We start from the raw sequence: 141,902 nt of genomic DNA on the forward strand, positions 1-141,902 counted from the left end.
GGTGATCACACGTTTCTTCAGTGGTCCCCAAGTTACCAAGCCCACTTAGAGCACGAGCCATAGGAACCAGGGGTTAAGGGTCCCATGTGGGGCGAACTGAGGTTCTCAAACATACCCCCACTTTGGGCTACCACACTAATCCCACATCCCTGCCGTTAGCCACCCTCAATGGACTTCAGAAAACATACATGTTCAAGTTGAGCAAATCATCGAGTTCCTTAGCCTGGCCTTCAAGTCCTTTTTACAGCTGTGTCCAGCCTTCCTGGCCTCACCACTTCTCCAGCCTGCGGTCCAGCCCCTGGGACCACACGCCCTTCCTGAAGCTGCCGCATGTTTCTTGCCTCTCCCCGCAGCCCCCAGCCTTTGCATTCCCACCTGCTCAGAATGCTCTTGCTTGGCCATCTCACATCTCGTACTCATTCTTCGAGACTCAGCTGAGGTCTCTTCCTCTGGGAAGCCCTCCAGGAATTATTCAATCTTTCCTCAGTGTTGCCAGGAACTTGTTCTGTTCATTCTGCTACGACTCTTACCAAACGCGTTATTATTGGCTGTTTCTGTTCCCCAACCCTCCTCCTTCCCCCTCATTAGGTCTTGAGCTCTACTGGAAGGCAGGAACTACTCATCATCTGTGTAAACTTGGGCAGATGACTGCTCTCTGAGCCTCAGTTTTCTCACCTGTGAACTGGGGCCAGCAGCTCCTAACTTAGATGAAATAATGCAGGTAAGGCATTCAGCACATACTGGCCGTCTCTCGATCTATCACAGTGCACCTTGGCAAATGTGAAGGGAATGAATGAGAACTCCCTGGGAGGGTAAAAAAATAAAGCTAATGAGCATCTATTGAGCACTTTCCACGTGTCAGGAAGGCACTGAGAGCAGAAGTTAACATTCATTACCTCCTTTAAGCCTTTTAAGGGAAAGACTATTATCATCCCCGTTTTACAGATAAGGAAACTGAGGCTTCAGCCGTTGAGGACCTTGATGAAGGATGCCTAGCTAGGAGGAGCCGGAATTTCATATCAGATCAACGTGGAATGAATGAATCCCTTGGGGATGAGGGTGAGATTGGAGGACAAATAACCTCTACCTCATAATCACGTGGTTTTAGAGCTGGAAGCTCTTAGAGATGACTTAATCGAGGGGTCCTTAATTTGGGGTTCATGGATGGGGAGACTGATGGGTTCCCAGACAAGACAGATAAGGTCCCCACCATGACCAGTGGCCCTCCATCTCCCATCAACTCTTTCCCCCCGCCCAGTCCTGGAGCCACCCAGCTTGTCTTCTCTTGGCACTGCTGCTATTTTGGTGTGGCCTGGGACTCTGGTAGGCTGTACAGTCGCTGGGGACATCCCTAATCCCTGTCCCCCACTCAGGGAAGGACCAGGAGCTGACAGTTGCGACCACTGCCCCCTCCCTTGGAGATGCTGGGAGAAGGGGAGGACGGCTGGGGCAAGGGAGAGAGCTCCGGCCTGAGAGGCAGACACACTGGGCTTCTAAGGGCAGCAAAGATAAGAACAGTAACAAAGGCTAACATTTATTGAACACCTACTATGTGCCAGGCACTGTCCTAACCACTTGACACATATGAACCCTTTTTATCCTCACAACTCTTTGAGGTAGGTTCTGTTATTAACCGCATTTGACAGATGTGGAAACTGAGGCCCAGAGAAGTGAGGCGACTTGCCCAAGGCCACCCAGCTGGTCCGTGCCTGAGGCTTCACCATTCACTGGCGAGGTGTCCTTGGCCAGGTCACAGCCACGTCTGCGCAGGCGGCTTTCCCCATCTGTTCCGTGCAGGACCCCACCTTCTGGTTTCTATGACGACTAAGATGATGATTTCCGTATAGCATCCCAGCACACAGTAGGCGCTCAGTAAATGAACTGCCCTTCCTTCCACTTAACTCTGATGGGGGAAGCCTGGGGTGGGGGCAGCCCGGGTTGAGTAACCTGCCCCTTCGACGCAGCCACGCCACCCCCATCTCCCCTCCAACCCCACAGCCACGCAGTGCCCGGTCTGGCCTCAGTTTTAATGACGTTGGTCGTAATTCTGCACCTCTGGGCCTGGAGGCTGCGCCCCCAGAGGAGGGGTCGAAGAGTCCGCCCTTAACAAGGCCCCCCTCCCGTCCGGCCGCCAGGGGAGGGAGACAGGGCTGGGGAAGGGGGCGAGCGGGGGAAATGCCTTGTCCTTGGTGGGTCCTGGGTGGGTGACCCCCGACGGCAGGGGTGGGGCTAGGAGGCCTGGGCCTCGTCGTCCCCGCGGTGGCCGGCGTAGAGCGCGGCCAGGGGCCGGAAGCGCGGGCCCCAGCTGCTGAGATAGGCGAAGTCCTGCTCGGAGCCCGACGAGCCGCTGTGCAGCGAGCTGAGCGAGGCGGCCGGCGAGTCCGCGCCCTCGAAGGCGTAGGTCTGGAAGGCGTCGTAGGGCGGCACCGACAGGTCCCCGTCCGCCAGCGCCACCTTGCGGCTGATGAAGTCCCTGAACACCGAGAAGTCCGGCTCCGGGCTCGGTGGCCCTTGAGGGAGCGAGTGGCGCTCCGAGGGCAGGTGGGCCTGCGGGGGGCTCCCCGCGCCCCCGCCCCCGCCCGCGCCCGCACCCGCGCCCGCGCCCCCGCCGCCCCCTCTTCCCCCGCCGCCGCCTGTGTCGCCGCCCTTGAGCTCGCCGAAGTCGTAGAGGCTCCGCAGCGCCGACATGTCGTAGGCTTCGGTGTCCTGCTCGCCGCCGCCCTCGTCGTTGTACTTGATGACGTTGTCCCGCATGTCCTCGTCCTCGTCCGAGCTCAGGTGGCTCTTGTGGTGGCGCCTGAGGGTGAGGATCAGCAGCACCAGCACTGCGCGAGAGACAGAGGGGGCGACTGCAGGCCGAGCCCCGCCCAGGGCAGTACCAGGAACACCGCCCCCCCCAACAACCCCCGCCCACCCTAGCGGAGTGGGCCCGGCCTTCACAGTCCTGCAAATTTCCTAAATTTCTGCTCAGAAACGCCTTTCTCATAGTCAGAACTGAGTTATCTGGAGAGGTAGCGAGCTACTCATCTTGGGAGGTGTGCAAATCGAGGCCAGATCACCACTGGGGGTGGAGGTGGTGGAAAGCAGTGTTAAGGGTTTTCATGGGTATTAAGGGCTGGATCCAGCCTCTGAGGGTCTCCATTCTCAACTCTACGAAAAGATACACTCCCTGAGGACTCTAGGGGCCAGGGGTGTGAAGGGGGCAGCTGAGAGACAAATGGAGTTGGGGGAGTGAAAGATGTCCTGGACGCTGACCTCTGTTTCACTTGGTCCTCCTCTGTCCACCCCAGAAATCCTGAGCTTCTGCCTAAGTCCTTCGGTTCTCAGGTCAAGACCTGCAAGAACACTTCCGTGAGAGCTCCAGGCCAGATTCAGTGCCTTCAGCTCCAAGATCCCCTGGGAAGGGGTTCCTCTATCACACTGGTTCTCCAAGTGTGGTCCCTGGGCCAGCAGCAGCAGCATCCCCTGGGAACTTGTCAGAAATGCAAAGCCTCAGGTTTTGCTGCAGACCCACTGGGTGGTCCCCAGCAGTCTGTGTTTTAACAAAGCCTCCAGGTGATGAAGAAGCAGCTCAAGTTTGACAGCCACAGCTGTATCATAGACCGGACCCTGCTGTGTTGTCATGTCTGTCTCTGCCATCCCAAAATACACACCCTAAACTACCCTGAGGACCTGGGACCTGGGACCAAGTTCCCCTAGCTTGGTGCCTGGCATGCGACCAGCACTTGAAGCACACTTGTTGAATGAATGAATTAATGGATGAAGAGTTGGATGGAGACCTGGGTGAGTGAATGAATGAATTGTCCCCTCTAGGCTTTCTTCACTTGACTTCCAGGACTCTACATTCTCTTCCTCCTCGTCCCACCTCACTGATCACTCATTCTCAATCTTCTAGGCAGACTTCTCCTCACCTGACTTCTTAGCTCAGATGTCCCAGGACTCACAGATGCCCCAGGACTCAGACCTTGATCCTTTAGCCACACTTTTGGAGCTCTGCTTCAGTCTCATGGTCTTAAGTTCCACTTAGAGGCTGAGAGGCTGACAATTCCCATATCTCAGCCTCCAGCCTGGAACTCTCCCCTGAAATCTAGATTGTACGTCCAATTCCCTACTCAACATGTCCTCTCAGTTGACCCAGAGAATCTCAAACTTAACGTCCAAAGCTGAAATAATAATCTTTCCTCCTTCCCCACCCTTGGTCTCCCCCATCTCAGCAATGGCAACCCCAACTTTTCAGTTACTCAGGGCTTTCAAAATCCCTTTTGTTCACTGATGAATCCCAGTGCCTAGAACTGTCTAGTGCATAGGAGGGACTCACCAGATGGATATTTAAGTAAACGGTGATGGATGTGTGGACAGATGGATGGATAGACAGACATGTGCTGGGTACACCGCCGGGCACTGGACTCTTCTTGCTGCTCCAAACAGCTCCAGCCAGGCCAGTGGCTAGAGCCAGCTGCTAAGCCACGAGGCAGGGTACTAGCTCACCATCTGATGAGGTGGCTTATGAAAGGGAAGGGGGTAAGGGCTGGGAACAGGTTTGGTTTGGACAGGGAAGGAAGGTGTCAGGAGAGAAGTGGGAAAGATGGATGGATGGTTTTTGGAGCTGAGGCCAGGAGCTGCGGAGGGGGATGCCCGTGGGAGCAGATGCTGGGGATCACGAGCGGCGGGCGACAGATGTGCCAGGCCTGATCAGCAATTCCGCCCGTCACCTTTAGAGCACTGATGTGCACTTTCTTCGTTTGTGGGCAATTAGGCAGAAATTTGTTTGCACTGCCTCGGAAAATGAAACCGCTGTAAAGTGCACCCTCTGGAAAAAGGGCTTCTGAGCCACGGGCTGGGGCGGGGAGGGAAGGGGGGCCTGGGCCTCCCAGCTAGGAGCAGCCTGCCCAGGGCCTCTGCCGGGTTCTGAGAAGGACAGCTGCCACAGGCGGGTCCTCAGAGGGCAGGCAACGGCCACGCCTGTAGTAGGCAGCAGAGCGAGGGTCGGGAGGAGCTGACATCTCTCAGGGAATGGAGCAAAGCTGGTGTCTGCAATCTGGACCTCCTTGGATTCCTCTAGCTCTGGCTGCACCCTGAAGCCCAGTAGCAGAACTGAGTCATCAGCGCCTTGCATGGCTGCAGTTCTGATAGTGGCATTTGGCCACTTGAATCCAGTTAGTTCCTGAAACTTGACCCCTTCACTGGAGACACTGGGGTTCAGATGGCTGCTAGTGGGACTGGTACCAGTGTAGATTGTCCCTCACCCCCAAGTCTTAAGACTTTGCCCTTGGTGGCCCCAAGGTTTTTCCCCTAGTTAGAGTCATAGCAAGTGGTTGAGTTAGAGGAGCAAGGGACACAGGGTGAGAAGACCTCATTTCAAGCCAGAAGACTAGCTGTGTACCCTTACACCAGCCACTTAACCTCTCTGAACCTCAGTTTCCTCAGCTGAAAAATGGGATGATATACCTGGCCATGTGGTTGTGAGGTTCACAAGAGAAAAGTCTTACATGGAGAATAAGAAAGGACAATAGACATGAGAGAATTTTAAAAAATATGCTTGATGTCTAAGAATTAGGGGGAGCTTTGGGCTGTAGAGGGTGGGCCGGTGTGAACGCTGTCTGTCTGCAGTGGGTGGTCGGGCTGCTCTGTACTGAGAAGACTTTTCACAGGAGGTGCGGGTTAGAGCTTGGGGACTGTTCAAAATGGCTCGTCCTTGTGTGGAGAGGGAAACTGAGGCCCTGTGGGGGCTAGTTGGGAAAGAAACCCAGGGCCCCAAGCTAGGGGCCAATCGGGCGGGGGTGGGTGGTTCCCGGTGGACTCACCGACCAGGATGAGGACGCAGACCAAGAGGGCGATGAGGGCGCCGGGGCTGAGGGAGGTGGCCATGACAAAGGCCGTGGTGTTGCAGGACTGGATGGTGCCGGAGCTGTCGCAGCCGCAGATGCGGATGGTGAGCGTGCCCGTGCTGCTCAGCGTGGGTGGCCCGCTGTCCACCACCAGGATGGGCAGGAAGAACACGTCCTGCTCCTGCCGGTTGAAGCCCACGTGCTGCGTGTGCACTGCGGCTGTGTTGTCTGCTCCAGAAGAAGGGGGTGGCATGTGACTCGGGGCCCAGGGTCAGCCCCCCATCCCAGCCACCTCCTGATTCTACCTTGAGATCTGCCTCCTTATGCCCCAAACTACTGCCTCCCAGCTGGCTCATCTCCCGAAAGTCCGTTAGTAGCTGTCCCCAAGATCCTGCCCTTAGCTGCCCAAAGATCCTGTCCCCAGCCATATAGCCCACAATTCTGTCCTCAGCTGTGCCAAGGTCCTGTCCCCAGCTATTCCAAGATTCTGTCCCCAGCTAGGCCAGGGCCCTGTCCTTGGCTATGTCAATTTTTTTTGGCCCGCTTTTGTTTTAGATTCCACCCCAGCTGCCCAGTGTATTCTGACCCTGGGAGTCCCGTGGTCCTTGGATTGCAGTCTGCTGGGTCCTGACAAGTCCTGCGTCATCAGAGGGGACTGGACATCTGCCTTGGCTGAGGGATCTTTCTGTCCTTCATACCCCAAGGCCAGTCAAGAGTCCTGGACCCAGCTCAGGACTCTCTCGATGAGAGGCTGAGGCTAGAGGGCCAGGGACATGGCCTCTGGGGCCCGAGAGTGGCAGGGTGTCCCACCCACATTTTTCCTTTTCATGCAGGCAGTCAGAGAGGACAGTGAATTAACACAAATGGAACTCGTTGCACTATTCAGCCTGTCGCTAGGAAAGCTAGACAGGATGCAGGGCAATGGTGGCTGGCCTTGAAGCACAGGCTTAGGTGACAGGTGGCACCCACTTCGTCCACATCTGCCCCCTTTGAGTCAGGCCTCCCCAACCCCCCATCGTTTTGACGGCTCCTCTCGGTTCTGTACAGCATGTTGGTAGAAAGTGCTCAGAGCCCCACCCTTGACGGCCAGCTCTGCAAAAGGTGGCCCTGCCTTCCTGCCCTTCAGTCCTTCTCCCTGCCATCGAAGTCTTCAGGCTGGTCTCTCCGATCTGAGACTTCAGCAGCCTGGGTCCCTTCCCCAGCAGGCTCCAATTCAGTGCCTCAGATCTGGCCTCTGTCGTCATGGACACATGCAGGAAAAGGAACCCTTGGGAGGACTGACTTGTGACCTTGGGCGCATCTAGGGAGTGGACATGAAACAGGATTGGTCATGAGCTGAAGACAGCCCACGAGGGGATGGGCACGGGAGGGTTCATTATATTAGCCTATCTACTTTCATACACATTTGAAAATTTCCATTAAAAATGTTAAAAAATAATGCTGAGTGTAAAAATAGTGCTTGGGAATCCCGCTGAGCTTCTCTGGACCTCAGTTTCCTTGACTGAGAAAAAGAGTATCACACAGGCATGAGAGTTAAATGGTGTAATTCATGCATAACCCTTAGAATAGTGCTCCGCACATGGAAATTCTCAATAAATGCTAGTTAATGTTTTTTTCAGACTCTGCCCCCATTTTCCCTCTGCTGCACCATCTACCGGCTTCCTGCCTAGGTTGCCCTGCCTTTGCTCATAAAGTTCCCGTTATCTGGAACACCTTCTTCACCTTCTTTCCTGGGCAAATTCCTCATCCGTCATGCTCCAGCTAAATGTCACCTCCTTTCTGCGGCCTCCTTTCTCTGCTTCTCCGGGAAGGAAGGATTTATGGCTCCCCCCTCCCTGCTCTGACGACGCAGGTGCCATGCACAGTTCTGTTACAGGACTTGTCACGTTGTGTTAAGTTTGCGTGTGCCTGTCTCTCCACCACACGGCCAGCCGGGGCCTGGCGCTGAGCCAGTCCCGAAGAACGAAGCTTGAATGAACCACAACTTTCGGACTAACTGGGGCTTCTGGGTCAGCTCCTCAGGCTCTGGCTGGGCCTCAGGCCCTCCGGTCGCAGTGGGGGTCAACCCCAGCTGTGAACGCATCTGCCTTCCGCTGGGGGAGGAAGGCGGCTCAGGACAGGTTGGGGAAAAGAGGGGACGGTGTGGGACTCATGTGCACAGACCGGATGCTTTTTATGCATCGAGGACTTTGTGGGCACTTTACGTACACTGTAATGTTTAGTCTTCACAACCACCGAGAGTTGTGGCATCGTCCCTATCTTATGTATGTGGAAACTGTGGCTCACAGAGAAGTGACTTGTCTGAAATTGTTCAGTAAAATCATCCATCTATCCTTCCCTCGTTTTTGTCCATCCAAAAAGTCTTCATTAACTCCTATGTGCTGGGGACCATGCTAGTTACTGGGGGAAGCGAGAGCTAAATCGAACACAGTTCTGGATTGGAGCTCATATTCCAGTGTGAAAGACAAATGTTAATCAAGTAAACCCGCAATTGAGTGCACAACTGCAAACCCCGGTGAAGGAGAAGCATGGGAGGGGCACAGCAGAGGGCCTGACCCAGCCTGGGAGGGCAGGGGAAGCTACTCGGAAAAAGCGATATCATCTGAGCCCTGAACGGCTCATGCAAAGGCCTTGAGGTTGGATGGAGCATGATAGGCTTGAGGAACGAAAAGCAGTCCTCTGTGGCTGGAGGGATGAGGGTGACAGCTAGAATGAGGTAGATGGGGAGGCAGGGGCTTGGAGCCCCCCGTGGAAGCCTTGGAGGCCAAGGTAAGGAATTTGGGTCATTTTCTTAAAAGCAATGGGAGGCAATTATTAATGGGTGGGTTTAAAGCAAAGAGGTGACCTAGTGACATATCATCTGTTCATTCAACAGCAAATGTGAGTTGAGCCACTTCTGTATGTCAGGGCTATTCTAGCCCCTGGGGAGAGAGCAATGAACAAGGCAGACACAGTCCCTGTCCTTGTTGAGCCCACATTCTGGCTAAGGGGACTTACAATCTAAAATGCAAGAGCGATGTGGAAGCACATTTAGGAAGCTGTTGTGTGTTTGAAGTGTGAGATGACGGTAGCAACGGAGGCACAGAGAAGCAGACACATTTGAGGCACGAGTGGCTAGCCTGGCTCAGCCTCAAATTGCCAAGTGAGAACAGAGATGTTTGTCTCTCAGGGTTGCTGTCTTCAGCCGTGGAACCATATGTTCTGAGAGCGCCGGGCCCCGCCACTCCTCCACCCCATGGAAGGGAATCCCTGGGCATCATCCCTGAACCCATCAAGCTGCCTTCCTGGGCAGCAGCTGGCTCCATCTGGGGAAGCTTGTGGCCACCCCAGCCCCCTACCCCACCCTTCTAGGTGGACCTGTGCCCAGCACCGCATCCATCCATCTGGCCTGACATACATCAGTGTCAATCCCTGGCTGCAAAAGCAATATTTATAAATCACGTTTCCAAACTGGCTACACATTTATACAAAGAAACAGATGGGTTGGGGTAGCCGTTTGTCACCTAGGATATTTATACAGTGAGGAGGAGGGGGCTTGGCACGTTGTGAGCAGGGGCTGAGGGACTGGAGGAGGAGGAGGACTTCCACGGCTACTCTGACCTCAGCGTGCTGCTGCCGCCCTGTCCCTGGAGCTTGTAGCAGGGGCCACGCCGGATGGGAGCTCTGGTGGCTGCCAGCCCAACAGAAGCAGCTGGGGCAGAACCTCAGGCCCCGGGGGTTGGAAAGATTCCTGAGCTCGGTGGGGTTGAGCCAAGGCTATCTGTGTTTCCTGCGGCCAGCTCAGGATACCGTTAGAATAATGAGTAGGCAGCATTGTACTGGTTGTTAAAATATTGAAATACTTCCCAAAAGGTTTAAATAGCTGTGACTCTAAACCCTCCCCCCACCACCCCTGGCTGCCTCAGCCTTTCCCCCGGGCATCGTTCCAACTTTGACACAATCAAGCCACTAAGGGGTTAATGCCTGGCACTCAGGGGCTCTGGGGTCCTGCTCCAGGTTATGGCCAGCATCCCTTCTGATTGGACATCTAAGTTGCACTGGATGCTAAATATTTTTGATGCCCAGGAATACGGATGGGTCTGGCTTCAGAGGTCACTAAAGCCTCTCCCATTGGGGTGTGTAAAGTCCTGGGGTGATTCCAGACTTGTTCCAGAGCCAGAAGGAGCCAGCACAATCTGGTCCCTCATGCCTGACTATGTCTCTTCCTAGCCCTGTCTCTCACTTGCTCCAACCACATAGGTCTCCTGTTCCTCGAACATCTCACCGCAGGGCCTTTGCACTTGCACTTTCCACCTGCCTGTTTCTTTGTTCAGTTACCATGTGGCTCACTCCGTTTCCTTTAGATCTCTTCTCACTATGGGTGCCCTCAGACAACCCTGTTTCAAACAGCTTCTGCTCTTACCCTGCTTTATATTTCATTGTTACATCGAACACATTTTATCAAACATCTACTGTGTGCCAGGCACTGCTCTAGGCACCCAGGGTTAAACAAAATCAAGTCCAGACTCTTGTTCAGACTGCCTTATTCCCCCACCCCAGCCACTTACCATCCCTAATGTATTTTTTGTTTGTTTAATTTCTGCCTCCCCTTACTAGAGTATAAATTCCGCGAGGGTGGGGTTTGCCTTGTTTGCTGTTGCATTTCCAGGGCCTGTGGCAGAGCCTGACACGTAGGCATTGCACCTCCAGAAATGCTCAATAATGTGCCCAATAAAAAATTGCCAAATGTAGGGATTGACACATGCTAGGTACTAACAGTGTAACTCGGTAGCCCTCATCTCCTAGGGCCACCCAGCCACCCAAGGTGGTAGCCCTTATCAACTCCATTTTACAGATGATGAAACTGAGGCTTAGAGAGGGGCAGACACTTGCCAGGGTTGCACAGAGAACCATTGTCTGAGCCTGGGGCCCTGCTCCCAGTCCTCACCGCCCCTCCCTGTCAGTCATTCCTTAAAGCTTCAAACTTCAACTTCATGGGGAACTTGTGGGCGTGGGGTGGGGGGACTCTCACTACAGACTCAGCTCAGGCTGGGAGGGGAGGTTTGCTTTCCAGGCAGGGGGCTAAGGCAGGAGGTGCACTGGGTCCGAGACAGGTGTGGGTTTGAATCCCGGCCCCACCACTGACTCCCTGTGTGACCCCAGGCAGATCCCTTGGCTCTTAGAGTCTCAATTTCATCACCTGTGAAATGGAAAGAAGGGTCAAAAAACCACCTCCCAGGGTGGCAAAGAGAAATAAAGCACTGTCTAAATGGCAGGGTGTGGAGTGTGTGCGCGCGGCTCACTGCAGTCTTCACTCAGAGCAGGGGCTCTTTCCGCCCTGGACTCTGGCCCAGCCACGTCTCATCTATTCCCTTTCTGCATCTTTCCATCCACCATTCCCTGCCCTGGGGGCGCCCCTCCACCCCCCAGCCCCCACCCTGCTTGTTCTTCACGGTGTGGCCGAGGGCTGGGCCAGCTCCAGCTTGGCCCAGACTTCCTGTGAGATCTTGGTGACACCTGCCCTCTGGCTGCCTCCATCCCTCTGTCTAATGTGGAGAGGGCAGGGAGGGGAGCCCTGCCCCCCAACTCCACGCATCCTAGGGTTCAGTGGCTCACCTTGGATGTCGAGCAGAGAGAAGTGAGGGTTGCTGGGAGCCTCGGGCACCAGGCGGAAGTAGAAGCGGTGCCCGCCCTGGGGCTCGTCCCGGTCCACCACGCTGATGGTCTGGATGAGCTGAGGGGTGGGAGGGGCAGGGAGCTGGCGGTGAGGCTGCGACCACTCTGGGCCTGGACAGGGTGGCCCCTGGCCAGTCCTGGAAGCACCCCCCATGTCCAGCCCCGCAGTGGTACCTGGCCTGGCTTGGCATCCTCACACACAGCTGCCTCGTAGGGTGTGGCCAGTTCTGGGGGATTGTCGTTCACATCCAGGATTCGGATCCTGAGGGACGCCCGGGATAGCTGGGCATGATTGTCTGTAACAAGAGCACAGGAGCAGGGGGAGACGCACCACGTGTGAGGTCTAGACACCCCATCTGTTGCCAGGACAAGGTTAGGCAGTGGGGTCACACTAAGATTTGTAGGGGGACCAAGCCGGCACAGGGCCCAGGACTGGGGACATCTGGACATATGTGGGTAATCATCATTGTAACCATCACCACCATCATCCCTATCACCATCACCATCATGACCATTAGTACTGGCACCACTGGCCTCACCACCATAACCCCCACCTTCATCACCCCCCCACCATCCCCACCATCAGCCCCACCACCAGCCCAACACCAGCCCCACCATTAGCGTCACCACCACCCCACCACCATCACTATTACCATCACCACCATTAAGCCATAACCACTACCATTGGCATGATCATCACTGCCTCGGGTTACCAACATAACTACCAGTATCACCATCATCATCCTCACCACTATCGCCATCCCCACACTGTTACCATCACCACTGCTACCACCATCACCACCGTTATACCATCACCACCGTTACACCATCACCACCGTTATACAATCACCACCGTTACACCATCACCATCAGAATTAGCACCAGCACCACCATCCTATCCACTAGCACTACCCTCACCACCTCTACCACCATCACGAATACTGAGACCATCACTATCACCACCTTCACCACCACCACCAACCCCACCACCACCACCAACCCCACCACCACCACCAATATCACCACCACCACCATCACCAACCCCACCACCATCACCAACCCCACCACCACCACCAACCCCACCACCATCACCAATATCACCACCACCACCATCACCAACCCCACCACCATCACCAATATCACCACCACCACCATCACCATACCAACACCACCTACACCATAATCACCACCACCACCACCATCACCAGTCCCGCTATTACTACCATTCGCCCCCCCCCCCGTAATCACCAATATCACCATCACATCCCTGCCCTCCCCTCAACAAACAACACCATCATCACCATTGCCATCCTCACGCCCTTGCCGGAGAATACAGAGATCGCACCTGGAGCACCCAAATCCATTATTTCAGGTATCCTTGCAGAAATCCTGTGGTTTGGTAGAATTTACATCCCCTTATTGCAAGGGAGAAACTAAAACATGAGAAAGTTTAAAGAATTGGTCAGCTGGCAACTGAACTCCAAAACCTCTGCTCTCTCAAGACTTGATTCTGAAAGGGCCAGACAAGTCCAAGGAGGTGGCTCTTGGCCGGAAAAACCATGATGTTCCCATCCCTCCAACTGGGATGCCTTTGAGGTCAAGGTCCCTGTCTTACTTATCTCTGGGTCCCCAGCGTAGGTTCTAATTATTTGTTGAACAAATGAATGGAGCCCAGAAGGATCATCTGCAGGAGGCTTGAATTCCAGGTATGGCTGTGTCCTTGACCCAGTGTTTGATCTTGGCTAAGACCCTGACCTCTTTGGTATCAGTTTCCACATGCAGAAAATGAGCAGAGCATTTTCCGGGATCAGAGTTCTGATGCCCACTCTGCCAGTTTATATGTGTGCGATCTAAGCTGTATGACTTGACCTCTCTGGGCCTCAGTTTCTCACCTGCAAAATGGGCCTAATTGTAATAGGTTGGTTAAGAGATGGATTGAGTTAATATCTGTTAAGCACTTAAAACTGTGTATACTATGCATAGCAAATGCTATATAAGTACCTGTAAATAAACAGACATTCTCAAAGGGTCCTTTCGGCAATGACATTAAATGACTTCTTAGGATGTGGAACAGCTCATCCCAGCCTGTCCTCTCTGAGCAGCACCCTGAACATTGGCTCTCTCTAGCCTCACCCCTGCCCCGGACCTCTGGGTGCTCTTTGGTACCCCAGCCCCTGCTGTCTCAGCCATGTGTTCATTACCGGCAGGTTCCAGGACCTGCCTGCGACCTCAGGAACATCCCCTGGGAGAGGAAATCACACCCTGCTTCCAAGCAGTGACTTGGATGAACAAAGCTCTCTGGCTGGGCTGGCAGAGAGCTATTTTGGGGGCAGCCTGGAAGCTTCCAGACAGCCAGGCACCCCGTGAGTTCTGGGGGGAGCGAGACTGGTCAGCTGCCTCTCTCCCTGACCTGGATGCCGACTGCGGCTGCCTGAGTGTTGATAAAGAGAGAAATGGAGCTAGGAAGGCAGGTGAGGGCGATAGGAGACCCACCTCTAAGGGGGTCAGGGAAACAAGAGCAACGAGTCCTTAATTAACTCAGACCCTAGCCCCTCTCTGCAGTTCCCCTCAGCTGGGGGCACGTTATCTTCTCAGCTCATCCAGATCTGCCACGCCAGCGAGTAGGGGGGCTTTTCTGGGGGCGAGAGATGGGAGTCGTGACTGGGGATGCCGGGTGAACCGTTATTTTTAAGAGTGCGTTGCCGAAAACCTTCAACAGACAGATGGTGGGTGCTTTCAGGCGGAGGGGAGGGCGAGGCCCACCGCCAGGAACAGGCGCCTCTCCCAGCAGAGGCAGCGGGAAGTTGGGGGTGAGGGCAGGGCCCGAGGGCCCTTGCTGGGCACCCTCTCCTGCAGCAGGGGGCGGGGTGGTGGGTGCAGGGGCTGGAGGGAGAGATGGGATCCTGCAGGCCACATAGAAGGGAGACCTCCCAGCAGGCCGGACAGCTGAGTGGGCAGTCACCCTCCTGGAGTGCTGGTCTTACTGCTGATGAGACACCCCCCACCCCCAGTATTGCATTTTTGCTTTGCGTTAGGCTGGGCCTCTCCTACCTCCTCTTTTAAAATATCACAGATCATCTATTGGGAAAGCCCTGACCCTTTTGGCACGAGTGAGAGTCCCAGATCTAGGAGGTGGGGCAGCTGAGTGAGCACTGAAGAGGTGGGCCTTTAAATTGCCAATGGTGCCACCTACAGAGCTTATCCTAGGAACCCCTGAATTTGGGGCTGGCCTGGAATCCCGGAGCTTATGGGCCGGCCCCAGGTCAGCATCCAGTGCCATTGCCATTGACTTGGGGCAGTGGTTCTCCAGCCTGGCTGTACATTAGAATCACCTGGGAAGCCTTTAAAACGCACCAATGCCCAGGTGTTGATCACTGATATTTTCTTTTAACAGCTCCTCAGGGGAATTGAACCTGTAGCAAGGTTTGCAAACCACCACTCTCAGGTGGGGGATCCAGCCTGATGTCTCACCTCTGATCGGCTTTCTCCAAACCCCTCCTGATCACAATTAGTATCATTTATAACAACTGATCATCATCCTATTTTGACCACCTTAAATATTTCTGGTATCAAACAAGGAATCCGTCAGCTGATTAATCTTGACCTCTGCACAGGGCTTTCCAATTCATAACACCCTTTCTTATCTATGACCTCATTTATTTCTCAAAACAGCCTGTGAAGGAGGTATTGTTAGACCCATCTTGTAGATGAGGAAACTGAGGCCCAGAGAGGGGCAGGACTCTTCCCAAAGCCACAGTGAGTCAGTGGCAGGGCTGGGGTTGAGGCCTTAGTCTCCTGACTCTGAGTCTAACACTCGGTCCGGATCCACCGTCAGTGGGCACCCCTGCCGCCTGGGTATTTGCCCACCCGCTGGCAGCTGCTGCCTGGACCCAGGCCCAAGCCACCCGCACCCCATGGCCGGAGGCAGGTGCCCCTCCAGGGTCTGGGTCCCCCACGGCCCTCCCCTCTCAGCATCTCAGTTCAGCTGACTGACATGCAAATTAGTTTAATTATTTCTTCTTCTAAAATAAATTATATTTTGCAGTAGCTGCAATATGTTGTGTCAGGCAAAATTACATTCAATATTTTTAAACTAATTGATGCAGCCTTGAGGAAGGCTGATTGACAGCCCGGAGCTGAGCAGGCCTGTGGCCTTAACCGATTCCTAAATTAAAATTAAACGTGCTTTGGCCGGGTGCTTCCTCCGTGAGCTGGCTCACCATTAATCCGGGGGGGTGGCAGGTGAAGCCCTGGGGGCCCGAGGAGGAGGCCAGGCAGCTCCGTGGGGCCTCTGGAAGCAGGAGAACCGTTGTGCGGCGTGGCAGGTCTCTTACCTGCGCTGGGCCTCCGAGTTCCTTATGTGTAAAGGACGGGGGCTTGAACTGGGTGATTTGGAACCGAGACTTGTGGATTTTGCTGACAATTATGGATTGAGCACCTCCTTTGTACCAAGGACATAGCAGTGAACAAGACCAACACGGTTTCTCAGTCTAGCGCCAGGGACAGACATTACTCCCGACTGATGAGAGCTGAGAGAAAACAGCTCAGGAGCTGTGTGAGCGCGGAGCAGGGCGTCCTGCCTGGTGGGGTGCAGGGATGTTGTTCCTGGAGTAAGTGACATTTCAGCTGAGACACGACTAGGTAGTAATCGGGTGAAGGGGATGGAGAGGGAAAGACTGTCCCAGGGAGTGGGGTCAGCATGTGCAAATGCCCTGGGGTCGCAGAGTCGGCTGTGGTAAATGAGACTCTAGATCTCTTCCAAGGAGGAATCCAGCCCCTAGCAGAGTTGCCAGCCTGGCATCTGGACCAAACTGAGAGGGAGTGGGGGTGGGGCTGGGGGCCAGTGGGAAGGGAAGAGGTGATGGGGCCTGGCCTTGCCAGAAGGATGGCAATGAGCACATATCGAGCACCTGCCATGGACCAGGCTCTGGGCTGTCTCATTTCATCCTGTCAACCCCTGTGGGAGGCAGGTTCTAGTACTGCTGCTATTTTACAGATGAGAGAATGGGCTCAGAGAGGTGAAGCAACTTGCCTAAGGTCTCACCGGGAACAATGGATGGATCTGGGACTCGAACCTGGGTCTGGTTCCAAAGCGGGTGGTGTTTTTAACCACCAGCTGGTACTGCCTTGCTTAACTTCTTTTGCTATCAGAACTCTGCTTGTCTTCAAGGCCCCACATAAATGTCCCTGCCTCCTCCAGGAAGCTTTCCCTGACTGCCCTCAGTCCTGGGCATGGAGGATGAAGTCCTCCATGCCCACGAGGCCCCACGTGATGGTCTTGCATCACGGCCCGCCTTGTCCCTCGCCCAGCCTCTTTCACTCTGCTCCATTTGCTCCTTCAGGTTCTTGTCTGGAAGGCTTCTTCTCAGACACCTGCCCTAATGTCCTGATTTAAATTTGCCCTTTGCCACTAGACTCCACTTCCCTGCCCTGTTTCTCTTCACAGCATTTGTCCAACACCCTCAGTGTTTTCACATACGTGCTCATCCTCTACCTCCTCCCCTAGGACGTACGCAGAATTTTCGTCTGTTTTCTATGCTGCCGTATCCCCAGCATCTATGTGCATGGCCATATAGCAGGTGCATAATAAAGATTTGTCAAACGGTGGATGTCACTGTCCATGGCATCCCTGAACATGCCTCTCACTCGAGAGGAACGCTGGGGCGGTGACAGGGAGAGACTCAGACCTTCTTGAATGGACTGATTCTGCGGGGGCTGCGTCCCCTCCAGGATCTGTCCATCTAAGAAGCAGTCTAGTGCTGCGACCCTCTTCCTGCCTCTCTCTGGACCAACTTCTTTCTTTTTCTTAAGAGTCGGAGTTGCTCTCTGTCGCCCAGGCTGGAGTGCAGTGGCGCCATCATAGTTCACTGCAGCCTCAAACTCCTGGGCTCGAGCGAGCCTCCTGCCTCAGCCTCCTGAGTAGCTGAGACTACAGGAACACACCACTATGCCAGGCTAATTTTTTATTTTTTAGAGACTGGGTCTCGCCATGGACTCAGGTTTTCTCATCAGTAAAACAAATGGAGTTGGATTCTGTGGTTCTCCTTGGCTGTCACAGAGAAAGACTGAAGCCCAGAGAGAAAGAGAGCAGTGAGGTTGCCAGAGAGGGAGTGGGAAGGTGGGGAGGGAGAGGCCTGCTTGAAGGAACCTCCTCCCACTGGCCTGCACGGACGGGGAGGAAGCAGAGCTCGGACCCTCTTCTCCACCGTCCCCCGGGCCCCTCCCTCCTCCCCAAGGGAATTAAATTGCATCCCAACACCAGGCTCTGATTAGAGCTGGCCAGCTGGGCAGGAAGATTTATCATCCCAATTACAAGCCCGCCAGGACCAGCAGGCAGGACGGCGAGGAGTGCTGGGTGAGCAGGTGGGGGTGCTCCCGGGAAGGGGGTGTCAGGGCAGCCAGGTGTGGACTCCTTGTACTCCCTGCCCTGTCCCCATGTCCCTCCAGTGGGAGCAGGAGGCTCGGGCACCCTTCTCTGTCTCTCTCGGGGACTTTGATTGTGCTTGGCTTCCACACGGAGATTGGAAGCTTTGACATTGTTGGGGGGAAGTTTATTGCTCCAAGGAGCAGTGGAGGACTTCCGGGTGAAGTAGGGACCCCGAAATCGTAAAATTCTCGTAATTCAAGGAGCAGAGTGGAGATGGGAGAACATTTCCTTCCCTTGGGGCTGAGCTGGTTCCTAACGTTCTGGGCGGTCCTGCTGAGACTCCGTGGATGTCAAAAAATCTTTATTCCTGTGGGCATCTGTTAGGTACTTAAGGTGGCTGGGAAGGATCTCAGGATCCTGTTCAAGAAGAGCCCAGGCCTGATTTACACACCTCTGGTGACAGGGAGTTCACTGCCTCTCGAAGCAGCCCTTCCACGCAGAGCTGTGACATGCTTCTTCCCCAGACGCTCGGCCTCCCTGGTGCGCGCTGCCACCTGTCCTGGCCCTGCCCATCTGTTCCCCCACTTCAGGTTCACTCCTTCCAGCCCACCTTCCCTGGAACCCGAGGGAACGACAGAGACCACACAACTGATCATGCCGCTCTTCTGCTCACAGACCTGTGCTGGCTCCCTGTCGCCTCCGGACACGTCTGGCTCCTCACAGGACAGCTACGGCCCTTTTGCACAGGCCCACGGAGGGTCTTCGCCCTCATCTCTCCTCACCCAGCCTCACCTGCTCCCGCCATCCTCCAGCCCCAGCCTCCGGCCACATCCCGTCTCTCTGTCCTCAGAATGGGCAGTGGACGCCCAGCCTCCAGGCCTTTGCACGCAGCGGGCACCTGAATCCCCTTTCTGCCTGGAAGGCTTCCTCGGCCTTTGAGACCCAGCCAGGTGTCCCCTCCTCTGGAAAGGGTTTTCTGCCCCTCACCGTGTGAGCAAGTCTCTCCCTGCTCCTCGGCACTCCCCACCGTCCCCTTACTCTGTGTTGTCACTGACTGTTGTTGACATGTCTCTCCCCTGCCCACCCGTGAGCCCCCAGGTCAGCAGCCAGACCTTGTTTACCAGCAAATCCCAGCACCCAGGCCAGCCTGGGGTGGGTGACAAGAGGCCCCCAGAAAACACTGGAGCTCTGCTTCTCAAAGCCCGTGGCGACCCCTCACCCCCCATCCCCACTCCTTCCCCCAGCGTCCTTCTGAGGTCAGAAAGCCACATGGGGACGCTGGGGCAAGTTGTTCCCTTCCTTGGCCTCAGTATCCCCAGCTATGAAACAGGGTCCATCGTCTCTGACAGTCCCTGTCCTCTCCGCTTCTTCCTCTAGCTATTAATAGGACCTAATGTGTGTCAGCACCGTGCTAGGCCCTTGCTGTATGTTATTTCTAATCCCCAGGGGGCTTATGTTTTACATAAGGCATTCAGCATGATGTCTGGCCTATGGTAAGCTTTTTTTTTTTTTTTTTTTGAGACAGAGTCTCACCCTGTTGCCCAGACTAGAGTGCTGTGGCGTCAGCCTAGCTCACAGCAACCTCAAACTCCTGGGCTCAAGCGATCCTCCTGCCTCAGCCTCCCGAGTAGCTGGGACTACAGGCATGTGCCACCATGCCCGGCTAATTTTTTCTATATATTTTTAGTTGGGCTGCTAATTTCTTTCTATTTTTAGTAGAGACGGGGGTCTCACTCTTGCTCAGGTTGGTCTCGAACTCCTGACCTCGAGTGATCCACCCGCCTCGGCCTCCCAGAGTGCTAGGATTACAGGCGTTAGCCACCACGCCCAGCTGAGCTTTAAATAAATAGAAGCTGCTATAGTTAATAGCTATTAACCTTACACCGCCCAATAAGGTAGGCATGGTTGTCACCATTTTACAGATGAGAAAACCAAGGCAACAAGAGGGGCAGTGACCCATCGAAGCCCACACAACTGGGAGCCGCGCAACTAGGAGCAGTTCTTCGCCATCACACAACCCCGCGTTCCTAACTGCAAGCCCCTTGGCCCGTCCATTCAGTAAAGATTGCCCCACGCCGCTCACTGAACATTCACACAGATGCACATATAAATCATAGCACGTGCTCTGTCGTATGAAGGGAAATGCAGGGTGCTGTGAGACGTGACTTGGCCTGGGGTGACCCAGATGGGAAAGCTTCTGGCAGATCTGGTTAACCCTCTGTTGTCCGGGACAGCTAGATAGTACCCCTCCAGATCAGCTTAGGGCTTGATGACCTTGGAGGAGGTGGCTGGATGGACCCCCTCTGGGGTCCCCCCACCCCCAGCACTGGCTTTCCAAGTCCCCCCGATCCCAACTCTTTGAAGACTGTCCCTTTACAACTGCCCTTTCCACCAAAGTATCCAGACACAAATTGTATTTTAAATTCAATATCGGTCATTAATATTTCATGATTACAAAACGTTAAAGATAATGTCAGTGGAAGGAGCGTCTGCCTGGGCAGAATGGATGACTCAGAAGTTCGGGGAGAGGGGAGCCGGCATACTAAGTGGCTTGGGAGTCTTTGAGGTAATCCAGGATGACAGGCGGCGGCTCCCGGCTGAGCGCAACACTCTCCGAGGCGCTCACAAAGCTGCGCCACTGTGTATAAATATTTCCCCTCTGATTCTTGTCACCTCATGTTTCTTACGCCTGGGAGCAGGCAGGGCCACCGTGACCCCCTAGGCATCCCCTCTGTTTCTGAGGAAGCCAAACATATGCTTCCGCGGGAGGGCACAGTGCCAGGCGGGCAGACCTGTTGGCATTGCACTTGGGAGACGCGCTGGCTCCCGGGGGGCCTGGGGTCAAGCCTGGCCCTGCGTGGACTTACTCTGTGATCTTGGGGCTATCGCTGTGCCTCCCTGAGCCTCTGTTTTCTCATCTGTAAAATGGCGACAATAATTTTGTCCTCGTCTCATGGAGACGGTGAGAAGGTAGGGTGGGTGGGTTATTTGTGACAGCTCCTGGTTTTGTGCCAACACCAAGGAACTATGACTGGAGGGGCAGCGGGGAGGGCTCTGGAGTCAGGCAGGCTGGGGTTGGGAATTTGCACAAATGACTTCACCTGCCTGACTTTCAGTTTCCTCAGCCACCCATTGAAGATAATAGTAGAATCGACACCACTGAGGGGTGAAGATTCCATGAGCTCACCACTGCAAAGGGCCTGGCACAGGGTCAAGACCAACAGATAGCATTAATTGGGCACTTATTAAGTACCACCCACCAGGCTAAGTGCTTCCCGTGCGTTATCCTGTTTAATCCTCCCACGAGCACTGTGAAGTGGAACCATTCCTTTTCCCATTGATGACTATCCCGGGTGAAGAGTAGGCAGGGATTGGGGGTTGCAGCTCAGAGATGGGGTCTCCAGCCCAGTGGCCAGTCTGCTCCTTGCAGAGATTCGTCTCCTTCCCCACGTCGGCTGGTGGGGTTGGTGGGTGGGATCAGAGTAGAGCTCAGAGAGCAGAGTGTCAGGAGAAGGGAGGCCACACAGCAATGCCATGGTGGGGACTGAGCAGACCTGGCACAAATCCCAGCTCCGTCACTGCACATCCTTGGGAAAATGTCCTAACTCTCTGAGCCTCCCTTTTTCTATCAGTAAAATGGGTGCTGATCATGCTATTGGTCAGGATTCAATAAAGTATGTTCTAGAAAGCATCCAGCTCAGAATATGTATTAGGTCAAAATTGTAAAACATTTGGGGAGAGGTGTCTACCTCCTATTCTTTCTCCTGTGAAATGGCAGCATTAGACTTCGTGTGCTGTTCTAGCTGCTTTCTGAAAGAGACCCACTGGGTAGCAGCACAATGCTTAACCCGAGAGGGGACTTGCTAGTGGCGGACGTCAGGCAGGGTGACTGGCTGGTGGGGAGGGGATGCATCTGTGGCTAGGGAGAGGCGACATCTCTGCCCGCAGCCAGGCCAGTCATCTCTGGCTTCATCTGCAGCCAGGAGCCTCAGGTGCTACCCAGGGAGCAGGTCTGAGGAGGCAGGAGGGGGAGCTCTCTTCCCCCCCAGTCCAGCCACCACTTCCTCTCCAGCCACCTTTGTTATCTCCCTTTCATGCGGTGGAGGAGTGGATTCAAAGGCTGGGGAACAGCAGGCACTGAGGTTTGAGCCAGCTTTGTATTTTCTTTTAAACTGTAGTTGAAAGAGACTAAGGGAACTTCAGCCTAGGGACTTCCTCAGCCTGGAACGGGCGGTGGGGCCTGGGAAGTGGGGGTAGCCAGCGGGGTTGGGGGGAGGAGGAGGGCTGGCTCGAGGGGCCTGGGGCTACAGTGGGGCAGAGGCGAGTTTAAATGTTGCCTGTCCTCCCCAGCTCAGAGACTCAGCCGTCATCCTGTTGTCATGATTGCTTACTGGCGGCTCCGTTGACTCCCCAGACCTTGAGAGCTGACAGGTGGGGGAGCTGGGAGAGCTGGTGGTGGCAGTGGCAGTGGTGCTCCGGGGTGTGGAGGAGGACTGGAGGGCACTCCCTCCCCCCCTCCCTGTGCTCCCTGAGTCTCAGCTCCTCACCTCCATCCCAGCTACACCAAACTGCCTATCACACACACACACACACACACACACACACACGGATTATTCCAGCAACTCAGGCAAGCTCCTTGGAGTCGCCCTTGACCCCTCTCCATCTCTCATCGGCACGTCAGCCCACCAGCAGGTGGCTACTGGCTATTAACGCTATCTTTAGCCTATATCCCAAAGCCACCACATCTCACCTCTGTTGCGACTGCCCTGGGCCAGGCCACTGTCCTATCTCTCTGGCACTATTGCCTTTAGCTTCTGGCTAAGCCCTGCTTCCCCCCAGCCCCCAGTCTATTCTCAATGCAGCAGCCAGAGGCACCCCGTCAGGCTCAACCCCCTCCTCCACTCAAATTCCTCCAGTGACCCTGGTTTCATCTGGAGTCAAGTTCAAAGACCCTACCACGGTTGACCACTCTGCGTGTCACCAACCACACTGGCCTCCATGCTCACAAACTACCACCTCAGGGCCTTTGCAGTGGCTGTTCCCTCTGTCTGGAATGCTCTTCCCCCGGATGTCGGCGTGATTCCCTCACGTTACTGAGGTCTTTGTTGGAATGTCCTCTTCCCAGAGCAGCCTTTCCCTAAGAGAAACAATGTCCCCTCCCTTCCAATCCCGCTTCCCTGCTTACTTCTCTCCCTGCTGCTTTTTAGCTCTGACATATCATGTACGGCCCTGTCTCTCAGCTTGTTGATACTCTAGTTCTCCCCTAGAACAGGGCTTGGCATACAGTAGGTGCTCAATAAATGATGAAAGAAGAAAGCCGGCCTGAAGACCAGCCCTATGCCCTTGACCCAGGATCCCTCCTGGACCTTTGTTCTTGGCCATCAGCTTTTGCCCCAACCTTCACCCCTGCGGGATCTTCCTCCCTTTTCTTACTCTTTGCCCCACCCCCACCTTTGGCCCCTCCCCCATGGGCTTTGACCGACAGCGCAGCCTTTGCTTCTCTCCCGCTTATTTCCCAGAGCGGGCAGGGATTGGGGGCGCCCAGCTCACCCGCCTCCATGGCCAGCACTGTGATGTTGTGCCAGCCGGCCGTCTCGCGGTCCAGCCCCTTGCCAGTCACGATGGCGCCCGTGTCCGCATCGATATCGAAGACCTGGTCCAAATCCGATTCGCGGTCAATGGCGTACCTGCGGGAGGCAGGGTGGGGCTGATTGAAGGTGCCCCGGGGCCAGGTGGAGCCCGTGCCCATGTTCCCCACCCCACCCAGGAGAGGGACTGCCTGCCTGGGACACACAGGACGGAGGAACCCTTTCCCACGGAGGAGGAGCGGGAGGCATCTGAGTTTGCATGTCAGTTGCACGGGTGACTGCTGTGTGCCCACGGGCAGCCCTCACCCTTTCTGGGCCTTCTTCCCTCAGCTGGGCAACGGACCTAACCCTTTGCTCCCCGTGGTTGCCGTGAGGGCTGGAAGGGGGCAAAGTGCCTGGCACAGAGCTAGCACCACTAATGTAGATTCTTGTCTTTCCATAAAACGTGACTCTGGAGTTGAACTTGAGAAGAGGACTGGAACGGCATTCTGGGCAGGGGAACGGAAGGTGCAAAGGCAGGCAGCTGGGACTTAGCCAGGGCGCGGCTGGTGGTGCGGCACAGCTGACCGCGCAGGTGGAGAGCCAGGCACCGAACGCGGGGCGCAGAATTCAGCAGTCGGACGCGTGCTGGGAGCCGACGGGGCATTCTGAGCAGCAGAGAGGGGGTCACCTGTGGCCTTAGGAGGCTTCTCCGGAGGCCACGGCGAGGAGGCCCAGACCAGGGCGAGGGCTGAGCGAGCGCCCCGGGAGGAGGGGTCTGGGGACAGGGCCGCGGGCTCCGCCCAGCCTGCGCAGCGCCACAGAGCTAATCTGCAGCTTTTCAGTTGCTGCGTGAAAAAGCCCTTTGTTCCGCCTTCTTCCCGGCCTTTGTGTGGCGGCTCCAGGCCTTAAAGGCCCGTGTCCAACACATGTCTCGGTGGCGGCGGCCCGGAGAGGCCCCGCCAGCTCGACTGCCGCTTCCCAGAGCTGATAACGCGGGTGGGGGCGGGTGAGGCTGCGCGGCCGACAAAGGCCTCGAATGCCAAGCAAGGGCTCATTGTGCAGCCAGGACAAAGCAGCCCGGTAGGGAGGGGCCCTGCCCGAGCCCCCTGGTCCCTCCTACAGGCAGGGGGAAAGGGGCCCTTCACCTGTCTCCCAGAGTAGTAAACTGAGACCCGGGGAGGTGCGGACACCAGAAACATCACCTGTTGGGGCCCAAAGCCCTGAGATACCCTTCAGTGGGGCCTTGGCTGCACCGCCAAACCTCTCTGGGGCCTCAGCTTCCCCATCTATGAAATGGGGATAATGACACCCAGTGGGACTGCAAGTCTGAGAGCAGTCAGAGGAGCTTTGACTCTTCTGCCACTTATTCTACCTGTGTGACCTGGGACAAGTCACTTGAGCTCCTTGGCCTCTGCTCGTCTGGAAAAGGGGGTGATTCACACTCACCTCACACCGTGGGGGAGAGGAGTTAGAGGAGGGGCTGGGCCTATGTGACAGCCCTTATCCTTTTCATATTTACTGCTGTTGTGGAGGTGAAGGCATATGTCACACTGCAAAGTGCTGTGCATGTGGGTGTCGCGGGCATTAAGCCAACCTCCTGAGTCCCCAGTTTAATGCTCCGTCCTGTCCCTAGGCTGCTAAGCCCACATCCTTCTTGCCCCTGACCAGCTTGGGTCCCACTGACCTGGGTGAAAGTGTGTGGGGAGGTTCAGACCCAAGATGACAATTCCTCCTCCTATTAATAGTGTGCACTTAACAGTGTGTTGATTGCTTTCCCCCAGCTACCCCTCCATTCATTCCTTTATGCCTTAAACACTGAGAGCCTTCTCTGTGCTAGGCCCTGGGGATAATGTGGCAAGTGATACAAATGAGATCCCTGCCAGGCATCCCGTGAGGCTGATGTCATCCCCCTATTTTGCAGATGAAGACACCGAGGCTCACAGAGGAAGCTTGCCAAGCATAGGGCTGCCAAGTATGGTTGTGCAGGTTGTGCGGTGCTCAAAGTTACCAAGCTGAAGAGGGAAGCAGGGGCGAATTCCCTTGAGTGGTCTGCTTGGCAAACTGTGTGTCCTCGCCCACATGCACCTTCTCAGAGGGGGGCCTTTTTCTTATTCACACAAAGATGCTGTCTGGCCTAGCGATGACCCTGCCGAAGGTTGTAGAGCAACTCTGTCGCAGAATTGGAATTGGTACCCAAATTTGGGATTCTGTACCAGACTTCTTCCTAGCTTGCTGAACCATCCAAAGCCTCAGTGCATGGGGCCTCAGGTCCCCTTTCCCCCAGCCTGGCCCTGTCAGACGCCTGGGTCCAAAGGAGGTAGAAAAAGACTCTGAGTGTTGGCTGGGCTGGAAGGAACCTTGGAGACCTCCTCGCATTCTACAGGTGAGGGAGGACAGAGTCCAGGAGAGAAACACAGACGTGACACAGCCTGGGCTTCTGAGCCCCGTCAGGCTGGGCGTGGGGCAGGGCTTGTGGGAGGGCGCCAACTGCCTTCTTGTTGCTTCTCCCCCACTCTATGCTCTCGAATCTCTCTCCTCTCTCCTTCCTCCGCCTCCTCTTCTCTGTTTTTGTCCTTTGTTCCCTCCTAGAGGGGAAGGGAGGGGCCGGAATCTAAGTGGAGGCAGCTGTTCCCAAGGCCGTGGGGCGGGGGCAGTGGGGACCCACCATTAACCAGCTAAAGACTTGAGCTGTGGGTCAATGCAGCGAGCTGAACCCGGTGTTTTTGTTCCAGTTCAGTGAGCCAGAGACTGAGAGGGAGGGTGGGGCGGGGGGGGCCGTGGTGCGTGGCAAGGACTGTGGCCTGGCAAATGTGCAGGGGTGCAGTTGTGCGCCTCACGTGTAGATGCCTGCACGAGTTGTGTGCCTGGTCTGTGTTGAGGGTGGAGAGCGTGTGTTTGTGACGTGCATATGGGAGTGACGTCTGTGTGTGAGACAGTGCATTGCGGGCGAAGAGCAAAGGCTCAAGAGCCAGCTGCTCAGCCCTGGGTCTGGATCCAGGTCCCCACTGCCCCTGGGCAAGTCACTTCCATCTTGGAGCCTTAAATTTCAGCAAATAGAGATGATAATCCTGCCTCGTAAATTGTTGGGAGGATGAAATGCATGTGAGGTGTTTAGCTGACTTCCAGGAAAATTACTCCATGAATGGGAGCTATTGTTATTCTAATTATTATTCAGAAGTGTCTGGCAGGGAGTACTCAGGAGTCCCCCCAACCCAGCGTGTGGCTTGCGTGCCTGGGCACAGGGGCACCCCCGTGGGCATCAGAGCATTGCCAGTGGTCTGAGGACAGGAGGCAGCTGTGGGTTCAGAAGTTTCTGCTTATATTTGCAGTTCTACTTCTCCTTCGGTTAGCCAGGACCTGAGGCAGCAAGAGGAACCAGAGGGGTGTGGGTGGGAGTACAGGGAGAGAATACGAGTGTGTGTTACCGTGTGTGTGTGTGTGTGTATGGATGTATGCGCACACGCGTGACAGACAGGTACGGTGGTACACGCAGATCTGACGCCCATCTGCCTGGGTTTGAAACCTAGCTGTGTCAGCATGGGCAAGTCACCTAATCTCTCTGTCCTTCAGTTTCCTCTTCTTAAAAATGGAGGTAATGATGCCTACCTCACAGGCTGGCTGTGAGGTTTGGACAAGTGACTACCAACAAAGCACTTACAATGGTGTCGGGCACCTGCCACATGACGTATAGATGAGCTTTTATTTTTAATTGTTGAGCAAGACTCTGGGCCAGGCCTGTGTGAGGGCTTGACCAGCATGAGCTCCTCAAATCCTCCCATTTTCCAGATGAGGAAACCAAGGCTCAGAGAAACTGTTACCTTGTCCTGAGTCACAAAGGGCTGGTTAGTGGCAGAGCTAAGTTCCCATCCCGTGTCTGTCCACAGCCCCAGGTCTAAGATCCCCTTCCTAAGGAGCCGGCCAGGCACACCTGCTGGCATTCCCATGCGCTAGGGACATCACCAGCGCTGCTGCTGTCAAGGTTAGGGTGGAGAATGGGGTAGGTGCTGCTTCCTTACCGGGGTGCGCGTGGTTTTTCTCTACATAAATATGTGCATATGTAACGCACACAGGAAGGGCTGCAGGCTCACGCGCGTACAGGCTTTCTGGGTTCCCGTGTGCAGCTCCTGAACACACACACGCAGCAGGCTGGATGGTCCAAGCCACCAGTGCAGCGGGAGCCCTTCAAATACAAAACGGGCTGCCCCCTCCCCACCCGAGGGATTTCTCTCTGCTCACCTGTCCTGTCTCTTACTCTTTCCCCCACCCGCTTTAAGGCCCATACTCAAAAGCCACACTCAGTGTCGGGAAAATTGTGTGCAGTTAGCACTGGCTGCAGAATGAACAGGCTACAGACCACCAAGAAAAATGGTAATGACAATTTCCTGAAGGCCTGCTATGCGCCAAGCACTTAACCCTCCCTCCAACCCCGGGAGCACCAAGCACAGAACTTGGTACATCGTGGACACTGAATCTGAATGAGGCAAGTACTAGCATAATGCCCATTTTTGAGATGGGGAAACTGAGGCTCAGAAAGGGGTGCAGGGACTTGCTCAAAATTCTGCAACTGAGCTGGGATTGGAACCTGAGGCTTCTCTGATTCCAAAGCCCATGCATGTCCGGCTGCACTCTACCGTGGGGTGCTGGGTGGAAATGAAAGGCTCGCTTCCTCTGGTCCAGTGTGGACTTTTCTGTTTTTGACATTCAAAGGAGACTCGCAGCGGGGCTAGGGCTGGCGGGACCATGGCTGGGCTGATAAATGGCCCATGTGTCCAGTCCAGAGGTGGGCCCACCTGGGCACTGCCTGTGGGATGAAGTCCCCCTTCTTCACCTGACATTCAAGGTCTTCACAGCTTGTCTCCAAGGGCCGCTCTGTCCCCGTCTCCCTCCACTCTGATGTGAGCTCATCTAGCTGATGACCCTGCTCCTGAATGTCACGCCGGGCTCCACGATTCTGTTCCCACCACCTGCCCTTCACCTCACACCAACCTGGCGCATGCTGTCCCCTTCCAGGCCTCACACTCTGCAACCTCCCGCAGGGGCCACTTGGGGGAAACCTGTACTCACTCGCGTCCCTGGTGCACACAGTCCCTGCCCCTCCTTGGGGCTCCTCAGCCCACTGGATTCGTTCACCCGTGGGCCATGTGTCTGACTCAGCCCTGTGGCCTGCGCGTGGCAGGGCATGGCACAAGCTTAGGGACTGCACTAACCACAAAGAGAGTAAGAAGCAGGGGTGACATGGCAGGAGGCTGGATTGAGGAAGCAGTCAGCCATGGGTCAAATCCCAATCCTTTCCCTTTTGACCGGGGTGGCCTTGGGCAAGTCACTTCCCCTCTCTGACCCTCAGTTTCTTTATCTGTAATACAAATATATTGCCTCCTGAGGGGTAAAAGTATCAATATGAGGCACCTTCCACTCTCCCCAGTACAGAGGCTCAGAAAAATGTCTCTGTCCGCATTTCTGTATTTCCCAGGTGCCACTGTGCCTTGCAAACCGTGCTAGGCAAAGTCTCCCAGGGTATCACTACATTTCTTCATTTCCAGGGACACAGCAAGCTTGTTCCTGCCCCAGGACTGTTGCACTTGCTGTTCCCTCTATCTGGAATGCTGTTCCCCATAGCTTTGCATGGAAGGCTCTCTGTCATTCTGATCTCAGCTCATTTGTCACATCCCTGACCACTCGATTCAAGGTGGAGCCCAGGAATTTAAGACCAGCCGGGACAACAATATAGTGAGACCCTATCTTTAAAAAAAAAAGTGGCCCTCGGTGGCTCCAATCCCTCCTTGTCCTGTTACTCTCTTATTTTCCTCATTGCTCTAACAGCAGTTATTCCATTTAGCCACTTGACTTGTAGCAGCAAATGTTTAACCATTTGCTGACTCTCCCCGCAGGAGGAGGCAACGCCACGTGGGGTCTTGTCTCATCACCTGTTTCTCTCCTGCATGGAACAGTGCCGGGCAGACTCAACGCAGAGTTGACGCCTGGGTTAACGACCCTCAGAACCCGGGAGCTGCCGGGACAGAACTCTTGGAACAAGCTGGGCTCTGGGCAGCACGTGTGGCCTGTAAGGACCCTTCTCTATGCCCCACCGCCCTGTCCTGGCCTCCCATTTCCATGTTCCTACCCCGCAGTCTGGGAGCCCCACCCCAGTCTGTCCTTCGCTGAGTCATCTTGTGTCCCCAGCCTGGCTCGGGGCCTGCCACAGAGGAGGAGCCGGGTAAATGTCTGTGGTGTTAAATTGGACCTGTGTCAAGCTCCTCGCTGCCTCCACATCTGAGGAGCCCCGGGGAAGGGGCAGCAGACAGAGATGAAAGGAGGCGAGAAGCAGGTTTCAAAGTTGGCCCTTTCCGTGCAGATAAAAGCAGGAAGGAAGGGAAGCCAAAGGAGGGAGGCGGGAACAGACGGAGGGGCGCAGAGAGTGGTGTTGGAAAGGAGGGGAGTGGCGGAGGGGGCACTGACCTGGAGCCCAGGGACTCCCACTCCTGGTTACGAACTCCCTGGGAGAGCCTGCGGAAGCCTCTGCTCCTCTCTGGGCTCCAGATTCCTGACAAACAGGGGTGACAAGGCCCTCCCTGGAGAGAACTCAGGTCAGGCCAGAGGCCAAGGGCGGTGGCATCTAAGACTGTGCCACCAGCCTGGGTGGAAGGGAGGTGGGGCAGTTCAGAGGCAGCGGCAGGGTGGCTTTGGCAGCGAGAGTGCTAGAAGTAGCGCAGGCATTCTGGGCTTCTGGACGGTCTGAGCTCCTCAGCCTGCCCATGAGGGCCCCATAGACTTCACTTTTGTGCCCCATCTTCCCCAGCCCACAATAGCCTTCGCAATCTGCTCTTCTCCAGGCACACCTACCGCCCTGCCGCCTCCATACATCGTACAACCGTTCCTCCACCTGGAATGCTCTTCCCCGCATATTTACACCTGACTAAACCCAGATCCCAGCTCAGTTCAATTCTTGCCTCCTCCAGGAAATCTTCCCAGCCCCCTGGGGGATAGCTCCCGGTCTGAGAGCCCATGGCAGTTAAGCAGCATGGCATCTGTGTGTGTCTCCTCACCTAAGGCTGCCATGTTAAGTTGCCCAGGCTGTGCACTGCACAACCCCAAGACAGTGATTCAGACAGATGATGATGGGAATATTATCCTCTGTAACTATATCATGCAGGGATCCTCACATTAACTTCCCCTCCCTCCTTCCTCCAAGCCCAGCATAGAGCTAGGCATATAGTTGGCTCTGGGACTACTCATTGGCTATGTACAGGGGTTTTAGGGAGGTAGCAGGGAGCCCCAAAGCCTCTTCCCCAACCATCCAACACTGGCCACTGTCCCCACCCCTGACCTCCTCCTCTGGATTAGTTTCTGCTACAATCTTTCTTCTTTCGTCTTCTGTCTGCCCTTCTTCCAATGTAGGCCGTAGTCAGGGCCTGTGTATCCCCTGCGGCTCCCAAACCTTCTGGGGACCCCACCTGTCTCCATCCCTGCTCTGCCTCTGTCCCCGCTCCCTGTTTCCATGTTGCCAGGTGGGGCTCTGCCTCTTTTTGTTACTCTTGTCCTCTTCCCAAAGCTCTTCTTTCTCTCCAATCTCTTCCTCTCACTGTGGGTCTCTCTGCATCTCCTTGAGTCTGTTTTTCTGTCTCTTTTCTTAATCTTTCTTTTATTTTTCCATTTCATTCATTGACTATGTATTCAGTGGGTGTCCACTGAGCGCTGAGCCCTGGGCTGGCCCTGTGGACTCAGTGGTGAACGAATAGATGCAAATCCCTACCCTCGTGGATTTTAGCGGGAGAGACAGACAAAGTAACCGGAAACCTAGGGAGCGTGTTAGACGGTGCTGAAGGCTAATGAGGAAACAGTGAATTGAGGAAACGGACGGGGGGTTCGGGTGCGGTTGAAATTTTAGCAAGAGCAGTCATGGAAGGCCTCACTGAGAAGGTGACTTTTGAGCAAAGAGCTGGAGGAAGTGAGAGGGCAAACCACGGGGGACACTAGGGGGAGAACATTCTAGGTTGGGGGATCAGCTGTGGCATGGGCCCTGAGGTGGAGGTGGGCTTGGGGTATTTGCAAGGCAGTGAGGAGGCCGGCATGGCTGCCACAGAGAGGACTGGGCAAAGGAGAGTAGCAGGCAGGGGAGGTCGGGGAGGATGCAAGGAGGCCGGAGCCCACAGGGTCATGGGTCATTGTCAGGGCTTGACCTTTTATTCTGAGCCCAACAGGTGCCCCTGGAGGGCGCTGAGCAGAGCAGGGTCAGACTCTGATTTATGTCTGAGCAGGAACGAGCTGGCTCCTGCATTGCTTCTAGATAAAGGAGGGGTGAGGACAGAATCGGGGAGACCAGTGAGGAGGCAACTGCGATGATCCAGGCACGAGGACGCGGTGGCCTGGCCCAGGGGGTAGCAATGGAGGTTGTGAGAAGTGGTCAGATTCTGGATGTACTTTTTACACAGAGACAATAGGATTTGCTGACGGATTGGAGGAAGGTATGAGAGAAAGAGGAGTTGAGGATGTCTCCAACATTTTTTTTTAGAGACAGGGTCTTGCTCTGTCACCCAGACTGGATACACTGGCACAATCACAGCTCACTGCAACCTTCACCTCCCAGGCTCAAGTGACCCTCCTGGCTCTGGCTCAGCCTCCTGGGTAGCTGGGACTACAGGCACATGCCACCACACCCAGCTAATTTTTAAAAATTCTTTGTAGAGATGGGGTCTTGCTATCTTGCCCAGGCTGGTCTCAAACTCCTGGCCTGAAGTCATCCTCCGGCCTTGGCGTCTCCAAATGCTGGGATTATAGGTGTGAGCCACTGCTCCTGGCCTGTCTCCAACATTTTTGACCTGAACAACTAGAAGGATGGAGTTGTCATTCTGGAGACGGGAATGGCTCCAGATGAATTGGTGTTTTGGGTTTTTTTTTATTTTGGTGGAGAGATTAAAAGCTCAGTTCTGAACATTAGTTTGAGATGTCTAGTGCAGATAGGGGTGGAGATGATGAGAAGGGGAGGTGGGACTGGGGAGAAGAGCCGGGGAGTCCCGGCACAGGCATGGGCTGGCTGAGAGCACCGCGGGCCAGTGTGGCTGGAGGGCGGAGCTGTGTCAGTATCACCAGGCTCTCCCTCCTTGTCCCGACTCCCTTGTCTCTCTCTCTCTGGGACTGTTTGCACACCCGCTTCCTTGGCTCTTCGGCTCCCCTGCCTATTTCCTTCCACTTCTGGGTACCTCTCTCGGCTCTCCCCTGCCCCGCGCAGTCGTCCCCTCTTTCCCTCCCCGCCCCAGCCCTCCTCCCCTCTGCCCGCAGTCTGTCCAGGGCGATGGTGGGACAGCAGGCAGCAGGCGTCGGCCCCGGGCGGGGGTCTCACCGGACGGGCCGGTTGGCGGCGTCGGGGTCCCGCGCCGTCACCACGCCGACCAGGGAGCCCACCTGCGCGTCCTCCTGCACCTCCAGGAGGCCGGAGGGCGGCCGGAACTCGGGGGGCTCGTCCACGTCGGTCACGGCCACGCGCACGATTGCCTGGTCGCGGAACGTGCCCAGGTCGGCGAAGCGCGGGTCCACGAACTTGTTGAGGGCCTCCAGGACCACGGTGTGCACGGGCTGGGACTCGAAGTCCAGGCGCTGGGGAGGCAGCAGAGGGCTGGTTAGTGGGCTGGGGTCTGGTGGTCACTGACATTCTTACAAGGGGGGCCCAGAGGGGGCGGAGCTGGCCCGAGGTCACCCGTTGACTCAGCAGGGCCGTCAGGGATCTTGGGCTGCTCCATGGAACTGGCTGTCAGGGACCCAGCGCAATGCTTGAGGGTGACGCGCGGAGAAACCGAGGTTCCTTGGGGACAGGCGTGCCTAGGGACAGGCAGCCACTCCAGGCACAGCCAAACTTCCTGCCTCCCAGCACAGCATGTTGGGATTATTTCATTAGTTTATTTCACAAACACAAAGCGCTTACTATGTGCCAGTGCTTTCAATATATGAACTCACTTTTCCAGCAACCCGAAGAGGCCTGTGTTACTATTATCACATTTTACACACGAGGAAATTGAGGCGCGGAAAGGCTCGGTAGCCTTCCCAAGGTCACGGAGCGAGTGAGTCGCTAGCAGAGCCAGGATTCCCTGGTACGCAGGAGCCAGCACTGATGTGCGTTGAGCCCGATAAGCTGGGCGGCCTTAGAGCTTTCCCTGGAGATCCCACTAAATCCATGCTGAGCCTGTGCTGCTCATCAGGGGTGCCGGTGGGTGACCCTGTGATGAATGAGCTCCATGGCTGTGTGCCGGCTCTGGGCTTCGAAAGACAGTGCCGTGTAGCAGAGAGAAATAGCAATGGCGGGGCTGCAAGGACCTCGGCTGCGTGGTGCGGGAGCGACTGGATTGGCAAGCGTGACCTTCCTAGAGACCCACGGGCAGGTGCCTGCCCTGTTGTACCGGGTCCCTCTACCCCTCCCAGAGCCCCGCCCCCACCTTCCTCAGCAGCAAAAATGGCCTCCTCCTTCCTCTGTCCTGTTGCCTGGGAAATCAGGATGCAGGAGGCAGGCGGTGGCCTGGCCTGGGAGTGAGCGATGGACTCTGGAGCCAGGTCATCAATCAGGCGGGGGCTCTGCTCCCTGAGCCGTCACTGACTCCACAGGGACACCTCAGGCGCCACTGCTGGAGCAGGCGGGAGGGGGCCCGGGAGCCGGGGGACAGGGCAGCCCTGGGGATGAAAGCAAATGCTGTGCTGGGATCCCGAGGCAGGTCTAGGGCCTGATTCTGCTGTTCTGTGTTGCTGGGCCTCTCCGGGCCTTCAGTGCACCGTCTGTGAAATGGGCTCACCTAATGGCAAGGACAAATGGAGATCAAAAGACTGAAAACCCCAGTTTCAGATTTTCGATCTCTATCAAGACTGCTTAAAACGGTGGATTCTGGAGCCAGACCACCCGGGCCTGCATCCCTGCTGGGCTCTGCTGGATGCCTGACCTTGGGAAAGTTACCGACCTTCTCAGGGCCTCAGTTTCTCATGTATAAATAAAATGGGCAAAGATAGTACCTCGGAGGGTCGACAAAGAGATTGACGAGTGAATACACGGAAAGCAATTGAAGGGCACCTGGCACGTGGTGAGCACTTTATTACAAGTATTAGCTGTTATATTATTATCCTCTGGGAAGTAGCTGAAAGAACTGGGAGTTTCCTCCATCCTCAAACCCTCAACGCCAGGCAAAGAGCGGGTCATTATGTGCTTGCTGAGTGAATGAAGGGCTGTTGGGGTCAGACGTGTCTGTGGGTCCTAGAAGACAGAGCTCAGGCTGATAGGAGCAGATCTGAGGAGACACACGCTGGCTGAGTGACAGGAAGAAGAGCTGGACAATGGCATGGAGTGAGCATCCCGTCCCTGGAGGTATACAAAGGCCTAGGACCACTTGTGGGCCAGTGCAGGGGATTTAGGCCTCCCATGGAGAGTAGGGTTGGAGTAGACAGTCTTAACAGCCTTTACGGCCCTGAGTGGCCAAGCCTGTGACCAAATCCTGGAAGATGGATTTTTGCATCTTCGTTTGACCTCTGTCCCCTTTCCCTGCCGAGTTTGCAGTGTCAGCTCCTGGCCAGCCAGTGGGCGAGGAAGGCTGTTAGACTCAGGAAGGAATGAGTTCTGGGGTCACCATCCCTACCCTGTGCCTTGTAGGTGTGATCTTGGGGAAACCCTTTACCTCTCTGAGCCTCTATTTTCTCACCTGTAAAAATGGGGAGAATGATCTCAACTTCAGAGGGAAACGTGAGGATTAGAGGAACCGGTGAGTGTGGAGGGCCTGGCAAGGACTTGACGTAGAACATCATAGTGTTTAAGAGCGTGGATTCAAATCTGGAATGAATCCTGGAGCTGACAAATAGCTGTGCAACTTTAGACAAGTCACTTAACCTCTCTGTGCCTGGTTTTTCTCATTTGTAAAATGGGAATGATACCATCAGTGTTTTTCCAGGTTGGTGCTGGGTCTCTAGAGAGACCTAATCCCCGGAGTAAGGTGGGGTGGGGGGATTCGACTGCCCAGAGGCCCCCCTGGTCCTGCCACCCCTGGGGCCTGCCTGCCCCCTCCCTCCTGAAGCAGCCGTACCTTCTGCACTACGATGATGGCCTCCTGAGTGTCGCTGTCTGTGGTGACCTTGAACACATCGCCACCGCTGCCGCTCTCCTCCTTAAGGTGGTAAGTCATGTCCGTGTTCTCTCCCACGTCCGAGTCCTCGGCCCTCACTCGTCCCACGGCCGTGCCGATGGGGGCTGACTCCTGGATGCTGAACTGGTACATCTCTGCGGGGGACACGGCCGTGAGCAGGGTGGAGGCAGCCCCTACCCCAGCCTCTGCCAGCCCTGGGGGAGGGGACCTAGATGAGCCCCCCGAGAGGGCAGTGTCTGCAAGGAGCTCCCAGCTTGGCCCGGATGGGGACTGGGAGAGGCATGTCCTCTGCAGAAGTCTGGGTGACAGTGCAAAGGGAAGGGTCCTAATTCTGACCGTTGGGTTTATTCACTGATTGACTCTGGAAAATGCCTGCAGTACTTCGGGCCTCAGTGTCCCCATCTGCCCAGTGAGGGGGGCAGGGGAGCAGAGTGCTAGAGGCTAAGGCTCTGGAGGCAGTTCCAGCTATGTAACCCTGAGCCTCAGTTTCCTCATCTGTAGAATGGAAATAATAATGGTGCCTTCCTAACAGCAGTGCTGTTGTGACAACAGACTCAGATGATGACGCACGTAACATGCTTAGTACAGTGCCTAGCACATGGTAGCTACTCAATAAGTGGAATAAATTGCGTTACAGTGGTGGGGCTCCCTACTGACTTTGCTGTTGATGTTAACGGCCTGTATTCCTCCATTTCAATATAGACATTGAGCACCTATGATGTCCCAGACATCGTGCAGTTCTAGACACTGGAGTTACAGCAACACACACAATGCACCAAAATCCCAGCTCTCCTGGTGCTTTCTTCTTAATGGAAAGAGAAAGACACTAAACAGTCACATCAGTAAAACATACAGTGTGTCCCATGGTGATAGGTACTTAGGGGAAAAATACAGCAGGGAAGGTACGAGACTGCCACTGAGGGTGTCGTGCGGTTTTAAGTAGGCTGATCAACAAAGGCCTCCCGAGAAGATGACATTTCTGCAAAAGTCTGAGGGAGGGAAGGGAGCCAGCCAAGCAGAAACTTGGGAAAGAGCATTCTAGACAGAGGGGACAACAGGTGCAAAGGCCCTGGGGTGGGTGCAATGCCTGGCATGGTTGAAGAATGGCAAGATGGCCATCGTGGCTGGAGGGGAGGAGCAGAGGGGAAACCAGAAGGAACGAGGTCAGACGGGACACAAAGAGCACCCTGCTTTCCAACTAGAGCTGAGGTCGAGGTGAGGGTGACTTGCTAAGTGGTGGGCCAGCCCAGGAGAAGCAGGGGCTATGGGGATGTGTCTCCTGGGGTCCCCACAGGTCTGGACAATCCTTGTGTGGAGTGGCTGCCCCTGATTCATTTTCATACAGCAGCCAGGGGGGCACTTTTTAAAACACAAGCCAAAGATGCAATTCCCCTGCTTTAACCTCTTCCATAGCTCCCTGCTGCCCTTGGGATGGAGGCGTGCAAGCCCCTTGGCCTGCCCTACAAAACGCTTGCTGCCTCGCCCCTGCTGACTCCTCCAGGCGCATCCTCTACTCCCCACCCCAGCTCCAGCTTCACCCTGGCTGAGGTTCTTGTGATCCTGTAACTACGACTTGCTCTCTCTCCCCTCCTGGCAATCCCTCTCCCTATTCTCTCTGCCTTTGCCTCCCCAGCTCCTACTCCTCACTGAATGTCGCCTCCTCTAGGGACCTTCCCAGACTTCCAGGCTCTGCTCCTGTGCCCCCGTGGCCCCACGCTTATCCCATCGAGGGGATTACTGCATTTGACTCTGATTTTCTGTTTATTCCCTCTCAGGCATGAGCTCCTGGAAGACAGAGGCCTCATCTCTTATTCATCAGGCATTCCCAGGGCCTGGCATAATGCCAGGCTGTCGCGCAAATGAAATGTGGGGGACAAGTGAGTGTGTGAATGAACACCAGCAAGGGTTACCAGCAGACACTCCCCAGATGAACACAAAGCAAAGAGTCTGACAATAGCAAGAGTCGGCGAGGGTGTGATGCAACGGACACGCGCATTTCCTCGCGGAGGAGAAGAGTTCGGCTTTACCTAGCAAAGCTGAAGATGAGCATGCCATGACCCAGCAATGCCCCTTGTCTGTATATACACTCGCGAATGAGTTCAAGTGGGCACAGAGATGTGCAACTAGGTTCTAAACAGTGTCCTTCACAATAGCCCCAAACTGGAAACAACCCAAATGTCCATCAACCGCAGCGTGGCTAAATTATGGAATACTATACGGCAATGAAAATGAATACCTATGGCTGGAAGCAACGGCATGATATCATAAACATAACTTTGAGAGACAAAAGCAGGACAAAAAACAATTTGTATTGTACGATCCCATTTATAGAAGGTTCAAAAATGGGTGAATTTAGAATGTTTGGTGACACACACGCAGGGGAACAGACGCTAAAGAAAAGCGGGGAGGTGGTGATCACACAGCAGGTGACAGTTCGTCCTGGAGGAGGGGGTCGGGGAGATGTTATGATCAGGGAAGGACATGTTGGGCTTCTGGGTCCTGGTGGTCACGGAAGTGTTTGCTTTATAATTATGTGTTGAACTGGACATTCGTATTTTATGCCCTTCTGTTTGTGTGCTGTATTTCATAATAAAGAAATGCGAAAGGAAGAAAGGAAGAAAAGGAAAGCCAGCCTTCCTGGGGCCCTGGCCTCCTCTCTGCTCCGCCCACCCCTTCCAGCTGAGAGCTAGCAGTGTGGGTCTCCCCTCTGCAGGGTGCTCTGCAGCGTCCCCTTCCCTGGCGGGGCGGGGCCCAGAGGGTGGGCAGGGGGCTGGCTGCTGTGCCAGGCTCCCCGGTGACGGGAAGCCGGCTGGCGGGCTCGGCCCACCCCACTCTGTGTCTGAGCTGAGGCGCTAGGCCGAGATGCTGCTGCGCTCTCAGCTAAGGGATTGGATTCCCTTATCTCGCGGGGGTCAGTCCCCTGTGGCGGGGCCTAATGTGAGAGCAGCAGACCTCAAGTAATGACTCGCCCGATAGGAATCAGCCCAGCTCCCCGCGGCATTTAGTCTCTGCCAGCTTCGGTGGCTTCCCTGTCGCGGCTCTCGGCCTGAGCCCGGGACAGAGGGGCTGGTTGGGCTGATAGGGAGGTGGGGGACTGGGCCAGAGAGAGGCAGAGGCTGCAAAGACCTCAGAAGCACAGACTCCTGCTGTCCGGGCTCAGAGCAGGAGGGAGGTAGCTGTCACTCAGACCCAGACTTTCCATGCACAACTGCGGGCCTCCCTCTGCCCGGTGTGGCAGCTGCGGCCGCCTCCGTCCCTGTGTGCCCCTCCCAACACCTTCCCTTGGCAAGCCCGGCTCAGCAGCACGTGGCTGTGCAATGAGCTGCCAGGGCCGTGGGCACGGCCAGCGGGGCCGGGGGGTGGACAGCGGGCTGCCAGTGGGGCCCCCGCCTCTGCGGGAAGCTAGAGGAGGGCTGGGAAGGCAACGGCGCTGTGGAAAATCAGACATCGCTGGAGCCTTCCTCTGCAGGAAGTGTGACTGGAGCGGGTGGGGGGCCAGTGCGTGACTTGGGTGGACTGACAGACAGGTGGGCGTCCCCCTTTGCTGGGAAGCCTAAGAGGAGGCTGGGCTCAGTGGCTGGCTCGGATGGGCTAGGACAGACACAGATGCACCTTCCTTTGAGAAGGCCTCACTCACTCTGCGGGAAGCGAGGTGGGTTGTCGTTGACGTCGGTGATCACGATGGTGACGGTAGTGGAGCCCGAGAGGCCACCCAGCTGACCCGCCATGTCTGTGGCCTGGATCACCACCTCGTAGCGCTCCTGGCTCTCACGGTCGAGGTCAGGCACAGCCGTCCGGATCACGCCTGTGGGGGAGTGAGGGTGAGGACAGGGACACCCCCCACCAGCTGCCCGCTGACGTGGAGACCCCCGCACAGGCTGAGGCACGACTCGGACCTGGTGAGCTCCGGGTTAGTTCAAGTTCAGGCGGAGGGAGAGCAGGCGACGCGGAAACGCATTCACACACTCACAGGGGAACACTCACCCACGGGCTCATATGGATGCACACACACACTCACACAAAAACACACACAGGCTCATATGGATGCACACACACACTCACAAAAACACACACAGGCTCATATGGATACACACACACACACACAGGCTCATATGGATGCACACACACACTCACAAAAACACACACAGGCTCATATGGATACACACACACACACACAGGCTCATGCAGATATTCACACACACACATTCACACACCCCCCACACTCACACTCATGCTCACACAGATGTACTTGCACAAATAACTCACACACACACTCACACACACACACACATTTACACGCAGACGTGCTAACCAGCACCCGCGGGCGTGGTGCTCCTGTGTTGCATCCTCCTGCGTGAGGGAGTTTCCTTACGAGCCGCTGGATCCCGGAGTGCGGTCGAGGGGCTGCGCTGGGCGCTCTGGGGGCCACATGTGGCCTTGAGGCCGCAGGTTCCCCACCCCGTACACTCTCATACACACGCACATTCATACACTTTCAAACACACTCTCTCACACACAGACAACGCCAAAGCAACTGAATGGACTAGTTTGCTAAAAAAAAAAAAAAAAAAAAAGGGCCTACGGCAGACTAGAACCTGCCACTGTGTGATTCCCACCCTGCCCCTGGGCAACCGGTCCCACTTGTTGGGCCTCAGTTTCCCCACCTGGTATTCTATGTATGAGCCAGGCCTGTGCCCAGTTCATCTCCGGGAGCAACACCGAGGCCAGAGCCAGGCGCAGAGCGGCAGGTGGTGGGCGTGTAGCCGGGGACTGGACTCACATCCACACTCCTGCACGCTCACTCCGGGGCCATGCTCACCTGTACGCACACCTGTGGGCCATACACATAAGAGCACACACAGCGCACACTCATAGCCACTTTCACACAGTCTTAGCCACACCCTCCCCACTACTAAACTCTCCCCCAGCCCTGGGGGCTTCTGTCCCTCCCCCTCCTGAGTCCTCTGTCCATGCACCAGCTAATGGCTGAACAGACGATGCTCTGAGCTGTCGTGGGGAGGGGCAGCAGGAGAGGGTGACTGCAAGATTAATTCTGCTGAGGGGAAGGCTGGGCTCCTTGTCTCCCAGCCAGCAGAAGAGACTGGGTCTGGGAGGGGGAGTTGATGAGGCATTCAGAGCCTCTCCCGCCACCCACTCCAACCTGCCGAGCACCAGGTGGTGACAGGTGGTGCCCAGGGCTTGTGCGCCAGGTGGAGTCATGCACCAGCAGCCCCGTGATGTGCCCCATAAAACCCAAGCGCCGACACCTGATGTCCCCACGCAGTCCCCAGCCTCCAGTAAAGACAGTAGAATGGGAGGAGAGGCTGTGGCGTGCGCATGTATGTGCGTCTGTGTGTGTATTTCTGTGCGAGGCTGGGGTAGCCAGAGGAGGGGCACCTAGGGGGCGCTCCTGCTTTTGTGGGATCACATGGAGATACGGAGTGGGCATTCTGTCTAATCGAGGGTCACACAGACTCCTCAATGGGCCCCGACTCCTCCTCTGCCACAGCTGGTCTTCCCAGGACCAGGGGAGTCTTGGGAGCAGACTGCCTTGGGATAAATCCCAGATCTGCCTTTTTTTTGGCCATGTGATTTTGAGCAAATCCCTTCACCTCTCTGAACCTCAGTTTCCTTATCTGTAAAATGGGGACAACCATTATACCTGCCTAAAGAACAGAATTTCTCAAACTTCGCACTATTGACATTTTGGGCAGGAAAGTCTTTGTAGAGTGCGTGTGCACACGTGTGTGTGTATGTGTGTGTGTCCTGTATATTGTAGGATATTTAGTGGCATCCTTGGCTTTGACCCACTAGATGCCAGTTGCAGCAACCTTCCGCCTCAGTTCCCAAAGTGTCTCCAGCCATAGTCAGCTGGTCCCTGGGGCAAAATCAGTTCAGAACCACTGAAAACAGCTAGTGTAGGATTTCATCTCATCAGAATTATGTGAAAATAAGAATAACTAACATTTATGTGCGTTGACTTTGTGAGTTGCCTCCTTTAATCCTTTCAACATCCAGAGGAAGGTGCTGTGATTATGCCCATTTTATAGATGAGGAGACAGAGGCACAGAGAGGCTAAGTACCTTGCTCAAGGTCACACGTGTATAAAGTGCGCAGTCAGGATTCACGCAGGCACTCTGGCACCCGAGTCCATATCCTCAGCTGCTCTGCTAGGCTGCTGTACGGATGGAGGTCCCTTCCTAGTCCACCCATCTCCCCTGCCCCAGCCACCCCATGTCCACGGGGGTGGTCCTGCTTAGCCCCTGGAACATCCTCCTGTTCTTCTCGGTCCTGACCAGGCAAGCCATGTTTTCATGGTGCAGCAAGCCTCTCGGGCCACCCACCAGGTGGGCACCCACGGCTGCCCAGAAATACTGTGGCTGTGAAAGAGGCACCTCCGGGTGTCCGTTGTCCGCTGGCCGAGTGTCTGCAGCTTTGGATGGCAGGGGCTATGCTGGGAAGGTGGGGTCTGTCCACCCTGCGGAGTGGTGGAAGGAGGGAAGGAGCAGAAGGGGGAGAGAAAGGCGAAGAAGAGGAGAAGGTGGCAGAGAGGGAAGGGGAGAGAGAGAAGAAAAGGAGTTCTGGGGAAAGAGCCAGAGCCAGAGCCAGAGAGGAAGAGAAGAAAGGGAGGTAGAGGAGGAGGGGTGAAGAGGACGGCGCGGTAGGGAGAACTAAAAGGACCAAAGGGAGAAGGTGGGAGGTAAGGCCAGAGAGAAAGCCAGAGATGCCCAGGAAGAGACAGTAAGAGAGAGAGACCAACAGAGAGACAGAGGGAAACAAAGGGAAAGAGAAAGGAAGGAGAGAAGAAAAAAGGGCAAAGAATGACAGAGAGCACAGACAGACACACAGACCATAGACAGTGAGAGACAGAAGGGGTGAAGAGGTGTGGGGAGAGGAGACAGCAGACAGGGAGACCAACAGTGCAGTGGCCACCAGCCCACAGAGCCGGGCGTCCTGGCAGAAAGGCAGGGAAGGGGGCTGACCTTGGCCGAACACTTGCTGTGCTTGTCACTTTCCACTCAGGATCCCACCAAAGGTCGAGGTTTCGTGGTAGGATTTGGGGCCACTGTGCATCTATGGGCTTGGGCACCAAAGGCTCAGCATCCCAGCTCTGAGTGGGGCTGGGAGCAGGGGTCTGGCTCCACCACTGGGTGAGGAGAGAGGCCCCACATGGCTGCCCTCCTTGCTGTCTCTGTCACTTCCATCTCCAGAGAAACTGGGGACACTAAACTCTTCTCACTTGGAAACTGGCCATGAAGCCATGTAGAATGTGTGATCCAAGTGCCATCTCTGGGTGTGTGTGAAAGGGGTACTCAGAGGCCATTGCTGCCCTTGGATTCCGTTCCCAGGGTCACAAGCTGCAGATAGGTTGCTATGGTGATAGTGCCCAATGAACCACACCTTTCGGTATCCACGCTCTTGGGTTGTCCCCTCCTACACTGACCCTGGCCTTGGCCATGTGACTTGTTCTGGCCAATGGGACATCAGCAAGCATGACAAAAGCAGAGGTTTGATAAGCCCTTGTGTGCATAGGCCTGTCCTCTTGGAATTCTGAGACCTCCGTGCTGGGAAGAGGCCTGGGATGAAAGGCCACTGAGAGGGAGCCCTGGTCATGTCAGCTGTCCCCACTGAGTCAGCCCCTGGTAACTGACAGCTGACCATTGCCACAGGAGTGACCCCAGCAAAAGAACTGCCCAGCCAGCCTGCAGAAGTGTGACAAATAATAAATCATTGTTGTAAGCCACTAAGTTTTGGGGCAGTTTGCTCCATAGCCGCAGATAGCTGATAGAGAAGTCTAGTTGGCTGGGCTGTTCCTCTGCCGGTTCTGTCTGGGCCACTCACACAGCTGCGTCTCACGGGAGGAGCAGCTGGCGGAAGGTCCGAGATGGCTCATTCATACGCCGGGCAGTTGGTCCTGGCTGTGGCTGGGCTGGTTGGTTTTCTCATCCTCTAGTAGACTGGCATCCTCACATGGCAATCTCAGGACTGTGTTCCAGGAGAGCAAAAGTGAAAGCTGAAAGGTCCCTTAAGGCCTAATCTGTTAATTGCATAACATCCATTCTGCTGCATTCTATTGGCCAAAGCAAGTCCCAGGCCCGCCCAGATTCAGGGGCAGCAGTGGCAAAGTCACATACCTAAGAGCCATGCACAGGGCTGGGAGGAACTGACGGCATATTTTCCTAGCTACTGGGTTCGCCCCCAGGGACTCTCCCTCCCGGTACTGGGAGAAGCACCATGGAGGCTGTTGCACTCCGGGGGGTCTAGGTACAAAAATCCCAAGTCAGTCCATGAAGTTGTTCTTGAAGCCTTCTCCATGCACGCATTCATTCACTACACTCTCACTGCGGGCCTGCTGTGCCAGGGCTACACAGCGTCAGACGGCAGGCAGTGTGGAAAGCCGGGCCCTGGAGTCAGACAGGCGTGGGTTCCAGTCTTCCCACCTGCACGGCCTATCATCTGACCTTGGGCAGGTTCTGGAGTCGCTCTGAGCCTCTGTCTCCTGTTCTGTAAAATGGAAATTCCTACCAAGTTAAGGCTATTGAAAGGGTTAAATGAGATGAAGCTTCCAGCAGCAGGACTTACACTTTGGAGATGCCTCGCTGATGCTTTTCCTCAAGTCCTGTGTTGGAGACCCCATAGATAAGTTCCACAGGGGCAGAGATCCATGCTTATCATGGTATCTACAGGGCTTGGCACACAGAAGGTGCTCAGACAGCATTTTGACTGACCGACTGCCCTGGCCCCTCTGTCACCCCTCTCTCAGCCCGGGTGCAGCTGTCCCTGTGTTTTGGGCTTCTCTGTTAGAACCAGAGCTCCATGAGGGCAGAAACCAGGTCTAGTTCATTATCCTGACCTCGGGATCTGGCACTAAGAAGGTGCTCCACAAATGTTAGTTTCATTCCCTCCTGGTGAAACGGAGGTCTCCGGCACAGCGGAGGATTTTCAGCAGAGATGCTGGAGTCTCAGAGAGTCTTTCTGTTCCCGCGGGGGCGGTGGTGGGCGGGGGCTGGTAATTATAACCTGGCCTCGGCTCCCACAGCCCTGTCTTCACCCAGCGTCCCGGCTCCGGCTGTTGTCCTCACCGCCCCCGCTGTCCCCTCCAAATGCTGCAGAAGGGGCCCTGGAGCCCGTGTGACGCCTCATTAGCCTGCAAATGCCATCCCTGTCGCCCCTGTGGGGGGTTTGCTGGCAGGCCTGGCCTTTAAAACACACAAGTTAATTCCTCCTCAGGCACAGGGCCTGGCGCTGCCCCGCCTCCCCCCTTCCCTCACACCTTCCTCGCAGGCCCCGTTCCGGCTCTGCTCCCTGCTATCTGCACAGCGAGAACAGACTGTACCTCGCAGCAGCTGCTAAATATAGACCCGCATCAGCGGAATATTCCTGGCTGGGGAAATAGAGCTGGGGCTGGGAATGGCACAGGGCGGCTCTCGCCGTGGGGCTGTGGGCAAGGCGGCGGGTTCTTCCTGGGAAACGGCAAGAAGGAGCCTTTCAGACTGAGAAGTTGGGGGACCCTGGAAGGAGGACCCCATTGGGCCTCCTTCACCTGCCGCACCTGCTGCTTCCTCTCCGGCTCCTTGGGAACTGGTCCTGCTCCCCCGGGCGCTCTGGCCTCCCCTTGCCACCTTCCTCCTGACCCTCTGCGCTGGGGATGCTCTTCCGTAGACACTGGCTGCCCTCCTCACCCTTGTGCACTCTGATCCTCCATCTGCCCACCCTGGCCTCCCCCGAGACTCAGTCCTGGCCCTTCCATTATTCCTGTGTTCGTCCTCTTCCTCCCCGGCAAAGGCTTCCCAACCCTAAGGTCTGCTCCCACCTCTTCAGCCTAAATGGATGAAGGCTTCTCACCACCATCATCATCCCATGGTATCAGGTGCTGGGCTGAGCATGTCACACACTTGCTGTCCCTTGGGCCTGCAATGCTCCTCCCCAGCAACCCACGTGGCTCACACCCTTGCTTCATTCAGTCTCTGCCCCAAGGTCGCCTCCCCAGAAAGGCGCGTCCGATTTCTTAATCTGAGTCTGTCTCCTCACTCTGCTCTCGTTTTCTTCCTCACGCTCATCACTACCTGATGTTATGTTAAATGCTCTGTGCTCATTTTCTGTATTCTCTACCTCAATACAAGCTCCATTAGGGCAGAGCCTTAGATGTGCCGGCTGCTGCATTCCTCGTGCCTAGAACAGAGCCTGGCACACAGTAGGCACTCAGTAAGTAGTTGTTGAATGAATGAACTCTCCCGTGGAATCCTCGCAACAGCCATGTGGGGTGGGTATTGTTATCCCCAAGGGAAACTGATGCTTAAAGAGCCCCGACCATTCCTGCAGCTCCACGCCCATCTTTCGGAGGGCCTGCTAGAGGTTACAGATGTTTCCTTCCCCCTCTTCTCTCATCTTAGGGCCAGTATGGTTAAAGCGGAATTATTCAGCTCCACACTGGCTGCCAGGACACACTGGCTCATTCTTCTCCTCCTAGATGGTTTTCTTAATTCACATTCCTCCCGTTTCTGTTGGAGGTGCCCCTGCCTAGATGAAGTCACCCAACTGGCTTGAGAGAAACTCCCGATTCCTCCCTCGACCTAGTCCTGTGGATTCATCTAGGCCCCCAAGGCAGGGTCTTGCTGCGACCTCTGCCACCCTCCTTGTCTCTCCGCAATGTCTCAGCTAACCCTCACTACCAACCCCTCATCATCTCTGGCCTCCGAACTCAACAGGCAGGCTAAGGAGTCTGAGTAGGTGTCAGGAAAGGGTGCAGCTTTTGGTTTTTGTCCTTCAGGGCTCTACGCTGGGCACCCCAGGCTCTGGGGTCTTCCTGTCTCCCATTCCTGCCTCTGAGTCAAGCTCTGCAGCAGCAGCCCGAGGGACCTTGTTAAAATGAAAACCTGAGCTTGTCACTTCCTTGCTTAGAAGTTATCAATGAACCCTCAATGTTGGGGTGGGGGAGGAGAAACAGGCACTCTCACACGTGGCTCGCGGAGTGTCGTCTGGTACATTTCGGCCTTATCTATCGAGATTCCAAATGCATGTGCTCTTTGACCCAGCTTTTGCACTTCCCGAAAATTATCCTGCAGATATACTCACACAAGCACAAGATGATATATGTATGAGGTTATTCACTGTAGCATTGTTCGTTGTAGCAAAAAGATTGGAAACAGCGTAAGTGTCCATCAAGAGGGGACTGGCTAAATAAATTTTAGTGTATCCATAACACCCGTTAAAGAAAAGAATGAGGAAGCTCTTTATGTACCGATATGGAATAATCTTCAAGATGTATTGTTAAGCAGAAAAGGCAAGCCCTGTGTATAGCATGTGTTTATAGCTACCATTTGTGTAAAAAAAAATAAAACAAATATAATACATGTACCTTATTTTCTTGTACATGTATAGAATAGCTCTGGAAAGATACACAAGAAAATTGTATTGGTTGCCTTGGGGACACGGACTGGGTGGCTGGGGGACTGGATGGGGTGAAGAATTGCCACTAAATGCCTGTTTGGACTTTTTGAATTTTAAACCTTGAAATGTGTATCTATTAAAAAATGACAATATTTTCAAGTGAATGAGTCTAAGATCTCTGAGGATATATATGCCAAGTGGCTACCTTTGGGGCTGTAATTACTGGGGATAGGGAGTGGGAAGCACTTTGTTTTTTTCTTTTTAACATTTCTTTAATGTTTGTACATTTTCTAAAATGTATTACTTTTGTAAGAAGAAAAAAATAATGAAGATATTATGTGTAAGAGAATACAATTATAACAGTGCTCAGAGAATGGAATCTTTCCCCTTCCCCCCTAAATGAAACACACACACACACACACACACACACACAGAAATCCCAAACCCAAATCCATCAACTGCCCACCCCCCTTGCCCTCAACCCCTACCCTGGCCCCTTGCCCTTAGAATAAAATCCAAGCTCCTAGCCTGGAGGACACCAGCCTCCCGACATCACCTTTCAACACACGTGATTGCCCAGGCCTGAGTTGCTCACGATTCCCCTCATGCCTTGGTTCTTCTCGTCCCCCCAGCTTTTGCCTGAGCCATGCCCTCTGCCTGGAATGCCCTTCTCTGCAGCCTCAGTCTGGCCGACAGCTTCTTCTCTTTGGAGGTTGCTGCTGCTGCTTCCAAAAAGCCTTGGGTCCTAATTGCCCACGCATATGCCCATCACCTTGCCCCACGGGGCTTAGAGCCCCATGGGGGCGTTGGATAAATGTTCTGTGGTATCCGATATCTCATCTCCCACCTCCATCCCTGCCTTGCCCCTCCTATCCCAGGAGCAGCGAGAGTGCCCCTGTTGGAATTAGCAGCCACCCTAGCTGTGTGACCTCAAGTGAGTCACTTTACCTCTCTGGGCCTCAGTCTCCTCATTCTGTCCTCCCGGCCCTCCTCCCCCGAGGATCGTCAGAGACTAGTCAAGTTCTAACCTCACAGTGAGTGAAGTGGGGGACTGTGGGAGGAGGTGCTGCACCATTGCTTGGTGGTGGTGTTGGAGGGGCCAAGGATAAGCAAAAAAGAAGCTGCCCTTCCATAATGGTCCCTGAGTGTCCCCGCCTTTCCACCAGACCCGTAACAACTGCCATGTGAACACAGCTCCCAAAACAGCTGCAACGGAGCACTTCACCGGCCACCCGCTTCCCCCAACCTACATGGCGACCCGGAGAGAGCTGCGGACAAACTTGCTGCAATTTAGCTCCAAGGACAAGTGGAGCCGCTTAGTTTAGACCTTTGAGGTCTTTTCAGGACACCCACAGTCTCTTGCCTTTTTGTTTCTCTGACAGTTTTGCAAGATGCCCCGCCCCCCATTCCTTTTCTCTCCCTCGGCCCTTCCCTCTTCCTGCCTGGCTAACCCTGACCCTCCCCTCTCTGTGACCCTGGAGTCTCCTGTAGCCCCTGATGCCTCCTGTCCTCTGGTGCTACCCTCAGAGCTGTTGACAGGGCAGAAGTCCAGCCAGACGTCTGGGGGTGTCCTTGGCTGGTGTGGCCCCACCCCCACCCTGGTCCCGCCCCTTGTGGCTCCCTTTGGCCCATCCCCACCCCTCACCGGTCTTGGGGTCCACGGTGAAGTGGTGCTCGCCATCCAGCAGGCTGTACACCAGCCGAGCGCTGCTGCCGTACGTGGGGTCATCTGCATCCGAGGCCATCACCTGCATCACCGATGTGCCTGGGCCCGGGGGACCAAGCGAGACAGGCGTCATCTGGGGCTGCTGTCCCCTCACCTCTCCCAACCCCAGGATCCTGGAAGACGACTCGCTGGAGAGAGTCCCCATCCTCACTCTGAGTCCCAACCCGCTTCTTGACTCGGGGCCTTCCTACTGGCTCAAGCGCCACCGTGGAATCAGACCTGGGTTCAGATTCCCCATGGGGGGCTCCAGCTGTGGGACTCTGGTGAGGAAGAACAGCCTCTCTGAATCCCAGTTCCCTTTTCAGCAAAATGGGGATAATCCCAGTCCTTGGTTCACCAGGTTGAGGGAATGAGCTCTAAACTCCAAGCACAGAGCAGCTCAGAGCAGCCTCTCAGGGATGGTGGCAACAATCGTCACCAGTTGAGGTCGTCACAGTCAGAGCCAAAGCCAGAACCAGGACTGGAAACCAGGACCCGACTCCCAGTCCAGGGGTCTTTCTACCCACTCCAGCCCCTCCTAATTCTTCAAGGGACTTCTGCGGCCTCCCTCCCACCATGGCAGTAGGGGACAGCCCAGAGGGACAACTAAGTCTGCTGGGGCTCGTGGGCAGGAGAGTGACCGCACCAGCTTTCCCTTTGGCAAGCAGCTGGCTGTGAGCCCTGGTGCCCTCCTCGCCCCTCCCCCGGGTGCCCAGACAGCCCCCCCAACACACTCCTCCTCATGCTCTGCACGTAGGCTGCTGGGGAGAGTATAAATTGGATAAAAGTCCATCAAAGAGCGGCAATTAAGTTATTGATTTTCGACGCTGCCTCATTAAACTGGGAGCTTCTTTCGGCCTGTCCCAGAGATGGCTCTAATTTGACATCATGTTCAATTTGACGAAAGCAGGCTTGGGACGTGAGGCTGGAGCAGGTGGGGGTGAGGGTAAGGGAGGGGAGGGTCAGATGGGGGGGGCGCAGCAAAGCCGTCTAGTCCATCCAAACCTTTCCAGAAGGAAGGGAATGAGGTGGAAGACCCAAGAGGGAGTCTTGGGAGCTCAGGATATGACCCAAAGGGGAGGAGACTGAGACCCCCCCTTCAGGGAGATGCCCTCTGCTGGGTGCCCTGCTGGTGGGGCAGGGCGGGGCCCTCCTGGGGTGGGGGGGGGTGGGCTCTCTGGGCCAGCAGGGCGCATGCTGGGAGGTGAGGCCAGTTCACTGCCTGGCTAATGAGTAAGACTCTGGAAGTGCTACTGCAGCAATTCTGCTAAGCCCAGCCTGCCGCCCGCCTCTCCCACCTCCAGCCTGGGGCCCTCGATCATTCTAGACAGACACATGTATTTATTTTTCACTCTTTTGCATTTCTCATTTCCCTCTCCCGTTCCCCCCTCCCAGCCAGAGCCTCCTAAACTGGCCCTGCAATGCGCCTCTCTCTTTGGCCGCTCCAGCTCCACGTCAACCGCATCAGAGTTGCCCGGGGAAGCTGGGGAAGGGGGTGGGCAAGCCTCCTCCCTCCTGATGCTGGAGCCGAGGGGTCTCCCAGTCAGGGCCAAAAGCACAGCCCAGGTGCCTCCTGACTGCACAGAGAAGGAAAGGAATGAACTCCTAGTGAACACCCCCTGCACACTCGGCTTCGTCAGCCACTTAAACCCATCACCTCTAATCCTCATAGCATCTCAGAGACTCAGAGTAGGACCCTGTAATATTACAGGTGAGGAAACAGGTCAGATGACGGAGGAAAAGATTTGACTGAGGGCACAGAGTGAGGAAGTGGTGGTGGGATTTGAACCCAGGACTCTGTGATGCCAAAGCCCTTTTGGAAACCAATGTCAGCACAAGCACATTGACTTTGGGGCTGGTGGTTGGTGTACTGAGCCACAGCCAGTGACGGTGCTGCTACTTAGTAGAAGTTTGACCTCAGACATGTCACGGATCCCTTTGGGCCTCAATCGCCTCATTTGTGAAATGAGGATGACAGTATTACACATCTTCTGAGATCATTTTGAGAATTCAAACATATATTTCCATGTTCAGCACCGAGGACAGTGCCTGGCCCATGCCAAGCACCCAGTGGTCATCGCTGTCTCGGGAGGCGTGGCATGCCAGTGTACAATGGCACAATGACGCCTCCCCCTCACAGAGGTATCGAAATGGAAGAAGATACATAAAGCATCAGGCACATGGTGACTGTGAAATAAATAGTGGCTGTCGTAACCGTTATGCGAGAGGGTCTCCCTGTGACTCCCCTCTGCAGGCTCCCCCCACCCCCAGCAAGGCACAATGCTGGGCTGAGTGACTCCCCAGAGACACGGCTCAGCTCTCTCTCTCTCCCTGGCTGCATCCCAGGAACTCCCGAGGGGATGATGGAATCATTTCCCCAATCCGGGATTCTTTATTGCAGCCATTACAGTTAATGCCGACACGTGGGGATGGTGAAGGGTCAGTGATTCACCACTGCTTCCCCGGGCCCCACGGGAACAGCTTCTTCAGGCCACACAACCTCTCCCACCTTCTTCACAAGTCAGCAGCTCCCCAGAATTGGCAGACAGAAGGGAGCCAGGCTTGTGGCTGCGGTGGACCACCTCGGGCCATCCCCCATGCATTCTGCAATTTACATTTTACAGTGCTCTGTCGTGTCCATCGTTAGACCTCACACCAACTCTGTGATACAGACGCAGGGGTGTGCTGGCAAATGTCTAACCGTCGGCTCCCAGGGGGTGGAGGGGTGGGGAGAATGCCCTGCTTTTTGGTGTTTGCTGATTTCCATGGTGTAAATACTCAAGTCATGACCCAATTTCAAGCTACCAATGTGATATCAACTGGCCCACAAAACTCTTGAAAACCAATATGGGGCTCCTATGAGTGGGTACAGCCGACTCCAACACACCTTGCATTGTTCCCACTCTACAGCTGAGCAGACCACTATGCAAGGCGAAGGATGCCAATGTGAATTAATATTGAAACCCATTATTAATTATATATCCTTATTCAATAACAATGATAATGGTAGATTCCATCTATTGAATAACTACTTTGTGTTAGATACTATAATATAAGCCCTGATGTATATTATCACATGGAATTTACAAAATAATGCCTTGAGATGGGCTCTATTAAGATTTCTACTTTACAGATGAGTAAATGGAGGCTGAGTAAAGTTAAGTATTGAACCTAAACTTTCCTCATTTGTGAAACGGGGGTAACGGCACTACCAAACTCTCAGATTGCTGTGAGAACTCAAATAGATTTCCATGTTCGCCACTGAGGACAGTGCCTGGCCAAGTTCATCGGGTAAGGAAGTAGAAGCAGGATTCAAACCCAGGTGGGTCTGATGTCAAAACCCACCTGCCTTAAAGGTAGAAGGAAGGGTGGACTGGAGCAGAAGTAGAGAGGTGAGTGAGGGGGAAGACTCAGAGACAATGAGAGGGAGAGGACAGGAGGAGGGGAGGGGCAAGAAGTTGAGTTCAGATTCTCCTCCCCTAACTTCCAGGACTGGGCTGGCTGGGACCGCAGTTCGCTGTCCATGGTACTGGCCCCTGCCCTCCCGCTCCAGGCCGGAACAGGAAGGGTTGCCCAACTGACTCTTGGGCAAACAGCACCTCAGGGCCCAGGGAACCACGTGGAATGTTAGATATGGAAAGGCTGCCCTTGGAGAGCACAGAAACCAGTGGTTCTCGACGTGGCAGCACAGCAGAATCTCCTGGGAACTTTAAAATAAAACAGACGCTGAGCCCTGTCCCTGGCCAATTAAATAGGACTCTGGGGGGTGCAGCCCAGGCAAAGGTAGTTTTACAAGCTCCAGAATGATTCTAAAGTGCCTTCCAGTTTAAGAGATGCCCTAGACCCAGCCCTTGATGGAATGGAGGAGGAAACTGAGTCACAGAGGGGCTCAATGGCTTTCCCAAAGTCACGTCATTGGTAGGTAGTAGGGAAAGAGTCAGACCCAGGCCTGTCTGGCCAGCATGCCGCCCTCCCTGACTGACTGGGCCCGAACTGAGACTCACACCCAGAAGGAAGCAGCCAGGATGACACATGCCGCCTGGTCTTCAGAGCTCCTCCCACCGAAGCCAGAATGAGAAGTCGGACACTCCTGAGAGGGGACGCCCCTCACATCTCTGTGGAGACTGGGTGGGCTTTGGCGTCACAGAGTCCTGGGTTCAAATCCTATGACTGCCTCACTCTGTGCCCCACCTCAGTCAAATCTTTTCCCCCATCTGGACTGTGTCCTCACCTGTAATGTTAGAGGAGCCCACTCTGAGTCTCTGAGATGCCGTGAGGATTAGAGATGATGGGTTTAAGCAGCTGATGAAGTCGGGTGTGTAGTGGATGCTCACTAGGAGTTCATTTCTTCCCTTTCTCTCTTATAGCCAGGAGGCACCTGGGGCTGTGTCCTTGGCCCTGACTAGGTGACCCCTGGGCTCTGGCATCGGGAGGGAGGGGGCTTGTCCACTCCTCATCTCTGGTTTATCTGGATGGCTCTGACATGGTTTGTCATGGAGCCAGACATGGAACCCGCGTCCTGGCTCCCAGGCCAGAGTTCTTTCCTTTCTTACCCCTTAACCCTTGGCGTCTGTGAGATGCAGTTGAGGCTGCAGACTCAGGCTCCAGAGCCCCCAGGAAGAGCCCCCGCTGGCTCTAGGCGGGGATGGTCCTTCGTGGAGCAGAGCTCAGGGACTGCAGACCTAAATTCTCATTCCAGCCCTGTCCTCGGCTTTGTGTGACTGTGGAAAAACTACTTGATCTGATCGGGCCTCAGTTCCCCTTCTGTAAAATGGAGATAACACTTTATCACTTCTGCCTCCCTGGATGTAGGAGACCCCTTAGTGAGAGAAAGAGATGAAGCATTTTGGAAAAGAATAGAGTGCTCAACTGAGGTGACCAAGTGTCATTATTATGAAGACGTTTGTAATTATCATCATCCTGCCTCTTCCCTACCTCCCTTTGCCGCCCTGCTGGGGCTGGGGAAACCCTAGGCTCACATTTAGCTTCTCAAACATTTATAAAAAATGAGTCCCACCCCCTGCTGCTGCCAGCGCTGCGCGGAATGCTTTCTATTAAAAATTAAAAACCACTTGTCGAGTCCCCGGGAACGCTCAGATTACACAGGAAACAAGCCCCTTCTCAAACTCCCCCCTCGCTGCCCTCCTCCCAGCTCCCTCTTCGATCATCACTTACAGCGCTGGAGGCTGGGCCGGCTTTGACCCTGCTTCCAGCCGCCCGCCCAGGGCAGCCTAATGTAGACGGATGATGCACAGGAGACAAAGGCAAGTGGCTGCACGGAGGAGCAGGTCCAGAGACAAGTGACAGAGAAGGTGGTGCCGAGACAGGGGGCGAGGAAGTGGGTCAGAGATGGAGAGTCGAGGGTCAGGGGGACAGAGATGCAGAAGGATGGACAGTCGGACAGAGTTTGACAGAAAGAAGTAGAAACACAGAGGTTAAGTAGGGAACCGGAGTTACACAGAAACAGAGAAGGAGAAAATGGAGCAAAGACATTGACATATGTGAAGTGGGGGTGGGGCGAGTGGGACGAGGGACAAGGAGCAGAAAGGCGAGGTTTGGCCTATGAGGTGAGGGACCCCTATGCTGCAAACCCTTCTCCAGGGGCTCCGGGGAACTCCTGAACACCCCCCACCCCCTGCTTCATTTTTTCTTTCCTCGTGGATCCCGGCCATGGACTTGCCCATCCAGGCAATCCTTGAGTCTGTGTGCATCTGACACATCCACTGAGAAAGGACACTCTCCTACCATGCCAAATTGAGACCTGCAAGTTCTTCTGTCCTCTCCACAGTGGCCTCTGTGACATAGTCTAGTGACCTTGCTTGTTTGGGACAGCAACATAGCATCCTTCTGCCACTGGCAGAAAGTAAATATTTTTTGCTCCTGATTCAGTTCCATTCATTCCCCCAACATCTACAGAGCACCTACTATGTGCTACACCCTTGGAGGGCAGGTTGGTAGCTGTATCACCTTGGCACCCCAGTGCCATGTGGGCACAGGGCCTGGCGTAGAAGGGGTGCTCATGTTTGTCGAATGATTTGTTGATGGAAAAGACAAAGAGAGACATGGATACACGCCTCCCTGTCCAGATCACCTGGGCCACGGGGCCAACTCCTGAGGGCCCAGGCTTTTGCTCCTCTCTTCTGCCTCTCCCCACCAGAAACCTCCTGTCCCGTTCCCCTAACCTGGGGGGTGAGCGCCAGTGCCGTTGCTAGGCAAGGAGATATTGCACATATAGATCTTCCTGGACTTTAATTAAAAACATCTTTAGAAGTTGTCTCTGCAGAGGCCAGCGATTGATTCCTGGCTTGGGCCCGAGGGCTGCTGAGCCACACTCTCTCAGCTGCAGACGGGACAATCACAGGCTTCCCGCCTGCTGCTGCCCTCCCCAAATGAGCCCCGTGGGGAACACGCTGCCTCCTGCCTTCCTCCCTTCCTCTCTGTCCCCATCCTCCAAGCACTGGATTTAGGAATCAGGCAGTGGGCTCTCTCATCCAACTCTATTTTCCTTCCCCTCTTGAGCCTCAGTTTCCTTAGCTGTAAAATGGGGTTGTCAATGCTGTAACCCAAGAGAGTCCTGGGAGGATGAAATGAGATTAGGGATGTGAAAACGGTTCAAGACCTGTGCAAGACACGACTGTTGGAAGCCGTGGATGCCGAGTCAAGTAACTTGGATTCTGATTCCAGGTTCTGGGACTAGGTCTGGCTTCAGCTCTTACTGCGGAGTCTCAAAGAAATCACTTTATCTCTCTTGCATTTATTCCTGCATTGGTAAAATGAGGACACTAATACCTGCCCTGCTTATTCCCCAGGATTGTGAGACTAAAGAGAAATAGCTCCGTGAAAGCAGTGCTGGCTGATAGCTATTATTTAGTGACTGTCCCAAGAAGTGCAGGCTGTATTACCAAACAGTCTCTTCCCGTCCATTAAAGATGCTGCTCACAGAGGAATTGGAATACATGGAAAAGAGGCTGCGGCAGGGCCCCTGCACGTTTCCACGGTCTACTGAACCCCAATCCCATGGTCCAGCAGTGTCAATTCTATGGCTTATAGGCCACCACTTTCTCCTTCCTTTGCCTATGGCAGACATCACTAATCCATTGTGGCATTCTTTTATGCTGAGCCTGAAGGAGACCTTAGACTACTTCTCAACACAGCCTTATAGCCACTACCCATTGGTCAGAGTGGGCACAAGAGGTGAAACTGATCTGCCACCACGTGGAGGGCAGGGGTGATGTCTTGTGTCCCTACATACCTAGCAAAGTGCTATGTGCATTCCAGGCACTAATATGTGCTCATCGAATTAAAAGCAACTACTTATTTCTCTATCCTCTGTGGGGCCATATAGAAAGTAGGTGCTAATAAATGTTTGCTAAGCTGGATGACTCATCTCTGCAAGCCCTACAGAGCCAAGTACATTGGAGGCCTTGGGTATAATGGGTGCAAATAAACATTTGTGGATTTCATTCAATTACTTGGCTTTACATCCCCTGCAGTGCCCAGGATAAAGTGGTGGTTAATAAATGTGCATTGTATTGAATTTCTCATTTCTGTTTCTTCAGCAGTGCCACATATAGTGTCTCGCACATAGCTGGCAAGTTGAACTGGGTGTGGGAGACCTGTGAAATCCCTCTGCTGTCCCCTGGTCGGGTGGTGACACAATAGGGAAGGGGTCTGGCTCTCTCACATCGAAAGATTATCTAGTCCAACTCTTCTGCATCAATGCTCACTCTCTTGTTGATTTCCTCTGGCCTCACACTGTAAATTCCCTCTCCCTGCTGATGACTTTCAAAGTTGTATCTCCAGCCCCGTCCCTCTCCGGACGTCGAAGTTCACAGGCCCAACTGTCCTCTTGACATCCCCACTGGGGCTTCCAGTAGAGGTCTCAATCTTATTGTGTCCAAAGATGAATTCTTAGTTTATTCTGCAAACTTTTTCTTCCTGGAGCAGTCCCTGTCTCAGCCATAGCAAATGCATCTGTCCGGTTGCTCAGGCCCCAAACTGCAGCATCATCCCTGTCTCCTCTGTCCCTCCCAGACCCTGTTGGTGCCACCTTCAACGCACATCCGGAATCCCATCTCTCCTCACCTCCGGCACTGGTCCAGTCACCTCCTTTCTGATCTCCCTACTTGCAATCTCGCCCCTAGAGTCTGTTTTCAACGTGGCAGCCAAAAATTCATTCTTTTATAATACAAGTTGGATCCATGTCACTCCTTTGTTCCCTACCCCACTCAGAGTACAACCGAAAACCTTTCAATGGCTACCAAAACCTCCATGATCCAGCCTCTGGTACCTCTCTTGAAGTACCTGGACACTCTCCCCCTTCACTCACTCCCCGTCAGCTACACTGAACTTCCTGCTATTCCTCAAACATGACAGACACACTGTGCCCCAGGACCTTTGCACTTGCTCTTCCCCCTGCCTGGAACATTCTTCCTCTAGCTTAGTAGTTCTCCAAGTGTGGTCCCCAGATTGGCAGCATCAGCATCACCTGGGAATCTGTTTAAAATGCAAACATTTCTAACAGCCCAGACCTGCTGAACCTTGAGGGAGGGAGGCGGTGCATTCAGGTAATTTGGGTGCACAATAAAGTTTGAAAGCCATCCTTTCACATAGCTCCTTGGTTCCTTTCCTTTGGATCTTTGTTCAAACGTCCTCTTATAGAAAGAGAGGGCTCCCCTGGCCCCTCTGTCTAAAATAGCACTCCCCTCAAATCACTCCCAATTCCCTTATTTTGCACAGCTCTCATACCACCGGGCAAATTGCACATTCGCTTGTTCGTTTCCTTCCTGTCTCTCTCCCTGCTGTAGTATGCAGGCCTCCTAAGCATCCCCAGAGCCTGGGACAGTGCCTGGTACACAGTAGGCACTCAACAAACATCTGTTGCTTGAATGAACCCCCTTTGTGCTTAGCAGGGAACTTCGGGTCCAAAGGAGGTGGGGACCTGCCCAAGGTCACCGGCAGAACCAGGCCTCCCGACTGCCAGCGCAGGCCTGCTTCGCTGCACTGGGCTCAGTGTGGCTGGCGGCCCCTCCTCAGAAGCGTGGCTCATCGGAGGCCCCCGGCACACTTCCCTTCCCTTTTAAGCTGTGAGTGGTTTAATTTGCGAGCGCTGCTGCCTTTCATGTCCTAAGCTGCGTCCCTGCTCCCTCTGATCTCCGAAGCTGCTGGGACCCTGGTGCTGCTTGTCCGCCCCGCCCTCCGCAGCCTAGATCAGGAGGCTCAGTAATTGCGACCGATTTTCAAAGCCGCCTGGAATCTCCGCAAGCACCCTCCTGTCAGATTTGCTTCCCCTTCAAAAAGTTGCTTAAATGAAATAAACTAATTTAATTTCCGCTTCTCCCCTCCCCACCCCCCTTGGGTTCCCCAGCTTGTCCAAATGGAGTCACCCTGCCTCCGACTCCTTCCCGGGTGGAATGTGAGCATTAGTGGGCTGGGAGAGGGAGGTGGGCGGGGCTGATCTCTATTAGGCAGGTGCTCACGGGCTGGGGGCTGGCTCTGCCTCCTACTCTCTGTGTGACCTTGGATGAGTCCTTGCCCTTCTCTTGGTCTCAGTTTCCCCACCTGTGAAACAAGGACCCTTTTCACACCAGCAGCCTGGGGGCCAAGCCCAGCAGCTTGCTCCATCACTGACTCGCTATGTGACTGTAGCTACATCTTCTCTTCTCCCCAAGCCTCAGTGTTCCCATCTGTTCAATGGGGATTCTAACATCAGTCCTGCCACCTCTCAGAGTTGCAGTGAGAGTACAGTAGTGATGAAGCCACCACGGTGGACATGGGGCTGCTCCTCCCTCGGCACTCCCATCTCCCACCATTGTCCCCAATGCATCAGAGGGAGCTTTCTAAAATGCAACCCTTCCCAGGTCACCTCCTTGCCCTTCCCAGGCTCCTGCTTCCTTCTCTAGCATCAGCTTGCACCACCTTTCTGGCCTTTTCCATGCAGAAACGTGCAAGTCAGTTTTGGGTGGAGGGAGACAGGGACATGTCTTTTCAGGCCAGTGCTTAGCAGGGAGCTAAGTTCAAGTCCGGGTGGGAGGTTCTGGACCTGGGAGGTCAGGGACTTATGCTGCCTTTGGCTTGCAGCGTAACCTTGGACATGTCACTGTCTCTCTGAGCCTGAGTTTCCCCATTTGCAAAATTAATTTCTAAGCTCTTGCTGGGCTCTGAAATTCCACAGATCTTTGCCATTGACGACTTCCAAATTTCCCTCTCCAGCCCAGACCTCTCCATTGAACTTGTATATTCAACTGGCTTGTTCGTGATATCCACTTGGCTGCCTGGGAAGTCCTTCCAACTTAGCATGTCTGAAACCAACGTCCTGATTTCCCTTCATCCCCCAAACCTGCTCCGCCCCTCTCAGTAAATAGAAATTCCATCTATTCAGCTGCTCAGCTTAAAATCCTAACAGCCATCCTTGAGTTTTCTTCCTCTCACACCCCGCATCCGATGCATTAGCAAATGTTTGCAGCTCCATTTTCACAATAGATCCAAAAGTTGGCCTCTTTTAACACCTCCACTGGTACTACCTTGTTCCAAGCCACCATCGTTTCCTGCCTGGCTAATTGCAATATCCTCCTCTGGGGCACCCCGCTCTGCCCTTGCCCTCTCCCCACCCAACTATTCTTCATGACACAGCCAAGGGGTCCTGTCTGAACTAGGTCAGATCATGTCATTCGTCTGAACAAGACCCTCCACTGACTTAGCTTGCTCAGCATAAGAGGCAAAGCCCTGAGTCTGCATGATCTGGTCGCTTCCTCTCCTGGGGGAATTCAACCCCAGGGCCTTTGCATGTGCTGTTCCCTCTGCCCAGGCCCATGCTATCACTTCCTTCAGCTCTTTGCTTCAATGTCGCCTCCTCAGAGAGGTCTTACTGGGCCAACGATCTATTTGTTTACTTGCTTACTGCCCATCTTCCATGGCCAGAATGTCCCCTCCATGACATCAGGGAGTCTTTTCTGCCTTTTCACTGCTGTGTCCCCAGTGCCTTGCATATAGTGGGTACTCAAAAAATATTTGTTCAGTGAATGACTGAATGTACTCAAATACACATGTAGCATGTCACATGCACGCACAGGTCTTAAAGTACCCCTCGGCTAGCCATGTGTGTGCACATCTGCACACATGTGGCATGCACGTATACATCAGGCACACATGTATACCAGCCTGCGCCCACATTCACACCCTGCCGTTCCCCACTCTCCCACCATCCCTTTGTGCCCACCTTCTCCCTGGTCCACGCCCCTCACTTCCTCTGTTGGCTGCCTGTTTATTACCTGCCAATCTGCCAGATTTGGCCCAACCTGGGGAAGCTGGGGCTGACTGCACCCTCCGCCAAGAGCCCCAGAAAGTACCCCTCCCTCCCACAGAGCTGGGAGGTCCAGCCCAAGCCCTTGGCCACAGCGAGTCAGAGAGGCGGCGTGGCCGGAGACCTAGTCGGCTGCTCCCTGTGTAGCCTGGCTTGCAGATGACTTCGGGTAACACAGTGGGAAGGAGATGGCAGCTACTGGCTTGGGCCCCTCACCCCATGACTCCAGTTTCTACCAGAGCCTCAGGAGCCCCAGGCTAGGCAGGCAACTGTCTGGGGGTCCCACAGTGAGAGAAGGCAGAGTCACCCACCCTTTAGTCTCAGTGTCCTGTTGCTGTGTGAATGGGTTTCTGAGTACAGCTGTGTCTGATGTCTTCATGCAGATGTGCGTTCGGGGTGTGTGCAGCCCCCTGCGTGGGTGCAGCCATACTCGGGTAAGTGCAACTGAATCTGTGTCTGGGGGCTCAGCCATCTCTGTGCAAGTCTTCCCAGGTGGCTGGGTCTTGCTGAGTTGTGGCTTCCTTGCAGGCGGTGTATGAAGCTGCTGGGAGTGTTCACCTGGCTGTGGCCATGCCTGTCTGCGGTTGCTCTCTAGTGGGCTGGGCCCCACAATGGGAATGCCTGGTGGTGGCTTTTGCATGTGGCCAAGTCTGTGCAGAATCTTTGTGTGAGGGCTTGTGTGTGGCTAAGTCAGGGTGTGAGGGCATGTCTGGCTGTGTGGCTGGGCCTTCTCTAAGCTGTGTCCCAGCGTGGTTGTTTCTGGTTGTAGGTGTGCCTGAAGACGGGACTGTGTCTGTGAGGGGGTTGTAGCCAAGGGCCGTGCGGTGTCCGTGTGTAGTTGAACTTTCATGAAGGGCTATGTCAAGGTGTCCAGCTGTGCCTGTGTGTGCGATCGTGTCCAGATGTCGCCTGAGTGGGGGTTGCAGGTGCAGAAGCGAGCTGGGGTGTATGGTGTGTCTAGATCTGTGGCTGTGTCTGCATGTGTGACTTCGCAGGGGTGTGTGACCATGTCCGAGTACATATACCACTATGTCAATGTGGGGGCTGGGTCCATGGATGTGGCTGAGGTCACATGTGTGGTTTTGTCCAGGACGATAGCTGGCCCCAGAGGGCACCTGGGCTCATGTCTGTACCCTGTGCCCTGTGCCAGCAGCACCTGTCTCCCCTACCCCTCCCTAGAGGATCAGTCACTCCACCTCCCCGCAGGCTCCACTTGGGACCTGGCAGCTCCCCTCCCCTTGCAGGCACGTCACCCTGCCCTGCCCCTAGAGTCCGCAGCCCACCTGTGGGCGAGAGCTCGGCCACGCTGCCGATGTAGGGGCCGTGCAGGAAGCGGGGCTCGCTGTCGTTGATGTCCTGCACCTTGATGATGAACTCCGACTCGGGCTCCAGCAGGCGGTTGGTGGCGCGATCCCGAGCCTGGGCCCGCAGCGTGTAGAAGGTTTTCTGCTCCCGGTCCAGGCGCTCCATGGCATGGATGTCACCGGTCAGCTCGTCAATCAGGAAGATGGTCCCCGCGCCCTCGCCTGAGATGGTGTACTTGATGGCCCCGTCACCCTCGTCTGAGTCCGAGTGAATCTGGGGAGGCAGGAGGGAGGTGGGGGGAGGCTGAGGAGGAAGCTCCTTCCCGCCTTCCCCCTGCAGTCCCACTGGGGGTCTGTCTCTAAGCACATCTCTTCTCCAGCACACTGAGGCCGGGGCAGCCGTGCTCACTGCAGGCGGGGTCTGGCGTCTCTGGTCCGTAGTGTTTCCCCAGCCCTCCATGGCTCTCCCTGCTCCAGCCCCACCCCTGTAATCTACCTTCCCCTCTGCACCCAGAGCTACCAGCCCCGGAGGCAGATCTAAACGTGGCCTCTCCTGCTTGCAGCCCTTCCAGCACTCCCATTGCCTTATAAAGAAGTCTAGAGCCACCTCCACACCTCTCTGGCCTTCAGCACGCAGAGCCCTGGGGCTCCTGGTTCGAGCCCCTCGCCTCATTTCTTTGCCTACTGAAAGTCTACTTGTCCCGCAAGGCTCAGCTCCAATGCCATCTTGCCCAGAAAGCTTTTCTGGATCCCGCCACTACTGCCTCCCAATTCCCCTCCAAGATCTCTCAGTACATCACGCCACCACGATCAAGCCTCCAGCCATGCAGGAGGGCTGTAGGCAGCATTTCCCCAAACCCATGTGCGTGCAAATCACCCGGGAACTTGTTAAAGTACGGACCCTGACTCCTGGGATGCGATCTCAGAGTTTGCATTTCTAACAAACTTCCAGGTCCACCTCTCCCTAGACTCTGAGCCCCGAGAGGTTAGGGGTGGCATCTGACACATCTAGGCATATGGAGAGCCAGGCTCACGACGTGGCACATGGTGAGGACAGGGAGCGCAGGGACAGAGGAGAGGGGATGCAGACTGAAGGAGCGCCCACATGCACCAGGCGCTGTGCTAAGCAATTTATAGACTTAGCCAGTTCAGGACTCTTTTAAAAAAAAACGTACTGGAGTAGGTTTTGCTACCCTCATTTAAAGGATTTTTTTCTTCATTTTCCTACTGAGGATCAGAGAAGTGGGATGATTTCCTCAAGGTGAGACCACTGGAGGAGCTGGCCTGGCCCACAGTTAGGGCTTCCTCACCTCATCCTAATGCCTCTGGAGAGGAGCCCACGGGAGGGGACAGGCAGTGCAGTCTGGCCTAGCGTTGGCTCGGGCATCATCTCCCTGTGTGTCCTTCCCCAAGTCACTGCACCTCGCTGGGCCTTGGTTGCTTCAGCTGTAACATGGGAATCCTAACAGCGCCTCCCTCCCGGAGCTATTGAACCGAGACCCTGCACAAGGCCTTCAGCAGCTGCCGGGCACCATATGACATTTCTATTTCCCAGCCAGCATGGCAGGGCACTGCCCACAGAATGGTGGTGCGGCAGGGCCCCACCTGGCAGGCAGGAATCCTCTAGTTGCTGGATCATAGAGCGGTCCCAGCGGCTGAGCGTTGGGGCGTGGGAGCGGGACTATTTATCGCAGGTGTGGAAGTTTTCTACTATTTTAACAACCGGCTCAACTACACCCATTTGTACTAGCTGAAAATCAGGCCTGCCTGAGACATAATAAGTGTCCAATAAATGGTAGCTACCGTTATTATTATATTATTACTAAATGTTACCTATATATAACTGGGATTCAATTGAGGCACCATTAGGCTCTGGATCTCAGGCTGTTTCCACTGCCCTGAGATCTCTTGGGGGAGGAAGCAGCAAGAAGCCTGTTTTCTTGCAAACAGAAACATCTAAGTCCTTATCCTTTGATGCCCAAATCTCCGAGGCAGACCTGAGCAGAGGAAAATCCATCCCGATGAAGCCAGTGACTTCGAGTGTCTCTCTAAGCTTCCGTGGAGATGGGACGTGAACGGTGCTGTGGGCCCGGCCTACCCAGCAGGAGAACAGGTGCCAATGAAGTTGTCACGAAGGGGGATGAAAGCCCATCCCCTGCCACGCAGGAGGAGCCTGGGTATAAATTCTGCTGGTGGAACTTTGTGTCTGAAAGGTGGATTATAGAAGTGCCATTTGGAAGATTGAATGGCCCATAAACATTTTCATATTTCATTAGCCGATTAATGGGCATCTCTCTCTTTTTGGCGAGTCTGCTGATTCTCAGCAGAAATTGCGGGGAGTAAATGGAGGCGTCTGGTGGAACCTTTCTGGGTCCCCGTCCTGTTATAGATTGCCCCAATTAATGCCCGTCCTGGGCTCCACTGAGAAGCCTTCTTCCTGTCCAGTTACTGTTAATAGATTTCTCATAAGTGGCTGGATTGTAAAAACCTCATAACTCAGTTTAATGCCCCCAATAAAATTATCTCAGGACGTCAGCCCTGAATCACTGGCAGTGCTGGGGATGAGGAGACCTGTCTCTCCTGTTTGCTGTTTATGCTTTTCTCCCACCTTTGCTCAAGGGAGATGGGAGGAGGGAGGGTGAATTTGTTCCATCTTAGGTGTTTCTACCCACTTTCCAATCAGATCTGTTGCCTGCTTATTTAATGAGCAAAGATTTCTGAGCAGTGTGGTAGGATAGTCACTATTTGGGGGGGGGGGATGCTTCACAGCTATAATCTTGTTAGCCTTTGTCGTTGCCCTGTGAAACATTATTATTCCCATTTCTCAGATGACAAAACTGAGGCATAGAGCGGGGAAATCATTTGCTGTGTCACTTAGCTAACTGTGGGAAGCCAAGCTCCTCACTTTAATACTCACTAATGTTGAGACCACGGGCTTATTAATCTTACCTCTTTGAGCCCTTGTTTTCCCACCTGAGAAATCAGATGCAGCCTTACCTGGCACAGGTGTGGTGAGGATTAAATGAGAGCATGTTTGTAATGACCTAAGCACTCTGTAAATGGCTGTTTCCTTCCCTGTCTCCCGGGTCTCCATTGTGTCCCTGCAGCCCTTGACATTTTAATTCAGACCCCAGACAGGGATCACTGATGAGTGGGGAGTGGAGAGGAGGGAGTGGAACCCAGCGGTGATGTCATCGATGTTCTTCTGTGAAGTATGACACACAGCTCATGCTGGGGCCTGGAGGCTGATCTCTGGGTACTGCAGAGTCAGACAGGGCCAATCGGCCTGGGCGGGCGCTAAGAGCTGGGAGCTACGATGCAGCTCCTGGGCTGGGGCTGTCTGCCCTGCCCTGCCTGCCTGGGTCCTGGCTCCGGAGTGGAGAGGGAGCATCTCTGGCTCTGCCCTAGGAAGATATTTCTCAAGGGGCTCAGCTGTGAGTGGAGGCTGGAGGATGATGCTCTCACTGAGGCCTACTATGTGCCAGACGAGTGTTACAGGCTGTCTGCTGAAATCTAACTTGACTTTGTGGAGTGTGTTAATGTCTCCCCATTTTCCAGGTGAAGAGACTGAGACAGGCCCAGGTCTGTTTGACTTCAAAGTGCAGGCTGGTCCTCCTGCAGCTTCCGGAAATGTGGTTGTGGAAATGAGGAGAAAAGGGGAAGGACTGGGTGGGTGCGGGGCTGTCGCTGGGTTGCACTGCTCGGGGAGCAGCCTTGACACCAGTCTTCACCCTGCACCCAGCGGGCCTCTCCTCTCTGAGCCTCCGTTTTGTCACTCAGAAAAGAACGTCAAATCACAAATCAGGACAGATGATGGGTTTGGGGTCAGGAGCAGCCGGGTGCCAGCTTCACCTCTGCATGGCCCTGGGAAAGTGGCTGCCCTTCTCTGAGCCTCAGTTTTCTCATCTGTAAATGGGACTGCTTCCCCATAGATGCTGAAGATTCATAGATAATATATGGAAGCTCCTGTCACATAGTAGGTGCTCAATGTAGATTCCTCGCCTGTTTCTACTCTGGTCTCAGGAGGGGTTGAGGGGTCACCTAGTTCATCACCTCGCGTCCTGACACGAGAACCAAAGACTCTAATGCTGACCCGTGGGAGGCGCAAGGGCCATCCTCCAACACCTTCTTGTTCTCTCAGATTCAGCTTGTTTCCTCCTCCAGGCAGCACTCTCAGATGCCCTCCCATTTGGTCAAAGAGCCCTCACCCTGTTCTGTCCCTGCCCGTCTACTTCATGAGCCCCTGTAACACCTAGTGTTGCCCATCTGTGTGTCCCCAGCTGACATGGGCTTCAGGGCGTGGACTACGTTTGATTTGTCTCTGAACTCCCCACACCTGGTACCCTGACAAGGCCTGCAGAGAACGTACAGGGGGCGGGAGAGTTGAACGTGGGTGTGTGCGCACGTGCACACACTTGAGAGGGTGAGACCACAAGCTCCCTGCGGGTGGAGCACGGGGCTGTGTGTTCCCATGTCCCCAGCACCCAGCACAGGGCACAGCACCAAACATGCTGAGTAAATGGATAATGAAATATACAACTGTCATTAGAATGCCCCACTGTCCTCTGGGATTCTGGAGGATCCAGCCACTCCGATAAATCCCAGGTACACATGAGCTAGACTGGGGACGGCAGTCACCAGGAGCCCATGACACACCAGGCACAGCTGCGGACCCCTTACTGCTATCTCAGTCATGCCTCGCAATGACCCTGTGCATCAGACATTATTCAGACTGGCGAGCGGCAGGTGGAGAGGGCTGAAACCCTACCTAAAGTCACACAGCTAACAAGAGGCAGCCCCGAGGCCTGGCTGACACAACATCCGGGGTTCTTACCGCTACATCAAGTGTGGCCAGCCCTGGAGGAGAAATCCCCCCCTCCCAAGCCCCATCCCTTGATCATAAACAACATGAAAAACACAAGAGTGATGGTTTCTCATCCCAGGGGGCTGAAAAATGGGATTTACGAGGCCATTAATTACTTCCTCCTAATTAAATCAAAATTAAATTCGAGCAGAGTTACGTTTCCCTTATTAAAGACAATTAAACGGACAGTGCGGCTACGCAAATAAAATGAGTCCAGGATTTAAACGGAAAGCAAATCAAATAAAAAGCCTCCCCCGGAATGAGGGGTCTGTTCACGCCGGTGCTACTCGTAAACCAGGAGTTCATCAATTTTCTTTAAATATTAGCAACTTAATTAAATGTGCTCTCCTCCCCACTTTAATCCTGCCGTATATCTAAAATAGATCTCACCGCCCACAGGAGTTGGTCATAAGTGCTGACCCCATAATTCTATCTTTTTTTTTTTAAAAAAAATTAAAAATCCTACAAAATCCACATCCAGCTGACAGAAGCCTCGGGGGAAATCATAGTTCGGAAAAGGGATTAGTCAAAGTACCCAGATTTTATGGAAATGTTGGGAGGTTGCTTTGAGGGTGGGTGTTGTGGGAAGGTGCAGGGGAGAGGTGGGCTGGGGCTACCGACGGGGGCAGGACTGAGGCAGGAGCACTTTGTCTGGGGCCTCGGGGACAACCTCGGGCCCCCGTGGTTTCTGTGGGTGCCGACAGGAGCCGGCGGTGAGTGATGGAGGTGGCGGCTGTAAAATAGGTTACTGTTGGGCGCCTGGGGTTCACTCCGCGGATGGTGCTGTTGCTAAGTTACCTTTGGAATTCGACAAGGACGGATGCTCCGAGCGGCTCCCTGGGGTGGGGGGACCAGGAGGAAGTGAATTAACTGAAACCGTGGTGAAGTCCTTTCTCCCGGAAGAGCGAGACAGCGTGGTACGAGCGTGTGCGTATGCACGCGCACACCAGCACGCCTACCTAGGCGGGGCTCGGCCGGAAAGGGGACAGGTGGTTTATAAAAGCCCAAGCTCATATTCCTAGGGTAGGGGTTGGGCTAATGACAAGCCCCCCCCCCCCCCTTCGGGGTGAGAAACTAGGAAGTCAGGTTGCCAAGAAGTCTTCTGGGATTTGGGGCAGGGGCTCGTAGTATCTGTGTAGAAGGTATACTGGAGGTGGTGGAAATATCAGGTGAGACTTATAATAATAAAAGCCAATCCTTTCCAAGCACGTGCTGGGAGTGGGGTGCTATTCTAGGTGCTTGACATATGGTAACTCATCGAATCCTCACCATAACCCTTTGAGTCAGGTCCTGGTAATAACCTCACTCAACAGTTAAGGAAACTGAGGCACAGAGAGGGTAAATACCATCAGCCTTCCATATCCACAGGTTTCGTCTCCATGGATTCAACCAACCAAGGATTAAAAATATTTGAAAAAAACCCGTGTCTGTACTGAACATGTATGGGTTTTTTTTGTTTCACTATTCCCTAAACAATACAGTGTAACAACTATTTATATAGCATTTACACTGTATTAGGTTTGATAAGTCATCTACAGATGATGTCAAGTATTCAGGAGGATGTGAGTAGGTTATATGCTAATGCTATGTCATTGTACATCAGGAACTTGAGCAGCCTTGGATTTTGGTATCCTGGGGAGGTCCTGGAATCAACCCCCCACTGAGGGGTACCAAGGACAGCTGCGATGTGCCAAGGTCAGAGAGCTCATAGCAGCAGGGCTGGGGCTGGGGCCCAGGCAGTCCGGCTCCGGTTACCTCCTTAACCACACACGCCACCGCCTCTCAAAGAAAAAGTACGCATTGGACAAACGTTTGCAAAGAGGTGGAAACTTCTTCCTCGTGCTTTTCTGGAGGTGGCCTTGAGAGTAAGAGAGCGGGAGCTCTGGGTGCAGGTGCTGGAGGAGGAATACAGGAAGTCAGGACAGCAGTGGGAACGCTGAGAGGTTGCTATGAGGGAAGGGAAGGCCCCACGCCCGGCACAATGCTTGGCTCCACTGCATGCAGGACTCTGAAAGTGAGCATGGAGCTGGTGTCAGGAGATCTGGTTTCTTGGGTTGGTTCTGTCACTGGGTTGCTGTGTGGCCCTGGCACGACCTTCTCTGCCTCTGGGCCTCAGTTTCCCCTTCTTATCATAAAGGGACTTACTCGGGCCCTCCCACTGCAGACAGACTGTGGTTCCAGGAGATGGGGGTGGGGTTTGGCTCATGCTGTCGAGAGGATAAAGGCTCGGTGGATGCAGCTGCGAGCGGTGAATCAGCAGCTGGCTTTGCTCATCTTTTCAGGACATGGGGGGGTGGGGAGGCCTGTGCAGAGCCCCCCCTGCAGGGTGGACCACAGGGCTGTGGGGCCTTAGACAACTGTCTCATCTGACATTTGGGCAGATATGTCACAGTTCTTCCCTGTCTCTCTGGGGTTCTCCTGGACCAAAGGCCTTTTCCCTGGGACTGGTCTCTCCTTTTTCTTTTGGGGGGCTTAAAAACTCCAATTCACACGGGTTCAAATCCTGGCTAAGCCTTTTGCCCACTCTCCAGCTTTGCCCTCTCTGGCCTCGGTTTCCTCACCTACAAAAGGGAACGATGATTTCTACCTTGCAGCTTAAGGGTTAAGTACTTTATATGAGAACACTAAAATGAACAAGCCACACGCTGAACACTTCATGTGCTCAGTTTCTTCTTTAATCTTCAACCACCTTAGGAAGTGGGTGCTTGGAGTCCCGTGTTTATGGATGAACAAACTGAGTCTGGAGGAGGGGGAGTGACTTGTTCAAGGTCACTTGGTGAATGAGTGGACAGACCTTCGGTGTGTCTTTGTCCAAAGCCTGCGTTCTTGGCTACTCCATTAGCTACAGCCGGCACGTAACCGGCATAGGTCCCTCCTTCCCCACCCTCGCCCTGGTCCCCAGCCCGGCCATCTCACAGCCCCAGCTGGCAGTCGGCTGTCCCAGGCTCTGCCACTGGGTTGCTGGATTATCGTGACCGAGGCCCTGAACCGACCTGAGCTCTATCTTGTCAAATCCCTGCTTTGCTCAGTTGTGGGGGGATCACCCTGAGCCACAGGTACGGAGGGGAAAGTAGCTAAGGACTCGGGATTACTCTGTCTAGACCAGAGAAAATCTGGGTTTCCTGCAAGCCAACCCGGAGCTTTGCATCCAGGCTTTCCTCCTTTCCCTGTCCAGCATCCTGATCCCTGCACCTCAGCGCTGAGCAGGCTCCCCAGTCTCGACTCACATAAGCACACAGGAAGCTCTGGAGTGGGTCTCCCCCTGCCCCTGCTGCCAACCAAAACTTTCTGGAAGGCTGATTGGCCTTAACAAAAGCCAGAGGACTGTCCCTGAGCACCGCTCCACTTTCATGCCCTACAATCATCCTCCGCTTGAACCCCTCAACTGTTGACGAGGCTCTGAATAAACCAGGCACCTTCAGGCCCTCTCCCCATCAGCCTGATGAACTCCTACTTATATGACAAAGGCCAGTTCAGATGTTTTCTCTTCCACGAAGCCAGACCACAGGTCCCATTTAATCAGTGCCAGGTGCTGACTTGTGAAGTTTTTCACGTACCAAGGTGCCTCTGCCAATCTGGGGAGCCCCAAATGGCAGAGGCTGGATCTTGCCTTGGTTTCCCCAGCATCACACCCGGGCCCCACGGGGCTCAGGGACTGAATGGACGAATAAAAGTCCTTCTCTGCTCCTTATACTCCCAGGGCACAGATCTTCAGCCAGACTTACCAGCATTTATTCAGAGAGTTTGAGAAAGTAGCTTTCATTCATTCATTCATTTAATGAGCGGTTTGTGAGCAATGTCTGCGCTAGACACTGGGGAATTAATGGTGAGCAAAACAAACATGGTCTAATAGGAAAGACATATTAATTGCATAATCAAACACATGCATAATTAAAGTGTTATGAAGGACAGATGCCAGGGCCTCAGAGGGCATGTAACGGGGGATCTGTCCTGGCCTGGTGTCATCGGGAAGGGCTTCTCTAAGGAAGTGGCATTTGGGCTGAGACCTGCAGTGTGGAGGGGCAGGAAAGAGCCGTCCAGGGCGAAGAAACAGCCTAGGCAAAGGGGCAGTGGCAGGAGAGTGCATGGGGCATTGGAGGGACCTCAGAAAGGTGACCCTCAGAAGGGTGGTGTGGCTGGAACTCAGAGAGTGGCAGGAGAGGGGGCTGGAGGAGGAGCCAGACCTTCGTAGTCAATGGGATGGAATTTGGGCTGGACCCCAACTGCAGGGGAAGCTACTGAAGAATTTTAAGCAGAGAATGTGTGTGAGATGATCAGATTTGCAGACTTGTTCTAAATTCCACATGCATCTCGCTAGAAGAGGGACTGGCTTTACCTACTCGCCTCTCCCCTCTAAGAAGCAAAAGGGAGGGGGACGAGAGAAGGCCATGGGTGGAGGAGGGGGCAGGGGTCATGACTCAGTTGTCTGCCCCTGGCCAGGGAGCCACTGGGAGGAGGCACGCGGGGGAGGCGGGTAGGGATTTAGAGGGCTGGGGAACTAGGGTCTCTCGCATCTACCACTGGGCGTCCCCGGGTCCTGGGGGCGGGCGTGGGGCCCCACTTTACCTTGCCCACGTACAGGGGCTCGGTGCCCGTGTACTCCTCCACCACGAAGAACTGGTTCCACACCCAGCCGCGCTTCACGCGGCCCGCGCCCAGCGCGCCGTCCTGCCGAGCCCCGGGCTCCGACGGCGCGGGCGTGCCCGCTGCCCACAGGCGCCCCAGCAGCGGCGGCGGCGGCGGCAGCAGCAGCAGTAGCAGCAGCGCAGGCGACAGCGCGGCTCCCGCTAGGAGCCCCCTACCGTCGGGCCGCGGCCTCATGCTTGGCCTGCGCGGGGCCGGGGCCCGGGAGCATGGACGGGAGGCACCAGGGCGCCGCCGCTCGGTCGCACAACGAAGCGGCGCGGTGTCACATGGTGGCCTCAGCGCGGCCGCCGGGACGCCGCCCCCGACGGGGCACCCGGACAGGCCCGTGGCCCAGACCGCCGCCCGGCGGGCGCGCCCGGCTGGAGGGGGAGGGGGCGCGGCCGCACCCGGGGCATGGACAGCCCCCGGGGTCCCCGCCCGCGCCCCCCTCGCCTCGTCGCGTGCAGATCACCAGGCGGCGCCTCCGCAGCTCCGGAGTGGGCCGTGCGCCATGGTCCCCGCGCAGAGAGGGTGCCGGTTGGGGCCTGCCAATCCTTGAGGACTAGGGGCCTTCCTCATCCATCAGGAGCCTGCAAGAGAAACAAGAGAACTTCAGAGGGGGCTCTGTGTGAGGGGAGGCAAGGTGAGTCCTGTAGGTACTAATTAAACACCTACCGTGTGCCTGGCACTGTAGTGACACACAGTGGTCCCTGTCCTCTTGGAGCCCATAGTCCAGCAGGCGCCCCTCTCCGCCACCCCCTGCCAGGGATCCTTTCTTCTCCCATGGCACCGGCTCCTACCCTCTGCCAGCCCCTCCTGCCCTTGTCATAGCCCCTCACCCAGCTCCAGCTTGGTGGTCCTCCACTAGCCCCCAGGCCCACAGAAGCGGGCACCTTAGGAGCTGTCACCCTGCCCCTGGCTGACAATCTATCCAGCCCATCCCCCAGAAATCCATCCCCGGTGCTTCTAGAAGGGGTCTTCAAGAGCTGCGAGACCCAGGCCTCCTGGTACACAGACTCCAGCACCCAGGCTGCCACCCAGCACTCCTGCCCTCCCGTAGCAGCACAGAGAGGCCGTTCCATCCCTAGCAGGAGCCCAGGGAAGCCCCTCTGATGTGCCACAGCCCCCCCAGCCCCTTCTGGGGATGGAGCACCTGAGTCCCAGAGGGCCTTGCTTGGAGGCACCCTGTGTGACTTTGGGCAGGGTCACAGCCCCTCTGAGCTTGCCTTTGGGGTCTCCACATCCATCCCCCCGAAAACCTCTCCTTCGCAGAGACTGAGCGACGCCCCTCCTCCCCCGTCCCGGCCCAGCGCCGGTCCCCAGATCAATCCATCTCTCTCCCCGCCTCCATCAGATCCTGCTCTCAGCAAGAAAGGGTCTGAGGGACTAACGCCTACTCAAGCCATAATGATGAATAATGGCTTAATGCGGGTGTTTACAGGGGACAGCCAGGCTGCTTTAATGGAGGAGTTTTATGCACGGAGAAGAGTGAGTGGAGGTGAGGGGCTCGGTCCCCACCCCCCTCCCCCCAGGCCCAATTCCGCTCAGTTCAACAACTCAATTCCACCAAACTTCAACTCTGCGCCAGGTTCGGGGAACGACATGGGAAACAAAGGTGTATAAGCGTAGGGTTTAGCTGGGTGGGAGATGAGACCCTTCCCCGTGACAACCCAGATACCGGTTGCATGTGATCAGGGCTATAATTGTGTGTGTGTGTGTGTGTGTGTGTGTGTGGCAGGGGACAACCTGAGACACCTGGAGCTCAGGGGAGAGAGTGGACACACGTGTTTCGAAGAGGCAGGGAAGTGGGAGACAATCAGGGCTGCTTCTTGGAGGAGGGGGCATCTGAGCAGGCGGGAAGGAAGGGGTGGCGTTCCAGACAGAGGAGTGTGCTGCAGCAGGGAGTGGACTGGCTGGTTTAAGGAGGTAGTTTGGGAGCATGAGGTGTGTGGCTGGGTAGAGGGGATGGGGGGATGCCCTGGCCTTCCCCAGATCTTCCTGAGGACAAAGGAAGCGGCCTGGACCTCTAGGGAGGAAGGAATGCAGACCACCGCCTTTGACTCAGCAGCCCAGCGGGCAACTCCCATGCCTTGAACTCACGTGAGTCGCAACTCTGAAAGTCGGTGTTTTATACCCATTTTGCAGTTGCCTTACTCCCCAATGCTATTTCCCAGAATTGGGTCCAGAAACACTTTATGGAAGGGGTTTCAGGGTGGGGAGTCACCTGTCTCGGAAGGCAAGGCTGGTGGGGGGCGGTTTCCACTGCATTTCTGGGCAATGAAATGGGGAAAACGTCAACAGTCCACAGGGAGGGATGGAGAGGAGGGCCGGGAACGTGCTGCCCCCTCTTTCCCTCGAGGCCCTACCCTGAACTAATGGGCCATGCGGAGGCATCCCCAGAACCCCGCTTTGCCCCCCACCCCAGCTCCGCTCTGTGGGCCTAGGTGTGACGCTCCCCAACCCTGTGGCCCCACTCTGCCATCCCTGATCTGTGCTGCCGCCTCTGGGGATCCAGCTTTGCTTCCCCGCATTAGGACCAGGGCTGGTCGTAATGAGGCTGGAGTTATGGGTGAGGAGGAGGTGCCGCTCCGAAGCCTTCATTTCCTGGAGCTTATGACTTCCCTGCATGCACAGTGGGGACTGTCCCCCTGACTTTGCCAGGCAGCTCCAGGGCCCACCACAGCCCTGCAGGGCTACAGAAGGGAGGGCTGGAGGGAGGGAGGGTTTGGAGAGGGCCTGGGGCCACCTCTGGAGAGGGGTGTGTGGGCGAGGGAGGGGTGGCCCAGGGGAGATCCCCAATGTTTGCAGGCACCCAACTGTTGCTCTCCCTCCTCCCCTCCCTTCTTCCTGTCCTTTATTTCTTTGTTTATAACACCTTTTACAAAGAGGGGAGCACACTGAGATTCAATCATTCATTCATTCATCAAACATTAGTGTCTACTACAAGGGAGAGAGCTAGAAATACATTTCATCTATTGATTCATTCAACATGCTTTACAAGTCATTTCTGTGTGTGAGACAGACAGCAAGACGCAATCAGTTATTCAGCTGCGTATCAGAGAGAGAATGTATTTCTTCTGGTTATTCATTTGTCCTTTCCATAAACATTTACCAGCACCTCCCTGATGCCAGTCCCCGTACTGGGCACTGGGGTCACAGCAATAAACAAAATAAAGTCCTAGCCCTCATGGAACTGACCTTCTGGTGGGGGTGACACATAATGAAGGAAGAATCCACGGCATAATTTCAGGAGTGCTAAGCATTTTGGAGAACAACAGAGCAGGAAGGACGGGGGAGACAGTGATGGATGGGGTGGAGTGAGTGTGCTGTTCTAGATAGGGTGTCAGGGAGGGCTTCTCAGAGGAGGGACATTTGGCTGAGTCTGGGAGGATGAAAAGAAACTGGACACAAAATAATTCCACACAGAGGAAATAGCACGTGCAAAGGTCCGGAGGCTGGAAGGAGCTGAGGTGGCACTTGAAGTTGAAGAACAGGAAGGATTTGGACACGTGGGATGGGGGGTGTTGGGAGGAGAAGGTGCTCTTGGTGGCAGGACTGCCTGAGGCAAAGGCCTGGGATCAAATCCCCACTTTAGAGAAGGAGAAAGTAGATTCCAAGAGGATTCTACCAAGTGTACTTGGGGACGGAACAATGCCTCGAACCCAAGACCTGGATTCCCCTCGGCATAGGGCACCTTTGGGGAATGGGACAAGGTGCCTTTCTGGATGGATGCAGCCAGTGCTGGGGCACAGTTGGCAGGACAAAGCTGCTCCCGTTGTGCAGGGCACAGCCTGCACTGCTGTTGGAGGGGTGGGGCCACGGCCCTCACCTCCTCCCCTCTCCCTCCCACACCTGGACCTTCATACCTCAGCCCCAGGTCCTCCCGCGGCTGTTGGCCAGGTTCCCTGACTGCCTGCCAGCTCCTCGCCGCTCTGCACAGCCCTGCCAGGGCTGCTGCATACACTTGGGCCTCCTCTCTCTCCCTTCCTCCCTTTCCTGCTCCAGCTGCTTTTCCTGAGTGGGCGTCAACTACAGGATCCTGCCCTGGCCTTCAAAGTCTGTCTGGGGAGGCAGCTGTGGAGTCCTGGGGCTGCATTCAGCTTTCCTGGGACTCCCTGTGAGACCTTGGCCATGTCGGTGGCCTTCCTGGGCTGCAGGTCTCAACCCACTGCACAGAGCTCTTTAATCCAACATGCAGTTAAAAACCGAGCCCTGGCCTGGCTTGGTGAATGTTGGCTTTGCCGCGTCTACTCTGCAATCTCACCTCCTACAATCTGTCTGCCCATGGGTCTGCGAACATGCATGTGGTTTCTGTGAGTATGTAGACATGTGTCTGCAGTCACATACGAGTGTGCATGAATATCCCGTGCACACTCATTCATTCCACAAACATTTGTGAGTTTCCGCTCTGCTGTTCTAGGCACATAAGAAAAATCCCAAGTAGAGTCCTTGCTCTCGAAAGGTGGGGGACACGGACTGTAAACATGTAACATGCCAGATGAGGGTGAGTGCTATGAGAAAAACAAAGCAGGGTAAGCACGGTAAGGGCAGAAGAAGTCCTGGGGGGGCGGTGAGCTGTTTATCTATCATCATCCCCACCATCATCACTATTATTATAAATGATAATTTATTCAGGGTGGTCAGGGAAGGCCTTGTCATCAAGATGACATGGATACGGAGATCTGAAGTGAGGGAGGGAGGGGGCTGCACACACAGCTGGGAGAAGAGTATTCCAGGCTGAGGCAACAGCAAGAGCAAAGGCCCTGCGGTCAGTGCATGTGATTGTGAAGGAGGAGCGCCAAGGAGCCCAGAGCTGCTGGAGCGGAGCGAGTGCAGGGGGCAGCAGGAGATGAGGTCAGAGAGGCATGGACGGGGAAGCGGTCAGAGCCTGCAGGGTCTATTTTGGGTGGTTTTTACTGTGAGATGGGACCTCTAGGAGGGTTTCAGCAGAGGGGTGACGTGATCTGATTTATGTTTTAAAGGATCACTCTGGCTGTTGTGTTAAAATAGAGGGAAGCTGGGGCTGGGGGGACATGGGGGAGTGTTCCAACAATGCGGTCAGTAGAGCAGTGACGGTGGCTTGGATGGAGCAGTGGAGGTGCTGGGAAATGAGGCTGATTTGCAGGGTGTGTTGAGGGGCCAGAAATGGGCAGGAAGAGAGGAAGAGGGGAGCAGAGAGCCACCGCACCTTCAGCCTAAGCCACCGCGGAGTTTCGCTGAGCTGAAGATGACTGTGGGAAGAGCAGATGTGGGGAGAAGACTGGGGACTCACTGTGACGTGTTCCGGTCAAAGTGCCTGTCGGACAGTGAGCGTTGAAGCCGCCCAGGCAGCGGGACCTGTGCCCGGGAGCTCGGGGCGAGGGCCTGGCTGCGGGTATCCATGTGGGGATTTGGGTGGTATTGGAAGTTGAGACTGGCTGACGTCACCAAGGAGTGAACGCAGATGGAGAAGAGGTCCAGGGACTAAACTCTGGGGACCACAGCTACAGTGAGACCAGGGCAGGGGGGGCATGTCATGGCAGCCAAGAGGGAAGCCTGTGAGGAGGGAGTGCCCAGCTGTCTGTCCCGAGTTGCCTGGGACAGTTCCATGGCTTAACTATTAATAGCGTCCCCCTCCCCTTTTGCTGCCAGTTTGAAGGGTAAAGGAAATGGTCACCCTACTGATAGGCCGAGTCAGATGTGGACCTTGAACTGACCGTTGGAGTCAGTCACTAGTGACCTTGATCAGCGCTGCCTGCTGGAGTGGTCGGCGCACAAGCGTGGCCAGAGTGGGTTGCGGAGACCCTGGGAGGAGGGGAAGTGGGGATGTGGGTAGATGGGTGCGTGACGGCCACTCTCGGGGTTTGTGAAGGTTCGTTTGCCCCCTCCCCTCAACCTCACCCCAGTGAGGCTTCCCGAGAGAGTCCAGCACACCCCGACCCTGCACCGTTGCCCCCACCTCCCCATCTCTCCTGCCCTGGGGCCCAGCCAGACTCACCCACCTTTGCCTGGACTGTCACAGAGCCACCGCCATTCATCTGCCTGGGCCCCCTGTGGGCCCTGAGCCCCCAAGCAGGGCAGGAGAGGCTCTGCCCCCGCCCAGGCTCCTGTGACCTGGCAGAGCCTCGCTGCTCCTGCTGGGGGCTGCGGGTTTCTCTAGTGGATACGGGAAGAAGAGGGCAGCCCCCAGCCCTGGGGTGTGGCCACCTGCCTCCCAGCTCCCACACAGCCACAGGGAGACGCCTGCGGCTCCAGTCTTGTGGCAGTCATCTAGTTCCTGCTGTGCTCTGGGTCCCGTGGAGGCTCTGTCACTCTGTTGGGTACACAGAGCAGGCAGGGGCGAGATGGGAAATATTTAACAACTTGATATAGCATAGACGCCAACCGCAGTAACTGCACACGCAGGGTTCCAGAGCCCCTGCCGGGCCAGGGATTACCCCTTTGGATGCTGGAACATGGGAGGGATCCCTGGGGCAGGGGCTAGGGTGACCAGGGCTGCGTCATTTTCAGGGGGTGTGGGACAGCAGTGTTTACCAGCAGTGAGGAAACATTTTCTCCCATATTTCAGCCTTGCCACGTGTAAGTGCTGACTGTCAGCCCTGGGAGGAGGCCAGATATGAGCCCTGCTCTCAACATCAGAGCCCAGGGAGAGCCATTCATTCATTCAGTCAGTCCACAGACTCTTACAGAACATCCCCTAAGGAGCCGGACAGGGTGTTAGGGACTCTTGGGATGACGGAGACATGAAGACACAATCCTTCCCTCAAGAGCTCACCATCTAGAGGGTGGCAACATTCATTCAGCAACTACAGAGCACCTCACGTGTACCATTTACTCATTTATCTATTCAATGAACACTTATTGAGCTCCTACTGTGTGCCAAACCCTGTGCTGGGTCGTTGGCAAATTTGATAAATGAGTCTTAACGGGCTTGTGGCCAAGTCACCAGATTCAAGTGAGAGAAAGTTCCGGCAGTTGCTCATTTGTGAGTGAACCAACACCTTGCGAGAACTACTGTGTGCCAGGTCCTGCGAGGTAAACGCATAGAGCCACAGATGAGCAGGAGAGACCAGTGTTAAATAAAACAAACAAAGAGCCCAAAACAAGTAAAACAGAACACAGAGAATGGAAAGCACAGGAAACTCATGCATAGACATGAAGGCTCAGAGGAGGTCACATCTACCTGGGTGACCACGGAGGGCTGCCTGGAGAAGGGGGCGTCGGAGCCACACCTCATATGATCAGGAGGATTTGGACATAGGGAGATGGAGTTGGAAATGGCAGGAAGAAAGAGCATGAGCAGAGGAAACCTCAGGGCATGAATGGGGAATAATCAATGGTGTAGTCGGGCTGGGTTTATGGTGTGTAAAAAGAGTGACAGGAAATACAAACAACATGGCCGGCTGCAAACAGCCAATTCATCCCCCGTCCTTTCTTGTTTCGGTTTCATTTTAATATTCACCCTCAGCGTGGCCATGTGCTCAGCCCCTCGTCTGTGAACAGTGATTAGTCTAAACCAATAAGAGCCATTTCCCTCTCCCCATCAGTAATTGGTACAATCACGTGACACCATTCTGGTCAATAAAATATAAAGGCATATCTTCTGGGCAGTTTTGGGGAAAATTCTTTTTTACTCTTAGAAAAGAGATGCCTGAAGGAGAAACTTATTGTTTTCTGCATGTGTGAGAAGGTGATGGCTGGACCAACAGCAGCCGTTTTGGGATGATGAAGGGAGCTACTTCAAGAGGCCAAAGAGATCTACTAAGAAAAGAAGGAACAATCTATGTCTTTGAAGATCTTGTTGGACCACTGAATTAACCCATTCTGGGTCTTGAATCCAGTTCCAGGCCCAACTTCCTCCAGACTCTCATTCTCTCTTCTCTGAACTCCTTCGGACCTATGTGGCTGGGGCTGCCTCCGGGTTTGCTGTTGGACGTGATGGCAAGCTTCCGAAGGACAGAGACCATGCCTACTCCTTCTTCCATCCCTTCCCTCACTCCCCAGCACACACCTGGCAGAGCCAAGCACAGAACTGGGGCCCGGGAGGGACTCAGGAGAGGCTTGCTCCAGGCGGACTTCAGAGGCTGCTTGGGCAACATGACTCGCCCGCTCACGGCGGAGCTGCCGGCTCTGCTGACTTGCTGCAGCCCCGTCTGTGCTCTGGGCATCACAGCTGCTGCCCACACTGTGTCCTTCCAGAGCCTGGGCTGGGTGGCCAGTGTATCCTTTCTTAATTTCTCAGTGCCCTGGCACCATCGCTGCCGAGGCTGTATGAATGCCAGCTCAGTGGCTCCAGGCTCTCCTTTGTCATCTGGCTGTCTCCCTGGGGACAGGGGACGGGTTTCTTATCCTCCCCATCCCAAATTGGTTTCCTGGCCTCTCACCCTGCCAACATGAAGAAGGGCTGGACACAGTGACCCCCAGGCAGGACAAAGCAGAAGTGTCTTCCTCGTGTAGCCCGGGGCTGCCACCCCACCTCTTCTCGCAGTTCCTGCCAGCTCTCCCAGGCTCTATCTCTGGGACAGGATTGAACATTCAGGGGACCTAAGACCACAAGGGCCAAAGCCAGACCAGGGTTTGAGTTCTACTTTCATTATTTTACTATATGTGGGACCTTGGTAATTTTCTCCATTTCTCTGAGCCTCAGCGTTCTCATCCGAGAAGTGGGGATAATGGCGCTACCTCCTAGGAATAAATGAGCCAACGCACGTGAAGTGAGCCACAGTGTTTGGCAATAAATGTTAGCTAATGTGATGATGACTAGTGTTGCATTGTTATTTCTGGTCACTTCACAGACACGATGGGACCATTATTATGTACAAGGATCCTGGCCGGGTAACGGGAGTTAGAGATATTCGTCCACTCCGTCATTTAGTTACTCACTCATGCATTTCTTTAACAACTGCTAATCAGGCCCATAAGTGCCCCCCATTCCAAGAGGAGTGAAGACTCGTGCGGCGCGAGGGCAGTGCCTGCTGCTCCGGTGCTACGCTGGTGCCTGCGGGAAGGGGCGATGCAGAGAGAGGCCGCTCATTCATCTGCTCAGTCATTCACTTGCTCCTCCCCCTGGCACACCTGGCTTGTACGTGCCCCGTCTCCAGGCCTGCCTGGCTCCCAGGTCTGCCAGCGGGAGCTGCGCCTGGCAGTCTGGCTCCTGTCTGCCCCCTCTGAGTCCCAAGGGCACCGTGCCTGCTGGATCCCGAGCCCAGAGCTCTCTGTGCTTGGCTGCTGCCTTCTCCCTGGGGGAAAATTATTCCTGCCAGCTCCGTGCTCTCCCCCTGGGCCAGAATGGACCCTGGTGTAACGCAGGAGCTGTTGGGGCAGCTCCTGTTGCTGCCTTGTCTCTGCCCACCTTCCATTGCTCCCCTGCCCCTAGGAGGAAGGCACAGTGGAGCCACAAATGAGGGAGGCAGCCAGTTACTGCCCTGGTGTGCCTGCGGCATGCATGAGCACGTGTGTGGCTGAGCACACATGTGCATCTGTGTCACTGACACGTGCAGGAGCAGCACGTGTACACTGCATCCCAGCACCTAGGGCGACTCCCTGCACACAGTAGGTGCTCAGTGAGTGTGGAGCCAGTGAGTGGCTGGGGGCCCGCTCTGTGTGGGCTGAGCCTGAGCCTGTAACTGGGGCATGGGGGGTGCACGTGAATTGTCGGGAGCAAGGGCGTTTACAGCTCCGAGTGTGTCTGGCGGGGGCTGGAGATGCCGACGCTTCTGGGCTCGGCAGCTGGACAGTACCCAGGAAGGCCAGGTGGGAGGTCAGGGGAGAGCGGGTGATCAGAGCTGGGGCCTTACGCACTCTGTGCACACAGTCGCCTCACCTGCAAGGGCTGTTCCAGGGGCCCCAGTACACCCCCCAGTCTATGCTTCTGTGAAGCCCAGCTCAGTCTGGGCGGTTCTCCTGTCCCAAACCTCCCTCTGCCCCTCCCCCCCCTTTCACCTTTGCAATAAATCCCAGACTCAGGCTGCCTTTGTTAGTTACCATTTAGAGCAACAAAAGGGTTTTTGTGCTCAATGATGCCACACACAACCTTTTTGGCCTTCATTTTTCAGAGGAGGAAACTGAGGCGCAAAGAGTGTACGTGACTTGCCCGCGGTCACACAACTGGCATGCTGTGGGTCTGGCTCTGAGCCCTGGTCTGTCAGCTCTGAAGTCTGTCCCTTTAGCCACTACACCTGTAGCCACTCGAGGCCCTGCGTGGTCTGGATCTGCCTGCTCTATGTCACTGTCACCACCTCTCTTCATGTGCCTCTCTCCCCGGGCAGATGGAACCACCTGCTGTTTACTTCTCTCACGCCTCCGGGCCTGGCTCCTGCTGTTCCCTCTGCCAGGAGCCCTCGTTGCCCAATGTCCAACCCTGATCCACCTTCAGGGCCCAGCAGCACTGCCCTCTCCCCATGCGGGCTCCCTGCCTTGTCCCTGAGCCCGGTGAGCTCACACCGTGGGCTCAGAACCAGCTCTCCTTTGTCTCAGTCTCAGCACTCTGCCCACTGGCTGTGGCGTCTCCATTATTGTTCTCTGCGCTTCAACTCACACTGCGGTGCTGTGGTCGGAGCCAGCACTACTGAATGATGAGTGAGTGAATGGGTGAAGGCATGCGTGGATGGATGGATGGACGCACGGTAGGGTTGCCTGGTGACTGCCTCACCCTCCCCCAGACTGTCCTCTATGTTTGTATTGTTTCCTTCTGTTTGTTCCATTCACTGATATTCATCAGATATTTATTGAGCATCTACTATGTGCCGGGTCCTGTGCTGGAAGCTAAGGATGCAGCAGTGAGCAAGTCAGACTAAGTCCCTGCCCCATGGCCTTCCATTCCGTGTGTGTGTGTGTGTTTGTGTGTACATGCACGCACATGCATACACGTGTGTAGGGGGAGATGTGTTCATTAATCCAATAACCTCACAAATAAATGCGCAAGTACCAACTGGGTCAAGTTCTACAAAAAGAAAGTACAGGGAACCCCTGCATAGAGGACCCCCAACCTTGTTAGAGATGAGTGGGACCAGTCAGGGAACAGTTCCCTGAGAAAGAGGCTTCTGAGCTGAAACCTAGAGGATGAGTGAGGCGTACTCCGGCACAGGTGAGAGGATGTGCAGAGCTGTGCTCAGGGGACTGAAAGGCTGCGGGGAGAGGAGAGTGTGAAGGGGAGACATGGGGCTGGGGGAGCTCAGATTTTGGCACTGAAGAGTTTTTCCGCAGAGGAGATGTGTTCAAAGTTGTGCTTTTATATAGCGATCGCTGTGCTTGTTGCTTGATGTGCAAGGCTGGAAGCAGGGGACCAGGGAGGAGGAGGAGGCAGGGCCTGGGAAAGAGCGATAGTGGCTTGGACCAAGGAGGCCAGCATGGGATGGAGACAAGGTGACAGATCTGAAATATTTAGGAAGCAAAATGGACCAGACTTGGTGATGGATCGGACGTAGGGGATGAGGGAGGGAGGGACATTGAGAACGACTTCCTGGTTTTTATTTTTGTGTTAGCTGACATTTATTGATCACCTACTCAGAGCCGGGCACTGTTCTAGCACTTTATGTGCATTACCTTGTTTATTCCTCACAGTAACCCCATAAAGCAAGTTATCATTATCCCCTTCACAACCTCATTTCACTCCAATAAGAACGCTGGGGCAATGGGACACAGTGGGATTTGTCCCAAGCTCTGTTCCTTTGGGGAACAGCTTTGGCAGATGGAAGGCATGGAGAGAGAGAGGGAGGCAGGTTGCATATGTCGAGCAGATTCTGAGGCGGCGAGAATGATGATAGATAACATTTATAGTGCTTTCACTATGTGCCAGGCACGGTGCCATCCAATTAGCTAATAATAAGAGGTAACACTTAGTTCCATGCAGGGCACTTTATATCAGTGACCTGACTGAGTTCTTACAACAGCTCTCTTTAAAATTTCTATTCCAGGAGAAAGGACAGCAGCTCAGAGAGGTTGAGGGACTTGCCCAAGGTCACACAGCTAGTTGGTGGTGGATCCAGAAAGGAGGATGGGCAGGGAGGTGCTCAGTGCCCTGGGAAGGACAGGCCTACATTTGGCTTTGAGCGTGAACCATGGCCTCCGCCCACCACGCTTGGCGTGACCTACCGAGACCTGGGTCCCTCCTCTAGACCTGCCCTCCCATGCAAGTTCCGAACATGCATGAGTACGCCCACGCACATGCACACACATCCCTGGCCGGCACCGCTCACCGGCAGGGGCGCAGGCTTTTGGACCCTGCACCCCAGGTGCCCCCGGCCAGCACCTGTCTCCCACCCCGCCCCCACCCCACCCGCGCGCCGGTGCCGCGGGCAGAGCCGCGCTCTACATCATGTTGACAGTAGAAATTACATCTCGAGCTGCTGTTTTACACCGCGCCCTGTCAGAACTCACCGCAGCCCAGTGATCAGGACAAATTGAATACCATCCTGGCCGTGTCAATATTTATTCCATTTTACAAACGCGGCCAGATGGGGGGCAGGGCCCTGCCGTGGTGCCAGCCAAGCAGAGCCCCAGGAGGCCTTTCTCCCTCCAAACCGCCTCCTCCTCCTCCTCAGTCTTTCTCCCTCCTCCTCCTCCTCCTCCTTCTCTTTCTCTACTTTTCATAATCAGTTAAAATCGTAAAATTCCAGCCTTTCGATACCCAAAACTGCACAAATCACAAATGCACAGGTTAACTAAGAATTTTAAAATGAACCCATGAGTCCACCTTTTGATCAAAATGCCGAAAATCGCCCTCCTCAGAAGCCCTCCATTGTGTGTCCCTTCCCCACCATAACCCACGGGTTCCCCCATCCTGGCTTTTAGGATAACCAGTTCCTTGCATTTCTTCATCGTTTACCACCTAACTTGCTTTCCCAAATGTCTCAGTCTCGCTTTGCTTGGTTTTGAGCTGGAATCACACTGTATACACATTTTTGCATCTTTTGCTCAGCCGCATCATGCGTGTGAGCTTTGTCTCTGTGCCGGCTTGAGTTCCTTTTCCCTGCTGCGTAGTACTCCACGGCACCATGCCCGGTGCTCCACGACACACTTTATAAATCCATCCCATCCTTCTCCTTTTTCTCTTCTTTCTCCTGCTCTTCCTTCTGGCGGGCCTCTTCCTTCCCTGCTATCTTCTTCTCTTCTGCTTCCTTCTTCTCCCCCGTTCCACCTCCTTGGCTGTCTGTCTCCCATCGTTCCGTCTGCTACACCTGGGAGCTATGCACATGCTCACATGGGGGGAGGAGGCCTTACCTCCCCTCTCACCGGGATGGTAAAACACCACCTCTGGGCTGGGTGAGAACTGAGGTGGCTCCGAGTGGCCCTGCAGCTGTCTGTGGGATGCACAGCTGTGTGGGCAGGGGGACTGGTACTGGGTTGGGCAGGGCCAAGCCCCAGCCTCAGCTCTGCCCACCCAAGGTCATGGTGCACCTTCCCCGTGCCCGGCACTGTGTCTCACCAAGGCAGAGGAGACCTGCAGGCGGGTGGGGGCTCTCCTCGGAGCCATTACAGAGCCTGCCTGGATATCCCAGGGGCACGTGTGACACATTTCTTTCTAGCCTCCCTTAGCCCCTTGTCTATCTTGGAGCTGCATTGATAATGCACATATTCAGGGTAGTTAATTTTTATTGCAACCCGAGTAGATGACATTAAGGAATCTGTCCCTTTGTGGTACAGGAGAAAGTTCTCTAGGCTGGAAGGCAAGTGGACTAGGTTGGAACTTGGCTTTGATCCCACCATGCTGGGTGACCTTGGGCAAGTCCCTGCCCTCTCTGGGCCTCTGGACAATGGAAGGTCAAAGTGTGGTCCCCAGGGTCCATCAGAGAATCAGGGTCATGCTGGTGGCATAACAAGGGGAGGCTAGCTCAAAATGCACATTCCAGGCCCCTGGTGCATCTGATCCAGTGACAAGAACTGTAGTACTAATAGGTGACATCTCTAGGGTGTTTTCCGTGTGCCAGGGACTTACGCCTTTGAGGAGCTAAAAAGAAGAGGCTGTACTTACCGACCCCTGTGCTAAGCACCTTACTTGGTGACACTCTACCCTCTGGGCTGCTGTGACAATTGAGGTGGCCTCCAGTAGCCCTGCAGCCATCTGTGCGACGCACAGCTTTGTGGGAACTGGGGTTCCCTGGCTTCATCAGTGTCATGGTCTGTTTTATTACAATTGTTATTTACAGATGAAGAAACTGGGGCACAGAGAGGTGAAGCCACTTGTGCAAGGTTATAGCCAGGAAGGGCGGAAGCTGGGACTTGAACTAGGGAAGTCTGGCGCCAGAGCCTGGCCTGGGTCTGGGGCAGCCCCGCAGCAGGTTCTGACGCTGACCCGTGAGCCCCTGGAGCAGGTAGTTGTGGAATAGACAGCAAGTATTGTGCGCCCAACCTTGAACTAAGGGCTACACATTTTCATAGCGATTCAACAAGCTATCTGTGGAGGGCTCACTCCCACACAGCCAGTGCAATCTCTTATTGTTATTATTTTGGGCAATCCTTCCACTGTCCTCCTGAGATGGCTTTAGTTTCTCCAGTCACTGAAGCACAAGGGGAGGTGGCTTGCTCAAGACCACCTGATTAGGGTACAACTCCCATGGGGTGAGCTGTCATCCCAGCGTACTGCCTCCATTTCCCGACTCTGCCCTGTAGCTGAATTGCATTCGCTAACTCTCTGGGCCTCAGTCTTCCCATCTGTAAAATGGAGGAGTTGCACTAGTGAGCTGGGAGTCTGGAGTGCCAGCTTCTGCCCCTAACATCACATGTGACCTTGAATGGGTTTTTTCCCTCTCTGGGCCGCAGTCTCCCCACCTGTAAAAGGTTTCCATTATCCCACCCCAACACTGCATACAAATGCTGCTTTACAACAAACCTCCAGGTGACGGTGACGGAAGGAAGGCCTCAGGTCTGGCTCCCTGGGAACGGGCTCTGAGGCAGAGCTTTGCCTGCCGGAGGTTTACTGGGGGGAGCTCTGCGGGCACCGTGGAAGGGGTGAGGGAAGCGGGCCCACACGGGGAGAAGCTGAACTGCACTGCTGTCTCAGCGGAGGCCACAGCTGGCCCCATGGGAAGCGAGGAGCTGGGGTGCTCCAAGGTGAGGAAAGGGCCAGGCCATCCAATCCATGCATCTATCAGACATTGAACCTGGGTCCCCACCTCCCCAGGGGCATGACCTGGGGTGGGACAGCGCACTTTGGCCAAGGGCTCCAGAGAAGAGACTCAGCTGAGAGCTGTCAGCAGCCTCCCAGTTGTAGCCATCCTGGGGTCACAGCCATCCTGGGTGGTATGTTTCACTACATAAAATCTGTTGAAAACTCAGGAACGACCTCAGCTCTAGAGAAGACAGCAGGCAAGACATGGCCTGAGCCTGGGCTTGTCCAGCTGGCCCTGGTGGGCCCGGAGCCCTGGAGCCCCGGGAGCCCCGGGAGCCCCGGGTCGGCCGCCTGCTGTGATCGCAGCGGGATCAGCACCCCAGATCTCACTTAGAGCCCGGCGGCCACCGCCTGCCTCGCAGCTCATCTCCTGCAGCTCCCTGAGGTGCCGGCGATTATGCCACTGAAAATTCCGCTTTCATCTTGTCAACCTTGCAGTAAATTACAGGCCCGGGGAGGCGTGGGCCTCCTCCTTAAACAAGATTCAATTCCACTTAGCTGCCCCCATTCCCGCCCCACACGCGGTTCCCTCCCTCCCACCACCCCTGCTCGGGATTTATGGCCTCTCCTTGCAGCAGCTGGTAACCATGGCGAGCTCCTCAGGGAGGCTCCGGGCTGGGGCTTCGGCAGCCCCAGACTCCAGCGCGGCCCGCGGCTCCCTCCCAGGACGGGGAGAGGACAGGCCAGGGACGCAGACTGGGCTTTCAGAGGCCGAGGCAGACCGATGACAGTAACCCCAGCAATCACCAGCACTTGAGTGCTATCACATCTAATCCTCACAATAACACCGCGCAGACACTATCATTACCCCATTTTATAGATGGGCAAACTGCGGATGGGCCGGGAGCATGAGGTCACTGCCAAGGTCACACGCCAAAGAAGCAGTGAACTCTGGGGCTGAGGAGCTTAAGCACTCTGGCTCGCCGCCTTCCCCACAGCTGCTGCTTCCAGGGAGTTTTAGGCCTTGCTCCGTCCATCTGATGTTTGAATTCTCTCTTAGATCTCAGCCCCTGCTTGCATTCCCCCGGTGACGGGGAGATCACTCCTCTCCGGAGGGCCCGTTGTCTTCCCCATGATTAGACATAGTCACCAAATAATGATCAGGCCCTGTGGGCCCTCGAAAGCATTGTTTTGGCACATAAGGTCCTCCGGGATCTGGAGCTAACTCTCTCTGCAAACTTATCTCTCAAGGCTCACCGACACTAGGCTGCGCGGGTGTCCTCCCTGCTCAGTGCCCGGCTCTGCCCCTGGGTCTTCCTCATCCACTCCCCTCCCCCTGCAATGACTGTGCCAGAATATCAAAGCTGGAAATCCACAACTTTCCTCATTTTCCTGATGCACAGAGGCCCAGAGAGGGGATGCATTTCTTCAGTGTGCAGGCTGAGTTGATAGTGGGTCCCAAATCTTCTCCCAAGAAAATAACGAATTGTAATAAGAAGAACTAATGTTCATCGAGTGCTTGGTATCCCCATTCTAAGCATCTACTTAATTCTCACACAAGCCTGTGAGGCGGGTCCTATTGCTGTCGCCATGTTGCCATGGAGATGAAGCACAGAGAGGTCAGGTGACTTCCCCAAGATCACACAGGCAGCCCGAAGTCGGAGCCACGCTCCCAACCAGGGGCTCTCTGGCTCCGCGCTGCCTCTGCCCACCCCACAGGGCCCGTTTGTGGATGGACATGCAGACAAGAGACACCAAGAGGAGCCAACATGCCAGGGAGAGGTTCAGGTGCCCACTCCAGCAGGGAAGCTGGCCTGTCGCTTTCATTCTTGGACTTGGGTCCTGAGGGCAGCATTCCCCCTGGATTGTCACTTCCTAGGGACAATCTACATCATCAGGGACTTCTTCTTATTGGACTACAACCCTGGACCTCGGGAGGCAGGGCTTGGAGTCTGATTCATCTCCATACCCCAGAGCCTAACCCAGGCACCAGTACGCAGTAGGTGCTCAATAAGTGCTTGCTTTATCTTAGGGAGTCAGGTTGGCTTCCTGCAGCAGGAGGCACGTGAACTGACCCTTGATGGATAAGAAAGAGTTCACCATATACCATGAAGGGGAAGGGAATTCCAGGCAGGGGGCGATGCTCGAGCGAAGTCTCGGTGGGAGGAATGCGCAGGGTGTCTGGGGGAACAGGCAGAAAGGTGAGGTGCAGCCAGGCTGAGCACCTTGCCAAGGGGCTGGGTCTGCACTTGGACGTGGGAACACTCATTCTGACCCGGCTGTGCCTGGAGCAGATGGGGGAAGAAACGGGGAGAGAGTATTTCCGCCCCCCCCCCGTCCTGCCTCCCCAGGCTTGGATGTGGCACTGCAGGCCCCAGACTGTGAAGGGTGACAGTTAGGCAGCACTGAGCCAGGCCTGAGGGAGGCTGACTTTATTCCCTCCTCTGACTAGTGATAGAGCTGGCAGATATGTCATCTTCTTCCCTAATCTCTGGTTTCAGACTAGCGCAAGAAAGCAAGTGGAGACTGGCACCTTGCTCAAACCTTAATCCTTTCCTTCCTGACTGTAAAGCTGTGGATTCTAGTCAGGGATTCTCCATCCCTTTCTCCAGGGGACACTGCAAGTATTGAAGGACACAGAGCTCAGATACGGGGCTACACTGTATCGGCTACGTAAGGGAAGTGGTAAGACCCTAAATCCATGTTCATCATTCCAGAGAAGCACGAGCTAGAGTCGGGGAAGGGGGGTTGGCAGCCGGACCCGGGCTGGACTCCCAGGTTTGCTGCTACCAGACCTCGGGCAGGTCACGTCACCTCTCTGAGCCTCAGTGTCATCTTCTGGAAAACAGGGAAAATGAATCCTCCCAGGTTTGTTGTGAAGCTCGGGGAAATGATGACTACAAAAGTATTCTCTGGAATGAGTCAGGTGCTGTAACCAAGTGAGGTTTGCTTATTGTCATCCATAAGCCAGGGTGGATCAGAGTCACGAGAGGGAAAGGTAACGATCGCAGCTGCGGTTTGTGGGGCTTTTGCCACCTGCCGTGACCACCCTGGGCTGAGCCCACTGGAAACAGCCACTCATCAGAGCCCTGCCACGGGCCTCCGAGGTAGCCACTGTCATTGACCCATTTTGCAGATGAGGAAACACATCTATGTCCAGCCTCTACTATTCCTCTTTACAACAGAGGAAATGTCCCTCCTCTTGCGCAGGCCCACGCACGCCTTCCTGGAATCTGAGAAGACTTATACTGTGGATTCTCCCTGCTCCTGCCTTCTCTTCAACCCTCTCTGATGAGCTCCTGGACATCAGCATTTAAGCACGCTCAGGTACGTTCTATTCTTTAAAAGACAAAAAACAAGCACACACCTCCCTATACCCATCAACCCCTTCCCTTAATAGCAAAACTTCTCAAAAGTCTGGTCATACTCACTACCTCCTTTCCTCACCTCCCACCTCTTCCCAGTCCACTGCCATCTGCCTTTCACTTCCAACAGGCACCAAGAAGGCTCACTAAGGTCACCTTGACCACCATGTTGCTAAATCCCATGGAAATTCTCTAGTCTTCATCTTACTTGACTGTCAGCAGCGTTTAGAATATAAAACTAAACAACCAGGCTCCCTCCTCTCTCTGTAATAATTCCTTCTGTATCTCTTTGTGAGTGCAACTTCCTCCCTGCCACCTGCAAACTCCTTACTCCTTCCCTGGGCAATCTCATCCATGCCCAGTCTCATCAATTACCACCAATGCTGTGATGACCCCAACCTTACTATTCCCATCCTAACCTCTGCTCTGAAGTCCATGGATAAATATACAAATGCCCCCTCAACACCTCTACGTAGATGCCTCTAAGAAACCTCCAACTCAACACATCCAAAGCCAAATATACATTCATCTTCCTTAAAACTGGCTCTTCTCCAGGGATTTCCAACTCAGGGAATGGCGCCCTTATCTGTCAAGTGGTCCAAGTCAAAGGCTAGAAGTCGGGCTGACCTCTCTCATCCCTGCACCCCCAATGGGCTGCCTACTAAGTCTGGCCCACTTTGCCTTCTAAATAACTCTCCAAATTGATAACTTTGTGCTTTCTCCATCTCTACTCTAATTCATACCAGGGATTCAAGATGACGCTGAGGTTTTGGCTTAACACTGGATGGTGGTGACACTTCCCATGATGGAGCAAATTTGGAGAGGGAAGTTTGGGAAAGAAGCCAGGGTTCCTTTTTGGCTACACTATGTTTGAGATGTTCCTGAGATATGCATGTGGAGATGTGCGGCAGACAGATGAATGGAACAGTCTGGAACTCCAAGGAGAGGTTCAGGCTGGAGATATAAATCTGAGATTCATCAGTATGTAGATATTTAATGCTAAGGAAATGAATGAGATCACCTGGGGAGAGATGACCCAGATGTGAACCCTGGGGCAATGAAATAGAGAAGGAGAAGGAAGCACACGATTGAGAAGCAGCTGCCAGTGAGGTTGGAGGCCACTCAAGAGACTGTGTGTCATGGAAACCAAGAGCAGAACTAAAGGTCAGCATGTTGGAAGCTGCTGAGAGGAAAAAGTAAACTGAGGACAGAGAATTGACTCTACCAGGCAATGCAGAGGTTGTTAGTACCCTTGATACAGTGTTGACATCTGTCATCCCTGCTGGAGGCAAGGGATGTCATTTGTTTGCTCACATTGTACTTCTGGTGCTTAGCTCATCAGGCATTGTTTGCTGGTGTGTCTGGTTATCTTTGACTGCATGTTGGCCATTGTACTTGGAATTTTATTTTAAGAAAGAATTTGAAGCCCAGGATGAAGGTATTTTCTTCTAAAAAGAATTTTCATTTGGCTGTGGGTGCTGCCGTTCTGGGATTACTTTAAATAAAATTAAAAGCTTGAGGATCCCTGGCACACTGGAGTTGCGTGGATGAGGCGTTCAATCCGTGACTCAAGGCTGGCTTATCTCTGGCTCACCCTTACCCCAAGGTAAAGCACTTTGGAGTCCCAGTTTATTTTGGTGAGGGTCACCCACTTGATTTCCCACCTCGCTCAGGTCACGAACTTTGATTTCAATTCCCCTTATGCTGTGAGATCATCAAAAAACAAATTCAAATTTTCAGGGATCAGCAAATGCCCTCAGGACAAAAGCAGTTTCTATACTCTCTCACTTCTCTGGGTTTCTGTTTTTCCTTCAGTTTAGACCTAATAATTCCTGGTAATTCCTTACAAAGAGCTTACTTGTCAGCTCTTTGATGCTTTAATAAGATGATTTTTATATTTTATCCAGCATTCTTAGCTCTTTTTGGCCAAAGGGTTAGTCCAAAAAACCTACCCTCCTGTTCTAAACACAGAAATCCCTAGGACTTTAGCACAGTGCATCATAATGGCTCAATACATGTTTGTTGATTGAATGAGTGAAGTGAACCCAGGTGTCCAAAGTCCCTGCTCTTTCTAATGCATCAAGTATCACACTCACAGGCCAAGACACTCACAGAGCACTGTGGTCAGAGCTCAGTGAGCTGTACAGAGAAGCAGGGCCGTGAGCTCAGAGGAGGGAAAGACGCATGTGGGATGGGGAGGGAAAATGGCAGAGGGTAACGGATATGACCAGGATGAGCACGAAGATGGAACTGCATCTTGGCAGATGAGCCATCAGGCTGGAAAAGGAGGACTCACAGGGAGTGGACATTGTAAGTAAAGGCCTGAGCTGGAGGCTGGAACATATGAGGAATCCAAGAGCTAAGAGTGGGCAGAGAAGCGGGGACCAGCCATGGAAACGGGCCAAGGGAGGCCACGGAGCCCAGTGTGAACGCAGAAGCCGAGCCCAGGAAGGAGCAGTTCCCAGCAGCCACCGGGAGGAGGGAGGAGGGAGGAGGGAGAAAAGAGGAGGGAGGAGAGAGGAGGAAACAGCTTTTGTTGAAATGCACACATGGTAATTGCTACAGAAGAGTATTTCCCTTAGTTTAAAAAGCTTTCTCCTCTGCATTTTCCTTGGTCCCAGTTTCAAAGGAATTTTAATTGCAAAGAAAATTTTGTCATCTCCCCGGGGGAGAGGGCTCTGCAGCTTCGAACAGTCATGCTTGATGCCGATTCTTCTCCAAACTGGGGATTTTCACGCTTTGGCTTCGTGGAAGCTATCTGGGGATTGGGCAGCGTGGAGGGAGGGGTAGGCTCATGATACGCCTCCCTGCTCCTTTCTGCGGCTGGGAAGCTGGGTTTGCAGCCAGAGGTTCCCAGGCCTGGGTCCTCAACAGGGGTCTTTGCTGCAAACCTGGACACCAGGCTCCCAGGTTACTGGTGACAGTTCTAACTCCATTCTCCTTGAACCCAGTGGGTTTCTTTAACAAATGATGTCAACAAAACCGATCTCTCGGCTTCTATCCTTGTTCTACTCTAGACCATTCTCCACATGGCAGCCCATTTGGAAGACAGTTTGGTAGTTTCTTAAAAAGTTAAACATAAATTTACGATACGATCCAACAATTCCACTCCTAGGTATCTGTCCAAGAGAAATGAAAACATATGTCCACGAGAAGACTTGTATGCAAATGTTCATAGCAGCAAGATTCAACATAGCCAAAAAGTAGAAACAGCCCCGAAGCTTCTCCACCAGCCAACGGGTAAGCAAATGGCGCATCTGCGCGGAGGAGTACTATTAACCAATAAACAGGGATCTGACTTCCGACGGCTGCTGTGTCACGGCTGCGACTCAGAAATATGCTCAACGAAGGAAGCCGGATGCGAAAACAAAACGCATCTTTGATGACGTTGTTTATAGGAAATGTCCAGAAAAGGCAAATCTATAGGCAGAAAGCAGATTTGTCGTTGCCTGGGACCAGTGGTGGGGATGGGGATAGACTACAGATGGCCACAAAGGGTCTTTTTGGGGTAAAAGAAATGTTCTAAAACTGGATGGTGGTGGTAATTAATAGTTGCACAACTCTGTCATTCACTAAAGCTCATTGAATTGTGCTGACAATGGGTAAATTTTATAGTATGTAAATTATACCTCAATAAAGCTATTGGGGGAAAAAGTGGCTCTCATTTCTCTCAGAATAGAGTTTAGCCAGGGTTCCTACAGGGTCCTATGAGATCTGCCCTGGTGGCCCCTCTGAACAATCTCCTCCTGCTCTCGCCCCACTCGCTCTGCCCCGGCCCTGCTAGCCTGCTGGGTTCTCCTCAAACACAGCAGACAGGCTCCCACCCACAGGCTTTGCAGTGGCGGTTCCCTCTGCCTGGATGCTCTTCTCCCAATCTCTGCAGGGCCCCCTCCCTCCCCCACGAATATCTTTGTCCAAATGTCAATCATCTTGTCTATGAAAAGTAACTGGACCTCCCCACCTAAAATCACAGCCCCTCTCCAAGCCTCTGCCAACTCCCCTGTCTCTACTCCTTATTCCCTATGCTCTCACCACCTTCTAACATATGATGTGGTTCACTTGTTTATGATGCTTTTTTTTTTGTCTCCCTCTTTCCTCACCAGCACGTATGCGTTTCACTGGGATAGGAGTTTTTGTCGCTTGGATTCACTGATGTACCCTTAGGGCAGAGAATAGTATCTGGCACAGAAAGGTGCTCAACAAATATTTGTCGAGTGAATGAATTAATAAGTGATTCAACAAACGTTGTCTGGACACCCTCTCTATGCCAGGAGCTGAGCGTATAGCAGTGCATTGGACAAGCAAGTCCCTGGCCCCTGGGTGGCTTGCATTTTAGTGTAGAGAGACCTGGGCAAGAAAAAAAATTTTTAATCAGTCACAGAGGGGACCCACCTCATCCCCATCACCAAGAAATCATGAGTGGGAAAAACGTCACAAAAGGCTGCTCTGAGAGCAGGGTGAGCGAGGGTCATTTTGGAGAGTGACCTACTGGATTGGCAGGAATTGGCCAGGGAGAGGGAGAAAGAGGCCCAGGGGACAGCATGTCTGATGACCCAGAGGTCAGGGAGAAAGTGCATCGTCCTGTTTGGGGAAGTATGAGACATCTGTTGCAGCCGAAACATGAACTATGAGGGGGACAAAGGAGAGATGTAGCTGGTGAGGTGGCCGGTGCCAGACTGCAGAGGACCTCGGGCACATCCAGATATGTCACAGTCAGCCCAGCAGGGCACTCACCAATCAGAGAAGACGCCGGCCGCACGCAGCTGGGACTCTCCAGCTGCATCTCTGCAGCGCCCTAAGCCACAGGAGAGACCCTGGACTTGAGACGTGCCGGTGAACCCTGAAGGGTTTAAACGGGGGAGTGACAGTGATTAGATTTACCTTTTAAAGGATCATTCCAGCTGTCAAGAGCAGAACAGATTGAGGGGCCGGAGCTGATTCGGGGAGGCAGGGTAGGAGGCAGTTACGCCAGCCCGGCTGGGAGAATTGACAGTCGTGGGCGACTGGCTGGATGTAGGTGGTCGGAAAGGGAGGCTCGTGGATGCTAACGAGCACGGCCAGCATCTATGGAGCAGAGCCTGAGCGCCAGGGAGGGCTGCTCCGAGCGCCTTACAGTCCTCTCGCCTTTAATCCACATGTCAACCACAACACTGCGAGGAAGGGACTGTTGTCACCTCCATTGTACAGATGAGGAATCGGAGACACTGGGTGGCTCCACGCACATAAGTGGTGTGTCCACGGTTCAGACACAGCCTGACAACGATGTTGGGCTTTCAGGGCTGGCTCCTAGGTTGCTGGCTTGGGTGAGCGGTGGAGCTATTTGGGGAGATGGGCGTGGAGGGGGCCTGGGAAAGTGAGAGGAGGAGCCGGTTTTCGGTTTTCCAGGGAAGATACAAGATCCACAAATGCGCGAGTTTCTCTACACAAGTAGAGATACCAAATGCACGGCTGAATGTGTGGGTCTGGAACCCAGGGAAGAAATCAAAGCCGGCAAGAAGTGATTTGGCCCTTAACTCCACAAAGACACCACCTCATGGTGGCTGAGATGGCTCGAGACAGCACGAGAAGTGAGAAAAGGCCCAGGACAGCCCCAAGATGTAAAAGGTGGCAGGAGAACAAACCAGGCTGTTAGAATGACCTCTTCGGGGTAAATAAAAATAATATCAAGACATACGTGCTGGCATATGAACAACACATTTCTCTAGAAGGCATTCTAAGACAGTGTTGGCGGGGTTCACATCTGGAGAGCAGGCGGCGGGTGGGGAGGGTGGCCTCACCGTGTCCTCTGTCCTCTGTGTACAGAGCACAGCCCCTGCGTGTGTGGCACACACACCACATCTAATTTTTAAAAGATATTATTGGGGAAATAACTGGTGGGTGAGAGTTAAAGTCATTTTTTTTCCCTGTACTTCTTTGTATCTGTTGGAACTAATCAATGTTTTTAAACAAATTAAGGAGCAGGTGAGGAGGTAAGTGAGCAGAGGCGGCGAGGTGGGAGGCGAACCCAGGGAGAGGAGAGGGCGGCTGGTGAAGTCAGACGGGGAGAGGCTGGAGGGGGGCCCGGCCCCCAGCATCCGGTGCTGATGACAGGCCAAGCAGCCGTGAGGGGTGAAGGGATCCAGGATGGGGTGTCACCTGGGAGGACGCAGGTGACCTTGAGACAGTTGCCACGGGGAGGGGGCGGGCGGACACCAGATTGGAGTGGGCGAGCAGTGAGTGGGAGAGAGGGAAGCGAGACAACTTGATAAGTCGGCTGCAAAGGAAGGAGGGAGGGGGCGGTAGCTGGAGAGGAAGGTAGGGCCGAGGGAGGGTTTTCTTAAAGGAGAGAGAGCTGAGTGTGCTCAGTGCTGATGGGAGGGCGAGCAAGTGTAGAAGATTGAGGAGGCGGGAGGCAAGGCCAGTCAAGAGGAAGGACACTCCACAGTGCTGACAGGTGACACGTGGACCAGGGGGCAGGGGCGGGGAGCTGGGGCCAGGAGGCCTCACTCCCTGGGCTCCTGGGTGCTCCCTGCAGAACCACCCTCCAGCCCCCTCCTGTTTGGCAGTGGCCTTCTGGGGACAGTGGCTGGTTTGCACTTTATACTGGCAACTGACCCGGCCCAGGCTCCCAGGCCCTTCAATCAACCGCCCAGGCCGCCTACACGCCTGCTCATCTCTGGCTTATGCGGCCTTCAGTGAGTCCTCTCCACTCTGGTCCCTGGGCCTCAGTTTCCCCTCAAAGGCCCGCCCACCTCCAGGAGACTAGATTCCATGGTTCAGTGCCCCTCCCAGCTCCGGATTAAGGAAGACTCACAAGGGGCCTCCTGGCCCAGAGAGCCCGCACAGACAGACACCTTTCCTATCACCAGAAGATACCTGCCACCTGGAATTTTGTAGCCCTGGGTCCAGAACGGCCCAGTTCATTTTCCCAGAGATCCTTGCCCGAAACCCTCACTAGCAGAGGGAGAGACGACTGCTGGGGGCGGGGGCTGCGCTGGGCTCAGGAATCTAAGTTCTGGTCCAGACACTGTCCCAGCTACGTGGCTCTAAGTAGATCCTGCCTGTCTCCGGACCTGTGTTCCCATCTGAAAACTGGAGACAACCATTGCTCCCATGTGGCTGTCCCGTGGGGGCTAAATGAGGTAATGCACGTGACGCTCCTAGAACACAGCAAAAGCTCAGCGTGTCACTATCATCATTATCAATAAGCCCAACCTGGTCTGTTAAAACTGAAAATGTATAAAACCCATGACTCAGGAGCCTGCGCCAGAGAAACATCAGTACGTGTGCCGGGAGATGTGTACGTAGATAGTCACCGCAGCCCTCCTGATAATAAGGGGAAGAGGGAAAACATCCTACGAGTCTGTTGGGAGGGAGTGGACAGATAAAATGGAGCATATTCAGATGATGGAATACAGCCACTTAAATGGAATGAACCGGAGCTATATATGTCAACATTGATAGCTCTCAGAAACGTTGGAGAGAAAAAAGCAAATTGCAGAGTGATACATCAGTATGAATCCATTTACACTAAAAAAATACAAAACAATGCTAGTTATTTTCTGTGGGTACACATAATACATGCAGAAGTCTAAAAATGGTCTGCAGTGACACACACTAAACTCATCCCAGGAGTTAGCGCCCAGGAAGTGGGAGGGGCCCGGGTGGGAGGCAGCTCGGAAGGGACTTCGGTTCCGTCCGCAGCGCCGTGTCCTGGTATCTAAAAGAATGGATTCATGTATTTCTTATAAAATTAAAATTAAGTTTTTAAAAGAAATTAACAACTTTAAAAAATTCCTGCCCTGCCTATTTCACTAAATTGTTTGGAGGACCAAATTTTATGTGCATAGACAATGTGTAATTCATTTTCTAGTCGACAGAGCATTTCTTTACCCACGTGACCGGCCTCCAGCCTCTCAACGAGACTTTGAGGGATGGATTGTAATTTCTGTTCTACTGAGGAGGCAACTGGGGCGCAGAGAGGTGAATCGAATTGTCCCAGGTCACACATCTGTGGTGGGGTTGAGCCAGGATTCACACCTGGGGCTGTCGGGTTCCATAGCCTGGGCCTCTCTTTCAACTGCTTCAGGCTATGGGGTTAAAAAGGCCCTTTAAGCTGCCTGCTGGCTAATGCTGTCATTAGCATAATGATGTCGGAGGCACTGTCCCCTCAGCTCCTTCTCAGGGGGCCTGCCGTCTCCAGGCAGAAGTCCCACAGTCCCACCTGAGCCGGCCCCAAAGACCTCAGCCACATGGTCCCAGGGGGTGCCCTCTCCCGAGACCCTCACCCACTATTCTCTGGAAGGCAGTATGGTACTAAGGATAGACTTTGGATATCGGACTCAGAGACCTGGGTTTGAATCCCAGCTCTGTCACTTACCAGCAGGTGACTGCGAGTGAGCCACTTCCTCGCTCTGCAAAGTAATACCTAGTGTGCATGTTGCTGTGGGCAACGTGTGCACAGTAAGTGGTCAATGAATGTTAGTTCCTGCTCTCTCTTCCCCTCCCAACAGCTTCCCCAACTCTGAGCAGGGGCCTGGATAGCCCTGGGCAGTGCCCGACTCACCTCTGAACCCTGTGCCAGCCGCAGTACCCGACACAAAGTAGGTGCTCGGAAAGTTTGTGATTTGGCTTCAGAAAGTTTGTGGGGTTAAATTATCAGTGACAAGAGGAAAAGTCACCACAGTCTACCTGGGGTGGCAGACCTGCTCATAAGCAAGTGTCCTCCCAATCGCAACTGATTGCTGGGGTCAGGCCCCTGGGGCCATCCTGAACTCTACCTTGAGGGCAGCGGGGAGCCATTGAAGGTTTAATCAAGGGTGAGACACGGTTAAGTAGATTTCAGAAAGGACATGCTGTGTGGAGTGTGGCTTTGGAAGGGACAGACCCATGAGGAGGCTGCGGTGAGTCTCAGGTGACAGATGGGGCCCTGAGATTCCCTCTATTCCCGTGAGACACCTGGGGAACTGGAGGGACCAGGGAAGCGTGCAGTGACTGCACTGGATCTTGAAAGATGCTAGGATTTTATAGGGTATGGAGAGAAAACCTGTGGGGGGTGTGTGTGTGTGTGTGTGTGTGTGTGAGTGTATGCATATATAAATTGAGAATATGTTTTGTAAGCCACAAAATCGCATACACCTACCCTGATACTCTCTTGTCACTGTCAGAGCCTTTCTTGGGCATACAACATTCGCCTTTGTATTCAGGGAGCATTGACACAGGTCTCGAGGAAATTCCCAGCTCACCTGAATCACTTGGCAGAAACAAGTTTTTATGTCAACTCACAAACCGACCCATGTAAGCCCTCCGACAAACACAGAGCACATGATTGCGAAGGCTGGTCGCCAACAAAGGGAAATGGTCAGCTTTTCTCTTTCTCGTTTGTCACAGACACATCTGTCGAGCCATGCCTGGCATTCAGGATAATGTCACACATGCCCAAACCTTTTGATTTAAAGGGGAGGCAGGGAGGGCAGGTGGAGTACGGACAGGGTGAGCGAGGGAGGTTACAGTTTGTCATAAAAATAGCAGCTACCGGCTTTTGAACGCTTACTATGTGCGGGGCACGTGCGTGGATTCTTGCATCAATCTCTGATGCGGGTGCTGTTATTGCATATGCCTTTTACAGATGAGGGAAGGCAGACCTTGGGGAATTGGAGCATCTTCCTGAAATTCACACAGCTGGTAAGTGGCAGAGCAGGAGCTGGCTTGAAGGTCCACTGTGACAGCTTCCTCCTATCGCCAGACTTGATGAATACCAATACCTGCCTTTTTGTCCCCAAAGACACCAATCCTAATGAATTTGATGATGTTGCTTCATTTATTCATTCAAAAAATAATTATTGAGTGCCTACTCTATGTTTGGCAAAGGGGAAGGAGAGTGGCAGCGGACGGCACAGGCAGAGATCCAGAGACCAGAGACGGAAATGGGTCCAACGTGCCCAAGATCCCCTGGACTTGCCGGGTTAGATTCCAGAGTAGATGAGCCTGGGCGGGTGGGGAGCAGCGCTGGGGAGTGGGGGGGGGGGTCTGTAAACAGTGGGTGGAGGTGGGGGCGGGGCAGGAGTGCTGCCGAGAGAGCAGGAAGGAATCTCGCTTCCTTATTTATTACCTCTGGGCTCTCCAATGCATGACTACCAGGCAGAAGTGACAAAATAAAAAGGGAAAGGAAAAAATGCCAGCTACAGCCAGAATGAAATCAGGGCAAATAGAATAAAACCTGACAGCCAAGTATAAATAAATATTCGTAAAAGAGTTAAAGGACAGATTAAAATAAAAACACCAAATGCAATTCTTACCCCTTGACAAATGCAGTGCGAATTGGGTTCTTTTAATCAAATGTTTGGCAGGTGTATGAATTATTTATAATTCAATATCGGGTGGTTAAATGGAAAATGGAAGATGTTCCCATCGTCTTCTCGGAGCTTATCCGCCTCCCCCAGTGCGTTCTCCCTGGGGGAGGGGAGGGTGGGCGATCACCCCTCCCCCACACCAGGTGCCAGGCTGGACGGTAATCTCCGCCTAGTTCTGGGCATCGCCATTTGTCAACTTGCTCCCTTGTCACAAGCCTACTTTGCTGCCAGAGCCTTGTCAGGAAGGAGGATCCCTCCATGCTGGCGTCAGGAGAGGGCAGCTGGCCAGGTGTAGGGGAGCCAGGGGTCCAGAGACCCGGGTTCTTGCCTCTGGGCTTGCAGAGACTCCGTGCGCGCTCTCTACAGGTCTGTCCCCTTCCAGGTTCTCCCGCATCACCCTCCTTTACTCCCCACACCCTTTGGTTTCAATTGACAGAGTGCAACACAGCATGTGGTACCCCCACATCCAGCTATGGCAGGAAGCATAACTGTCTCCATTTTACAGGTGAGAAAACTGAGGCTCAGAGAAATGCCTGGATGTGCCTCGGTTCACGCAAGGGGTATGAGCTTGAGTTTAGGGCTGGAATCCACGTCTTTAGACTCCAAGGGCCCTGGAAGTGCATCTGGGAGCAGAGACAGTTCCGGAGTCTGGGTAGAGCGGCCAGGGCATGAGCTCTGGAATCAGACTCTGAACTCACTCCCTGCGTGACGTGACCTGGGGCACGTTACCTAACCTCTCTGGTCCTCCACTTTCTCCACTGTACACTGCGCTAATGATAAGCGCTGCCCTGGGGCTACGGTGAGGATTAAGAGGCGGCGCAGTCACGTGTGCGCTGCCTGTCCTCCATGGACATTGCTGGACATTGCTGTTATTCTTGTAGCTACAAGAAATGACCCTCATTTTACAGATGAGGAAACTGAGGCCCAGAGAGACAAAGGGACTTCCCCATGGCCATTCAGTGGCAGGGAATCCAGGTCTCTAGGAGCTCATCAGACCACGTGTTGCTGCTTATGGCCACACCTCCCCGGGTACCCACCCCCACCCCAATTCTGAACGGGATCCCCCCCAACCCAAGAGCCCAAAGGAGCAGCTTCACACCAAGTCATGGGCCATTCTGTTCTCGTCTTATCCCCCCACCCCATTTCTGTTTCTCTTACACACACACACACACACACGCACACACACACACACGCGCACATATGCACCCCGTGAGCCGAAGCAGGAGCAGAGGGTCCCCCCTCGGCCACGTGTTGCCTGACTCCCCTGAGCAGCAGACGAATGAGTCCTCACAGCTAACAAACGGCTGTCGGAAGGGTGGGAGAATGAAGGTAATTAGTCCCCTTAATGCCGATTTCAAACTAATCTTTCACACTTAAGGAAATTGTTCCAATGATTTTCTTATTTTCAGGGGAGCTCGTTAAGTAAGAATTAGAAAAATAGATATGGCAGGAGATAAGAAAATGGATTTCGTAGTGACAAGCTGCCTAAACACACTCAGAGGGGGCTGGCTGGACCAAGACCAAGGGACAGACCCAGGTCCTCCTGGGGCGGGTGACAGACATGTGTTCCAGGGCCCTTGGGCAGGATGAAGACCCCAGGGGTGGGTGTCAAGGGTCCAGAGCCCACAGCCTCAGCGTGAGGCCTCTGCAGAGCAGGTACTCCATGAACACTGGTTGCTGTTGCTGTAATCTGAACCCAGACCTTCCTTCTCAGCCTCCCTGCTCCTAAGCTCTGGCCGGAACTTTCCTCAACATCTGCAGAGAGTGCTGTCTTTGCCAGGATCCAGGGCCCAGTGCAGGGAATTCAGACCTCACCATCTTCTGGATCCTCTGGGGAAGCCAAGGGATGCTTATTGAACGCCTGCTGTATGCACATTGCTGTGCTGGGTGCCTTACCCGCCATCTCACCCACTGGGCAGACGTGTGTGTCGCCATGTCATACAGGTGGAGACTCAGAGGCAGGGCCAATGTGCAGCCAGCCCTGCCGGTTGTCTTCAGGTGTCATTAATCTGGCTGGTCAGTGCCTGTGCTGGCCCAGTTGTTCAGTATTTTGAGTATCACCCTTGGTCATGTGACTTGGCCAAGGCCATGGGGCTGTAGGTTCCAATGTGGAATTGGAACCCATGCATCTGGCACCACAGCTTACACCAATTCTGTCCCTCCAGGCTACCTCTGTGTAAGGAGTCCCAGTAGGGGACTTGGAGGGGATGACTTGGAGCCAGGAGAAACCGAGTGTCCCCTGCAGAGACGGGGTGGCTCCACGGAGTGGGGAAATGGGAGGGAGGGTCTGGCCAACAAGGTGTCTATCCTGGGAGGGGCACAGGCCGTTTTCCCCTCACGCCATACCAGCTCCGGTTCCTGCCCCCTCTTTGCTTAGGCTGTGCCCCACCCGGCCACCGTGCCCAGCCCTGATCACTCCTGGCCTACATCTCCAGCAGCTTCCGATTTCTCCTTCACCTCTGCACTGAGTAGGAACCTGGTGGGCCCCGTTTTCAGCTGCAGTGCATTCTGGGAAGCTTACCTTTGCTTGTCCCATGACCATCCCATCTGTGTACCAGGCAGTGCCATCAGCAGAACTGCCTGCTGATTGGCTCCGGCAAAGGAGAAGGATTGTTCGCTAACAAGCCAAGTGGGAAAATGTGACTTCGTGAAAATGTCAACATGACATTTTTCCTTGGGTCACGGGCAAGGTTGTGCATTCAAATCTTGTCTCCCTCATACACCCAACCACAACGGAAACCTCTGCTGTGCAGAATTTGTGCCTTATTTGGAGAGAGCCCCTAGTGCAGTGGTTCTCAATCAGGGGTGACTTGGCCACCCTCAGGACATTCAAAATGTCTGGGGACATCTTTGCTTGTCACAACTTGGGGGCTGCTACTGGCATCTAGTGGGTGGAGGCCGGGGATGTTGCTATCCATTCCAAAGTACACAGAACAGCGCCCCCCCAAACAAGAATAATCGAACCTAAGATGTCCGTAGTGCCAAGGCTGAGAAACTCTGCCCCACAGTCATCTGATCCAATGTCCCCATTATATCACTTACCTTAGAGCAGAGAATAGGATCCAGGTCTCCTGACTATGTCTACCACTGGGATTAAACAATGGCAAGGGAATTGGGCCTCTGGGCCAAAGATTCAGGGCTCAGACCCTGTTTGTTTTCAATTGAACAAATACATATTTTGCTCCTGACACGTGCCAGGCATTGTGCAAGTTGCTGGGTAGTCAGTGGTAGACAAAATATATCCCATCTCTGCCCATTTGGGACTCCTGTGTAGTTGACTTTGAGCTGGGTGACCTTAGGCATGTTGCTTTCTCCTCTGAGCCTCAGTTTCCTCATCTCTAAAATGGGAATGACAGATATGCTGTCTCTCCCAGCACTGGTGTGAGGCCGTCAGTAATTTAAATGTCAAATACAACTGTAGATCCTCGATTAACATTTAAGTGGATTGAATGCTTCCTCTTCCTGGAGAGGGCTGGGCAGGTGGTAGGGACAGTTTTTCTACTAGGAAAGAGAATGGGGAGACATTATAGAGCACTTACTGTGTGCTTCTCACGGGATCCTCCTATCAACACTGCAGTGCAGGTGTTCTCTTGCTCAAAGGACAGATAAAAACTGAGGCTCAGAGAGGGAAAAAGACATGCTCAAACTGGATTTGAACCCAGCTCCCCTGGCTCTTTAAGCTCTCCCTTTTTTGCCATCTCCAGGGCCTTTTAAGATGATGCTGGGCAGGGGTCAAGGTCTGAGCCTGACCAGGCCTGGCCCTCAAGCCTTACTCCCCAGAGTCCCCAGGGATTTTGGTTTCACCCCATTAGTGCTGCTTTAAAAAGTGCGGACCGACTAGGGCGCGTTATTGCCCACATAAATCAGGCGGCTCCGAGTATGGAACACCTTTAAACAAACAGCTGATGGGAGTGAAGTTCCAGGATCATTATTAATAGCTTTTCATTTCGGTGGCCGCTGTGCTGTGACATGCCTTCCCAGCAGAAGCCCTGCGCAGCCAGTCCCCGATCCACCGATCCCCCGAGTCCGCCAGTCAGAATGAATGACTGTACCTTTGTGTTAATTGTGGAGCCCCAGCCACACGCAGAATGCTAATAGGGCCAAGTGGGAGGGGGCAGATGCCAGTCTTGCCTGGTTGCTGGGCAGGGAAAGACCCCACCTCTAATCCTCCTCCACAGCAGCCAGAAGCGGGATCTTCCTAATGTACTTATCTGAGCTCTGCCGTACTCTGCTCAAGAAGGCCCTAGGGCTCCCACCGCCCACACCCAAGTCCAGACTCATCCGTCTGCTATTCAGGGCCCTCTCGTCATCCTGGCTATGGCTCCGGCCTCCTTGCTTGCATTCTAACACTGGGAACGCTATACTGCTCAAACTCCTGTTCATTTATTCATTTATTCAATCAATCATTCATTCATTCAGCATTTACTAAGCCCTCTGAGGGATGCAGAGAATGAAGCTGTGAACAGGATGGACATGGTCCCTGAGCTAATGGAGTTCAATACCAAGCAGAAAAGATAGGTGGGTGGGGGCTTTGGAGCCGGGCTACCTGTGTCCGTATCGCAGTTTAGCTCTTTCCTATCTGTGTGACCTTGCACACATAACCTCTTCCAGGCCTCAGTTTCCTCCTCTGTAGAATGGGAATAATAACAGCAGCTACTTCATAGGCTTGTGTGAGGAATTAAATAGCTAAAAATATATGTAAAACAATATACTTACTATCATTTACTACTGAGCATGAAGTACTCGGTAAGTGGTAGCTATTATTATCATTATTAACTGACGACTTCATTAAAATGTACGAGAATGAGTATGAAAGAAAGGAACCAGGAGCAAGGAGAGCATCAGACGCAGGGACTGGGTGAGTCTGGGCTCTGGGAAAGGGCTCCCCGGGGAAGCGACATGCTCTAGGGCCAGACGGTGCGGGGAGGCGGGCGCGGGCAGTCTGGGGGGACATCACGGATAAAGGCCCCGAGCCTGCATGGATTTTGCCAAGCTGAGAGCCCTGAAAGGCAGCGGGAGGGCTTGTGCGTTGGCAGCAATCGGGAAGGAAGGCTGAGATGAGACGGGAGAAGCAGGCAGGGGGCCACACCTCGCAGCTTCTCACGGGTCTTGTTAAATTTTAGATTTCATCCTAAGAGCAATGGGAAGCTGTTGGAAGCGTCGGAAGCAGAGGATTGGCATGAGCCTTATTCTGCTTTTAAACGCACCCAGGCCACTGTGTGTGTGCGGCAGACTGGCCCCCACCCCCTCACCTGCTGGGGTCCTCACGGGGTAGCTGAGAAGGAAACAGGGAGAGGAGGCTGTTGGCCAGGTGAGTGATGATGCTGGGCTGGACCAGCCGGGGGCAGCGAGGGTGGAGAGGAGTGGGCTATTTCTAGAGCTACACAGAAGGCAGTATCCTCAGGATGTAGTACGAGGGCAAGAGTGAGAGAAAAGGACCTGTCGGGGAGGACTCTAAGGTGGACCCATTTGCTGATGGGGGGAACAGAGGAGAAGTAGCAAGTTTGGAGGTCAGGGACTATGACCTTAGTTTACCATGCCCTGATGCCTGTAGGCCTCTGAGCCTTTGCATATACTGTTCCAGGGGAAACGCCTTTTCCCAATCTTATCTGGTGGGAGATTTTTCATTAATCACTCAAAGCCAGGCTCTGACATCCCCTCTGATATATGAAGCCCTCGCTGGCTGCCCCAGAGCTGGTCTCTCCTTCTTTGTACCCACACCCCTCCCAACACCCTGCACCTCCTAGAGCTCGTGGTTCCTTCTCACATTCCTTTGCTGTTTCCACCTCATCTCCCTCCAAATTTTGGAAGGCCCCAGAGCTTAGTCCTTGGGTCACTCACTCCTCAGGTGAACCGCGTGCAGTCCTATGGACTGAAACCCCACTGATTTGCTAAGGACACCCAAATGTGTGTGTCCAATTCAGATCTCTCCCCCAAACCCCAATTTCTATAGCCATTTGCCTGTTCAACATGAACGCCCCCAAAAAAGGCACTTCAAACTTCTCATGTCCAAACCCAAACTTCTGCATTCTACCCCCGACACACACACGCAATGATAAAATAAATTTCAAAACTGTTCCTCTTCTAGCTTTCCCCATTTCAGTGACTGGCAACTTCATTCTTCCAGCTGCTTCTGCCAAAAGCCTTGAAGACATCCTTGACTTCACACCCCACATCCAATCCATCAGCAAATCCTGCCAGCTCTACCTTAAAATAGACCCAGAATCTGACCCATCTCACCACCTTCTTTGTCAACAGTCTGGTCGGAGCTCCCATCATCTCTCACCTGGGTTATTGGAACAGCCTCCTAACTGGTCTCCCTGCTTCCGCCCTGGCCCCCTGCAGACTGCTCTCAGTTGCGGTGTTAAAACATAAATCAGGTCATAACAGTCCTTCGCTCAAAATTCCTTTGGCTTCTTGTCTTTCTCAGAGTAAAATGGCTCAAAAGACCCAACATGGTTTGGCCTCTTGTTACTTCTCTGACCTTTTCCTACTACCCTTCTGCCTCTATTCCTGCCACACTGGCTTTTTGTCTGTCCCCCAAATAGACCGGGTATGAGCCCACCTCCAGGCCTTTGCACTTGCTGGTCCTCTTACCAGGAACGCCCTTGACCCTGAAGTCTTGCCAGGCTCACTCTCCCTTGGGGGGCGGGGTGAGGGGCTCTGCTCAAATGCCTGACCCATGCGGCTTTTCCTGCTAACCTGAGATGAAGCAGCTCCCCAGGTCCCCAGGTCATTCCTACCCCCTCACCCTTCTTCCCCCCATAGCCGTGTCACTATCTTGCCACCATCTGACAGATCACAAATGCACTGCCTCCTTACTCTGTAATCGTGCTCCGTGAGTACAGGGGCTTTGTCTTTTTTGCTGGATGGCTTATCCCCAGCATTAGAACAGTGTTTGGTATATCATCTGTGCTCAGTGGATATTTCTTGGAAGACTCTGGAATCATCTTTAACTATCTGTCTACTTGTTTGTCTGCTTATCTGTCTCCCCTGGTAGACAGTGGGCAGCAACTGGGTCCAATTCTCCACTGTTTATCTCGCGTCCAACACACAGCCTGCACGGAGTGGGTGCTCATCACACGTTTGAATAAACAAACGGGTAAGAATAGATTTCCAGAAGGATGGCCTGGGGTGGCGTGAGGGCGGGGTTATGGCTGGACAGACTTGCCTCCTGGAGCCCCTCCTGCCTCTCCTTGAGGACCTGGGATCCCCTGGGAGGGAGGGAAGCTGTAAACTTGAGCCAAGGACTCTCCAGAGGCCAGAAGGGACAGCAATTGGGATTTAGGATTCGGTGCTGACGGGATCCGCAAGTGTGGGTTTCCTGTCGGGCGTCACATTGGGGGCCAAGCTTTGGATTTAGAATTCTGTTAGAGGTTAAGGAAACCGAAGTTTTTGAACAGGTCAAGGGTTTAGGGTTAGGGTTTGAATTAGGTTTAGGGTTTGGGAAACAGGTTGAAGTTTTGAATTTAAAGTTAAGATTCAGGGATTCTGGTTAGGACTGGGAGTTTGGGAGTTGAGCCTGATGCCTGTGGTCAACTGATTTTGAGAATGGGTCAAAGGACTGGAACTTTAGTGGGGCAGGGGGGTAAAGTTGCCAGAGGCATCAGGGGCTCAACCTGAGGAGGACATTTGTTAGGATTTTAAAGCTTCTCTGCCAGGACGCTATAAGACAGATGCTCACATTTTATAGCAAAGTGCTAGGTCTGCGGTTCTCCACCCGGGGCAATTTTGCCACCCAGGGGACATTTGGCAATGGCAAGAGACATTTCTGATTGTCACAACTGGGTAAGAGGCTGCTCCTGATATCTAGCGGGTGGAGGCCAGGGGTGCTGTAAACACCCTACAGTGCACAGGACAGTCCCCACGACAGGGAACTATCCAGCCCAAATGTCCACAGTGCTGAGGCTGAGAAACCCTGTGCTAGAGAACTCATCCATTCCAGGAAGGGTTAGCCAAGGGCTAATTCAAGTGGGCCAGGGGTCAGGATATAGTGTGTGTGGGGTGAGGGCTGGGGTAACGGGGGCCTGAGTCACAGAATGAGGGGCAGGCGTCCACATACCCCCAACCCCCGCCATTGAGTCAGCTTCTTACAGCTGTCTCCGGCTCCAGCAGGCTCTAGGGGAGAGGACGGTGAGAGTGGAGATATGCAGGGAGCAGGAGAAGGGGGCCAGGCCAACATGTCAGGGGACGCATGAAGCAATAGGCAGGCATGGTGGGAGCTGGAGAGAGAGAGAGAGACCAACAGCCTTGGCGAGTCGCAGAGGGCCTGAGTGGGGTCTGTGGGAAGCGCACGGTGTTGGGGCAGCGTGGAAAGTCAGATCGCTGAACAGAGATGGCATCTGGGGGCGGGGGCAGTGTCTGAGGCACCCTCAGCAACTTGTGTGAATGCCCCGTTCAAGACAGAATTCAAATAATATTAGTAGCTGACACCTGGGTAGCACTTACTACCTACAGCACGTGCTCTCTGAATTGTTTTTAATTGTCCTGTCAGGCCTGCATGGTGGGTACTATCATAACCCCCATTGTCTAGATGAGAAACTGAGGCAGAGAGGTTAAGTATGTTGCCTAAGATCCCATAGCTCCGAATGGCCCAGCTGGCCGCAGCATCTGCACAGTGGAGCGGGCTCGGGGCCTCCAGCTTCAGCGGAGGGTGGGAGGTGGGGGGGAGGGGGGCTCATGGTGGGGGTGCCGCGGCCTCCTGCGCTGCTTGTCTTCCTCTACCACCAGCATTCATGATCTCATCACACCCTCTCGGGGGCCCAGGTGGGTGCCTATCATTGCTCCTGCTGCACCGATGAAGCAACCAAGGCTCAGGGAGGTGACGTGCCTCTCCGCACGGCCAGTCTGCCCAGCATGGAGGCCCCTTCTGCTTCTGTGCTTTCAGCCTGGGGGGAGGGGTGCCTCTGCACAGCCCCCAGCACCCACTCTGGTGGCAGCATTTGATCTTCACAAATGGCCTCAGACTTCAGGGTTTCTCAGCCTTGGCACCAGTGACATTTTGGCTGGTTAATTCTCTGCCGTGGAGGGCCGTCCTGTGCAATGTGGGATGTTCAGCAGCATCCCCGGCCTCCACCCACTATTAATAGATGCCAGAAGCACTCTTTGTCCTCAGCTGTGACAACCAAAATTGTGTCTAGACGTTCCTAAGTGTTCCTTGGGAGCCAAAATCCACTGCCCGCTCCAGTGAGAATGACTGGCCCAGAGGGAAGGTGCGGAGGACGCAGATCAGGGAACTAAGGCTCAGAGAGGGTGGGCCTTACCCAGGGTCACGCAGAGGGTCAGTGGTAGGACTCAGGTCTGCTCCCGCCAGGAGGAAGGTGTTGCTGCCAAGTTTTCCTGCTGGAGTCTCGCTCCCCCAGTGCGTGCTGGGTGCCAAGAATGTGACCTGTCCCAGCACATGCCCAGGTCCCATGGGCCAGCCTGCCCTTGCCAGAGCCCTCTGTTCTCCGGCCAAGCTGAGGCGGGACTCGCCCTGCTCCCAGCTGCGGTGCAGTGAAAATAGCCCAGGCGGACCAGATCTCAAATCCCAGCTCTGCTACAACCTTACTGTGGGACCCCAGGCATAGCACTGAACAACTCTCGCTCTGTTTCCCCATGTGAAGAATGGGCAGTTTGGACCAGAGCCTCTCAAAGACCCAACTAGCTCTGATGTTCTGATTTTCTGCCAAAGTAAGGTATCCAGTGTCTTATCCTGGCTGTGATCCCAACTCAAGGTGGCACCTTGGGCAAGTCACTGCCCCGCTCCAGAACCCAGTCTCCTCAATCCACCATCCACCTTCAAGCAGCCAACACATCGGTGGCATGGAACTTCTCACTGCTCTCTAAATGAATCCAGGAACTCTTCCCTGTCTTGGTTCATGCTGTCACCTGTGAAATGCTCTTCTTCCCATTGTCTACCTAGAGAACTCCTATTCATCCTTTAAGACTGAGCCCAAGTCATTTTCTCCAGGGGGCTCTTTTTTGTTTTTTTTTTGGACAGAGTCTCGCTCTGTTGCCCGGGCTAGAGTGAGTGCCATGGCGTCAGCCTAGCTCACAGCAACCTCAAACTCGGGCTCAAGCGATCCTACTGCCTCAGCCTCCCGAGTAGCTGGGACTACAGGCATGCGCCACCATGCCCAGCTAATTTTTTTCTATATATATTTTAGTTGGCCAGATAATTTCTTTCTATTTTTAGTAGAGACAGGATCTTGCTCTTGCTCAGGCTGGTCTCGAACTCCTGACCTCGAGCTACCCACCCGCCTCGGCCTCCCAGAGTGCTAGGATTACAGGCGTGAGCCACCGCGCCCGGCCTAGGGGGCTCTTTTTTATTCCTGCAGGCAGTTAATCACTCCTTCCTCTGTGCTCACTTGGTACTTACCACCCTCTAGATGAGTACAGCCTCTGCGGAGGGTATGGGGCTTTGTGGGGGGGGGGGTGTTTTCCCTATTGGACTGAAAAAGTCCTTGAAGACAGAGAGTGGGCCCCCAATCCTAATATCCCCGTGGCCCACACAGTGCCTGGCAGAGAGTATGTGCTCAGTAAATGTTGAGGAAGGAAGAATGAATGAACGGGGGGAGGAGAAGATTGCCAAGACCCTTAGTGGTTACAGCCTTCTAGAATCCAGGGAAGGAAGCCAACCTCTTGCAGTCACCCAGTCTGAGGGCTGCCCCCACCCCTGATCTCAGCAAGTGCCTGTCGCCCCAGCCGCCCACACATTCTGAGGACTCAGAGAGTACCTTGGACAGTGACCAGACACTTTTAAAAAATGCTTTTATCCTCCACGAAGCTGCCACTGCAGGAAGCTGTCGGGCAGACCTGCATTCCTGCTTGTGCGTGGAGACAGGTACTCGCAGAAGCAGCCTTGCTTCTTCTGTGTTTCAGTCCATCCCAGGCCCATCTGAGGACCAGGTGGGGACCTATGTTTGTCATCCCTCCGACCCAAGCTAGGGGTGGACGGGGCGGACTTTGGAATTCCTTCCCTCTCATGGCTCCTCGAGAAATCCCTCCTTCTCTTCCCCTGATCCACATGTCCCCAAATTGCCCTTAACTCCCTCTTGTAGGAAGTCCTCTGACTAAAGAAACCAGGTCTCAGTTCCTGGTTTTGAGGGGTGGGGAGGATAGAAGTGGTCTGTGATCTTTGAATTCCATCCATTCAACAGGTATTTTCTGAGAAGTTACAAAAACACTTGTATTGTGCGTAACTTCTCAGGGCCTCAACTTACTCCCTTGTAAAATGGGGGTGGGGGGGTAGGGACGCACACAACATCAAGTCTTTAAAAGGGGTCAGCTTCATGGTTTTATTTTGACCCTCAAGACAACACATCAATTCCAGTTTCCAGCTTTCAGGAAAAACAGGACCTGCGTTCTCGTTCTGCTGCTTCCTTCCTGCATGACCCCGGCCCTTCCCCCCTTTGGGCCTCTGGTTGTAAAGGGAAGGGGTTTCTGGTCTCTAAGTTCTGGTTTGGCTCTGGGGTCCCGAGTTTCCAGGGTTCTACCCTGATGCTGGGAGGCCATCGTACCTCCTCTTTCTTCCTCCAACCCAGGAAGGGGCTGGAGCCTCAGAGAGGAGATGGGGACAGACTGGAGCTTCCTGGGGTGGGTAGGAGGGTGTGGAGAGAAGAGGATCTGTCCTAGCCTGGGTGTGAGAGACGAGTTAACAGCTCAATTGTTATTTCAATTACACGGATTATTTGAAAACAATGTTATGAGTTTCATCACTGACAACCCCGGGAAATGGCTGCTATGGCAACCAGGGAAAAGAATGGCCCTGACCAGCCAATCAGAAGTTCCAACCACAGCCCCAGTTTGTACAAACTCTCTTCCCAGGGGCCCCTCCCATCCTCTGCTTGGGGAAGGGGCTTGGAATGAAGAGGGAAAGGAAGGGGCTAGGGGAGCACCGGTCTGTAGAAAGGAAGAGGGCGAGTGAGGAAACTGAGGCCCAGGGAAAAGCGGGACTCCTGGAATTAGCTGTTCATCCCAAATTCTTCAGGGGGCAAGGACATGTCTGGCCCACTGGACCGTCCTGGTGCCAGCACAGGCCTGGCACACAGCAGACAGGAACAGGGCTCGTTCTAGACCCAGCTGTGGTTGAGGAGGGGTTGCCCAGGACACACTGTCCACTCCCTGCTCACCATCTGGGGGGAGGGAATTCTCTGAGACCCCCTCCACCAAGAGCACACAGCAACTAGACTCATGTTTCACTGCCAGGAAGAGAATGGGCACGCCAGGAGCCTCCACTGCGCCGGAGAAAGGGCAGGTGGGGCCTGTGGGGGTTCCAAGGTGTCTCTGAGAGCCCTGGGTATCTTTCTCTGCTGCCCTCTGCAGAGGCTGCCTCTGCGTGCAACGTCCCTTGGCCCAACCTTCTCCAAACGAGGCACCCCGGTGGTCTCCAGAAAAAGCCTTTTTACTTTGTGAATACCCTGTGCTCTCCTTGTTCAGAAAGAGGCCAATTTGACAGGAAGCTGGCTGGACTCTGCCGCTCTGCAAAATCCCAGATCTGAAAGCCCATTCCCCGCCCTGCTTGAGCTCCCTGCTGTCCCTAATTCCCTCACCAATTTGACTTAGCAAACCCTTACGTAGGGCTTACGAGATGCAAGGAGCTGTCCTAAGCACTTCACAAATATTAGCTCATTTTATCCTCACCACACCCCATGAAGCAAGTATTGTGGTTATCATCCCTATTTTACAGATAGGGAAATCGAGGTGGTTAAGTAACTAGTGCAAAGTCCGGCAGCTGGGGAGGAGCAGCACAGGGACTAGAACCCGGGCAGTCTGGCTCCAGAGTCCAGTCTCTGAGCTGCTATCCTAATGGTTTGTGACAGAAGATGACCTGGCTTGAGTCTTGCCTGATGGTCAAAAGACTAATAAGGTTCACCTTTTGTTGCCTCATCTTCTTAAATCAGGAGCATCCCAAAATGCAGGGAGGGACATCTTCATTGATTTGGTGCCTACCATGAGCAGGGCACTGTGTGCCCATTACCTCATTCATTCCAGCAAGGTTGGTCTTATCCTTCCCATTATACAGATAAGAAAACTGAGGCTCAGAAAGTCATAGAAACTTGCTCAAGGCCATCCAGCCAAGACGTATCAGGTGAGGATTGGTGCCAGATCTGTCTGTCTCTGGCTGCCACTGACTCCTGTCCTCCAGGGACCAGTCAGAGAGACAGGACAGGCAGCAATGGTTCTTGAAGGACTGACGGGGGTGCTCAGAGTGAATGCATGTAAGGGCCCAGCCCAGGTGAGCAAGGGTCTGCAGGTGGGAATGAGCCTTGGAGCAGTGGCCTAGCTGTAGTAGGTGTGTGTCAGGAGTCATCAGGTGACCCTGTCAGACAGGGAGATGGGGCCTTGAACGCCAAGCAGATGGTTTGGCGCTGATGGGCGAAGCCACAGGGAGCCATTGCTGTCTTAGGAGCCTCTTTCCCTCCCTCCCGAGGCGGCCTCCCTCTTGCGCAATGGAGCAATTTCCCAAAGCATTTTCTCTAATTTGTGATTGTTTTTCTAACCCAGAAGCAGCGAGAGTCTCCAGCTTCTCCCAGCCCACGAGCCCAGCAGAGCTGAGCTGCCAAAGCTGCTGGTCTCCACCCCCAGTTCCGCCCACTTGGGGACCTGCAAGTCTCTCTGTCCCCAAAGCCCCCCAGGGTACTGTGCAGGCTGCAGCAGGAAGGTCTTACGGATCCAAATCCAAGGGCTTCTTTCCCAGCCTGAAGCTGAGCGAGCAGATGCAGAGACCCAGGAATGGCTTTAGAGCAGGAGCCACCACCCTCTGGCTGATTGTGCCCAAAGGACAGCAAGGGCTGGCATCCCCGGAGGGTGGATGAGGCTCTGGGAGGAGGCCAGGGGCTTCTCGAGGGCTCCCAGGGGTGCAGGGGGCAGGGGCTGGAGGAGGAGGCCAAGGGCTCTAAGAGGGGGAGGAGGGCCTCAGGACGAAATGGGGCTCAGAGAGGAGATGGGGGCTCAGTGGGGGGCATGGAAATTCTGTGACGGAACAGGGGCTATGGAAGGGAAGGGCAAGCCAGAGAGTGGCCAGGAGCTAAGTGACAGACCTGGGGCCCCAGGAGGGCTGGGGGTTCTGTAGAGGATGAGGGTTTCCATAATGGGCGCAAGTGCTTTGTTGGGGACCCTGGGGAATGGGGGCTCTATGTCATGAGAAGACCAAGCCTCCACAAGGAGATGGGGACACGGACAGGCGCCCTGTGAGAGGCGGGGATCCTGGCCAGGTCCTCAGCTGGGGCCCGGGATTTGTGAGGACAGAGGCTCAAAATAGAGAATGTGGACCCAGCTCGGGGTCCGGAAGGGACAGAGGCTCCGGGAGGGGGTCGGGCTATGCAAGAGGATGGGCGTTTGGAGAGAAATGTCGGCCTCTGAAGGGATGGGGCTGAGTGAGGAGGGGCTCTTCCTCTAAGGGTTTGTTTTGAGGACCAAATGCGGCCGTCTCCTCCCCACCCGTCACTCAGGCGGCCTACTCTGGCTGGGCCCATCCTAGCCACAGGCTGGTCTCTACAGCTCACCCAGCCCCCACCCCTGCAGGTCCCCTCACCTTGGTCCTCTGCTCCTCTGCTCCCCCAAGGCCACTATCCTCAAGGCCAGGTCCTGAGTCCTCCTCCACTAACCCCTCCATCAATGCCCCACTCCTCACCCATTTCCTCTAAGTCACCCCTATAGATTCTGTTATCCCCCTACAGTTCAAAATCATTATCAGGCAGGTACTTCAGACGCCTGTAATGACCAATAAGGTTATCCTCCCTCACAGCTAACCTCAATCCCTCCAGCTGCAAGTGCAGCCAATTTCCTCTGTCTTGCCCTGGGAATAGAAAAAAGCTGATCTGTAGGTGACCATCCATCCGTATGTCCTTTGTAGCTTTGGAGACATAGTCTTCTCAAATGCCTCTCTTCTAGGTAAAATAATTCCAGTCCTTTCCTTTGGCTTTTCTAAGCACCATCTTTATTATCAGGCATCTCCAAATGCTGTGTCAAGATTTTACCAGAGCCTGGCACATAGTAGGCTTACAAGAAATATCATCTTGGATGGACAAGTTTGTAGATTCATGGATGAATGAGATTGGACAGATGGGTAGTGAGAAGAAGAAAATAAAGGTGGTGGTACATGGGCGGGTGGATGACAGGTGGGTGGATGGATGGGTGGGTGGACGGATAGATAGATGAATGGATAGATGGCTGGATGGGTGTATGTATGGACAGATGGGGTGAATGGATGGATGGGTATATGTATGGATGAATGGACAGATGAATGAATGGGTGGATAGATGGGTGTATCTATGGATGGATGGGGTGAATGGATGGATGCATCGGTGGGTGTATGTATGGATGAATGGACAGATGAATGAATGGGTGGATAGATGGGTGTATCTATGGATGGATGGGTGAATAGATGGATGGAAGGATGGATGGATGGATGGATGGGTGGAAGGATGGATGGATGGGCAGACAGATGGACAGATTCATGGACAGATGAATGGCTTAGATTGGATGCTGGAATGGTGAATAATCTCAGCCAGCATCTCAACTTTCCCCCATGTCTCCCAAGTATAGACTTTTTTAATTTAGTAAATGGACCCCAGTTCTCCCAGATACCCAGGCATGAGACCTTGTCATATTTTGTCCCTCCCTCTCCCTCATCTCCCACAACCAAGCAGGCCCAAATCCTGTTGATGCTATTTCCTTGGTGCCTTTTCCCTCTTGCCCCTGTTCTCCACTACTTCATTCAAGCCCTGACTTGTCTCCTGGACAATTTCAGCTACCCCTGCCTCCTGCTTCATTTCTCTTTCCTTCAAGTCCACCATAAAACACTCCCATCTGCATAATCTTTCTACAGCTCAACTAGCCAGCAACCTTCAGTAGCTCCCTATTGCCTACGTGCTTCAGCCTGGAGTACCACACTTCTGGATTCAGCTGTGCCTCCCCTTTCTGGTCCTCTCTCTCATCCTCCCCTTCATGTACTCTGTGCTCTGGTCAACTGAGCAACTGGCTGTCACCCAAATCTTACCAAGCCTCCTCCACTTTGCTCTTTCCACCTGCTAGAAGCCCTGCCTGTCACCTCCACCCGCAGCAGTGCCATCCCAGCTTCAACACACACTTCAAATGCTGTCTGCCCATGAAGGTTTCCCCAATGCCCTCAGCCAGATATGGCCAAATGAGCCCCTCCATCAAGACACATTTATGAACCACCTACTATGTGCCCAACTGGCTAATTGGGCCCTGAGGGTGGGAGGGGTTGGATACAGGATGGAAAAGACACAATCTTTGCCTTCAAGGCGACACAGCCTGCTCGTGCAGGGGAGTGTGTGTGAACACACATGTACACACAAAGGTATACAGAATTCAAGGGGAAAGTATGGGCAGAATAACGTAGTATTAGCAACTAGCACTTACAGCTAGCACTTGGCTAGCAAGTGGCAGAGCGGGGATGGGAATGCTGGCAGTCTGGGCCCTGGGCCTGTGCTCTAACAGCACACAGTAGTGTGGTATACACGGCATCGTCGGAGCGGGGTGGATGGAGAAAATTCATGACAGAGCTTATCCCGACCTCCCAGTCCCCTCCCCTTCTGCCAACCGATTCCCCTTCCTTTCGAGCTCATTTGAATAAATGGAAATGACATTAGACTCAACTAGGGCCAAGGGACTCAGTCTATTCTGAGACACTATAGGGCCCTGGGCAAGTTCCCACCTCTCCCCGGGCCTCAGTTTCCCATCTCTATGATGGGGCTGGACCCGTCAATCCCTAAAGGCCCTTTCAACTCAGAAGGGCAGAATCCTGAAAACCTAGCTTCTAAGACCTTTTATAGGTGCAAACCTTGGCAGCCTCTTGGGCTCGGAGCCCGGCTGCATCTCCCAAGAACTCTCTGTTGTCCCCGAATAGACAATTGCAGCCCCTGGTCGCTGCGCTCCACACTGCAAGGCCACAGTCCTATGTTTGGTCACCTGAATCTGTCCGGCTCGTCACCCGCCCATCATCTTGTCTGCCCACTGACCTGGAACCACCCGCTTCTGCTACCCATCCATCAGCCTGCCTGGGCCCGTCCACCTTGTGTCCGCAGTCTGCCTGGTGTCTGTCACTTTGCCCATCATACACACACTCGCGCATGCACACACGCAGTCCACCTCCCCACTCCCAGTCTCCTACTCTGCAAGCACCACGGTGACAACCAAGATGGAGTGGGGCCTTCTGCTTTTTTTTACTCACAGAGGAGTCCCCTGTCTTATAGTCAGTACCTCCTTTCCAGGAGCCCAAACAGTTCTCTGCCACTTCGCCTCCTCTCCCTTTCCCAGAGACCCCCCCCCCCGCCCCCTCCTCACTGGGCCCAAGGGCTTCTGCTTGAGGAATCTGGTCAGGCCCATGTGCCTCCTGCCAAAACTGTCCAAGTGGTCCCCAAAGAAATCATCGGACATGAGCGTGAAGATGTGTGTACAAGGATGTTCATTGCAGAATTGTTTGTAATAGCGAAGGATTGGAAACAACCCAAATGTCCAACAGTGGGGGCTGGTTGAATGAATTATGGACCAGCCGCACAATGGAGAACCATGCAGCTCTTAAAAAATGATGATGTAGATGTATATTTATCGAAATGGCAAGACATTCACAATATATTATAGAGAGAAAAAAAGCAGGTTACAGAGGCATATGTATAAAGCAATATGCCATTTTTATTTTTTAAAAATCTATATATGTCAAGAAGGATATGCACTGAAATGGTAGCCAACTGGTGATGGAATTATGGCTAATTAAAAATGCTTTCATATATAAAAAGATATACGTATACATATATATAAATTTACACACATGCACACATATATAGTCACTGTCTCGAACACTTCCTATGAGCCCAGCACTGCGCTAAGCCCTTAGTCTACATTACCTCATTTACTCTTCCATACGATCCACGCAGATAGGTTTTATTAAAACCATTTTCTAGATGAGGAAACAGAGGCTCACTCAGCTAGTAAATGGCAGAGCTAGGACTTAAACTCAGTGCTGCCTGACTCCAGATCTGTGCACCTAATCAGTAGGTTGTCATGTTTCTCATTTTGTTTATCTGCAACTTGCCTATTTTTTAAAAAATAGCATATATTTACTTGGGTGATAAAGAAACGACAGACGTTAACAAGACACCGAAGGAAGAGGCTGGAAAACTATCCACAGCAGTAAGTCCTCAACCTCTGGGCTCTCGGGCAGGTTTCCTCCATCAGCGCACCTTCCCTCCTCTCCAGGGCCTATATGTTAGGATGGTCCGGCCCCCTGGGGAGGGCAGGCGCCTCTGGTTAGGCTGGGCCTTGGGCTCGCAGGCTTCGGTGCTGCATGCCCTGAGGCCCGCTCCTCAGTGAAGGCAGTGAGTGCTGGCTTTGCACCATGTGCCGTTCTAGACACTGGGGAGGCCAAAATGAAGAAGCCCAGAGCCTGCCTTCAAGATCTTCTCATCCGGGGCCGGGTTCCTCAGCCTCTGCATGCATTCTCAACGTTTTGGGCTGCATAATTCTTTGTAGTGGGGTGGGGAGGGCTGTCCTGTGCATTGTAGATTGTTCAGTAGTATCCCTGGCCTCTACCCACTAGATGCCAGTAGCAGCCTCTGCCCAGTTGTGACAGCCAAAAATGTCTTTAGACATTGCCAAGTGTCCCCTGGGGGGCCAAACTGCCCCCAGTTGAGAAACACTGATCTAATGTGTTGCAGATGATACAAGGGAGGCAGTGCAAAAAAATCTGAACTAATTGCTAGGGAGGTTCCATACAGATGGGAGTCACGTGTGCCTGGCTAGATGCAAAAGCTCCCTGGGATGCACCTGTCCCCAGAATTTGAGGGTCCCTCAAGGTTCCTTTCTACAGACTTGTCCTGGATGGTGGTCTCCTCCCTCCTCATGGCTTCGGGGTGGGCCCATACGTTTTTGCATGACTGTCCGTCGGGCGTCCCCACTTGCATGTGCCACCAGGATCTCACATGCCACCCGTCCACAGCTGGCCCCCACCTCTTCTTGAAAGCCCTTCTCCTCTCACATTTACCATCTCCACGACCCACACGGCTTCCAGAGTCAGAAATGGGGACTCCTGCCGTCCTCCGTGCCCACACAGTCACCCAGCCCTGTCCACTCCACTCCCACAACCCTCACAAGTCCCCCTCCACGCCCCAGACCCAGCCACCATCAGCCTGGGCCCTGGTCTTCCCCACCAATCAACTCTCCACCCCGCAGCAGGGCGAGGCTTCTAAAGACAAATCCCGCTGCGACACTCCCCTGCTGAAAACCTGCTAGTGGCTCCCCGCTGCTCTCAGGGTGAAGTCCAAGCTCTTTCTGTGGTTTTCAAGACCCACGCGACCTGGCTTCTGCCCACCTTGCCGGCTTTGTTTCCTGTGACTCCCACTCCTTGAATCCCAGACTCCATGTGTGCCACGTCAGCCATCGGGTCCCACGGCTCCTCCGGTACTCTCCCTCTCGCCATGGCCTGGAGGCTGCTTCCCCTGATCCTCACCTTCCCTCAGCCCTTAGGTAACTGCTCCTCCACCTGCAGGCGTGTTAAACCGCCTTCCTCCTGGAGCCTCTGCTGTCCCGCCCATTGGCTGTCACGGTTACAAATTGTTTAATTGCCTGTCTCTTTCCTGGACCACCGGACTCCTGTCGGCTGGGACTCAGTCTGCGGCTCACCTTCTACCATTTAGCACAGTGCTCAGCCGGTAGTAAACGCTTAATATATATGAAAGTATGTAAAACTGGGTAATGAATGGACGGACGGTCAGACAGGTGCATGGGTGGATGCAAGGAACAGGTACTCTTTGGGTTGGGTCCTTAATGCTTTGGAATGTCTTCAGGGGATGGCATTCAGGTGGAAAGGCAGGTGGGGCTGGATGCAGGAGTGTCAGATTGGAGGCACAGTGGGAGATAAAGGAGGATGTAGACGGATTACAAGGACCTTGAATGTCATGGTGCCGAGTCTGGACTTAATTCAGTAGGCAATGGGGAGCCATGGAAGGGTTTTAATCAAGCAAGTGACACGATCCCACCTGCATTAGAGAAAGATCACTCTAGTTGCTGCAGGGATTGCAGTGGGAAGGGATCAGAGGCTGGGAGGCCAGGGAGGAGGCTGCCACAGTGGGTTAGGCAGGAGCCAGTGAGGTCTGAGCCAGAGCAGGGATCCTGGGATGGGAGGGAGGGAAGAAGAGGTAGAGGCTAGAATGAAATGAATCTGTGGGAATCTAGAACATGTTCCTATGCGCCTGGCTGCATGCAGGGACTGGGCAGTTTCCACCCCGATCTAGGTGAAGGCAGTCCCACAAAAGATCCTGAGGTCAGAGACAAATCCTGGTAGTCCTGACTCAACTCCCCTCCTGCAGCCAAGGTCATGTGCAAAACCAAACAGAGAGGAACTGCTGCCTTTAGCTCCATGGGAACCAAGGGATACAAATAGAGGGATATTAACAATAAAGATACTGCTTCGTTTACAGAGTTTCCTGCATCCAGGCTCTGTGCTAAGCACCACACCTATTCACACACATTTAATCTTCACAACAACCCAGTGAGGTAGGTTACATTCTCCATTTCACAGAGGAAGAAACTGAGGCTCAGAGAGGTAAAGTAACTTGTCCAACATCACACAGCCAGCAAGTCACAAACCCAGGCTGGTCTAACTCCAATGCCTATGCTCTTAATCAGCAGTTTATATTAAATAAAGGAAGGAACTGACAGCAAGTGGATGGCTGAAGGCTCGTGGTCTGATGAGAAAGCAAGAAGTTCCCAGCTGAAACCCAGTGAGACCGTAGGAAGGAGCCTGCCAATGGAACACGGAGGAAAAGGCGAGGAAGTGAGGGAATGCCTCCAGGTTCCTGCACCCGTGCGTTCAAACTCAGACTCGCATGTTCAGAAGGTGTGTCCCCACTATAAGGAAACTGAGCTAGGGGATCAGTAGTGTGTATATCCTTAACCCCCACATGGGCCAACTTTGGAGTAATTAAAGAAAGTCATCCTCCTCTAGGGGCCCCACAGGCCCACGGCCGGTGAGTATATGAAGACTTTTTGCAAATTAGAGAAAGGTGTCCCTTCCTCCAGGTGGAATAGTTTGCCTTTAGGCCACCTGACTTGTTGAGTGGAGCTTAAAATGGATTTCAGCCCCAACTCTTGTTGAGTACTCTTGGACAGTTAACAACCTACCCAACTGTACATAACAGCCATGCCTCCAGCCTTGCTGTTCTGCACCCCTGTTTCTCAGCAGCCACTCTGTATCATATGCAATGAGAAAATGTCCCCTCTGCCAGATACACAGAGCTCAAACCATTCCACAGACAACTTCCTTGTTAGGCCTTGCCTCCTCCATAGGAGAAAAGACAAAGTCCTATTACGCCCACTGCCCTGATGAAAAAGTTGAGGTCAGGGCCTGTCCTGATGGTGAAGTATCTAGGCTTTCTCTAGAAAGGTCAGACTTAAAATACAAGGTTCTAGGAAGCAGAGGCCTCCAGTCAAGAGCTCCACCTTAAGGGTGCTCTGAGTAGCCCAGCAGGGAGGGAACCCCCACCCTTGCTCAGGCATGGGGCTTCTCTCCCTGAGCCTCACCTGAGGCCTGGGTTTCCCTCAGCCTGATGGGGGCAGAGCCCCTCCCTTGTTCCCAGCTCCTAGCACCCTCCCTGGCTCAGCTCTGGGGAGGGATGAGGAGGCCCCAGCCCAGCCACCTCCCGGGGGTCTTCTCTCCCCCGGCCCCTCCCAGGCCACGCAGCGCCAGCTGCTGCCTGAGTTATATAAACAGGAATCATTTTTTCTTCCTCTCTCTCTCTACCTGAGGCTGCATTTCCGAATGGAGCTTCCTGATGGAAGAAAAGGGGTGGGGGGAGAACAGAGAGGGAGGAGAGGAGATTTAATTGGCTGGCTCCTGTTGCCCATGTGGTTAATAAACTGGCTGCTCCAAACTTTGCTAACTCAGGAGGAAACAGGCCCTCTTGGGGTCCCTGCCCCAGCTCCAGCCCGGCCCCCTCTCAAAGGGCTTCAGTATGCAGTGTTCCTGCAAAGCCCCCAGAAAAATCAGGGCCTGGCCTGCTGCAGGGGGACTGGGAGTCCAGCCTCTAGGCACAATTATTCCAGACCACCAGCAGTGACATCCTGAGATCACAGCCACACTTTCTACAGAAGGGCTGTGACTTGCCTGGGGTCACAGCACACTTTTAGGCACCAAGCTTCTTCCTCAGTGTCTGTTATTTAGCCTTCTCTGCCAAAGGCATTTAACAGCTTTCCCCAGGCATTGGCCTGGGAGCGTTGGGGAGTCTAATTTAAACGCCTCATGCTGCATTTAAGCGTCTTCCTGTTCTGTCTGCAACGTGACACCAAGAAACTGCTCTGTTTCACCCCAGACTTGCCCATTATATAAGGAGAGTACTGGTGAGGCCTGGACATCGGGACACCTGGGTTCCCATTCTGGCTCTGGACATAGCTGACCACATGACCTCAGGCCTTTGTTTCCAATACGTTATAATGGGAAAGGGTGGCCCAGGGGATCTCCAATGTGTTCACAATTAGGAACAGGAGAGGAGGTTCTCATCTCTGGGAACCAGCTGACGGGGCCACCCAGGAGGGGCAGGTGCCCCTTGGCTGAGAAACCTGGCTGGCTTTGCAAAGCACCTTCCCCAGAGACATTGGCATCAATGGTCCGGGAGGGGCACACAGGCACCACCAGAGAACAATGTTTATGTGTCCACAGTAGCCCTCTCTTCCAGGAGGAATGGAAGAAAAGTGTCCCAGACACTGGGGAGAGGAGAGGAGTAAGGGTACAGTGAGGTGGAGAAGTGGCTGGGGCAGGAAGGGGGGGCAGGGGACTGCTGCAGAGAGAAACTGAGGCAGGCAGGATGGAAGATTGGTGGGGGAAGAAATGCTTATAGATAAAGACCAAAGGATGTCATTATGGTTATGGAGGCTAAATTCCAAAAAGGGCAGTGGAGTAGGGGTTATTAGGGCGTACAGAGAGGGCATTGATGGACAAGCTTAGGGGACACTAATAAGGGACAGAGGGTCACGACGGTTAGGGAGGAGCCTTTGGGTTCTAGGGCAGTCAGTGGTGGTGCTGACATGGGGCAGTGGCGCTGACTAGAGGGAAGAGGATGAGATCCTGAACCGCGCTGGAGGGAACCACAGAGGCCGGCAGCAGCCAAAGCCTTCAAATGAGCCGCAGCCTGTGCTGGGGCCACCTAGGCCAGCTCCAGGGCCCCAGGGGGTGCTGGAATCAGGCCCGCAGAAAACAGAGTTGAACAGCGCAATCCCGGGTGACGCCTGAAAGGGTGGGAGAGAAGACCGAGGTTCCCAGGAGCGCGAGGGTGGGAAGCCCTCGGCCGGCTTCAAGCAGCGGCTTGTCTTCCCGCCACAACCCGCCACAAGGGGGTGCCCCTGCAGCTCGGGGAGCCCTCGGAGGACGCGGGGTCGGCCCCTCCAGGGGCAGCCGGTACGGGGGTCTTTGGCGGCGCCCCAGCTGGAGCAAGGGCCGAGCAGTGCCAGAGAAGAGGGAGTGCAGAGATCAGGTAGTGAGGCGCGAGCGAGACGGGTCCGGACTGTGCCCACCGAGGGCCGCCAGCACCCTGCGCGCTCACACAGTCCACTCTGCCCCCTTGCGCGCCCCAGCCCCAAGGGTCAGCCCTAAGTGGCGCTCCCTTTGGACGTGAGCTGTCGGGGGGCTCCCTCCTTCTTCCGTAGCAGAGACAATGTCCCCGGAGTCGGGTCCTAGGGAAGAGGGCAGCGCTGGCCCTCGCTCAGTGCCTGTCCGCCCGACGGCCAGAGGGCAGCCGGGTGGCGCCGGCAAGGCCGGCACGGGTCCCTGCGGGCGGGCTCCCCACCCCCCTGAGGTGGCCGCAGCCGTGCGTGTCGCCGCGGCTGGAGTCTGCCTCTGGGTGCCCCCGGACGCGGCACGACCTCGCACACACACACCCGCGCGCACACGCTCTCGCCGTGCGGTATTTCCCGGCCCCGGACCCCGCCTCTGGGAGGGGCCCGGGAGCAGAGCCCCGGTAGCAAGGTGGGGGGACCCAGAACGCCTGGGTCCCTGCCCCCGCGTTACAGCTGTGCGCCACCTTCCCAGCCCCTTTAGGCGCGCGGGCTCGGCCCCTGGCGCTGCCACCCCTCGGCCCGCGGGGGTCCCGGAGGCTCTGGGGCGCGCGGCGGGCGAGGCGGGGACCGGTGGGGGCCACCGGCTTCGGGCCGAGAGGCGGCTCGGCTCCGCGCCGGGGAAAGTTTGGACGTGGGAAACTCCCTTCCTGCCCGCCCGCCCCGCCGAGAGGAGGGGGCACGCGGGGGCCGGGCGCGGGCACCGGGCTCCCCCTGCGGCGGGAGGCTCGCCCCCCGCGCCGCCCGCCGGGCCGCTCCCGCCGGCCGGGGGGCTCCCTCCGGGCTGGGCAGCTCCCCTCGGCGGCGATCCGGCCGCCCCTCCCGCGGCACCCCGCGCACTTACCTCGGGGAGCGGCCCGGGGCTCCCCCCAGTCCTGCCGCCTCGGGACGCTGCGTGGGGCGGGAGCCCCGGCGCGGGTGGCGGGCGAGTCCGGGGCCGGCGGCCGCCCGGAGGAGCCGGAGGGAGAGCGGGAGCGAGAGGGGGAGCCGCGGCGGCGTGTGCGCGCGTGTGTGTGAGCGAGAGAGCGAGGGAGCGAGGGAGTGAGCGAGCGGGAGCGAGGGAGTGTGCGTGTCTGACTAGGGGGGAAGTGTGCAAGGGACGGATCCCTTCCTTCCTCCCGCAGCCTCTGGTGGAGACTCGGAGAATGCAGCGCCCGCCGGGCAGGAGCGCCGCGCAGCGCCCAGCCGCAGGCGGCCGCGGGCCCGGACCCCGGCGGGGAGCCCCGGCCCCCGCCCCCCGGATCGCGCCCCTCCCTCGCCGGTGGGGGGTGCTCTGTAGCTGTCGGGCGGCCCAGTCCCAGGAAACCCCCGGGGGGGCGGTGCCCCTCCCTCCTCCAACCCGAGATCCGCGCGAAGGGAGCGCCCCCAGGAGGGGACCATCCACATCCCCGCCTGGCAGCTCCCTCGGCGGCCGCAGTTTGAGCCCCGGCCCTATTCCTCCACCTGATTTTCCTGCGTTTCGGACTTCCCATTTCCCCCGACTACTGTGGGAGCTCGGCTTCAGAGGAGAGGGGGCGCAGGCGAGGGTGGGGGCAGGCTTCTCCAGTGGGCGCCCCTGGCTGGCTGCCCGGAAAGGCCCCTTGCACAGACCGGCCAGTTTCAGAAACAATACTGCGCTTTGAAGTGGCCAGAGACAGGTGCCCAGGGCCGCGAGTAACCAGGCAGGTGGGAAGTCAGGTGTCCCGGCAAGACAAGCATGAGGGCTTTTCCTCTGGAGAGGCACGCTGGACATCCTTGCAATCCACAAAGTAAGCAGGCAAGACAAGACGGCCCCATGCTAAACTTAGCGCCACCTTGGCCTGGTGAGCCGGTGAGTCTCCCAATAAAATCCTCCCACTGTCCAGAAATCCCTTGCAGGCTGGGTTTTTCATTCTTTTTAAAATCCAGCCAGCTTGCTGCCTCAGTCTTATCTGCCTGGTGTGTTTCTCCTGGCTGCGTGGCCTTCCCTACTGTCCCGTCTCTGGGATGGGGCCTAATTGAGCAGACTTCCCCACCCCTTAGTTCTCAATATGAGGTTGTTGATGGTGGGATAGGACCAGTGACTCCCGTTGCCTTGGGTTGGGGATCCCCTTAGGACCTCCCCATTCCCTGTGGCTGCCAGATAGGTGGGTGAAGGATAACAGGAGACAGGACAGCTATGTACCTTTGTCCTGCTATGCTGTCACTGAGCAGACACATAATGATTTGCAATCAGCTGCTGAGGTTCATGGCAAAGAGGGAGCAGGGCCCTCCAGGAACCCCAGATCCTTTGGGTTCTCAGGGACCCAGGCTCTACCTCGCCCCCATCCTGCTCTCCCCCTTGCCTTTCTCTTTAATTTCCATCTCCACCCCTATACCCTGGTCCTTCTTTACTCTCCCTGGTGATTGGAATCACCTCTCCCCCTGGCTGCCCCTCCAGCCCCTCCTATAAACTCCATCACTCATGTACTTATTTTGAGATTTATTCTCCATCGTGCCAGCCTGTTCCCTCTCCTAAGTCCTTCTCTCAGTTTATTCCCCTTCATTGATCTCTCCCAGCCTTGCCTTTGTACCGTCCTCCTTCTCTCGGTCCCTCTCCTCCCCTCTCCTCTCTATTCTTAGCCTCCACTCTTTCATGCTTTCAGAGACCAGAGGCCAACCTTCCAGATGCATGTCTTCGCTTTCTCTTCTCTCCCTGCCCTCCGACTCACTTTTGCTGTTTGCTGCCACTTCCTCTCCCTGTCCCCTCCCTCCAGGCCCTGGTGTGTGCTGTTTGTCTTGGGAGTCAGACCTACTTAATTGTCCACAGGTTGGACCTGGGACATTGTTGCTGTCACATCTGCATGCACACAGTAGGTGCCCAATAAATGCTACAGCATGAATTGCTCTCATATCTTTCCATTTTGTTTCAGTCTCTCTCTCTGCTCTCTATTAGACCTCCCAGCTTTTCCTGTCCGAATGCCTCCTCTTTTCGGGCTCACCACTACCGTTACCTCCGACTCTTCCTTCCTTCAGCAAACTTGCTCTGAGCATCCACTCTGTGCCAGGGACTATGCTACACTCTGAGAACACATTGAGGTCACACTCCCCAATTGTTGAGCCTTTGCTGTGTGCCATGACTTTGCGTTTATGTCCTTATGACAATCAGATACTAGTACTAGCCCCATTTTACAAATGAGGAAACTGAGGTACATGGTGTTGAAAATCAAGATCACACAGTTGGCAAGTGGCAAGATCAGGCTGATGCATCACACCTGGGTCTGACCTTGCACTCTAGTCTGGGAGAAGGTAGGCAGGGATTTCTGCTGCAGTGTGGCAGGTGCAGCAAGACGCAGTGTGGTGTGATAGAGGAAGAACTGGGCAGACCTGGACTCTGAAAGCAGCTCTGCCCCATGCAGAATGTGGGACATGTTGGACAAGCCACTTCCCCCAGCACTGGTGTGCAGATAAGATGAGATGATGATAATAATAATAGCATTTATGGAGCCTGTACCATGTCTCCAGCCCTGTGCTAACTATTTTACATGGATTATTTCATTTGACCTTCATGGCAACCAACTTATACATTTATAGAAGGGGAAACTAAGGCACTGAGAAACTATGAAGCATGGCCAAGGTCAAACAATTAGTTTGTAGCAGAGATGGGATTCAAACTGAGGCAGTCTGGGTGAGGCCAAAACTCCTTTGTAGTTGGAGGTTGGAACCTGTGTGTGTACATTGACATTATAGCTTGGTGAGCATGAAAATAAGGGAGATGCTACTCTTCCAGGGGTTGGGATGGGGTGAGGAAGGATTGTGGGGTGGGGCCCGGCTAGGGAACGATTCCAGGAGGAGGAGCTTGTGAGATGCCTCCTTCCTCCTCCACCAGCAGGGTGTCCAGCCCTGTCCTGCCCCCCTGAGCATGGACTCCCTTGGGAGTAGTCATCTGGGACCTTGACTATTTCTCTCTTTAGCCCAGGGTTACTCTACTTTGATCCTGTTGACATTTGAGCCAGATAATTCCTTGTTGTGGGGGGCTGTCCTGTACATTGTAGGATGTTTAGCAGCATCTCTAGCCTCTACCCACTAGATGCCAGTAGCACACCCCCTGCCCCAGTTGTGACAACTAAAAATGTGTCCAGACATTGCCAAATGTCTCCTGAAGGGCAAAATCACCTCCAGTTGAGAGCTACTGCTCTAATCTGAGTGCCTTAACAGCAGGGTCTGCTCCAGGGAGCCCTGAGAGTTTGAGCAGGTGTCAGCGAAGGGCATGTGTATGGGGGGCGGGGCTACACTTAGCTCCAGGCTCTGCCATTGTCCCTGACTCTTCTCTCCCTCTCTACACCTGCTCCCGCCATGGCCACATCCCACAGGGCCTCACTTCTCTCCGGCGTCTGTGTGTCTGTCTTTGCTTTCTCATACACTGCCCATCTGTCCTCCCTCTCTGACTCCCTCCATCCCTGTCCTTGTCTTCTCCTCTCCTGTCAGTGTTGCTGGGTCTCTCTGGGTGTCTTTCTCCTTATTTGTCTCCTCCTACCTGTCCCTATATTCTTCTCCAGCCCTCTTGTCACCTGTCCCCACCTGTCTGCTTATCTCCTGGATGCCTCGTCCTTCTCTTTCCATTTCCTCCTCCTCCTGTCCTGTCCCCTCTGTCTCTGTGTCTGTCTCCCTCTCGCTGTGTTTGTCTGTCTTGTCCTATCTCTGTTTGTCACCCCTCCCCAGTCTCACTCTGTCCTACGCTGGCACCCTCTCCCCCATCCCTCTTCCTCCCCTGCCTTTTCCCTTTCTCTCTTCTCCCCACACTTCCTTCTACCTCTTCCTCCTCCCTCCTTCCTTTCTTCCTTTGACAAACAACACAAATCAGGGCTTGATTTCATCTTCCCCTAGATCCCTCTTCCTTCCTCCCTCCTTCCTTCCCTCCTTCCTCCCCTCCCTCTTTCCTTCCTCCTCCCCTCTTTCCCCCCAGTCTCTTCCTCCGCTCTCCTCCCTCTGCTCCCGCGTCCCCTCCCTCCCTTCCTCCCCCTCCTCCCGCTTTGTCTGTGGGAGCTGGAAGTTAAAAGCTTTTCCGAACTTGCTCTCCAGTCGCTGTTCCGGCGGCTTTCATCTCGCCAGCGCATTTGTAAAACTGCGCAGACTGAAGGGCCGTGACATGAACAACCAAAGAAATGTCAGCGCGGGGACCGGCCGCCAGCCCGCCGGGGGCGGTGGGGGAGCCGTCAGGGCGCACCCCAGCCCCTCCCGGAAGGGGACTGGGACCGGACAAGGACCGAGGGGGCCCCACGAGGGGCCCCCCAGCGCCCTGCGCCTCTGCGGAGCGCGGCTTCCTCCGCGGGGCCGGGATCGGGCGGGGCGGGGCAGCGGCTGGGGAGGGGTCCCGGCTGGGTGCCCACCCCCCTCCTGAGATACCCGGCCCGCGGGGGGTGGGAGACGGAGGGGGACGGAGAGCTGGCGCTGAGGCCTGCTGCGCCCTTAAACACCTCATCGCATTCATCCTCACGGACCTGGAGCCAGACTGTCTGGGTTCAAATCCCATCACCAACAATTACCGTGTCACCCTGGGCAAGCGACTTCACCTCTCCACGTCTCAGTTTCCTCACAGGTAAAACAGGGATGGCGAAGATTAAATGAGCGAATCCACGAAAGACACTTAGAATAGGTGTTTGCTATAATTAACAATAAGAATAGCAACAACAGCTCCGCAAAATGAGATTATCAGCCCCAAGCTACAGATGAGGACACTAAGGTTTAAAGGGAGAAAGTGACTTGCTGGAGGACTCATCACAGGCCAGGGGAAGAAAAGGGACTAAATCCCGGCTCCCTCCCTCCCCCTCTCCTCTTTCCTCCTCAAGGGAGAGGGAAGAGGGATGCAAACAAGTTCCAGAAGTTCATGGAATGAGTCCGTTTTGTTCACTGCTGTATCCTCCATAGCAGATGCTCAGTAAGTATTTGTTAAACATATGAGTGGATAAATGAATGAAAATGCCGGAGAGGTACGAATGCTAGAAAATGGAAAGGCTACTTTGTTTGCAGGGGTGCGGTGGGGTGAGGATGGAAAAGGAGGAGCCCAGCGCCTAGGGAAGTTCCGGGCGAGGGAGCTTGCGCACATCCAGCACTCCTGTCCAGGGCCCAAGCATGGTTAGCACCATGGACAGCAGCCATGGCCCGGGCCAGGCGCCAGCTTTCCACCAGGAGATGTCCAGCTGCCTGGCTGGCCCGGCCCTCCATCTGGCCATGTACGTCTCCGCCCACATTCCTGCTCCCTAACCCTGCTCCCCTAACCTCGGTCCCGAGCTAGGCCCCAACCTACCGCATCCTATGCACACTCTGGCCCTGCTCTCTCTCTCTCTCTGGACCCAGATCCAAAGCCACTGGGAAAGGCATGCCTCCTCCCTTTTCCTCTCACTTCCTTCAGCCCTAGACAGCTTCTGCAGTCCTGAGGCCTGACTCTGCAGGTGGCTGTGTGGAGATGGCAATACGGGCTTCCCGAAATGCCCTGAAGACATAGCAGAGTAGAACAGCAGGGCCTGAGAACCTAAACCTTCCCTCCTGACCCCCCTTCCCTGGGGTGGCAGGGTGAGACAGCCCTCCCAGCCTCCCCCCACCACACACACACACACACACACACACACACACTTCAAACACTGCCTGTCCCTGAATTATTCACCTGCCTCTCCCCAGGGCTGCTGCAGAGCGCCCAGCCCAGGTGCTGAGGAGGAAAAAGCAGGAAGGCCCATTAAATTTAAACACCGCTGAGGATTGTCAGATGTGAGGTTCTATTCCTGGCCTGGAGAAGAGCCTGCAGGAGGGGAGAGGAGATGAGCAAGCAGGTGAGGGGAAGAGACCCACCATGGGGTGGGTGACTTGCTGGGCACCAGTAGGGCCAGCCCGGACGCTGGATGACCTGGGCCTTCCCTCACCTGCAGGTTCGCAGCCGTGAGCAGGTGGACTTTGCTGTGCTACCCCATCCCCTGGTCTGGTAAGACAGGAGATCCCATCTAAAAACGGCTTCTCTGCGTTGTGGTTTCAACGTGAGAAATAGGGCATCGCTTCTCTGGCCTCATCCCTTGCTGTGTCCTTCTTGCACCTTCTATCCTGGTAATACCAAACTGAGCTTTATAATGTTCTTTCCTCTTTCCTCCTTTGTCTTGCTAGAGAACTCCTTATTTACCTCTCAAAATCCAGCTTAAATGTTACTCCAGCAGATGGCATGAAGCTCTCCTACCTCTGCCCTCCACTGGACCTGGAACACATGTCCCTGCACCCCAGTTCGTGCCCTCATGGGTAAGGGAGTCCTTGACTGTCAGGCCATCACAGATCATGACCCCTTGAGAACAGGTGGTTGGAGGCAGCGGAGAGGGTGCTAGTTACTCTGAGACATCTAAGATCGCCCAGTCCTTGCTCTGGCCCCAGCTCTCCATGTGTTCTGGGGCAAGTCCCTGGTTCTCTCTTGGCCTGGGCTTGCTATTGTGTGACATAAAGGAGGAGTGGCAGCAGAAGCTTCATGATGATCAAGGGCCCTTCCGGTCATTAGGATGCAGGATTCTCTGCTCCACATACACTTTTTCAAACCATCTCTGGCTTCTCCCTTGTATGGCCGCTGCCCTTATTGACCCCAAAGCAGTGGTGTGCTGGAGCTGGTTTGTACTGGCTCATCAAAGCCAGTTGTTCGGTTTATTTTCAGAAATTTTGCAAGCCAGTTTTGCCAGCCCTTGAAATTGGCCACGTGGAAAGTATCTATACTATTTATATGGAAATTAACAACACAAATCAGGGCTTGCTCTCATCTTCCCCTAAAGCCACTCTACCTCTGGCTGAGTGTCTCATGCCCACCCCCAGGCCTTTGCCTCTATGGTCCCTACTTGAGAGGCCTCCATTCTGTCCCTTGCTACCTGTTATTTCTCACCCAGATTTTAGGCTCCAACTCATACATCACCCACTCAGAGTCGAGTGCTTCTTGCTTCACCATATAGTGGTCCTCACTGTCTAGAATGCTCATTTTTCGTAGCAACACGGTTCATGTACTGGGGAAGAGTACACGCTCTGGAGCAGAGAGAGCTGAGTGGAAATCCTGGTCCTGCTCCACGCTTGCAAGGCTGTCTCCCCATCAGCATGGCTCCTGCTCAGCTGTTAGCTTCTTACTGAGGATTTCTCCAACCACCCCAAGTCACATGGCTCCCCACCCCATCCGCCCTGCCCCTGACATCAGTACGTGTTTTCACCTTGCTTTGTCTATCTTCTGAGCTCTTCCCACTTCCTGACATTTACAATTATTTGTTAACTCATCCAGTGCCCATTTCTCTGTCTAGAATGTGATTTCTTTGAGGGCAGAGGTCTTTGCTATCCTGTTTGCTGCTGCATCCTCCTCTCCTAGAACAAAGCAGGTGCTCAATCATTTCACTGAACAAATGACTGTGTGATCTTGGGCAAGTCATGCCACCTCCCTGAATTTCAGTTTCCTCGACACCCAACTTGGTAGAATTATTCTGAGGTCCATATTCCTGACCTGAGCTGCCTTAGAGGAGAGCCCAGGACTGGGATTCTAGTCCCAGCTCTGCCACTAACTCACTGTGTCACCTTGGGCAAGTCACCCTGCTCCCCAGCCTTTGTTTTGCCTACCTCTCAGGGGACAGGTGAGATGACAAGCCAGAGTGAGGTGTCATTTCAATCTTAGGACCCCATCTGGTGTTCCCTCCCACCCCATTCATTCATTCAACAAACATTTAATGAGCATCTACTATGTGCCTAGCACTGAGGCTACGGCACCAAACATGGGGATGCCCTTATGGACTTACATCCCAGCTGAGGAAGACAATAAACAAGACAAATTAGTAAAATAAAAGAATGCCCTGGTGATCATGCCAAGGAGAAATTAAATGCAGGGAAGGAGCACAGAGAGAGTTGAAGAGGGGATGTCAGTTTCAGGAAGGAGGGTTGGGAAAATATCTCCCTGTGAAGGTGGTATGTGAAGACAGACACAAAGGAGGTGGCTCTCTAGGGTGGAGGGTGAATAGCAAGTCCAAAAGCCAGAAAAGCCAGGGTGGGCCTGGTGTGTCCGCAGCCCAGTGAGCTGGGGCCAGTGACAGGGGAAGCATCAGAGAGTACCATGACAGTTCTCTGCCTCCCTCCCTCCTGCCCTCATTAGGAAGATGGTCCCAAAGTCTGTGACACAGAAGTCTCGAAAGGAGAAGAGGGAGTCCCCTGTGCTTCCCTCCCTCGCTCCCTTCCTCCCTGCCTGGGCCTCTCCTGAGTGGGGAGCCCGGCTCGGCTCGTAGCGGGTGTTGGCAGCTTTCGGATCAGTAATTTATCTCCCGGTGCCGCGAGTTTCCTGGAGCCGGGCACTTCCTCCCCACTCAGCCCCGCTCCCCTGAGCGGCAGAGACAGGTGTGAGGAATTAGCTTTGGGGACTAATGCCGTGACAGGAACCAGCACAAAAGAAGGGGACAGAGTGTAATGTTTATTACGTTTGAAGCAAAGCAAACATGCGGCCTATTTATGTATCTATAGAGAATTAATTGGCGAGCGGCAGCAAGAAGCAGATTATAAATTAGAATCATTTTCGCCAACTGAAACCCATTCATCTTGCTTCAGAATGGGCCTGTCACCTCCTCCTGACTAATTCCTTTTAAATTCGTTGCTTTTTCCTCACTGGTCCCCCGCAGCTTTCACCTTGAGACCTGAACCCCAAGGGGTTGTCAATGCCTCTGGGAAAGGCCATGTTCAAGGGCTGTGCTTTTCGGGGCCCACTCTCTTCTTCCCCTTCCAGCTCCCCGGAACTTGCCCCATCCCCGAAGACCCATCCTGGGTCTGAGCTCCTGTCGCCCTGGCCGTTCCCTGTTGTCCCTTCTCCCTCTGTGGCCCAGAGCGTCCCTCAGCCCTCTCTAGCTCTGGCCTGTCCCTGAGAATCTGGCAAGAGGCCCTCCTCACCCCATGCAGAGGCTCAGGCCAGGCAGGGGAGGGTGGAGAGGGGCAGGGCAGCATGAGGCTGCCACTCCGGGGACTCTGGGGCACTGGCCACTGCCACCCCGTGTTTGATTCCAGGCTCAGAGCAGGCAGTCTCAACGGGGATCAAAGGGAAGCCACGCTGCTGAGTCCCCGGTGGGCCTGGATCTGGCTTCTCTCACCTGGAGCCTGTGGAGATGAAAGGCCAGGGCCGGTGCCAGAGGCTGCCAGGCCTAAGAGCAGTGCCATGCGTGCCCTGGGCTGTGGCCCAGTTAACCCTTCCCTTCCCCCTGCTGGAGCTGCCGCCAGCTCTTTGAATCTGGAGGTTGTAGCAGGGAAGCCTTGTCTGAGGCCTTTGGAGGGAAGAGAAAGCTGCCAGAACGTGAGTCCCTGGGGCTGGGACAAGGTAGCTAAACATTAGTGGTCTAATGATCAAAGGTTTGGGCCCTGGAGTGAGCCCGACCTAGGTCCGAATTCAGGGAGCACCTCCCAAGTAGCAGTGGCACCTCTCTGAGCCTCAGTTTCCTTGACTGTGACATGGAAATGATGATAATATTACCTGCGACCTGAACTGGCATTCAGCTGGGCTTGTTAACATATTGCAACGTTTCCATACTGGGGCAAACAGCCCATGGAGCACATGCTCCTCCCTGCTACTAGCCTAATCCCACTAGAAACACCTCTCCTCCCCGTGATCCAAAAACGAAAGGTCAACTCCTCCAGAGTCCTTGAGGCCCTGCTCCAGCTTTAACAGTGAATGTTCTCATTGATCCACACGCACCGTACCGAGTGTTAAATATTTTTGTTTATCTGTCCTGCCTGCGTCCACAGATGTCATGAGATTAAATAAGATGATAGGAGTATGATGCCTGGCATTCAGTAGGTGCTTAATGCATGTAGGTATTAGTTGACACCATGATTCATCTGGATCAGGGCTGTAAGCCTGGAGTCCTGCTGTTCTGAGTCCCCGCTCTTCCCTGACCCCCACCTTTTGAGAAGATTCTCCAGTAACTTCCAGCCTCCCCCAGGAATGCCCCACCCCCAGGAATGCCCCACCCCCACCCCAACTGCTGGGCAAAGAGTCTCTCTGTGCTGAGCTCCCAGAAGCCCACTTGGGACCAGAGAACCTTTGCCTTTGGGAATGCTGAGCTCAGAGGCAGACCCAGAGCCCTTGAAGGCAGGACCTCAGCTGACCGACCTCTGTGTCCCCTTCTCCCCACAGCCTGGGGTCTACAAAGGGCCCATCATTGAGACAGAGACAGACTTGGACCCCATCACTGGTGAGCTCAGTACTGCATGTAGTTTTCAAGCAGTTGTCAAAAGGCTATAGAAAGTGCTAATGTGAAAGGAAAAAAACAGAGAAAAGATTAGCTCTGAAATACAAAAAGAAAACAGCAAAATTGAAATTAATGAGGATTTAATTAAATGTCTACAAAACCTAGCATTGTGCCAACTAGTCAGTGGCAATTCAACTCACCTCTCCTATACTCATGCATAAAAGATGCCCGAGGTGGGGGTGGGTGCATTTTCCTGCCTGCAGTGTGGTGTGGGGACCCTCAAAGCAGGAGTGCTCTGGGGCCTACCTTGGTCTTCAAACTCTCTTGGGTCACAGCTCTGCTCGTCACTCATTGTGGGACCTTGGACAAATCACTCCTACTCTCTGGGCCTCAGTTTCTTCATCTATCAAATAAGGAGAGCCGCTTCCCAGCTCTCAGGTGGCCGTGAGGATTATGCAGCTGTGTCTCAGGAAGGCACGGCAAGCCCTACAGTGTTGATCTCATGTTGTGGGGACCCAGCGAGGGGAGGGGGCTTGCCAAAGACTGGCTGAGGAGGCCTTGAACCATAACCAATGAGCCCGTCTGGCTCATTTCCCTGCACAGGGTCGTGGACATGGACGATAATTAAAATACGTAACAGGTGGCAATAGCCATTGGAGGGGGACCCTGGAGGGCCTGCTGGGCCACGTGTAACCCTTTAGTTGCTGGATCCTACGAAGAGTCAGGGGAGACTCAAGAGATGGGGAAGCAACCATTTCCCCACCGGAATGGAAAAATGTCAACATCTGACCACCTGGCACAGCCCTACTTGTGCGTGCCAGCTCTGTGTGGCCTGTTATGGGTCCTCCCCCAAGATGGGCCTGGACACCCTTGTGAGTGACATGGCATTTAGAGATCGTTATTAATACACTGACCCTGCGACCCCAAGATTCTGCTCCTGGATTTAAGTATCAGTGAAATTCTTGGCATGCCCACAGGGACAACTCTGAGGGCACTCATCCCGACACTGGGGTGGGGGGAGTTGGAGGCAACCCAGGTCCCCTCTGTGGGGGGGCGGACAGGAAGACATGGGTGACACACACTGGGGAGGTCCTGGCAGCTGTTAGAGCAACAGACGAGACAAGCGCACGGCGACAGTCACGGTGGATCTTTAAAACACGAAATGAAAGGCGTGAGAAACCGCTGGGGAGCTCCAGCACGATGCCATTTATGCGAACTGAAAGTGCATTCAGACAGTGAGCACGTGAATCTATACATGAGTTGAAATTTATAGAGTCGTACAGCAAGAAAAGAGTCAATGTTACTGTACAATAATTAAAATGAGATAAAACAAGACAAGAGACCACTTCCAGAGGGCTCAGAGTCTAGAAGGGGGGAGACACATTATAAAAACGCATTTACTCAAAACCATGCTTGTTTGCAAGACACATGCAAACCAAGGATCTCTTGTCTCTCCAGAAACACCCGGGCCAACGCAGGTGACAGAGTGGAAAAACCTCACTCCAGTGTCAGCAGGGCTGTACACACGTCAGGTACTCTGGGACCGCAGGGGAGGGAACAATGTATTCTGCCTGGGGAAACTCTAGAGAGCTGTCCCTGAAAAGGGATGATATGTAATTTGAGTCTTCAGTGCTGTCTAAGAAGAGTTCGTGGCGGAATATGATCTCCCCATCAGAGAACATGCAGTGCTTAACCCAAGGGGATGAAGCCGGCATGGTGGCGCTGTAGGAGCCAAAGGAGGAGACGTGGTTAGCCAGGGGCCTTTCCGGCTTGGGCACTTCTTGCCTTATCGGGTACTGGCGGCTGGGCCCCTGCAGCCCAAGCTACGATTGCATCTTAGGCTGTGTCCCCACCCCGAGGGGGCTGGCCTGGTTCCCCTGTGCCCTTGTCCCATCTGCCCGGGGGCTGCTGGGTCTCCATCCTGGACCCCTCCCTTTCACTCATCCTACCTCCACTTCCCATCCGCCACCTGTCCTGCCTCCTTTACCTGCAAATCACTGACTGAATTTGCCTTCTCCTCTCCCATCCCGGCAGCACACAGGCTGAGCCCAATCCCTGGCCAGCCCTTCCCTGGCCTATCACCGGCCTGCGGTGTCTCTCCCCCTCCACTGTCCCCTTCATCCTGAAGCCAGAGGGAGCTTCCTGAAGTCGGGTCTTCTCTGCTGCCCTCCTTGCATAGCTCCCCCTGGCCCTCAGCGCGGACCCACCTCCTCCTCTGGGCTCCTCGGCTTGGTCTCTCTCGGTTCCCACCGGACTCCTCACCCTCCAACATCACTAGACCTCCTGAGTTCTGCCCTTCCTACCTCTGTGCTTTGCTCACAATGCCCCATCTTTTGGGATTCCTTTCCATCTCCCCTCTTACTTCCCCCAGCCAACTCCTATGCACCCCTCAAGACCCAGACCTTACTGCCTCCTGGAAGCCTCACTGACTCAAGACTGCATGATGTGCTTCCTCGGTGCTCAAACAGCCCCCAAACACCCCCTATTCTAGCATGGCTCGCCCTGAATTAAAACTGTCTCTTTTCCTCTCTGATCGAGGGTTTGTGGTTAAAACAGGTGGGCTTTAGCTCCAGGCTGCCTGAGTTCACATCCTGGGCCCCCCTTACTGTGCCCTTGGACAAGTTATTTGCTCTTTCTTTGCCTTGGGTTTCTCATCTGTAAAATGGAAAAAAAGGAGTAACTACCAGAAACATAGAAACAATCAAAAAGCCCCAAACCAAGAAAGTACCTGCCTCGTGGGGTGGTTGGGAGGAATCAATGGAGGAGTGTGCCTCGGGTCTTGGCACAGTACCTGGCACATAGTACGTACTCAGTAAATGTTGGCTGTTCCTGTCCATCTTCCCCCACCAAGCTATGAGTTCCTGGAGATCAAGACAGAGTTTGACGTGTCTTCGGGTGCCCAGCACCTCCCTGAGGTCTGCTTGCTGATTGGTCATCTGCCGGAAAACCAGCTACCGGTATGCTACGAGATTCACACAGGTGCCCACCATTAGCCATTTTTGAGCCCTGGGTCTCTGAATTGACTCTCAGATTGGAGTTGATCCATGCTTTTCACCTGGAGCCTGGAAGGCTCGATGGTGGTGGTGAAGGGCCCACCACTAGCCAGATCTCTGTCCCTGGCCTCCACTCTCCTGCCTCCTGGCTGGGCTCCAGCCCCACACGCAAGCCATCACCTCTGGGAGATAGCACACGGGGCAGGGGACAGGGTCTCGCACACTAGGAGCTGTCCCTGGCCTGACTGCCCTTGGTCCCACGGAGTGGCCCTCTTTGGTGCCATGCCCCGTGCCAGGCTCCCAGATAAGCTTCAGCTTTTCCCAATGTGCCCAACTAGGCTGTCCTGCCTGGGTGGGCCTTGGCCTCATTAACAAAGCAGTTTTCCTTGGCAGCTTTACTAATCGGCAGGGAAAGACGATTGGTGTCATTTACAGACTCAAAACATTTATACTATGAGCTCCTCGTTGGTCTGTGGGAGTGCCCTGGACAGAGGCTGGCGGAGCCTTGGAGAGAGCAGAGGGACATGAGAGGGAGCCGGTGGAAGGGCAGAGAGACAGCGGGAGAGGGGAGGGAGTGGGAGAGAAAAAGCAAAATTTAAAGTGGATGAATTATTTACTGCAAGAAACAATCCCGGACTCACTCACTCTCACTCAGAACATCCCAAACTGTAATCTGTGGCATTTTTCACATCTCCCCAGCGTGCTGAGTGATTTTCTTTACGAGTGGAAACCGGAGGCCAGGGTAATCTTGTAGGAGATTGGCTTAGTATTGATCATGTGCGTCTTCCCGGGCTCCAGGCTTCCGCCCACGCTTGGCGAGGGCTTCCCAGCTTGGACGATGCCCCGAGGCTGGCCTGGGCTGGGGTCAGCCCCAGGTGGGAGCCGATGAGACGGTCATGACCCTGGTGATCACCAGAGCCACCAGGATGGGCCCTGTGCCCGAGAATGAGCTGAATGCCCCTTCCTCAGAGTCACCTCGCCCCTGTGTGGTCACTAAACGAGCCCTGCTATTTTGCCACGTGGTTTAGATGCATCGTGTCACTATCTCTTGCAAGAATCCTAAGGTAGGTGGTATACTCCCATTTTTCAGACAACAATAGTAGCTACTCGTTATTGATTTCTCCCTAAATCCTGGGTACCATGCTATAATACCTTTACTTATTATCTGATTGTTTCCTTACAAGAGCCAGGGGGACTGAGAGGCTCAGAGAGGTGACATGGCTTGCCTGGAGTAACACACTAAGTGGCAGAATGGAGCCCAAACCCTGATCTCCTCACTGCCGTCGTCGCAGGGCCCACCCTGACCCCCACTGGGAGCAGTGGAAGAGGAGTGGAAAGAAAAAGGGTGTGACGTCCCTGCTGGCGACTTCCTGACAAGGGCAACGCTTCTCCTGAAGTGTCTCTGGCACAAGGTGGAGTGTGGCGTCCCTCACTTGGGGCCAGGGGTTGTCTTCAGAGCAGAGATGGGGGTGTCTGGCTGGCTGGGGGCCCTGCTGGGCTGACAAGATCCTCCTGCTGCTCCAGGAGGTGCTCCAGCCCAGATGGGGAGGGGTCTCCACGGGGCCGAGAGGAGGACAGGAGGCTCCGAGCCCAGGAGGCAGAGAAAGCTTCCCGGCAGCCGCAAAGTACGGGCTCCGGGTCTGTCTCTGGCCTCTCTGCTTCCCTCCCAGGGAGGAAGAAGAGTCCGGACCCCCAGGCTCTAGTCCTGACTGGGCTGGGCAGCTTTAAGTGAGTGTCTGCTCTTCTCTGGGCTTCTGACTTTTCACCTGTAAAGTGAAATCCTTGTCCTGGGTCACTTAAAAGGGCTCTGCGAGTTCCAGTCCATTAGGTCAGCAGCTGCCCTTCTGTGCAGAGGTGAGTGCAGGGCAGATGGTGGGCGCCAAATCTCTTCCCACCACTGCTCCCACCCCGGAAGGTTAGTTAGCTCATCAGTGTTGGAGTGACCTCTGAGATCATTCATGCCAACCCACCCATTTTACAGATGAGAGAACTGAGGTCCAGAGATGGGGTGGAAGTCACACAGTCAGTCAGTGGCAGAGCCGGGATCTGAGTCCAGGCATTCTGAATCCCTGGCCAAACTCCTCCATTGTTGGCCTCATCTAGGCTGCAGGGGCAATTTGGCTCTAAGGCCACTTAGAGGGACCACAGGCATGGGGCTTGGGAAGGGGACAAGAAGTGGGTCCCATGACAATGGCTCTGGCATTTAGCCACTTTGCTCTGTGATTGTAACTGTAAATAAGGCATCTGGGAGGACTCCCAGTGCTTTAACGGGTTTAACAAGCAGTAATGTACGACCCATAGTACAAATGGATTTTTTAATAATGAATAAGCATTTATTTAAGGAGCAATAACAGTTTTACCACCCTTGGGATTCTCAAAAGTCCAAAGCTCTGGCATTAACTCCCGAGACTGGCATCTTCTGCTTATATCTTTTGTCCATTTTTTTGGTTGGTTGTCTTTCTCTTATTGAGTGGTAAAAGCTCTTTGTATATTAAGGCTATTAACCCTTTACCTGCTCTATACAAATATTTTCTCCTAAGTCTGTATACTTATTTTTTTCTTAGGTTGTACAGAATTTTGAATATTTTATATGGTAAAATCTGTTCCTTTTTTTTTTTGTACTTTCAGACTTCTGAGTTTTGAGAATTGCTTATGAGCCTGAGGAATCCTCTGGCTCTCTTGGGGAAATGTTCAGCAGAGTTCAGATACTGGCCCTGGGCCCAGAGTACAACCTTGGGTGAGTGCCTATCTCTCTGGGGGCCTCAGTGGCCCCATTCATGTAATCATGTGTTGAAACAGACAACCTCTCAGCTGCCTGCCAGCATGAATGTCCCACGATCCTAAGACGATGACTTCACTGCAGGGAAGATGCTGCAGGCACTCTTGAGGGGTCCCGGTCATACTGTCTTTTGTGGCTCTATCTCTTCCGCCAGGTCCCCAGCCCCTTTGACCACTGGAACGGCATCTTTTTAGTGTGGTGTCCTTAGCATCTTGCAGAAGCCTGGCACATAGTAGGCCCTCAGGAGACATTCACCCGGCTGAACTGTTGATCATACCTAGAGGTGAGTCCCTGCGCGACTTCATGCCCCTGCCGAGAGTGGGTAGGATGGAGTGGACATGATGCTGTGCGGCCTGAGTTTGAATGTGACTCTTTGCTGGCTGTGTGACCTGAGCATGTTTCTCCACCTGTAACACTGGGACAAGCCCCACCCCCAGAGCTATCTTGCAGCTTGAATAACAAATTGATCTGGAAGCAAGAAACACACGGTCTCTGCCACACAGTAGGTGCTCAATAAATGCAGGCCTCTTGCTGCATCTCCATTGCTGGCTGGAGTGCATTCCATCTCGAGGGCTAGGAAATTTTGGTGCGTGTCTTAGTTTGGGCCCCCGAGGAGGGAGGCCCTGCGGAAAGGATTCAAGGGCAAGCGGTTTCTTGGGAGGTGACCCCCGGGAGCACCGCAGGGCAGTGGGGCAGACAGACAGGAGCGGAAGCAGCCTTCTCAAGCCTGTACACTGTGGGCAGCTGGAGCTTGACTCCACTGGGGACCTCAGGGAGGTAGTGGAGCCCCCACACCTGAGAGTTGTCCACCCAACCCCCCCCACAAAGGGTGAGGGAGCTGGGGTACTTATACTCCAGCTCCGAAGAGTCATTAGTTAAGAGCTGGACATTAATTGCCTGGCTCTTCCAGTCTGCCACCTGGGCAGCAAAGTGCCTTGGAGGCATAAGAAAGTCTCGGGAGAAGAGGTGCAGGTGCTGGCAGTTGGCACTCAGCCAGGTGTGCACTGACGTGCTGGGGGCGAGGGGATGCTAAGGGTGGGGTCCCCACACTTTGCTGGAAGGGCAGGTGAAGCAGCCATCTCAATTGACTGTCCCCCCGGGGCTCAAGGGGAGGATGCGGTGGCCGACGGGGCGTCAACAGGCCTGGTTCTTCATTGCTCTCCACTCTCGTTGCTGCCTGAAATTGATAGCTGGTACCAAAGGGCAGAAGTGTCACCTCTCAATAAGAGGAAATCTATGTCTCGAGCGGATGGAGACGACAGGAAGATTTATCAAGGCCCTGGCAAAATTAACATTTGGACGGGGCACTCAGCGAGAGCAGCCTCCAGAGGGGGTCTCTTTGCATTTGTTCCGGCTGGTTCCTGCCAGTGGCGGGACTGAAGAGGGCTGCCGTGGGTCAGCCATCCAGCTGGCCTCGGAGGGAGGCCTGGACAGACAGATGCGGACACCCAGGGCAAAAGGAGACCAGGAGGAGAAGTGTCACCCTGGCTGGAACAGGGAGGTGACCGGGAGACTGAGTCCTGGCCCTGCCACTCACAGGTTGTGATCCTGGGCCTCAGTTTCCCCCATCTGAAGGATGAGGGCCTTGCACTGGATGCTTGCAGCTCTGACAGTTTCTGAGACCGTGCTACCCGGCTGGCTTGGGAGGCTGGTGTGATGGCCAGCGTTGCCTGAGCACCTACTGTGTGGCATCACTGTAGTGAGTGCTGTATGGACACGTCCTGTAATCCTCACAATGGCCCTAAGAAGTAGGTACTATTATAATATTATCTCCCTTTTGCCCTTGAGCTCAGAGAAGTCAAGTAACTCACCCAGAACCACACAGGGAGTTTGGGGCCGAGCAGTGATCTAAACCGAGATCCCTGGTCCCCCGTCCAGGGCTCCTTCCACTGCAGTCACCTTCTCGGGCCCTGCCCCCAGGCCCTCCGATACTGGAATTTCAGAGTCTCGGCTTCTCTCTCGCACAGGGGTGTGCGCTGTT

General features: G+C 54.4%; 1 protein-coding gene across 1 annotated transcript; it reads right to left on the bottom strand.

Annotated features, from left to right (window-relative positions):
• Positions 1-2,229: 2,229 nt before the first annotated feature.
• On the bottom strand, positions 2,230-70,914 carry CDH22 (cadherin 22). The gene is made up of 11 exons (XM_069496323.1): positions 70,660-70,914; positions 61,209-61,503; positions 48,564-48,683; positions 39,165-39,332; positions 35,468-35,661; positions 32,758-33,011; positions 23,401-23,537; positions 11,658-11,779; positions 11,424-11,541; positions 5,805-6,056; positions 2,230-2,825 (listed from the first exon to the last, which is right to left on the bottom strand). The coding sequence occupies exons 1-11, from the start codon at positions 70,912-70,914 to the stop codon at positions 2,230-2,232; spliced, it is 2,511 nt and encodes an 836-aa protein (XP_069352424.1).
• Positions 70,915-141,902: the final 70,988 nt, after the last annotated feature.

The sequence above is a fragment of the Eulemur rufifrons genome, chromosome 20, assembly GCF_041146395.1.
Source record: "Eulemur rufifrons isolate Redbay chromosome 20, OSU_ERuf_1, whole genome shotgun sequence".
NCBI classification, from domain to species: domain Eukaryota; kingdom Metazoa; phylum Chordata; class Mammalia; order Primates; family Lemuridae; genus Eulemur; species Eulemur rufifrons.

What these genes read in the sequence shown, in the direction of transcription:
- CDH22 (XM_069496323.1), bottom strand. Translation starts at nt 70,914, where the DNA reads ATGAGGCCGCGGCCCGACGGTAGGGGGCTCCTAGCGGGAGCCGCGCTG. An exon ending in AGTGCTGGCCATGGAGGCGG is followed by an intron (nt 11,780 to 23,400) that starts GTGAGCTGGGCG and finishes CTCTTGTTACAG; the next exon opens with ACAATCATGCCCAGCTATCC. An exon ending in AGGATGCCAAGCCAGGCCAG is followed by an intron (nt 11,542 to 11,657) that starts GTACCACTGCGG and finishes CCCACCCCTCAG; the next exon opens with CTCATCCAGACCATCAGCGT.